The sequence below is a fragment of the Molossus molossus genome, unplaced genomic scaffold, assembly GCF_014108415.1.
Source record: "Molossus molossus isolate mMolMol1 unplaced genomic scaffold, mMolMol1.p scaffold_m16_p_15, whole genome shotgun sequence".
Taxonomy (NCBI): Eukaryota; Metazoa; Chordata; class Mammalia; order Chiroptera; family Molossidae; genus Molossus; species Molossus molossus.
Genome location: NW_023425350.1, coordinates 23,772,725 through 23,907,375, shown reverse-complemented (window position 1 = coordinate 23,907,375; position 134,651 = coordinate 23,772,725). Strand labels below are relative to the sequence as shown.

General features: G+C 45.5%; 1 protein-coding gene across 1 annotated transcript; it reads right to left on the bottom strand.

Annotated features, from left to right (window-relative positions):
* Positions 1-24,888: 24,888 nt before the first annotated feature.
* On the bottom strand, positions 24,889-125,780 carry VIT (vitrin). The gene is made up of 15 exons (XM_036262976.1): positions 125,640-125,780; positions 105,373-105,442; positions 96,035-96,100; positions 82,633-82,789; positions 76,505-76,638; positions 72,454-72,531; positions 63,988-64,179; positions 58,549-58,605; positions 53,745-53,792; positions 52,161-52,223; positions 48,240-48,387; positions 33,943-34,046; positions 31,095-31,321; positions 28,763-29,276; positions 24,889-25,289 (listed from the first exon to the last, which is right to left on the bottom strand). Exons 2-15 carry the CDS (start codon positions 105,422-105,424, stop codon positions 25,111-25,113), a joined length of 2,019 nt encoding a protein of 672 aa, XP_036118869.1. The 5' UTR covers positions 105,425-105,442; positions 125,640-125,780; the 3' UTR covers positions 24,889-25,110.
* Between the last annotated feature and the right edge of the window lie 8,871 nt (positions 125,781-134,651).

Genomic DNA, 134,651 nt, shown 5'->3' with positions numbered 1-134,651 from the left:
TACAACTGCAGCCTTACAGTGAGGATGAGGATTGAATTTGGGGGGGAGGGGGAGAATGAGAGAGAGAGAATGAGTGTGGTGTGTGTGTGTGTGTATGTGTTTGTGTGCTCATGCACGCGAGTCAATCTGTGAAGGTCCTGATTTGTGACCATCAATGTCTTTTCAATGTATCTGCTCAGCTTCTAGGACTTCAGGGGACATTTCATGCGCTTTGTGCTCTTCTGAGCACCATTTATACTTTCCAAGATTTTTTAATGTGAATTCCTAAAAATTTCAGTAGAGAAGAAAATAACTCTTATTTAATTATAGTCAAGTTCAGGTAAAAGGAGAAATTACTGATTCACAAACATTATGGGATCTCATTAATGTCGGCTAAGTAAATGTAGTTTTTAAAATCTCACTTTTTTTTAGTACTTCATATATATGTCCTTACACAAGAGCATGTCGTGAAATTCTTATGTAATGAAGATTCAGCTAGTAAAAATTATTTTTAGATTAAACACCTTGAACTAGTTAAAATTCCGCCTAAGAAGAGTATTTAAATGGCATCTTTCATATCTACCTCTTTGTCATTGCTGCCATTGTAACGAAAGCAAATCTTTATGACATCTGAAATGATGGCTGGATGCAATTTAAAAATCTGTGTTGGTGCTTTTCTCAGGCTTTGTCATTTAAGTTATATTGAACTAAGATGTCACAAATCAGATTGAAAGACATAATTAAATTTTGGTTTTCTTTTGAACTGCTTAAATTTTATCATCAATGTTGATAGTTGAGATACTTAAACTCTGGTTAGTATGTATGTCTGTGTGGTGTTTTCAGCCAAGAGCCAAACTGTTATTGAATTTATATGAAAAAAAGAGCTCTAAGTATAATTTTCTTCAGCTTTATTCTTTGAAAGAGATTTCAAGGCTATTAAGTACATAATCATTAATTTTATTTACTCAGCAGTTGCCTCCATTACTATGTTACTCATTTAGTTATTTATATAATTGCAGACCTTTAAGTGTTTGACACTGGGATTCAAGTTGTACAAAAGTAGTTGCTGACAGAAATTATATGTATATTTTTGTGAAATGTATAAATTCCCAAGGTTTGCTTTAGGGGAAGGTCCCAAAGACTTAATAGCTGTGATTAAAAACGGAGGACAGGTCATTGGTAAGTGATTGGAATAATTTTTACTTCTGCCCCTGAGGGCTTAGTAATTGGCTATATTCATTATCCAACTGGGTCTCCATGTCAGTGTAAGGGACAGAAGGTTGACAAAGTATTTAACAAGTTGCATCATTTAAAAAAAGAAATTCTTTAAAAAGCATTAGGCCAAACAGAGATCCCTAGATTCCATTTATTTATTCTAGCAGTGTTCCTGAGGTAGTGCTTAGGGGTCAGACTTCTCTGGATCTTTGCTACCCAAGTTGTAGATTTGATTTAACTGGGACCACATGTTTGTCATCCCTCTGATGCAAATTAGAAAGTTCATTTTAATTTAGATTAACTTAACGTCTGCCTGGGTTTTTAACAGGCTGTGAACCCGTGAGTGCCTTGTTTATGTAGAATGATTTTTCCCTGGTTGTATGTTAGCTCCTTTCTGAAAATGTCTCAGAGAATGGTATTTCAGTTGATTTGTAGAGAGCTGCTAAATTTGGTGTTACCAGTGATCAGAAAGTCTTCTGTGTATCACATACCTCCCTCCCTGCTTTCTCCTCGTTGTTTGGCTGAGGTTTGCCTCTTGTGAGAAACTAATACAATCCCCTTCGCCATGCAATTTTTTCCAATCCAGATTAGGAGTTATCCCCTACACCCATCCCAACTAATAACTGTTTCTAGGGGGAACCACTTATTTGTAATCCTGAAATCTGTTGGTTACTTTATGTTTTCTCAACTTCAGTTTACTAGAGCTGGCCTTGGGCATCATCAGTTAAGATTCCTAAATAACTTCACTCCCCTACCCCCCAACTGGTGAGCCCTGGGCTAGAGTGTTTGATCTTCAGGTAATTTAAAAATAGTTATAATATCAATTAATGTACATTAATCCAAATGCTAATTTTTGTGGTGCAAGAAGTTTCTTTTGTAAATTCAGGGTATGGATAAGCTAATTGAGATATCCTCTTTTGGTGGCTCTAAGTGTATTATTGTTTTTAAATAAAGTGTACAAATACAGATAATGTGCTATAGGTGTCTCATGAATTGAAATATTTGTCAGATTTGGAATATAGTGGACTTGCAGTTAAAATACTTTAATATAACCTGATTTTGTTACTGGGGGGGGGGCTTGTAGAGGGGTACAGAAAAATAAATGGGTATTAGATGAAGTAAATGTAAATCAAAAATAATGAACCATTCTTAATTACTAATTGTGAGAATGGTGGAGAAGTTTATCATTATAGAGAGTTTGGACCTTTGGAAAGCCACTAAAATTAAAATACCCCAGTAAGATTGGATCAATGATACTTTCAGGGACACAGGTTTATTTTTTTCAAGTGTTCAGTTACATAATTTTTAAAAATTAGAAACATATGTATATAAATTTAATGTGTTTTTATTTTTGTTTGGCTACTTGTTATACAAGCATCAGCCTTGTGCTTTCCCTTGCTCCTTCAGATCAACATTATTTTTCAAGGGCTTCCCCTGCCCAGAGCTCACAATCTCTTTGTTCCAATCTGGAGTCATAATATTTTGTGGAACCTAAGAGATACCCCTCTGGCGTTCTTGAAACTATCCACTCTTCTTTGCTATTGTAGGAATGAATGTTAAATCCTTTGGTATGTACACATTTTTCAATAGTGTCAGAAATGTCCTTTTTGTCCCTTTTAATGAGAACTGAGACATTATTTGCTTGATTAATATAGCTCAGAAGGTCAATAGGACTCCAGGTTTTTCATGGACTGATGGACCCCTGGGGTCAGCCCAAGTTCAGAGTGGTATTCTGACTTGCATTGCATTTCCCAAGGCCACCACTGTGGTTTTGAGGGGGGTCCCAGAATTGTCATGGCACTTAAGGTACTCCCTAGGAATACCTGGGAGTCCAGCGGCACCCTTTAACCCAACAACATACCTTGAAGCGTGTTACTTCTCAATGATACCTGTTGTTTACATTGATTGGGACACCTCAGTTCTACAGAAGAGCACTTACATACATCTCTGAAATTGGAATCAATATTTTCTGGAACACTAATTTAGTGTATTTTGTATACTTTCAAAACCAAACAATCCAAAATCCACCAAACAAAAAAATGACTCACGTTGAATTTCACTTAAATCCTTCAAATCCTTAACCTCTATCTTATTCCTAGTTGTTATTAGACAAAAAGGTGATGGTGGTTTCTGTCTATTTGGGTGAACAAAATCTGCCATATCCTGCTAATAGGAAGGGACTGTTTCATAGAACATTCTCTTGTCCTTGGTGATTTAGCCACTCACCTTACATGAAGACGATCCAGATGCTAACTCACAGTTACTTTCCCTGTGTGCCTCTTTAAAGAGATCATTAATCCAGTGATGTGGAGGAGAGCCCCCAGCAAAACATCTGTTAAATAGCGCTTGGAGTACTAGAGTTCGTATTTACTAATTCATGTGCCAGAGCTGTTCGTGTCCTCATAAGATCCACTGCATGTACCATGTTTCCAGTCAAACCAAAGATATTTTTGAATTACCTCATATAATAGCAGCGTCAAATTAAGGGTAATGGCAAGGAAACCCATCACCCACAAATGAGAATTCCCAAACTGAAAAACTTTCTTTAATTAAAAACTGCACGGAAAGCAAAATTGAATGTTAAGCATGAGTTGTAAAAATGCTTGTGGTTTATATAAAATGTGCTGCAATGTTGAAGAATACTAATGTTCAATTACTTTTTTGTGGGAATGGCACCAAGGCAAAATTTTTTTCTTTAAAATGGTTAACTTACTGTAGAACAAAAATGTCATCAGAAATAGCCCTGGCCAGTTTGGCTCAGCCGTTGGAGCATTGGCCCTCGGTTCCCGCTAGGGGCACGTACCAAAAAAAAAAAAAAAAGAAAAAGAAATAATTTACTTGGGTGCTAGATAACTTGGGTAAGCTAATAACTCTATTGGCTTACCATACCTTGAAGGAAGAGCCCACCACCCATTGGCTCCCTTTCTCTTTACATGGCCTGGGAAGCTGACCTCTGACTTGTCATTGGTCCCTTTTATCTAAAGGTTTTTAGGAAATACATCAGAAGTATCCTAGAGCCCCCGGTAACGTGTCAGACAACATAGCTTTTATTCTGTTTAGGAAGCTATATTAATAGGCCTGCATGCTGTGTTGTTTGCACATGAGAAGGAAGACTAGACATGTAGAAAATGTCCTGATGTGGCCAAGTGATAATACCATGAAAAGACAGAATCATTTTTATAGGATCACTTCTGTTTTGAATGATTTTGACTGCTTTTGAAAACATTTTAAAAACGTGTTTACATCTTTTTCTTTGTAGACTCCTGAGCCTACAAATTTTAGAGTATCCTATTAATGGAATAATTTCACTCCATGTATATTTTAGAAAAAGTACTCAGTGGTCTCACATATTTTTTGACAGTCATTGATAAATAACACTCCTGACACCCTCACTCAACTGCTGTGTAGGGATGCTTTTACAATGGTAAATGTCTCAGCACTCCGCTGACAGGAAAAGCAATAGTTCTGTATATAGCTTGCAGATAAACATGAAGCCTTATGCATTTAAAATGAGTGGAATATTTAGATACAGCATATATACCATGTAAATAATGTTAATAGTAGAGTCCCCCTCAGAGCTAACAATATTACAGTTAAATTCTACCAATTTACCATTCACGGATTTTAAAAATATGCAAGCTTAACCGAAATATCTAACAATCCACTTAAGTGAGAGCTTTGTTTTTCTTTTTTTTTTTTTCTTTTTAAATCCTCACCTGAGGAGATATATATATATATATATATATATATGTATATATATATATATTTTTCTATTTATCTTCAGATAGAGTGGAGCGGGGAGGGATATATACGCACACACATACATACAGAGAGAGAGAGAGAGGCATCGATGTTAGACATATTGGCCGGTTGCCTCCCCACCAGAGCTGGGGACCAAACTGCAACCGAGGTACACGCCCTTGACTAGAATTGAACCCACGACTCATTGGTCCGTGGCCGGACACTCTTAACTGCTGAGCCAAACCAGCCAGGGCAAAAGCTTTGTTTTTCTGTCTCATGGTCAGAGAAATCAGGCTTTCTCCCAACTCTAAAACATTCAGACTTTTGCTTATTCCTTTTGGCCAGCCTTTTGAACAAGCAAGACAATAAGCTCCTGTTTCTCTTTGCTGTAGGGTACTTAGGGATACACATGTAGTTATTCTAATTGAAAAAGCAAGCAAACTTTTTTTCTCTCTTTAGAAACATTGCTTTCTGGAGGCAGAAACGATTTTACTTTTGAACTTGCAGATTGCGGATCCAGGCAGATTTGTGCCCTGGATGTAAGTTATATACAGCTTGCCTCTGCAAATAAACATGTAAAAATTGTATTATGTTTGATTTTTAGAAATTATTTTGGGAGTATGAAGATTGGCAAGGAAGATATGATAAGTTTATTTCACATATTCAAAATCTTGTGGATTTTTTGAGGCATGGGTAGCCCGTAGTGTCAAGAGTTTTATTCTGAATGCCTTGATTCTACTCCATCCTTCACTCAGATTTTACAAATTAAGTACTGCTGGTCACCTAATAAAATAAAACAGTTAATGGTCATTGTTTGCTTCTGTCTCTGTAAGCTCCTTGAGGCAGGGACCATGTTTGTTTTTCTTGTATTACCCTTAGCACCTCTCCTGGTGCCTTACTATATGGAAAGTACTCAAATATTTGTTGGTTGAGTAATCAGCACATTTCTAAATCTCTAAATCTATACAGATCATCAAAGAAAGAAAAAAAATCATACCTTCCAGTCCCTAGGTGACCTCAAATGTATTTAGATCTGTGGAGCTGATTCTAAGATTGAGGCCTGTCTGTACCTTAAGGTGAGGAGGGATTTGGACCTCACCTGGAAGGTGGCAACCATGCCCAAGAAAACACCCTCCTGTCTGCACTGGACAGAGCAAAGCATGTGGGGGACCAGGAGGTGTCTCCAAGCCCTGTTATGGTGTCCCTTTCTTCTCTAACCTTCCCCTCACCAACCTGCTGGCTTCGGATCCCTTAACAGGAGCTCTTCACCTGGAACCTTGACTGTGTTGGGCCCAGAGCAGGTCCACCACTCTCCTTGCAACCCTCAGGTAGGCCTGCCATTCCGACTGGCTCGTTTCCTCCGAGGAGGCAGAAAGCTCTGGAAGCTTGTCAAGAGAGGCACTGCTCTGGGGAGCTTGCTTTGGAGATGAAGAATTTGGGACCAGGTCCCTCAGGATGTTCTCAGGGCTGTGTGTCTTGAAGTTGGGATGGTAATTACCGTAGCGTCTGTGAACTCCCGGGATAGTGCTGTTTTGGTTTGCTGTTCCATCCAGCAGGGCCCAGGTGGCTTGCGGCCTTGGGCTGAACAGCTTAATTGCTTCAGGAGTAAAATAATCAAGTTTGAGTAGCTATTTGTTTAACAGTCACATTTAAATTCTTAATAGAATCATCAACAGTAATGAATTCTAAGAGTATGAAGTATACAACTAAATCAGCATGTAAAATTATCATCTCTTTTAATTATTAAAATATGGTTCCTTTAAGATCACAGCAAGATTAGGGTCTGGACAGAGACAGTTATTGTCTGTGAGATTGTAGACACACTAACTTCCGAGTTGGTTCTCATGTATGAAATGGAGATTGATTGCTTTGAGATAATAGATTAAAAAAAAAACTGATAAAATGTCAGGCAGTACTAAGCATCCAAAAAATAATTATTACAGAATTCACACTTCTCGTCATTTGATTCTGTCACACTCCTGATAGCCTCCAGAATATTGGGTTTTTAAGAGAAATAGGGTTTAAATGAGTATCAAGAGTAGCCCTAAAGAAAAAGTTACACACAAAATTACTGCTTCCGTCAGTATTTGAGCGCCTGTGACGTGCCGACAGTCCTCAGTGCTGGTGTCCAGCAGCGAGTGCACTCTACCTGGTGCAGTTGACAGTCGTCCCTCCCCAGTTCATCCTCGACTTTCGTGGCTTCACTGTCGTGGTTTTTTCAAATCCTCTACTATATTTGGAGTGAAGCCACGGAATGGAAGCGCGAAGTGGCAGGGACGACCGCATGGATCAAGAATCCTGCTTCGCGGAAATTCCCTTATCGCGGCGAGTCTGGACCTGATGGACCGCGAGAAACGAGGGCCGCCTGCACATCCCAGCGAGGGAAACAACAGTGTAAGTAAAATACACAGAATGTGAGGGATAAGTGTTCACGGGACCTGAGGCCTGGTGCGAATCTACGAGAACGGCTCTCGCCTTTGCCCCGCTTGCACAACTCCCACCCCACCCCGGGAACTGTTTGCTGAAGCCCTTTCACGGAGGCCCCGCCCCGCCCCGCCCGCTCCAGGGCCTGCTGGCCCTGATCTCCTTCCCATGCTGGCCCTGATCTCCTCCCCATGAACCCTTTGTCCCCAAGGCTGCTCCCAGGCGAAGGCCCCCAGGTGTTAACCGCAGGGCCAAACCCCAAGGGACAAATTCCAGCTGCAACAGGCAGATATAAAAGACACGAGCCCCTACATTGAGCGTGGCTTCTCGGACTCCTGTCCCCGAGTCGGTGAACCCCCCGGAGTGTACCCAATAAACCTGAACCTGTTTTTATCTCATTTGTTGGCCTCTCTGGTTCGTTTTCCCTGCGTGGCGGCTGCTAAATTTCTAACAATAAGTGCTGAGGAAAAACAAAGCAGGGAAAGGAGATGATTTTATATTTCTCAGGTTATAAGAATGACATAAATTAGGAGAACTATAATACAATTAAAAGAACACAAAGGAGCAATAAATGAAATGACCAAGTGCACAATGCAAAACTAATACCCCACCATGCCAGTTCACCCCCACCTACCTGGTAATAATCCGATACATGCATCTTTCTTGTTCATACAAGTATGTATACACAAATATTACATGGCTTTGGTCTTCTACCCATTACTGCGAGCACTTTACAAGTCTATACATATAAAGCTTTCTTTTAAATGTCTTAATACAAGTGTGAGATTTTTGTTTTTTGGTGGGTCAGTTTGCTTTAGATAAATGGGATTATATGCATCCTCTGCATCTTTTCTCACCCAACAATATATGGTGAAAAATTTTCAAAGTCTGTTTTATAGCTTTTATTTTGAATGCTGTGTATACTCTATCATGATGACTTATTAAACCTCATAATCAATGGGCATTTACTCTGTTACCAGATTTTTACGATTATGGTAATTTTGTCTGTGCACATACTCACGGCCATGATGGTTTCACTTCTATGGAAAAGAGTTCCTGGAGTACGGTTGCTGATCGAAGGATATGTAGATTCAAATTTTCTTAATACACATTGACAGATTGTTTCACAAAAAGGGTGGAACGACATATATATATCAATAAACATATAACAATAGACTTACTCTGTATACCCACTAGCATTTTTAAAAAAGGGGGGGGCTGGCAGTGGGTATACTGATTGGTCAGTGTTTTTTGCATTTTCCTGATTACTGTAAATTTGGACAATTTTTCATATGTTCTTTGCTCATTTGGATTTCACTCATAATTAAATTACCTAGTTAATTAGTGCCCTATTGCTGCATAACAAATTGCTATAAACTTCGAAGCTAAAAACAAGGCCCATGTATTATAGTTCTATGGACTAAAACTTCGAGCAGACTTGATCGAGCTCTGTGGTGTCCAGTAAGGCCAAAATGAAGGTGTGTGCCAGGTGGGGCTCTTAACTGACGGTTCTGGGGAAGAATCCACTTCCAAGCTTATTCATTTTGTTGGCAGAATTTGATTCCTTGCAAGTGTAGGATGCAGAGTGGTTGTAGGATGGAGGTCTCTGTTTCCTTGTTGGCTGTTCGCCAGACATTGTTCTCAGCTCCTAGAGGTTGTTCTCCAGCCGCGCACGTGGTTACTGTCTTCAAAGCTTTCAAGGATTCATTTGACCCTTCTTGTGCTCAACTCTATTCTCTTACGCTACCAGCCAGAGAAAACTGCTTTTAAAGAGCTCATGTGACAGGGCCAGGTCCACCCAGATAATTTCTGTATGTTAAGGTTAACTGGCTAGTAACCTTAAGTACATCTGCAAAATTTCTTTACTTTGTAAATGTAACATCATCAGGGGAGTAACACCAGGGGCAAAAGATCTTAGAGGTCATCTTAGAATTCTGCCTACCAGAAATATTTATATTTTTACTTCTATTTTTACATTTATTTTTATTTTCTTCATGTTTTTGTCCATGTTTCTATTGTGTTTGGCTTTTTTAACTAGTTTGTTTGAGCTTTTGTGTATCATAAAGACTTTTCTACTCTTGGTTCCAAACATTTTTTCCAGCTATTATAAGTTGCCTTTTGACCACACTAATAAGTACTTTTTCCATAGAAAACTTAGCCATTTGGATTTTATTCTTCAGGTGAATTGCATATTTATATTTTTATTCACATTTAAAGTTTTTATTTTTTTAATTCATTTCATTTTTTTTATTTTATTAACATTTTGTCCATATTTGCACTCTTTTAATAAAATTGTAAGTGCGCTTTGTATATTGTACATAAACTTTTTTTCTTATTTGCAAATTTTCTCCAAATCTATGATTTGTTAACCATATTTATAATTCCTTTTCCCTTTATTCCATTCAAAACTTTATATTAGTATATATTCAAGTACATTATGTTATTTTACAAAATATGGACATTTGTGAATATGTAAAAATTTCACAGTATTCTACATTGATTAAGGTCTTCGCCCCTGGGTAGCATGTATAGTCTAGAATGGCTTCTGCATTTTGTTGCTGGTTTTGTTGTTAGTGGTTCTTAATTTGTCTTTACTCCATCTAGAATTTGTTTTTGTATTGAATACAGCCAAGGATCCCACTTTTCTCTCTTCTAAGTGGTTTGCCAGTCATTTCAGCACCCTTTAGTAAATAAACTATATTCCCAACGAATTGAAATACCAACTTCGTTACATATTAAATTTTCACATATGATGAGATGTCTCAATATACTGTTCTATTGCACTTACAGTTCTCTTTACATATGGCAATATCCTATGGATTGTTACAGTGACTGATAACATGTTTGTATGCAGTGACTTCGTACAATGACCAGATGGAGCTTTCTACCACCCCACACTCCTGACTTTTTTTTTTTTTACTAAGGTTTTTTGCTATTTTCAGGCATTTGAAGTTTGTGATCATTTTATCCAATTAATGGTTAAAATGGCATGAAATTTACAGATTAATTTTGGGAAATTTGACATATATTATCTTCTAAGAATTATGAAAATCGTATCATTTTGTGTGCTCAGATCTTATCTATATCTTCATTAAGTTTTGAGAGTTTTCTTCATTTAAATCCTACGTTTTTAAATGTATTCTTGGTCATTGTGAATGGATTTTTAAAATCCATTTCCACTTCTAAAAGCTTATTATAAATAAAAAGCCTATTTTTTTCTGTGTACTTATCTTGAATACAAAAATTTATTATATATACTTACTAAATTTTCTCATTAATCCCAGCAACTTTCCCTAGAAATATAATGACTCTTACAAAAATAATTTTAACTTTTTTCCAATGTTTGATTCTTTTCTTTTCTAGAATCTTTGTTGTCTAAAACTCTATTAGAGTGTTGAGCAATAATGGTTAATAGCAGGCATTTTTGCTACTGATTTTAGTTTAAATAGTTTAAGTATTTAGTTATTTAGAATATTTGTGTTGCTATTTGGTGAAGAATCTTATTTAAATAAGTTATTTTCTGTTTTATCAAGAGATTTCATTACAAATAGCTGCTGAATTTTATCAAATGATTTTCAGCATCTCTTGGTATGGTCATGTGTTTCTCTCCTTTAATCTGTTGACTAGCTGGACAATGTGTGGAGTTGCTGACGTTAAACCACTCTTGTGTCCTTGGAATAAAGTCTACTTGGTCATAATGTGTTATTCTTTTCTTGTAAATCAGTATTTCAATTGCTAATCATTTATTTAGAACTTTAGCATGCATATTCATAAGAGATCATAGATTTCTTTAGTGGGCTATTCTATTAGGTGTAATAAAGTCAGTAAAATGTGGAAGTAGAAATCTCACTCACCCCTGCTGAGAATGTAAATTTGTTCAAACATGTTGGAAAACCATTTGGCAAGATCTATCTACCAAATTGAAATATTCATAACATGGAATCTAGTCCTTTTGCTTCTAAGCATACATCCAATAAAGTGCATACATATGTTCATCAAAAGATACATTCTCTGTCCTGGCCAGTTTGGCTCAGCAGTTAGAGCATCGGCTCGTGGACCAGAGAGTCCCAGGTTTGGTTCCTGCTAAGGGCATGTACCTCGGTTGCATTTTGTCCCTGGCCCCGGTTGGGGTTGTGTGGGTGGCAGTCAGTCGATGTGTCTCTCTCACATTGATGTTTCTCTCTCCCTCCTTCTCTCCCTCCTGCTCTATCTGAAGATAAATGCAAAAATGTCCTCTGGTGAGGATTAAAAAATTTTAAAAAGATACATTCTGGAATATTTATAGCAGTACTATTAGTAATAGCCTCAAACCAGAAACTACCTAAATATTCATCAACTATTGAATGGATAAATACATTTTTGTGTATTCATACAATGAACTGTTATACAGCAGTGAAAACAAACAGTTTGTAAGTACATGAAACATATGAGTGAATCTCAGAAACATTATGTTGAGCCTTAAAAAGCCATATGTATCCCTGGCCGGTTTGGCTCAGCGGTTGGAGCGTCGGCCTGCGGTCCGGAGAGACCCGGGTTCGGTTCCCGCTAAGGGCACGTACCTTGGTTGCAGTTTGTCCCCGGCCCTGGTTGGTTGTGCGGGTGGCAGCCACTCGATGTGTCCCTTTCACGTCGATGTTTCTCTCTCTCTCTCTCTCTGTTCCTCTCTCTCCCTCCCACTCTATCTGAACAAAAAATGGAAAAATGTCCTCGGGTGAGGATAAAAAAAAAAAAAAGAAAAGAAAAAAAAAAGCCATATGTAAAAGAATACTGTATGCTTTCCTTTAAATGACATAACAGGCAAAACTAATCTATACTAACTCTAATCTATGCTCTATGATTATAAGTGGTGAATAGTTCAAACAAAATCAATACTCATTTTTCACACATAATTTCCATGGCATGTTGAAGGATGAGGAGGGGAAAATGAAGGCGGATCAAGAATTTGCTGAGTCCCTGGCCATTGTGGCTCAGTTGGTTGTGCATCCTCCCGCGCACCAAATGGTTGCTATTTTGATTCCCAGTTAGGGCACATGCCTGGGTTTTAGGCTTGATCCCCTGTGGGGGTCGTGCAGGAGGCAGCTGACTGATGTTTCTGCCTCATATTGATGTTTATCTCCCTCTCCCTTACCCTCTCTCAAAAATCAATAAAAATATATTTTTTAAAAAAAGGATTTGCTTAGAATCCCATCTGAATGTTCCTGGATCAGTAACTGAGGAGGTGTATTACTCACCTTCTCCATTTCCCTTACCTTTGGAAAGTAAGGACACCAACTCTTCTGTCCTTTCCTCAAATCAAACTGCTTTACCCAAACTGCTCTTTTCATGTCATGTGGAAAGTTTGCAAAGTAACTTAGTTCCTGATATAGTCAGTAGACAGTTTCCCACCAATTAAAAAAAACACTCTTCTAATTGAAAAGCAAAACAAGAAAAACCAAAACAACAAGAAATTTTAATAAATTGAAAACGACCCACAACACATGATGGGATTTGTAAACAATGGCATTTAAGGGGTATTATAATTATATTGATATCCCAGAAGACAATGGAACAACATCTTTAAAGTACTGAAAAGAAAAAAAAAAATCCTGTCAACTTGAAATTTTATACCCAGTAGAAATATCTTTCAAAAATAAAGGCAAAGACATATAAGAGCCAAACGTATTTATGACTACCAGATATAGTAAAGCAAAACTTCCAGGCATAAGGAATTGATACCAGATGGAATTGATGCCAGCTAATAACAGAGAAAATTATTTTAAAATCACCTTAAATGATAATTGACCATTTAAAGCAAAAAATAATGAAGGTTATAAAGTAAATATATAAGTAAAATATATGACAACACAAAGACTGGAAGAGAGTAAATAGAATTATACTATTGTAAAGTTCTTATACTATATGTGAAGTAGTATAATATTACCTGAAGATAGACTGGGATAAATTATAGATATATACTATTGAACCTAAAGCAACCACTTTAAAGAAAAAGTATAGCTAATAAGACAACTAAGAATACAAAATAGAACAATAATGAAATAGTTAATTCAAAAGAAAACAAAAAAGGAAGGGGGACAAATAACAGATATGGCAAATAGAAAACAAATATCAAGATGGTATATTTAAACCCAAATACATAAGTCATAACATTAAGTGTAAATAGTCTAAATGCCATAACTAAAAGGCAACATTGACAGATTAGATACAAATAACGAGACCTTACCTACATGAAATGCTGCATACAAGAAATGCATGTTAATTATACAGACTCAAATATGTTACCAGTAAAAGGACAGAAAAAGATACACCATACCAAAGGTAAGCTTTAGTGACTATATTAATACTGGAAAAAACAAATTTCAGAGAAAAGATTACTACTAGGAATAAAGTCCATTTCATGGAATTTAATTCATCAAGAGAACATAATCCTAAAAGTTTATACACCTAATAACAGTGCTTCAAGTAAACTGATAGAATGAAGGAAGAAATAGGCAAATCTATAATGGTAGCTGGAATTTCAACACTCCTCTCTCAATAACTGATAGAACAAGTAGACAGGTAAACAGGATATAGAAGACCGAGGGAGCACTATCAACCAACTGGACCTAATTCACATTTACAGAACATCCCACCTAACAAGAACAGAATATACATTTTTTTTCAGGTGCCAAGAACACTTACCAAGTTAGACCATATTCTGGGCCATGAAACAAGTCTCAATAAATTTAAAAGGATTCAAATCATACAAAGTATGTTCACTGACTAGTGAAATTAAATTAGAGGCCAATAAAAGAAAGATGTCTGGAAAATTTCCAAGTATTTGGAAACTAAATAACACTTCTAAATAACCAGAGGGTCAAAAGAAAGTTAAAAAGTATTTTGAGTGGCATGGATATAGAGTAACAGTAACATTCATTCATTGCTGTTGGGAGTGTAAATGGTACAGCCACTTTTAAAGACAGTTTGGCAGTTTCTTAGAAAACTAAACCTACCCTTAGCATACAATCCAGCAATCATGCTCCTTGGTATTTACACAATTGACTTGAAAGCTTACAATCACAAAAAAACCTGCACAAAGGATGTTTATAGACACTTTATTCATAACTGCCAACACTTGGAAGCAACCTTCTTGTCAGTGAACAGATATACTGTGATACATCCAGTCAATGTAATATCATTCAGCACTAAAAGAAATAAGCCATGAAAAGACACGGTGGAAACTTAAATGCATTTTACTAAATGGAAGAAGCCAGTCAGAAAAAGGCTACAATATTGCGTGATTTTAACTATATGACATTCTGGAAACTATGGAGCCAGTAAAAAGATCAGTGGTTTCCAGGGACTAGCAGGGAGGGAGGGATGAATAGGCAGAGCAAAGAGGAATTTAGACAGTGAAACTATTTGTATGTTACTATAGGGGTGGATACATGTCCTTATATACTTGTCCAAACCCATAGAATGTATGGGTGAACACCTGGGTGAACCCTAATAAAAACTATGGGCTTTAGATAATAATGATGTGTCAGTGTATGTTTATCAATTGTAATAAATGTACCACTCTGATGTGGGATGTTGGTAGCTGGGGGGACAAGGGGGTGGTGGGGAGTAACATAGGAAATCTCTTATTCCTTCTGCTCAGTTTCGTGGTGAATGTAAAACTTCTCTAAAATTAAGGTCTATTGAAAAATATTGGTGGCAAAGTATTTTGAACTGAATGAAAGTGAAAACACAAAACATACCAAAATTTGTGGGGTGCAACTAAAGAGCGCGTAGAGGGACATTTATTGCACTAAATTCCTACAGGAGAAAAGAAGAAGGCTCTCGATTCCATGACCTCGGCTTTCACATTAAGAAACTAGACAAAGAAGAACAAAGGAGACCCCAAGTGTGCAGAACAAAGGGAATAAAGAAGATAAGAGCAGAAATCAACAAAATGTCAAACAAACAAACAAACAAAAATCAGTGAAAACAAGGTGGTTTATTGTTGTTGTTTGTTTGTTTTAAGAAGATGAATAAAATGAAGGCTATTCCGGCAGGTTTTCCAGACAAACTCCTGCACGAAGAGCTCAAGGAGGGGATTTGCAACATCTCACGCCCGGGAAAAATGACAGTAGGTCTCTGGGTAAGGAGAAACACTACTTTTCTACATGCTGGTCTAATTCCAAAACTCAAGTAACACCTAAGGTATTTTTTTGTGAGGAAAAAGCACAGGATTTCTTTGTTCTTCTAGGAAAGTTGTTCTTATCTAGTATTTAAGAAGTTTCTATACATATTTGAAAGTTCTAAAACAGTATTTTAAAGAATAGTAGCATATTTCTGACCACATTTTAGACATCTTTCATCTTTACTCCGTGTGTTTGAGAATTTGTCAAGTTGAACTTTTTTTTTTATAGCCTCACTTAATTTTATTCCATGGCTTTTACATTTATTTGCTTTCTGTTTTCTTCAATGAAGAGCAAACCTTCAATAACTATTGTTTCCCCCAAAAATATTGGTGCATGATTTTGTTGCATTTACTTAAATTACATTGTATTTATATAAGCAATATTTTTCTGAGACAGACTTGGGTTTTAGCCATATATCAGATGTTTGACACTGGAACAAGTTACTTCCCTTTTCTGAGTCTTCAGTTTCCCCTCTAAAAATGGTGTCACACATTTGTTACCCTAGTCAAGTCTGTCCGGGCTAGTGCCAGGCACAGAGAAGCCCCTCTGGAAGGCCAGCTTCTCCATCCCTTTTTCTTCATCCCCACCCCTGCAAACCCAGGGCAGCACCACCGGTGCCTGGCCCACAGCGAGACACGACTGTGGGGTTCTCTGTGGGGAATTCTGGGCCCAGCAACCAAAAGCAACACACTACAAAGACCTCTTGGTTTAGAAACATTCATAACCTGAATGTTTCCAGGTGATTGATTTAGAAACTTCCTTTAAAAAGGAGTCAAACGAAAGTAAAACAAATTTTCTCCCGTCCTAATTTTTTTTCTAGAAAATTGATTTATTTAAGTGAATTTATAAGGCCATGTTCATGAGGAAAAGCTAAGAAAGCGCCCTTTGAATTCCCCAAGTGTGCTTTTCGAGATGCAGCCTTGCTCCTTAAACCAGAGGGGGTGGGGGAAGGGCAGCTGTGGACGGGGCTCTGCCCCCTGCCTCTGCCTGGACAGACATCACTAATCGATGTGAGCATCTCTTTCTCTGAGGACCTTGGCCTCAGAGTCTTCATGTGCTTCTCCAGGCAGTCACTACTAGCTGAACTGCCCAGCCAACACCTACCCACCATCCAGGTCAAAGGCTTTCAGGGCAGCACGGGCGTGAAGGCAGTGTAATTAAATGTAAACATTCACAGATCTGAAAAGAGACTTTTTTTTTCTACACTTTGCTCCTTGGTAAGAAAAAGTTCTCCCCTTGCTGCGGGGGCAGGTTGCTGGGGTAGGACTTGGCATTACTGTGGATATGCAGGGTCAGGGGCTTTCAGAAACCTCTTTGGGGACACTGTTGTGATGCAGGGCTTCCGAGGGCTTCTGGCACAAACAGCGGCAGTCGGTGGCCGGTGTCTCTGCAACAGGGATTCCTGCCACGGCTGGGTGGGCTTGTCCCCGAGCAATAGGTTTGGCAGGCAAGGACACAACACAACCTAGTGGATTAAGACAGTTGACTACACAGTCAGTTCGTATGCCCAGCAGGACAGCACCAAAGCTCGAGTCAGCAGACCCAGGTTCACGGCCCTGCATTGTGACCTTGGCCAACTTCTTCACCTCTCTGAGTCTCACTATCCTGCTTTGGAAAACGGAAGAGTAATAATGAAGGACGTGACCAACTATGAAGATATGTTCATCCCGTAGCTGACTCCTACTTATGACTGTCATTCAAGACCAAGGTCTCTCAATGAAATATGGGAGAATGGGTTGAAGTGCACGTGTATTTGACAACGTAAATGTTGTGCACATTGAGTGACATGGTGAATGTCAAGCTGTTCTTGGCACATTGGGACTTCAGGGCTGACGTCTAGGATTGGTTTTACCCTTGTCACCAGAACTTCCCTCGCCTTCCCAGCCTGGGGGTGCAAACAAAGTCATATGGACAGGACTCCTCAGTGGTATTGGCTTGTTCTCACTGGCATAGTGCAGGACCAAGTATTTGGGGGGGGTGGGGTGTCTCTGAGGGATGTCCCAGATCTGCCCATGAACACACGTGAGCCCTTCCAGGACAGTCTTGGCTGCCCACGTGGACAGCTCCCCCCGAGGGTGCAATGGCTCCCCCAGTATTTTGTTTTCAGAGATCTTTGCTAACTGTCCAGGATTAGAATGACACCGGCATGAAAGGGTTGATTTTTCCCCTTCAGGAGAATGCCCCCTCTCTGTAGGGAGAAACAGGCCTGTGGGTGTTCTAGGCCCTTCATTTAGGTCACAGGAGCTGGAAAGATCCCTGAGTTTCCACCCTCAGTAGTGCCCCAGTTCAAAGGGAGTATTCTCTCGGGAGAAATCCAAGTTACACGGCTACTTTGCCCTTCAGAAAACTTCATCTGCTCATTTATTTTGCTTGGTGTGTACCTTAGACAGTCATTACCACAGTGGTTTACAACCCTCGACTTGTCCCTGTTCTCTCTTTGGCTTTAAAATGCCACACGACCCCCTAGTGAGATTGGAGAGAAACTCCCTTTCACTCTGATTACAGGGAGAACGTGTAGAATATTAAGATAATTGAAAAAAAAAATCATGATATCAAGATGCAGGTTTACCAATGCCTTGGGGATGTCAGAGCAACAAAGGAAACGATTTTGGGTCTTGTTTTGGTGTTGACACAGTTCCATGGCTTCCAGACCCTTCCTGTGTCTGTGCCCTGGGCAGTCATGTAAAGGCTCTTTGTTGAGAAACCCAGCTTCCAATTTGCCATTAACCTGAATACACCCTGCTCACCTCAACGAAGTGTGAAACGAGAGGAGTCACAGAAAGGAGCTATTCAGCTGGAATTGTGCTTTTTATAAGAAGGTCTCAGCTGCCAAGCCGAGTATAGCATTTGCTTACTTGGGCAGCTTATTTGCTACAGGCTCAGTCTGTGTAAGAGGGAATAAAGTTAAGCTCAGTGTTTTTCAATTATAGGATATTAAAATAAGAAAGAAAAAGAGCAGAGCCTGTATTGAAATCACGGTCTTTCAAACGTATTTGTTTTCTATATGGATGGTTATGAAAATAGTACATTTATCTTCAGTCAGGCCTTCATGCGAAGAACAGAAATGATCCCAGATTCAGCACCTACACCTCTCTGACAGTCTTCATCGTTTTCAACAGCTAACGGCCTATAAACAAGTAACATCTTGTAGCCTTTGAGGCCAAAAGAACTGAACGGGAGTCTTGAGCGAGGAAGAGTCATTGGTTTTCTTGGGTAAAGCTTCTAAGCAACACAGAGGAAGACTATTCGTCAGCCTGCATTTGGTTTTCCAAACTTGGGTACTTGTGGATTACATCTGTCAGCTTTCAAGACAACTTGATGCTTCAAGGAATTTCAAAAGGTTATTCCTTGCAAGGTGATCAAATAGAACTTTGTAGTTTGTTGGTGGCCCTGCAGAAGGAGGTTGCCCCGTGGTGGGGTCAGACCTTACTGAGTGGGAAGTCTTACTTGGTTCCCTCTGCAGAGTGGTTCGACAATCTCCAGATGAAGATCTTTCTAGAGGGGAGTGGGTTGAGAGGGCTAGCTGATTCTCCGTCTCCCTGACCTTGGCGTTCATGAGTTCCTCCTGTTTCCATCCAAAAAGTCCCCCTTTGCTTGAGCAACTGTGACTTGAGTTTCTGTTACTTGCGATGGAGAGAACTTGAAACAACACAGCCTTCCAGGGCCTGGCCCCTGCCTTTCTCTCCAGCTTCGTTTCCTGACACCCCCTGCCTCAAGTTGGAAGCTGTCATTCTGTCACCTGCTTTATTCCTCCCTGCCTTTGCTCCTATCATTCTGTCTGCTGGGACACCTTTCCCATCTTCATTTGGCTAAAACAGGCAAAAGCCAGCCCAGGAAGACTTCCCAAGGTTGCCTGTCACCTGTCACTTGATAGTCAGATGTTATCTGTTTATGCGTTTCTCTCCCCCTCTGGCCTCTAAGCTCCTTGGGCAGGGACCCTGTCTTACTCATCTTTGTACCCCAGTGCCTGGCACATGATAAGTGCTTAAAACATGTTTGTTGAGCGAAGCTCACCAAGGCAAACAGAAAGCGGAATTGTTATTTCTGTCGGAAAAACAAGAACAGAATGTAAGGAACAGAGTCACCCTGTGGATAGAGACTCGAAGAGGATTCTGGTTCTAGGAAAGAGTGATTGTAACATACAGTTTTGAACCTTAGAAGGGCACCTGAGAGAGTGGGCAGTCTGGATGGAATTAGATCCTCTCTTTCTCATGAACCCTGTTTCCCTCTTCCGGAAACATCTCTGCCTCCCACTGTACCCGTGCCAGCGTTAGTGGTTGGTACTGTCAGATGACTTAGACTTGGTCAGACTAGACTTAGTCCTCATGCCCTGCATTCTGTGTCCCTGATGACATGTCTGGATTGTGTCCCCTCATGAGAACGACTGAAAACATCACTGGCAATAGGTGGGCCAGGATTCTGCATCCAGAGAGCCTATGTCTGTCTACCTGAGCCGGTCAGGGAGGGCTCCAGAAAGGAGGCGGCGTTTGGATTGAGACTTGAAGGACCAATAGAGTTTAACAAGAGGATGAGGGAGCTACAGGGACTATAGACCATGGATTTAAATCACCTTTCATAAGTGAGGGCAGGAGGGCTGTCCAGAGGGTCAGGAGGACGGATGGGTGGAGTGCAGTTTGCATTGGGCATTTAGTAGACTTTGTGCATTCAATAGATCCTGAAAATACACTTTGCAAAATTACACATATAAGTTGTCACGCTTACTAGAGAGCCCCCTGTGCCCCCGCTTTGGTTATTTCATACGCCACCATTTTCAGAAGAAAAGTGGTTAAGTATATTGACTCTGGAGTCAGACTGCTTCTGTTTCATTCCCAGATCTGCCTCGTCCAGCTCTGACGTTGGACAAGTTACTTGACATCTCCAAGCCTCGGTGGCATGATCTGTAAAATGGAAATAATAATGGCAACCCTCTCGGCAAATCGCAGGGATAGTGAGTGAAGGCACGGGAGGCCCTTAGAACAACGCCCGGCATACAGCAAACGCTCGCTGTTTGGCACTACCATGATTTGATTTCTCACGAGGTTGTTGGAAATCACCCGTTGTGCACTTTGTGCATAATCCCATGATATTAATTATGCAATTTTAATTGTTCATTTGTGTGTGGTTTGCCACTGAACTGTGAATCCCCCAGAGGCACTAGTTGAATAAATGTCGCTTTCTAAAGTAATTGAATTCATGCTTTCAAGCATACTTCCTACTTACTACATTTATGGTTGCTAATCTAAGGGGAGAACTTTTCTCAAGGTTGTGACTGGAAAAATCACATTATGATTTGGAAACTCCTCTTTGAGGCTGAAAATCCTTGGATACAGAAGCGTCGTCTTTTTTTATAAACCACGCGGTCCCCTGAGACTGCTGCTGGCGGACCTGCTTCGGGGAGTTTTTGTCCTGGTCAAAGGGGTTTCAAGAGCCCAGAGAAACAAGAAATCTCTAAACCCTGTCAGTGTGGCTGCAAATTTTTAGCAGAGCCTTGTTGCAAAACTTTTAGCAAAGAAACCTCTTTCAAAGAGCCCTAACTCCTGAGAGGTGAGACAGTGAGTTTAGACATTATATGCACCCAGAGAGCTGGACCGATGCTCTTTGTCCGCTTGTTTGGGTTGACTTGGAGGGAAGAGCTTTTCTGCTGAGACCACAGAATGAAAGAGTTGTCTTAGGACACTGGCTCTGAGTCTGCAGGGCCCAGAGCGCGGGACCAGAGCCCGCAAGTATGCAGAACCAAGTGGTGTGTAGGATAGGGATCAGGGAGAGGGTAGGGGCGTTCAATCCCCCAAGAAGGCAGTCAAGTGAGTCAGTAGATTGGAAGACAGGAGATCTGAATTCTAGTTCTGTCCCTTCATATCTGCACAACCTTCTTCCAGCCTGGGTTCCCTATTTGCCATTGGAAGGTTTGACATAAATTGTCTCTAAGGCCCTGGCCGGTTTGGCTCAGCGGTTAGAGCATCGGCCTGCGGTCCTGAGAGACCCGGGTTCGGTTCCCGCTAAGGGCATGTACCTTGGTTGCAGTTTGTCCCCGGCCCTGGTCGGTTGTGTGGGTGGCAGCCACTCGATGTGTTCCTTTTACGTCGATGTTTCTCTTTCTCTCTCTGTTCCTCTCTCTCCCTCCCACTCTACCTGAACAAAAAATGGAGGAATGTCCTCGGGTGAGGATAAAAAAATAAAAAAATAAATTGTCTCTAAGGTTCTGCTTCTAGTGTAAGATTTCATGCCTCCCCAACAGTGTTGGCGTGGCTGAGGTTGAGCAAGGTGGGATTTACACCCAAGCCTCCCATGGCACCCATCACCACTAGGACCTTCATCTCCAAACGGACCTGACCCAGCCCCACTCCCACCCCAGCCCCACTGTGTCATGGGAGCTGCTTTCTGTGGTGGATGAGCTCCCAGGGGTCTCGACCCTTTCTTGCCCCCACTTTCCTTAAACCTGGTTGTCTTCTGCAGCTCCCTGAGTGAAGGCTATGCTCTCTCGCCCCATGGATGTCAGCCTGTGATGGGGATCAGTCTGCTCTTTGCCCCGCTGCCCCCAGCTCCCTTTCTTCCTTCCTGTGAACACCCGGCTCCCTTGAAGGTCTACCTGTCACTCCTGCCTTCTCCCAACCTCCCAGGCACCTTCTCTCATTCGCTGAACCTACCAGGGCTGGGCTCCCTTTTCCTTTCTCCATCCTGCCTTCTGGCACCATCTTTGGTGACTTGAGCATCCACCTAGACAATTCTGATGACAGCACGGCCTCTGAGCACCTCATCCACCTCATTTCTGACGATGCTCTCCTCCACACTCAAACATTTATTGACAACAAACATAGAGACAAGCGGCCCATTTGAGGAGGCTCCACGTATCTTCAAAATTATAATGTCTATAACTAGGGTGACTATATAATTTATTTCCCAAACTGGGAGAATTTTGTGAATAAAAGAGACTATCAAAATAACTAAAAGTATGTTATTTTTGGAACATGGCACGGGCAGGACTGGAGAGTGGTGTGTGAGAACGTGAGCAAGTGTGAGAGAGAGTGAGTGGATGTGAGTGTGGATGAGCAACCGCACAGCAATGCGGAAACCTAGGGCAGCCGGTTCCGGTGCTGGGGGGTGGGGGGCAGCTGGCTACCGCTGTGTGCTCCGTGGCAGGGCTCTTCCCCCACCATTTGGGAAGATCCGCAGGGTCCCATCAGTAGATGACTGGATAAGAAAGCTGTGCTACATGTACACAATGGAACACTATGCAGCTGTAAGAAAGAAAGATCTCTTATTCTTTGAGATGACATGGAGGGACCTGGAGAGTACTATGCTGAGTGAAATAAGCCAGTCAGAGAAAGACAAGTAACCCATGATCTCACTTATTTGTGGAATATAATGAACAAAATAAGCTGATGAACAAAATAGTCCCAGAGACATGGAAGTAGGGAAAAGACGGACAAACCTCACAGGGGGTGTGGGGCACGAAGAGATAAACCAAAGAACTTAAATGCAGAACCAATGGACACAGACAACAGTGAGTAAAGGTGGAGGTGGGGTGGGGGAGTGGGGATGAGGGGGTCAAAGGGGGGAAAAAGGAGGGGCATCTGTAATACAAAAAAAAAGTAATAAATTAAGTAAATATTTATTCATTGTAGATCTCTAATGGAATGCTTTAACTATTTTTAAAAGATTATCAAAATAAAATATAAAAAATATTTTAAAACTACAACTAAAATAAAATAAACATTATTTTTGGAAATATTTACTTATTGATGACATATGGTTTTTATACTATAAAATAATTATACTCCAAAACTATTTTCTAAAAGGAAAATTTTCTTAAAAAATTAAATTATTTGTGTGCACACATTGAAGTGACATGGAAAAAACCTCCTTTATATTTATTATCTACACATTTACAAATACAAACAGAGTAATTGTTCCTGGTACTTATTTTTTAAGTTCTTTAATTAGTTTCTTAGCTGAATCTGTCATTAATAGTGTGTCACTGGTAACTTTACAAAGAATTTCCATTTTGAAAATAGTTTTGATATTTTGAAATTTTTGAACATATTTGTTTGCAATTGTCTTTAAAGTTTACATTTGCCCTGGCTGGTTTGGCTCAGTGGTTGGAGTGTTGACCCACAGAAAAAGGAATTAAAACTTTGATTCTGGTCAAGGGCATGTGCCTTGGTTGCGGTCCGGTCCTTGGCCCTGGTCGTGGTAGTGCAGGAGGGAACCAATGGATGTGTCTCTCTCATGTCAGTGTTTCTCTCTCTCTCTTTCACCCTCCCCTTCTCCCCTTCCCACTCTGTCTGGAAATAAATGGAAGAATCTCCTCAGATGAGGATAAAAAATAAATAAAGTGTATGGTTAATAAATTAGAAATTGCTGACACTTTTAAATTGATTCTTCTCTACAGTCCACGTTTTAAATTGATGACGTCCTCTCTCTCCAGGTGCTGAGAGATTTGGTAAGTTTTATGTAAATTCTGCTAAAGGATAATAACTTTAATCCAAAATGTTTTATGTAAATCTTTTGTCCCAGGTATTTACACAGAAACTACCTTTTTGCCTCCATTCAGAGTAGCATTTGTCACACATTTTTACAAAACATAACTTGTCACGTGTCATCTCTATTTGCGATTCTTTTGAACGGTTCCGGTCACATGCGATTTTACATCCTAACCCATGAGTCCCTGGCAGAGCAAAATGTGGAGCTCAACCAAACCCATCCCAACTTACCTTAATGCTACTATTACTAATAAGATCTCGTTAACATGAAGACATCCAGGACAAATGCTCTGGGTGGGACCCAGAGAGACAGGTGGCAGGGGGCTGTCTCAGGGAACAGCTGCGGTGCTGCCCACTCGGAAGTCGCTCAGTAGTTCCCATTCTGGCAGCGTCTCCGCGTCGCCAGGGAGCTCGTCAAACACGCCGGCGTCCAGGCTCCTGTCCCAGAGACTTCAATGGTCTTGGGATGGGGACTGGGAACCAGCATTTTGGTCTCCAGGTGGTTCTAATGCAGCCTGGGCTCAGAGCCCCTGTACCAGCTTTAATGCACCGCTTTAAGCCAGATGGTCTTGGCCCTCCAGCTGGTCCTGAAGCCAGAGGTCACGGGAACAGTTTCTCTGCACCCCATGAGTGTGTCATCACCTCGGGCCAGGAGGGAGGGCACAGCCACTGCTCGGGGTCGGAGGAGAGCAGAGGGTGGCCCCGGAGCAAGGACGGTGACTGCCACTCGTGACACAGAATGATCACATGTATCCTTTTAAATATTTAATTAAGCAGCTCTTACATTATCATGACAAAAACCAAAGTTGTTGGGGGTTAGAGTTCTAATGATAAGTAAAACTTTTAGAAACCTCACAAAGCGTCGGTTAGGCCTGTTCTAAGTGCTGTGCTCTGAATAGTTGCTTTGAAAACAAATGTCAGAGTGTGAAACCCTCAGCACCCTCAAAAGGATGTATCATTTTGGCTCGTTCTACAAATTCACGATCATCTTCCTAACTCCAGGTTTGGAAGTTTGAACAAACCACCCCGCCCCACTGCCCCTCGCGAGCCTCCGAAGGCGCTGGGGGCTGTCCGGCCGGCGGGGAGGGCAGCGTTTGCCTGCTCGGACTTCAGTGCCGAGGCCGGGAGTTGAACTCTGTACAAATGTTCTGGATGACCTTGGGGGCCAGTGTGTAGAGGTTGTCAAACTCATCCACAAAGAAGGCGTGGTCCTTGGCTGGGTGAGTGGCGAGGACCTCCAGCTCGTCCTGGGCCGCCCAGGCGACGCCGATGGCGTAGGTGATCACTCCTGTGGGGACAAAGTTTCGATGAAGCACATGTGCCCAAGGAAAGGAGCTGCGGATGAATCCCTGCCTTCCTGTTGCCATGCTGGCTATTGGGTTTGAATGCAACCAGACCCCAAATCCCAAGTGTGCCCCAAAGCAGGAGCATCCGCCATGTGGCAACAGTGACATCACTGATATGGTTGCTATCTCACAGGGGTGTACAGTCTTTTGAGGGAAGAAAACCAGACCAAATGCAGTAACTGCATGATCAACATTTTATATCTATGAGCAGCAGAGGGGATGCTATTTTGGGAAAAGTGAAACTTTTGGTGCCACGCAGATCATACCACATGGCACAAGCCTGTTCTACCCATGTGTAGAGACTAACAAAATTTCAGAGTCTTAAATGCATCAATTCAAGATCGTTTTAACTAAGACGGTGGCACTGAATGGCTTTAGGCTTGCTTGAGGGTGCTTAACAAGCCACACGCTCCAAGCCCGTTCCCAGTGCAGGGACATTGCATCAAGACCTGGAGAGGCAACAGTCATCCGGCATCTGCACCGCCACAAAGAAAGCGGGTCAAGCCCTGGCCAGTTTGGCTTAGCATTGGATGGTGGACTGGAAGGTCGTGGATTTGATCCCTGGCCCTGGTCAAGGTCATGTAGGAGGCAGCTGATGGATGTGTCTCTCTCACATCGATGTTTCTTCTCTCCCTCTCCCTCTCCCTCTCCCTCTCCCTCTCCCTCTCCCTCTCCCTCTCCCTCTCCTTCTCCCTCTCCTTCCCTCCCTACTGCTCTCTCTAAAAATCAGTGGGAAAGTATTCTCTGGTGAGGATTAACAAAAGAAAAAAGAGGAAGGGTTTCAAGATAAGGGAATGGCCAACAGTGTTGAATGCAGCAGGGAGTTCATGTAAGACGGAAATGAAAAAGTGCTCATTGGATTTAGGAAAAACAAAAATAAGACGTTGGTAGCCCGGAGAGAACAGTTTCAGGGGAGTAGACGCGAAAGAGACCAAGTGAACTGCCGTGAGCTGGGAGTGGAAAGGGAATGAAGATACGGGGGAGCACATACGGCTTATTCTTTCCAGAAGTGTGGCTGTGGAGGGCAGGAGGCAGGTGGTGGCCGGAGCAGAACATGGGGTCAAAGACAAGGTTTCACTTTTCAGGAAGGGAGAGACGCGAGGATGTCTAGATGCAAATGGAAAAGAACATGGTGGGATCAAAGAGTTGGACTACAGCAGGGAGCAAAATGCGCAGGGAGCAGAGGACAGATTCAGAGATGAGGGGCGTGTTCTCGGTGGGAAACAGGGAGACTGCCTGGTGCATGTTCTCGATTTGGGGGAAGCTGGTCAGCAGGTGCATGACCTTACTCTACAAAAGCCTTTTCCCCTTCCACCTTCAGGCTGGCCAGAGTCAGGTGAGCAAGATGCCATGAAACCCAGGTATGGCTGTTCTCCCCAGGCATCTGTCCCCAGCCACCCACAGTGGTCCATGCCACCATCTCCAGGGTCTTCTGGGTACTCTGCCGTGCTGACGGACGAGCCATCCACACCTCACATGGTTCTGGGCTAAGCTGCTTTTCAACGGTGGCCCATTAAACGGCATTTACGCTGCCAGTTCCTTTTCTTACCTCTCCTGTGACTTTTCTGAGTGTATCTACATTGGGACATCCAGCTTTGGGCTTGAAAATGCTGGCCAGTAGCAGGGGAGCAGCTTTGCTGCGGGATGAGGCTGGCTTAGGCTAAGCCCTCATTTCTGCTCAAAGATGGAAAGGCGGCCACCTCCAATAAAGACAATGCAAATGGTCTCAGAAATTTAGTTTTGCAGATCCTTGAGCCCACCCTGGCTGCAGAGAACCTTGTACGGGCAGTTCTGACCGATATTTGCCCAGCCTTGGCTCGGACCCTCCGAGGGACACGGTGCCCATAGCTTCCATGTAGGTCCCAGTTCTTTTTTTTGTTGTTGTTTTTTTTTTTTTAATCCTCACCCGAGGACATTTTTCCATTTTTTGTTCAGATAGAGTGGGAGGGAGAGAGAGGATGAGAGAAAGAGAGAAACATCGATGTGAAAGGGACACATCGAGTGGCTGCCACCTGCACGACCAACCAGGGCCGGGGACAAACTGCAACTGAGGTACATGCCCTTAGCGGGAACCGAACCCGGGTCTCTCTGGACCGCAGGCCGACGCTCTAACCGCTGAGCCAAACCGGCCAGGGCTGTCCCAGTTCTTTAGAGATGCCCAGAGCAGGAGCCCTACTGGCTGCTAGGACATCTCCCTCAGTGTGCACTTCTGATGAGGAGTTAGCCAAGGAAGAACATCTAGAAAAATAAGAGAGTGGAGCTGAACATGAGCTGGGACAGATGTTCAGGGAAAACAGGAGTGTCCTGGACTTATAGTCAAGAGCTGGGCCCCTTGGCTCTGCCCACTCACTTTGGAGATTTGGGCAGGTTGCTTCTGAGACTTTAACCATCTTCACTCGGCTGACATGAGCCCAAGGGACACTGTGAGTGCTGGCACACGGGCCATGTACCACCCTGCCATGGGAGTATGCCCCAGGGCTCCGCAGGGCACATCACTGGGAAGACTGCCCCGGCCTGGCGTCTGCTTACTTTGGTTTCCAATCAGAACTGCTGGTTCGTTTTGAGGTTTGCTTGTTTATTTTTACCCCTCCTTGTTTTAGGAAGGATTACAAGCAGCTTTAAAGAATGCAGAAAATCCTGCAAACTAACCCAAATTAAGAAGAAGAAAGAAAACAGAAGATGGAAACAGCCCCACACTGAGTGAGTCTGTGCACTGATCCTCATCTGTGATTTTGGTGTTCACTGACCACTCGGTTTACCTTTTTCATCATCATTACTATTATTGCTATCATTTGGGTTTTTTAAAAAAATCTTTAGGTTGTTTGTATTTTCACGATATTTTATGACACCCTTCAAAACGGTGGTTATACGTAGATTCTGTGAAAGAGGAATTCCATGCGACTGATTTTCTAAACATTTGCAAAAATATTTTGTTCGGTGCTTTTATGGTTTTAAAGTTTCTATGGCCCTCTTACAAAGTTTTATATGGAAATATCTCTAAATATTTTGAATGGAAATTTCTTTGAGGTCTCCCCCAAACCTCCAACATCTGGTTAACAGTTGCTTACGGAAATAGCACTTTTCTTTTAAAACATGAGTGTTCTTCAGATTTCTAATACAGTTCGGTGTCTTCGGAAAAGGTTAAAGGGATGAGTCACATTCCTTTTCCGTGTGCCACAGCTTCCTGTGCATTGACTTAGGGTGCAGGATGTGAAGGAGCAGACCTGGGTTTGCCATGCCACCTTGGTGCCCCTGCCTTGTTCCTCCTCCATCGCTCAGAGGGGCTGCGCGTTTAACTCCACCCCCGTACTCTGCTCATGGTTCTGAACGTGCTACTAAGTGGTAGACAAAACCAGCGCATAAAAACACAGTCCCTTCCTAGTCCCCCGGGCCGCTGGGCAGTAAGACTGCTTACCCTTGTTGTGGGCAGCCATGGCTGGTATTCGGATGTCGTCATAGGACCTCCCGTCGGTGATGAGGATCATCAGCTTCCTCTTGTTGGGCTTGGACTTCTTGAAGAGCTGTTCCAGGGCGTAGCGGATGGCGGCCCCCGTGCTGGTCCCACCGCTCCAGTAGCCCACCCTCCTGATGGCATTGAGGATGTCGGGCTTGGTGCTGTACGTGTCAAACCCAAACTCCAGCCGCTGCTCGTAGGTGTACTGCACCGCCCCGATGCGCGTGTCCGTGTCCGAAATCTCAAACTCCTTGCTGAGGTTGGCCACGAACTGGAGAACCGTGCGGAAGTTGCCTGTGCCCACGCTGCTGGAGCCGTCGATGACGAAGCCGACGTCGGCGGAGTTGAGGCAGGTCTTGCTGCAGGCCAGCTGGTCGCTGTCACAGACCCGCTTCACCAGCGGCTGCACGGTCTTGTGGAGGCTGAACCAGCTCGGCACGCTGAGCGAGTAGAAGCTGTTGGTCCTGCACGCGGCCTAGGGGACCGGGACACCAGGTCAGGGGTCAGCTCTGCAGACTGTCACAGTTACCGGGACACCAGGTCAGGGGTCAGCTCTGCAGACTGTCACAGTTACCTGACCGCGGGGCAGGGGGCGAAGCAAGCAGACTCTCGTTCTCTACACTAGGTGGTCCCCTAGAGCTGCTCTCCATCTGGGTGCGCCCGGTTTGGCACTGCTGGGCAGACCCCTCGGTCTCCTCTGACCCAGCCCACTCCCTCCCCGGCGGGGTCTGCAGCGGAGGGCCGTCGTTAAGGACTGGCTTCGGCTCCATACTTATGCCTCTGCAGAGTCGTCATTCAGGCGCGCTGGTGGCCCGCCCTGAGACTGGCCCTGGTGGGCACCCGCATGTGGGAGGAATAAAGAGGGCTTTCGATCTGATTGGGGAAACCAGACACACGCGAGAAACAGCTACAGAAGTGTCTCTAGAGCAGCCTATACCCAGGGAGAAGGCGTCCCACACGGTCAGGTGTGGCAGCCCATGCTCTTGGAGAGAGCCTCTCATTAAGCCCCCACCCTTGTCCTGCAAATTGGAATTATAACCCCTCTGTCGTGAAGGAACACACTGAGGGCCAGCCGTGAGGAGACACCCCCAGTCCCTAGGACTGAGACATCAGTTCCTCTGCCTTTTAGACCCAGTCACTCTCCTCCAGACAACCCTGCCTGCAGTCAAATGAATATTTATTTACTTGTGCCCAAGCTTGTTCCAGAAAAAGTGGAACACAGCTGTGAATAAGCACTGTGCCACCTGGTTGGTGCTCCTGGAAGGGACCAGGCTGGTGTTCCTGAAGGGGGACATTTCTTCCTCCCGCTGCCTCTCCGGGGGTCACAGGGAATCCCAGACCTGATGTAGCCAGATAAACTTGTATAATTAAAAATTTATTTTAAAACAAGAGAGTACTTAAAAGTGTCCTAGGAAATATTTTAAACTGGTTTGTAAAAACCTAAATGGGGGTCACAGAACTTCCCATGGACCAGGTGAAATTTGAGCTGAGTGTTGAGGCTGAGCTGAAATCGAGCCGATGGATGGAGAAGAGGGACTCACACGGGGCAGCTGGACGTGGACTGGAGACCAGTGGCCGGAGACTAGGGAGTCATAGCAGATGGCCAGGAGCAGTGTCTGAAAACATGCTCTCCCTGACCTGGCTCAGTACCACATTTTCCTTGTCTATCAGAGTGGTTAAGTTGCAGTGTGCATGCGTGCGTGCTCGTGTGTGAGCTAGAGTACGGTGCCTGTGTGCGTGCTTGTGTGCGAGCTGGTGTACGGTGCCTGCGTGCGTGCTTGTGTGCGAGCTGGTGTATGGTGCATGTGTGCGTGCTCCTGTGTGAGCTGGTGTATGGTGCATGTGTGCGTGCTTGTGTGTGAGCTAGAGTACGGTGCGTGTGTGCGTGCTCGTGTGCGAGCTGGTGTATGGTGCCCGTGTGCGTGTGCTCGTGTGCGAGCTGGTGTACGGTGCCCGCGGGCATGCTCATGTGATGACTGGCTGGGCTGCCTGCCCGAGGTCCCTTGCACTGCGGGAGGAGCCTCGGAGAGCCACTTTGTGAGACCCTGTGACTGCTCCTCCTAAGGTGCTGGCCTCAGTTCCCCAGCTGCCTGTGGGGTTTGCTTTGAGAGGGTAACCCAGGTTCCAGATGTTCCAGGTTCCAGATGTACTCGGCCCTCACTGGAGGCCCTCCTGCCGAGAAGTGAGCTTAACGCCCATTTGAAGGAACAAGAAACAGGGCCTCAATGGCTGCCACAGCTTTGCGAAGTGCAGAGAATCCTTACCGTCGGTGGGTCTCTGGGCAACGACATACCTTGCTTGCAAAGTTGGGCTCCATCACGTACTGTTTCTCATTTTCAACGGCACCTTCAATGGTGATGAAGAAAATGTTGATTCCTGACTCTCTCGCGAGCCTGGAAGCCTCCTCCACCTTGTCTGTGGGCCAGCCGTCCACCATCACCACGGCCACGTTCGGAGCACTGGCCCTGTTCCCACCGGCTTTGGAAAAGAAGCTCTTGGTCACGAAGGAGATGGCCCGGCCTGGAAGGAAAAGGAAACTCATGCTTGGAGTGATCGTCCGATTGCAGTTGGAGGACCAGAGCTCCCCGCATGCTGCTTTGGCGGCGCGGTCACCGCCTCTGGTCCGGCGGTCACGCACGTTCCCGGGCTGTGCAGCCGGCCCTCTCCAGTTCCACTCGAGGTCTCTACCTCCAAATGTCTCATATTTAAAAAAGGTATTTAGGGACCAGCAACCAGGTACGAAAGACTTTTCATGGGAACAAAAAAGTCCCTTCTGTGCCTGGGTGCTGGAGCCCCACTCCGCCCTTTCCGGGAGCCTGGGCTAGGAGCTGGCCCGAGTGACAGCCTCTGCCTGGCCTCCTGCAGCGTGGGGCGAACCGGCGCTCCAGGAGCTGCTGGGTGTGTGAAGGACTGTGCTCCGGGCTCCCTGGGACCTGTTGCCCAGTTCCGTGCCAGGGGCACAGGTGAGGCGTGCCAGGGGCACAGGTGTGGTGTACCAGGGGCACAGGTGTGGCGTGCCAGGGGCACAGGTGTGGCGTGTCAGGGGCCCAGGTGAGGCGTGCCAGGGGCACAGGTGTGGTGTACCAGGGGCACAGGTGTGGCGTGCCAGGGGCACAGGTGTGGCGTGCCAGGAAAGCGTGCACCCGAAGAGCTGGAGGTGCTGTGTTTAAACCCAGCTGTGTTGCCTGGTGGCTGGGTGGCTCCAGGTAGGGTGCTCCCTGTCTCTCTGCCTAGGTTTCCATGACAACAAACTCCCAGCCTCCGCTGAGAGGAACTGTCATGAGCGATAAGGGAGCCTCCAGCATGTCTTTCCCAAGCACATGTTTGTGCTGTCAAGGGTCTCAGGACATTTTCAGACCCAATTGGGGTGACTGTTCCAGTTGGCCAGCACTTTCCTGGGTTCTGCACTGAAGGGCCCATATGCTCCTGGGTAAACTGGGGTGACTGGTCACCCTCCAGTGGGCGGGCATAGCTGCATATAAAAAGCAGAGCCCTTAACCTGGGTTCTGTGGCCCCCTCCGGCACTGGGGTGTGTATCCCCAAATCCCCTGAAACTATCCAGTGTTCTGTGTGTATAAGTACCTGTTTGGGTGGAAGGGTCATAGCTTTTAGGTGATTCTCAAAGAGGTCCTCAATCTAAACACAAGTTCAGAACTACCTCCTTAAGGCTGTAGGGTTACTGTCATGACAGCATCCCGGCTCCACTGATTAGTGCAATCTCACCTGTCAAATGAAAGGATCAACTGGCTCCCTGTGCAGGTGAGGGAGACATGTCTTAGAGACCCCATGAGAGCTGGTTGCGTGGAACACAGATGTTAAGGGCAGACCTTGGCTGCTTTCATCCCTAAAGCATAATTTCCCTCAGTGCCTGAGGGCCTCTGGCTTAATGTCGGGTGTCTGCAGGCAGAGCTCAGGGAGCCAGAGATCACCTTGCCTTACCCAGTCTTAAGTCTGGAGTCCATGGTCAGTTGGTGTTTGACAGACATTCCATCCACCTTCCAGAATGTCTTGAAAACAGAGGCTAGACCTGAAAACTATGTTTTTTAGACTCTCTTGCAGCCATGGTTCGGATTTGTTTTAGCTACGAGAACTGATGCACACACATGAGAGTTAGAATATGAAACTGAGGCAGAGACTATACCTTAGATTCTGCTACTTCCTCCGACAAGTGTCTGCAGAGTTCCCTGGGGCAGTGTCAGCGGAGGTGCCTGTGTCTGGCCCCAGTTCTGTGGCCGTTGAGGTGTAAGGGGCAGAACACTGGTTTTGGGCGGAGTGGGCAAGTGTGGGTTTGGAGCTGGAAGCTGTATCAGAAGCTCCCTGATCAAGTTGGCTCCCTGGCCAGGCAGACTCCTGAAGAGACTGGGTGGTAGAATTGAGTGATTTCCTGGTCTTGGAAGGGGCAGGTCCTTGGAGTCCTGGGTCTGCAGGAAGCCTTTGGAAACCACCTTTGGAAGCTGAAGTTTGTTTTCCTGTGTGTTCCATGCCAAGTCACTGTGGCTCACTTCTTCATTTCCTGAGACTTCGGTGGTAGGAACACGTTCTCTGGGAAGTGGACAGTCAGCCCCCCCGTGCCCCCAAAGCCAGATCACCATGTATAAATGAACACATTGGCATGGGCTCCTTGGCTGCCCTTAAGCTTGGTAGGGTGAAACGGTTTCCTGGTGCCCTGTCACCTCTGAGTGAACTCAATAAAATGGAGTTTCTGGACCTGCCTGGCTGAGGCCTAGATCTTAGACCCCTGGTTCTCCCCCTCCCTCAAGGCTCAGACATCACAGTGGAAACAAAGAGTCTCTCTTGGCACAGTCATCACTGAACAGAAACTGATTAGAAGATCCCCAAGTGAAGCTTCCTGAATGGACCTGGTTATGAAGTTTAATGTTGAGTAGTTGCTGCTGGTAGACCGATAAGGAAACATCACCACAGCAGCCCTGCTCGTCCCGAAGGAAGCGGCCACGCCGAGGACCGGGCATGCCGGAACTCTCCAGAACCCATGACGATACTTGAGAAAAGATACAGGTACTGTGTGCAGCATTTCTTGACAGACTGTTACTCTTTCTCCCTCCTTCTATGTATAATGCTAGAAGACAATCCTGTAGAGCGAGAAGCACGGTAGCGAGATGGAACAAACGCAGATCACATACCTACGTTAGACAGCCCTCCTCGCTGGGGAATTCTCTCTATGGCTGCCTTCAGGTCTCGGGAATTCATGTGGGTCTTGAGGTTAAATTGGGTAGCAGGGTTGTCTCTGAAGAGTCAGAACAAGAAATAAAAGTTAGGTGGACAGTTATTACCTGTGGAGGAAAGCAGAAACCACAGTCGATTCTTTTATGTCACGTAGAATGGAAGCTGCTTCAGTCAAGGGCCCCACTGTGGACAGAAGCAGTGGAGAGATGGGGGCGCTGGCCTCCTCCCCAGTGTGTGCAGGGGGAAGTGGGCTGGTTCGGACTCCAGAAGGTGCGAGCTGAGGTTCTGACTGTCATTTCCTAGGTGTGTGACCTTGAGGACTCATTTAACTTCTCCGGGCTTCAGTTTCTTCATCTAGGTCAAAATAAAGATCATAACAGTCATATTGCTAGAGAGCAGGGCTGTTGTCAGGTGGGATCTGCAGGTGTCAGGATGTTCCCAGGCTGCCCCAGAGCCTCCTCTCCAGAAAGGGAAGCTCAGGGGCTAGCCCCTCCCGGCCTCACCTCTGCACTGGGATTGTGTCTCAGCTGTGGTGTCAGGCAAAATACATCCCTTCAGCTTTCCGTGTTTGTAGCTCCTCTGACTGGGTAAGAAGAAGCACACTTCACGCAGAGGGTCACATCTGCTTTACCGAAGCCTGACCAAGACGAGCCTGGGAGGAGCTGCAGCGAATTAAACGAAGAGGCAGAACGGCCGTCCTTCTCTAGAGAGGGGTCTCCTGGGGGAACTGTGAACAGGCTTGGGAGCAGCTGAGCAGAGGGTGCGGAAGAACTGGGAGCCGGTGGAAGGGATGCAGGGTGGGGTGAGGGTGCCGTCGGTGTTGGTGTGCACCCACATCCAGGAGGAAGTGCAGGTATGCAGTAAACCCCGTCTTATGAAGCACTGACACCGTCACCGGCAGGGCCTCGTGGGAGTGTGACTTCTAAGTTCACCCAGGGCCTCTAGACTCCACCGAGCCTGCCCTTGGCTCAGTGCTCTGATGCTGCTGTCTCGTTCTTAAAATTGTTGGAATAAGAGTCCCTGCAAATTACGTAGCTGGTCCTGGCTGCAGGTTGCTAAGTCCCCAAGGAGAGGGTAAAGGAGACTTTTAAAAGCAGCCATTCCACAAACACCAAAAGTGGATCCAGGAAGAGGCAGCTTTAGGCAGTTCCAGGTTGGTATTCGAAAGAGTCTACAGTGGAGTCTCAGCAAGTCCTTCAGAAGACGGGGCATTGTGCTCACCAAGAGCCAGGCCCTAGGACCTGAGAGGAGCCCGTCTCTGCCTCCCTCCTCCTTCCCTTCTCTGTCCCTATCTGCTGACCTTCCTCGCTATCAAGGTGACGTATGTCAGAGGAGAACTTGTACAGAAGCTGGAAAGATGCCCCTGTATTCCACTGTGTTAATAAGTACAAGAGGCATGGGTTGGTTCTTAGACAACACAGAAGCAGCTACCTTCAGGGAAGACGAGAGAAAGTTGAAATCAAGCTCAACCAAGGTGGATGGAGGGCAAAATCCAACAAGGTGAAGTCCTACGGGGTGAAAACCAAGTTCTAGTTTAGGATTAAATAAGGAAAAAACAAACTGTAGACTGGAGAAATGTGGGTGTTTAACTGACCTTGCTGTCAACCTGCAGTGTGAAGCCTCATGAACGGAGGCTGCTGTAACACGGCCCCAGGAAGGAGGGGTCACAGGTCGCTGGCTTTCACGGTGACATTCTTCTTTCCCTTTACTTATTCACTCATAGAACCTGTCAGTCAAGTCCTGTAAGTTCCTTTACATTTGAGCACTAGCTTTTATTCCCTCCTCTGCATTTCTGTGGTGACCCTCTGAGTTCAGGCCCCGTACTTCTTGTTGGCTCTGTAAGAGTCTCCGGGTTGATCTCTGCAGTGCTAGTTGTACGCATGTCTGCTAGAGACCCATCGTCACATTCAGCTCTGACCAAAAATTCCTCTGCTTAAAAACCATCAGAGGTGCCCTGGCCGGTTGCTCAGTGGTTAGAGTGTCGGCCCGCAGACCAAAGAGTCCTCGGTTCGGTTCCCGCTACGGGCACGTACCTCGGTTGCATTTTGTCCCCGGCCCTGGTAAGGGTCGTGTGGGTGGCAGCCAGTCGATGTGTCTCTCTCACATTGACGTTTCTCTCTCTCTCTTCCTCTCTATCTCCCTCCCGTTCTATCTGAAGATAAATGCAAAAATGTCCTCGGGTGTGGATAAAAAATTTTTTTTTTTTAATCATACAGCTCCTGTTGTTAAACTTTGTATTTTGGCTTTCAAACCCACCCATAATTTAATTCCAACCTATTGTGTTTACACTGTTCTCTCTGTCTCTCGATAACTATATTCTACGCAGAACAAGCGGCTCATTATTTACTGGTTTTCTAGCTTTGTGCTTTTGCTCATCAATTCCTTAATCTGGAAACCCAAATTGTCCCCCAGCTGCAGCTCCCTGCCTCCCTGAGCCCCAGCCCCAGCGGACAACCCCTGTGCTGACTCAGCTCTCGCTAACCCACAGCACTGCACACAGGGTGTGGCACCCGCAGGTGCACCTAAATGCTTTGAAGAAATAAGTACTTCTTTCTTCTCCTGTCCATCTCGACCTCTAAGAGCGGCTGGTGTTTCCTACGGTGCTGTCTCCATCATGCATCCCTCCGTAATCAGTGCACTTCCCTGCGAGATCTCATCGACTCCAGTGACCATTCACATGCCAGCAGCTGCCTCGGGCACACTGGGCTGTCCTCTCTCTGAAACCCAGATGTACATGCAATGACTTCCATACATCGCCATCTGGAATGCCCCCGGTGGTACCTGAGCGTGGTCCACAGGCACCTCGGGTTTGATATTTCCAAAAGGAAGTCATGAACCTTCCAAACATGCTCCACCCAACCGCCCATATCCCCCTCTGTATTCCCTCTCTGACTCGTCGTCATCCTAGCAGTGTGAATTGACACCCTCTGACATCTTCATCAAGCGTCATGTCCTGTCAGACCAGCCTCTGAAATATCTCTTGTATCTCTCCCATCCGCTCGGTTCTCAGGTTTGGACTTTCATTTTCTGCGTCCTGAGCTGCTGCTATGACTCCCTGCCTGGCCTTCCGGTACCCATGGTGGCTTCTGCAGCAGAGGTTTCTATCCAGCAGGCCCTAGTGCCCAACCGCCGACGCACCAGGAGAATAATGATGCCTCTTCTGAAGGGCCTGACTTTGTGTTTGCAATTTTATGTTATTTTCCTTAAAGGACCCCCCAAGTTGTATAAGTTTTAGGGATGCTAAAGTCTGGCTCTTCCCTTGGAAACCGAAGAAGATGAACTTTTTCAGAGCCTAAAAGAAAATGTTGGACCAAAACCATAATAATATTGCCTACAAAATAAGAAAAGGCAAAATTGATATTGACTAGAAGATATGTGTAATTGTCTACCAAATAACACTATAGATACTTCTTTAGTTGTAAAAACTTCAGCTCATAAAACATTTGAAAATGATTTGTGGGCTAGATTTTCTCACTCTGTAAGATTTCCTGAGTGTGTCTGATGATTGTGAAGGAATCATAGCTAATCATAAATTGTGTTGCTCATAGACAAATAATTTAAAAAGCAAACATATAAAACTTTCTTTCAAAAGTTTTTGCAGAAAAAAGGTATTAAATGTGGAACCTAGTCACCTAGTCACATCCACGGTGTTCCCCCAGAGCCCTGTGTGGGAGGCTTAATGTTGATCACTTTGTAGAGCAAATGTCTCTTGCCTTTACTACATAAACAGCGGAGTCTCTGTTATTTGTGGTAGTTATGTTCTACAAAGTCACTGTGAACATCAAATTAGCAAACGCTGAGCCATTGCTCCTAGGGAAAATACAGGGTTAGGTTCCTGTGGGCCTCTGGTTTACAACATTTGCATCAATACATCAATACATAAACTTGATTGATGTATGTTTCTGTTAGAAGAAGCCTAATTTAATATGTTTCTTACAAATAATTAATTCTATGCACTGTTTCTGTGTAATAAAACACTAGCTGAGAAGGGTTTAACATTTCCCTGACCCTGGGCAATGTTAACATAAATGTCTTTGGCTTTCAGCCTCACAATGCTATCCACTGTGCTTTTAAAATTTTTTTCAGAATCAGCTGTCACTTCATGAATTGATAAGTTCAGCCACTTTTTCATAACTTCGACATGTACTATAGATGTTACTTTAGCGCTTTCCAGAGCGGACTCATATACAGATCAGCAAATTTCCTTTCCTTTTCTAAATCTATCGAATCATTGATTCTTTAACATTGAACTCACAACCACTAGCACTATAACTCATGCTTAAAGGAAACTTACCTAACACTTGTGTTTTCTCTATGAGCACATCATAACCTTCTTGCACTTAAACCCTAGATCGCTTTTCACCACTACACTTGGGGGCCATTTTATTTAGGTAGTTTTTTAAATTGAGATATAATTGATATATAACATTGTGTTAGTTTTAGGTATACAACATGATGATTGATCCATGCATATATTGTGAAATGATTACCAGAATAAGTCTAGTGAATATCCATCACCACACATAGTTATAGTTTCTTTTTCTTGTGATGAAAAATTTTAAGATCTCTTAGCAACTTGCAAGTATATAATATAGAATTGTTAACTATGAATGTACGTTCATGCTGTACATTATATTCCTGGAACTTAATTATTTTGTAACTGGAAGTTTCTACCTTTGACCTCCTTCTCCCATGTCATTGGGAACCACTTTTTTTTTTTTTTCTTTAATGATTTTAGAAAGAGAGGAAGGGAGAGGGAGAGATAAAAACATCAATGAGAGAGAACATCAATTGGCTGCCTCCTGCCTGCCCCCCACTGGGGATTGGGCCCACAACCTGGGCATGTGCCCTGACTGGGAATCCAACGGATGCCCTCTTGGTGCAGGGGTCGACGCTCAACCACTGAACCACACCGGCCAGGCATTGGGGACCATTTTAAGTAGTAAAATTACCAACATAAAAGCAAAACAATGTGGCACTAAAAAGACGGAAAAGAACACTTGTTTACAGTATGAGCTGCAACAGGGAAGCGGAGCATAACCTTGTTTGACCCCCGCTGTGAATGTGTGTGTGTTTCTCCCTCTGCATGTCTGGACATGACTGGAACATGTGCCACAAGCAATGCTTTTGGAGTTACAAATAGATCTTAAGGAGTAGGTGTTTTTGCAGATATGGAAGCTACTTGAGAACAGGCACGATATCTTAGTATTTCCCACCCTTAGTGCTTATCATCCAGGGCTAATAGATAATTGTGGAATAACTAAGTGAAGAAAGAAAGCTCAGTTGTCCTCTCCTCTCTTGGATCATCCTGGGTGGAGCTGAACACTGCACTGAGCTTCGCATGGATCACACTCTCCCTCTATGACATCATCGAGGAAGGTGAATCCGTCTTCAGAGGCAGACACATGAGCCATTCATATACCCAATGAATAGATGCTTTTAATTTTAATGTTATTTCTTTTAAAAATATTGCCTCCCATACTAGATGGTGAAGTTCCGAAGAACAGAATCTCTATCACATTTATTTATTTAATTTTAATGGATTGAAGGTTGGATCAGAGGACCTATGAAACTCTTTCCAATTGCTAAAATTATGGTTAGGGGCAAAAACCACAGCTCATCCCCCAAGGGACTTATAGGCAAATGTGATCAAGCCACTTAGATGAATTTTACCTCATTATCCCCTGCAAATGGCATAGTGCTTAGTACATGGGAAACACTCAATAAATCTTTATTAAGCTGTAATGTAATTAAATCATAGGAATGAATGATAGGTCTTTCACCTGCACACTCTGGCAGCTCATGGTACCAGAGCACATGCTGTGTGTGTCCTTTTTCAGGATATATGGGCTGGTGGCCCGACACGCTAGCCTGGCTACTTTTCAGAGGCGGAGACTTTGAAAAGTTCAAAGAGGTATGCCACTATGTTTTTATATAAATAACCTTTTAATTTGTAGTTTTATTAAAAGATCTTATTAAAGGAAAACACTTTTTTTCTTGCCAATATCAAAGCTTTCCTTTGAAAATAAGAGAAAAAATGAAGAAGTTTTTAGCTCAAGGAGAAAATATTGTTTTATGTTTGGAAGAAGAGTTAGGACTAATGAAGAGACATTGCAGAGATCCAGAATTTGGCTGTGCCTATAAAGGGATTATTTGTGCAATAGAAAATGATTACCCTGCACGTGTTTAAGAAGAAAGAACACCTGTAGGAAATGGGCACAGGTGATTCCTAGGAAGACTTGGGGGCCTGAGGGTAGGGAACTGGGGCTGTTCATCAGTGTTTCCAGACCTCCCTGATGATCAGACTCACCTGGGGCATTAATTAAACAGGTTACTAGGCTCCTTCTGGAAGAAACTCAGTTCAGTAGGTCTGGATTGGGGTCTGGGAATTTGTTCTTCAACGGGTCCAGGCGAAGCTGTCCTCGGGAACACTGGGTAGCCTCGGAAGCCTCTGCCAGTCCTAAGCTCCTGTTTGGTTCAAGTCCCAGAGTCTCCTGGTTTGCCCCATACCACCTTCAGCTACGTTAAATGAGCTGCTCAAATGAAGTTTCGTGCCAGTAGGGACATATTAACGAATCATATTCCCTATGGCAAGAACCTTTCAAAATTGTTTTCTTCAAGAAGACATCGACTTAAGTTTACAAGAAAATAACCTAATTATGTTTAATTTACCCTTTAATTTTTTTAATGGCTGAAATGTGATTTGTGGACTTGGTCACTGCGATGAACCGTGCCTATGAAATCAGGAAGATGTTCTAGGGTGACCCTGGTTGCCCAAGGACATGCTGGCAGCTAGAGGTTGGGTGGCAGACCTGTCCCTTGAGGGCGGTACCTGGCCGAGAATGAAATTATTCTGCCTCAGGCTCTCAGAGGGCGGAGCATAAGTATGGCCAGCCCAGTGGCCCCTTTTGATTTTTTATTTTTTTTATTTTTTTTATTTTTATCCTCACCTGAGGACATTTTTCTATTTTTTGTTCGGGTAGAGTGGGAGGGGGAGAGAGGAAGAGAGAGAGAAACATCGATGTGAAAGGAACACATCGAGTGGCTGCCACCCGCACGACCGACCAGGGCCGGGGACAAACTGCAACCGAGGTACATGCCCTCAGCGGGAACCGAACCCGGGTCTCTCGGGACCGCAGGCCGACGCTCTAACCGCTGAGCCAAACCGGCCAGGGCCCAGTGGCCCCTTTTGAAAAGACACTGGCCTTTCTCATATTTCCTAGGATCAGAAATGGAGAGGGGGGACTTATAATCAAATTTAGTTGAATTTATTAAAAATATTTTTTTTCTCTACTGATGTTAGAGAGAGAGGAAGGGAGAGGGAGAGAGAGATAGAAACATCGATGAGAGAGAACATCAATTAGCTGCCTCCTGCCTGCCCCCCACTGGGGACCAGGCCCGCAACTTGGGCCTGTGCCCTGACCGGGGATTGAACCGGCCACCTCTTGGTGTATGTGTTGACACTCAACCACCGAGCCACATAGGTCGGGTCATTTAGTTTTTACATGAGTGATTTTAAAATAAAATAATTAGTAACAACAATTCCACCCATCCACCAAAAAGCAGAAAATTACTCTGCACACCTCCTCCTGCTGGAGGAACAGTGGGTGTGCAACCTGCTGACCGGGGAGGAGCCACAGGCCCGCTGGGCTGGTCTGTAACAATGTCCTGGGGCGTGGTGAGTGCTGGTGTAGGGAATGTCCTAGCAATAGAACTCATCCAAATCACCTGGGGAATCTTGTTAAACTGTAGATTCTGATGTTGTTGATCCGAGTGAGGGCTGAAATCTGCCTTTCTAACAACCTCCCTGGTGCTGCTGTGGCTCACATTTTGAGTGGCAGTGTCCTAGAGGATGCTGTAAGAATCAAGAAAATCCGCGGAGGAGCTGCCGGTGACAAGAGGAAGGGAGGACAGTAGTAAGTGTGGAGCAGGGAAGAGGAAGCGGAGAAGAGGGAGGGGGATGGAGCCCCTGGAGCCCCCTAGGCTGGCAAGCTGGGGGAACAGGAGGGGGCAGGCCTGGGATTCACTGCCGACTACACAGGCCTGAGGAAATATTTGTGCCTTCACTCTCTGCTCGCGCAATAGAATCGCCTGGGGCAGGGTGGGGAGGGCACTGAAAATTAATGATGTCACACTCAGGAATTCTGATTTAATTGATCTGAGGTTTGGTCTGGGCATTGGGATTTTTCAAAAGCTCCCCAAGTGATTGCCATGTGCATTGGGGTGACCTCTCTGGATCTGGAGGTCTGGGAGAGTGAACTCGGGGGCTGGGGAGCCCTGTGTGTGTGCACGGGGAGTCCAAGGGGAGCCGGTGCGGGGAAGCGCAGGAAGTCAGGCGCAGGAAGTCAAGCGCAGGCCTTAGGGCATTGGTACCTCGGGGAGAACTGCGGGCGGGCAAGAGGAAAAGGAAAAGATATTTGTGCAAATTGTATTCACAGCTCAGGCAGCCGAGACTGTGTCCCTGTGGAGTGTGGCTCAAGGGTCCACCTGCCTGTGTCAGAGGAGAGAAGTGGCTTGGGGAGGTCTCTGCAAGTGCCCTTAGGCCCTGGAGAGCCCTTCCGAGAAGAGAAGACGCAGTTGCTCTGGGTTCTGTTCCTATAACGGCGACGTGGACGGAGGGGCAACAATAGCACTGGGCAGGGAGAGACCTGTGTCCAGGTGGGCACTGCCCTCTGTGCCTGGGAACCTGAGCAGTTCCTTCCCCTCTTGGGAGCTGGTGATTCTCAACTGTGGCTGGAGATTGAAATTACATGAAAATACGGACTTCTGGGTACTTGCCAGATTCTGGTTTAAGAGATCGGTGGTGAGGCCCTGGCTCCCCAGGAATTACCAATGTGAAGCCAGGGCCCAGGCGGTCCCTCCCTGCCCCCTGCTGTGGTCTCGGCCCCTCCCACCCTGCCTCGGCTGCAGACTCCAGAATGAGGCAGACCGCTGCAGACTCCAGAATGAGGCAGACCAGTCCTCCTGGTGGTGTATTTGCTCTGTCTCTGCTGTACACAAAGCCCAGGAACTCAGTGGCTTACACAGCACACTTACTAGTTACGGGGGCAGAACTCCCACAGGGATGTCCCTGGGCTAAAACTAAGGCGTCAGGGCTGGGTTTCTTTGTGAAGGCTCTCAGGGAGAATCCATTCCCTTGACTTTTCCAGCTTCTATGGGCCACCTGCCTCTCTCCATCTTCAGAGCCTGCAGCCACCTCCCTGTGATCATTCTTCATAGTCACGTCCCCTCTGACTGACAATAGCTGGGGAAGGGTCTCTGATTTTTTTTAATCCTCACCTGAGGATATTTTTCTATTTATCATCAGAGTGGAAGGGGGGGGGGAGAGAGAGAGAGAGAGAGAGAGAAACATCAATGTGAGAGGGACACATTGACTGGTTGCTTCCTGCATGACCCAACCTGTGCCGGGGAGGAATCACAACCGAGGTACATGCCTTTGACTGGAATCGAACCCATGACTCATTGATCTGCAGGTTGACACTCTAACCATTGAGCCAGACCGGCCAGGGCAGGGTCTGTTTTTAAGGAGTCAGACAATTAGTTAGAGTGGGACGCCTGGACAATCCAGAATAAGCTCCCCATCTCAGAGTCTTGAACCTTAATCACCTACAAAGTTCCTTTCACACGTTTCAGGGATTTGGAGTGGACGGCTGGGGCAGGGAGGCTATCATTCTGTCTCCCACACCAGACCCGCCGCTCTGATTGCCCCACACTCAGGGGCTCAGCCTCTGGCATCCTTCTGCTTTTGGGGGGCAGGAAAGGAGCTCAGCTGAGTGTGTGACTGAGAGTCTTCAGTCCGGGGCTGAGAAGAAGAGGAAGGAGATGCAGCCCAACCCAGGGCCACTCACTCCCCAAAACACAGGGCAACTCTCATAGACTTATCAGAAAAAAAAAAAAAAAAAAAAATCGATTTACTTTTTAAATGAAGAAACACCAACAATTTGCTTTATTCTTTAGCTTTTCCAATGTTGATATCCTAGGGTTGATGACAAAGTTCAAAAGAACTTGTGCAGCCCTGGCCGGTTTGGCTCAGCGGTTAGAGCGTCGGCCTGCGGTCCTGAGAGACCCGGGTTTGGTTCCCGCTAAGGGCATGTACCTCGGTTGCAGTTTGTCTCCGGCCCTGGTTGGTCGTGCGGGTGGCAGCCACTCGATGTGTCCCTTCACATCGATGTTTCTCTCTCTCTCTCTGTTCCTCTCTCTCCCTCCCACTCTACCTGAACAAAAAGTGGAAAAATGTCCTCGGGTGAGGATAAAAAAAAAAAAAAAAAAAAAGAACTTGTGCAATTTTGTTCTTGAAATTGAAATGGAACTCAAATGAAACCCAGTTACTGAAGTTCCAGGGGTGTGGACCCTGTGATCCAGGATGCAGCTACACCAAGCCGCTTGGCCTTGTTCGTTCTGTCTGCGAGAGTTCACCCAAGAGCTACTTGCTCTAGCTGTTCCTCCATTTAGCCTCTTAGTGCTCCTGTTGCTATTAAGAGCAATCGTGGCCTGTGGGCTGTGTTATTCTAAAGCAGAATGTATGGGCAAGACAAGGGCTTGACCCATGGCCTTTTGTTCAAGCCTCTCAGTCCTCAGTTTGGTAGGAAGCTTCAGTGATCAAGAGGTGTCTGGGCAGGTGAGAAAATCTCTGCTTTGAAGTCGATTTTGTATGACATTTTAGGGATTAACTAAGATTTAGAACCTGCCCCTCCCAGCGGTCAAGCACTTCGCTGTGTGTTCTTGGGAAAGTCACTCACCGTCTCTGAGTTTGTTTCAAGTGCAGCCTCTCTTAGGGGAGGTGTGTGCTGATTGTGGAAAGGATGCTGTGGTTGTTGAAAGGTTTGTGCAGTTGAGGTTACAGCCTCTGCGTGTGCAGACAGGGGGCGCGTGGTGGAGGGAGCTCGCCAGTGTCTCAGGTGGAGGCTCACCCCTGGCCTGGACCAGAAGCAGAACGCAGCCAGTGCACAGTGCAGAGGACGGCGCTGGTCCACTGCGAGGAGAACGGAGAGGACCAGCAGAGACAGAGAGATGCAAGGACCGCAGGAGGGAGGGAATGACCAAGGCCTTGCAAGTCCTGGGACATGAGTTCCCCTTCGCCTGGCCTGCCAGGACCTGCTTTCTGTTTCGTGCACCCACAAGATCCTTGTGTAGAACACGCAGGGACCAGCATGTGGAGTGAACACTGCATTTTGTAAATCAGACCGTGTTTATACATCTTGTCTTTTTCTTATTTGCCTTTTGTTCTCTGTTAATAGTTAGTATGCGTTTTTTCAAATCTAAATTTAAAAGTCTCTGAATTTAGACGAACAGTTTAAATCCTGACTCAGCTCTCCTGAGAAACGCCTGGAGGGAAGCTTGCTGGGGCCTCGCGGACCAGCAGCAGTGCTGATTTAGTGGAGGTGAGAAGCTGGGGAGGAGAAATTCCAAGGTACAGATGCCCCCTCTCTGCCCAGCTCTTGCCCAGCCTAAGCCTCTCCTTTGAGTACTTGTTCCTTTTAGGGCCTCATTCCCTCCTTATAACACGAGGGACTCAGGAGCTTTCCGGGGCGCCAGTGCGCTGTGATTCCCAGGGTTCGTAGAGCGGGCGTTCGAATCCGGTGAGAACCCCAAGTGCCAGGAGAGGAATGTTTGCCAGCATGCCAGGCACTGGCCCGCCTACTGTTCCTTTTCCAGAAACACAGGCCCCCTCTTGGCATCTGCGTCTGTCTCCTTACCCTCTCCTGCCCTACTGCCTCCCTCTCTATGCACCAAGACCAGCTGGTAAAGAAGCCAGGGAACCATCCAGGCGGGAAGCCAGGCAGCTGATCAAAAGCAAGTTCAGCTTTGGCCGGTTTCTCAGTGGTTAGAGCTCAGGTTCCATTCCCGGTCAAGGGCACGTACTTGGGTTGCAGATTTGATCTCTGGCCCTGGGTGGGGGTCTTGGGAAAGCCAACTGATGTGGGTATCTCTCTCTCTCCCCTCCCCCCCTTCCACTCTCTCTTTAAAAAAAATCAATGGAAAAATATCCCCTGGCGAGGATTAAAAAACAAGCATTTACAGCTGGTGCAGGGATTTCCCCTCAGCCTCATACACACTGCTCATGCTTGCTCCAAACTGTTTTGTCCCCATGCCCCGCTGGCGGATGTATAACCTGAGTGCCTGCCATCATTTCACTATCGATCGTCCCACCTAACGGAACCAGGCTGGCAGGGACAGGCGGCTCCTCCTGTCTGTTCGCCCAACATATTTACCTATTGGATGTCTTTCGAGGACAGCGCCAGTCCCTGAAGGACAGGACCCCAGGCCGACGGGGCCCCGAGACACCATCTGCTCCAGCCCGACTTTTACAGGGGGCAGCGCCCACATGGGGAGGTTAAGCGACTTCCTTAAGATCACCCAGCAGGACTCAGACCAGGTCTCAAGACAGCCTGCCAGCAGCTCACTGAGCTGCCCTCTCGCTCTGTGGCTGCAGGAGGGCGCCCGGCCAGTTCAGATGAGCACCGAGTGAAGGAACTGGGCGCATTTTCCTCTGTGCTCCAAATTGATAAGGAACTCAAGGGGGAGAAGAGACACACAGCCCAAGCATTTTTCGAGGGAGGAATTGGAAAGCATGGAGAGAACTCTTAACTGTAAATGGCGATCACATTAGGAACACACGGGAAAGGTGGTTTTTTAGGGGAAGGAGTCTTTCTTGAATTGTTTCTCCTTCCTTTCATCACGTTCTTTCTCATCAGCACACAACACTATTCTGCCATTTTTCTTTTCCTTGACATATTTATCACCTTATTTTCATATTACTCTATAAGCTTTGGTGTACACAGCTTTTAAAGCAGCTACTTTTAATGCAAGATGACACAGCTCGGTTTGAACACCCCACCCCCACCAGTGACCCGGACATCTGCACTGAACCGCTCCTGGTCCCTCTCAGGAGAAGCTGGCTTTCCATTTCCTGTCTTTGAACAGTGACCCAGGGATGACATAGGTTGACATTTTGGAAACAAGAAAACAATGACCCAAAATCCTTACTTTCCTATTTCAAGTTAAAACCCTCAAGACAGATCACTGGACACTGAGAGTTAGCATTTGTGACAGTCAGTTACTTTCATATATGTGACTCTAAGTATATATAAGAGTCAGTTAACATCTTCACAGGAATAGAAGGTATTACTAAATGTGTTATTGGAACTGAATTCTAAAAACACTCATCGTTCTTATGAAAACAAGGCGTGTTTGTTTATTTCTTTTGACAATGCAAAAATAAATATTTTTATATTTATTTTTAATGTAACAACCTCAGTGACAGGGCTGCTCTGGGACATCCTCAGGAAATGTTCAAAGGGCCCAGAGAGCCCCCCAGATGTTGTCAGTATGAAAGTTGTTACTTTTCTGGAGGAGCAAATAAACTGCTATAGCTTCTGAGCAGGAGGCACCAAGGCATAGGCTAGTTTCCACTTCAAGGTCAAGCTGCAGATCTGTGGGGAGGGAGGGTCGTGTGTCCGATGCTCCTTTGTGGAAAGGGGAGATAATTACCCTGCCCTGAATGTCTGTTCTTTGAGATTTGTGCTTGCTTGGTCTTTGCATAGTTTGCTTGTTATCTGTGAAGCTCTGTATATTTGTTTTAGGGAGAAACCTATCTGAAATAAGATTAATTTATTATCCCAAATAAGAGAAAAGGTTGAGGTTGGATGTTGATAGGAAGTCTCAATTTCTACCCTAACTAAAATAACAAAATGGAATGGTCATCTGGGTGCTCAGCTGAGTGATGGGGCTACTCGCCTTCCTGCTCAGTCTCCGCGTGGCCTGGTTCGTTTTTCAGTACCAGTGCAAGGCCTAAGGTTGTCTGGGGAAAGAGAGTGTTCAACCCAAAGCACCACATTGTCTGGGCGCCTTATGTGTAGGAGCATAGGGAACAGCCCCTCAAACAAACGTTCCAATAGTCAAGGTTGAAAGGAGTCCACCTTAATCTACAGATGAGAAAAGTGATGATGAGGGTGAAGGCCTAGCTCAAGGCCACACAGCTGAGCTAAGACTTGAACCCAGACGTCCTAACTCCCAAGTAAATATTCTCTCCACCAACCATGAGTATAAATGCCATACTTCCGAGTGTTTGCTAATCTGTCCCTTCCGGAAGTCTCAGATTTCTTAGATGATATCTGGATTACTTCCGTTTCTTTCATTTACATTAGTATCAGGGCAGAGAATGAGTTTGTGCTCTAGGATGTGTCGGTATTATTTGTGGCACCCAATTAAGCATGCGACTTCGCTTGGTTTCTGAATTCGGACTAGCACTTACCCATACTGAACAACACCCATCAGTGGACCCGCTGGGCCAATGTCAAGAGCCTGGGCAATGTCAGCCAGGAACTGCTTCTGGATTCGGAATCGACGTTTGCCAATGCTCGCGCTCCCATCAATTAAAAATGACAAGTCAACTTTGCAGTCTGAAGAATGGAAAAGGGTTCTGTTATTCTGATGATCTCATTGCATGAACTTGTGCATTCTCTCACTCTCCTCCCCCTCCATTGAAGCCCCCCGAGATTCAATGAAAAGAAGGTAAAAGAAGTAGCAAGATGCAGGGTATATTAATTTCTTTACATCCATAACAGATTTTCACTGGGCACCAAGGTCCTGGATATGTGGGCTAGTACTTATTACCATAACTGTGTTAGAATTCTCTGTATCAGCCATAATTATAGACTTCAGAAGCTGTGAGCCCCCAGTCAAACGTGGGAAGGCCCTCCAAACATTTCCTAGGGGCAGACCATGTAAGTGCCGACCCCAGACGTGGGTCCTAAGACCATGTCTCGGGAGCCTATAGTCTTTTTCTCTCATTCTAACTCTTTAGAATTATGTGTTGGGTCTTTATAAACATATGAAAGGATCTGCAAAGCCAGTGCTGAGGATGAGAAATGGATACCAGTCTTCATTTCTCTGGGCGAGGCAACCACAGAAATTATCCAAATGTATCTGCAGATGTCAGTGCTTGTTGGCGGTCATCTTAGATTTTCGCCTGTCTTTTAGCTGCGATGGTAGGACAGTTATAGCTAGTATCTCTGGACCTCTGCAAATATATGGTTATGGTGGAGGAGGGGAGGGTAGTGGGGCTGGCAGCTGTTTCAACCTTTCAAACGCTAATTGGAGATTGCAGACAGCCACCTACTCTGATAGATGTTCGCGTCTTTTTGCTCTTGGCTGAGTGATACCATCTCAGTATGATAAAGCTGATTATCTAATGCTGATCAGAAGTTTTTATTGGGAGGTATAGAGCCCTTTGATTAATAAAAAATGAGGAATGAATTATTTAACGACTGCAATTTGAGAGACAAAATATTTCAAAACAGAGTTTGATGGGGAAAAAGAGAGAGAGACAGTAAGGTTAGGAGTTTCTGGGCTGGAGTATTGTGGGCGGGCGGTGCTGCTGCCCAGACAGGCCTGGGTCTCTCTGAGCTGCTACTTGGTCACCACGAGGCCGCAGGGGCCTCTGTTCCTTACGTGGCATGTTGTAGTGCTTCTATGTGACTGGAGAAGGAGGGTTTTTTTGTTCTTGTTTTTGTTTTAAATGAAAGCAAGAAATAGACATGAGTTGACAACAGTTTTAAGAATTGATGGGATTTATTTATTTTTTATTCTCACCTAAGGATATTTTTGCACTGATCTTCAGATAGAGCGGGAGGAAGGTGGGGGGAGAGAAACATCGATGTGAGAGAGACTCATCAACTGGTTGCCCCCCGCACGACCAACCAGGGCCGGGGACAAGCTGCAACCGAGACACATGCCTTTAGCGGGAACCGAACCCGGGACTCCCTGGACGCTCTAACCACTGAGCAGAACCGGCCAGGGTGATGGGATATATTTAATAAAGAGAGATGTTACAGAATTGGCAGATTAAGGGGAAAAGTTATATGTGAGAATGTGTTCTCATCTTGCAGTGGTTCCTGGCAATCTAAGCCAGAGATGTAGGCTTTGACAGGGACCTGTGTGGCCGGGCTTGTCCCACTCCATCAGGAGTTGGTGCCTCGGCTCATTAGCTTCTTTTTAGCCTAGACAGTGCCTGCTGACTCTTCCTGTTCAGCTGGCTTCCCGGTCTCTGCTGCCCCCAAACTGCCTATGCCCAAGCATGATCCTTGACATGAGGGTTGTAAGAAGCAAATAAATCAGGAAGTGGAGTTGAAAGATGCCACTAAAGCCTGAGATAAAGCAAAAGAGAAATAGAACTGCTTTCTCGTTTGTCAGGTGTCTGTACCCCAAACGGCCAGCTCCTTTTCTAGGTCTGGGCTTGCAGTGTGAATTGGTGCCAGCAGGTGGCAGTGGTGTTCTTTAGGGCTTGCTGCCCACTGGCACCTAGGGTTTGCGGCCAATGCCACTCCCAGGCTCCACGCAGTCCTGTAGAGTGAGACCCGCCGTTTAACAACATCGCCAGGTGATCCGTGTGCACATCACGGTTTGAGAAGCACTCCTGAAGGGGGTTTGCCTTCCAGATGTCAGCTGAGTAGTTCAATATGCCTTTTAAGACGAACACTGTTTTGTTTCTAATAACTATTAATTCGAGTAAGAGCTGAAGTGGATTTTCTTTTTAAATAAATAAAGTAGAATACATGGATTTCGTAGCCTCTGTTTTGGTTCTTCATAGACCATTTCCCCCTTTATTTCTTACATCTTGGGCTGTGTTCAGGACGGGCACGTTCACTTTACATCTAGGTTTTAAGAAAGTGAGGTGTTTGCTTAGTTCTCTCCACTCACTAGCCTGATGGGTGATATTGGGGTTACCTTTGTTCCCCCTTTTCCTGAATGATCTAAGGACAGTGGTTCTTCTCGGGGCCTGTGCTTACGGGGACAGTGGTCGTCTCAGATTGAGACGACATCAATACTAACAGGCAGAATTGGGTTATGAGATGTTTGGCCTGGGCGGTTTATTATGGTAGAGGTTGGAGGGCTGGGAAGAACAGGTAAGATATATTGTCTACGGGAATCAATCTACCAATTTTCTTAATTGCTTTGGTTTTCTCCCCCAAGGTACAATTTTATAGATTAATGCTTTGTGTTGGTCGTATAAATACATCAGGCCAGTATTTCTTAACCCTGGGTAAGTATCAGTCACTTATGCAGCTTCAACAAATAAAGATATCTGGGAATCAGCCTGGGCTGTGCTTCTCAAGGGTTAATGGGCAAAGGCACCACTTGATTAGTAGGTCTGGGGTGGAGCCCGGTATTCTGCATTTCTAACAAGCTCTCAGGTGATGTCCACAGACCACACGTTGAATAGCAAGATCTAGAGGGAGATTCAGTAGGTATGAGGCAGGAATTAGGTACCTTTTATTTTTAAAAATGTTTTCAGATGGTTCTCAAATGCATTGGGGTTGAGACTAACAGCTCATTGGTCGCTGATTCATAGTGAATTTCTGGAGGAATTTGCATACCCGACTCCCTCCTGATTTTCCCTTTTTCTCTGGTCCCTCCTATCTGGTATCCTCAGGTGGCTTCTTCTCCACCTATTTAGTGTGAAAGTCCTTCAGGTTTAATCCTCTGCTTCTTCTTACTCTATTCTGTCTCTCTAGGTCACCTTTCCTGTTCTCATAACCTTGGTTTTGAACCATAGCTCATCATCTTCCAGCTCTACATTTCTGGCTGGCTGTTCCTTCTGAATGTCATGTCTGGGTAGTCAGCTCTCTGCTAAACTCAGTGTCTTGCAGAGGATGACAGACGTAAACGCTCTCCCTGCCCCAACCTGCCCCATTCGTAGGGGTTCTCTTGGCAGGACCATCTACCCCGGTTGCTCTACTCATCCTTAACTGCGCCCTCTCTTGCTCCTCCTCCTCCTCCAACCCTGTGCTTCTTCCTTCTTTATATCTCTTGACTCTGCTATTTCTCGCCAACTCTGACTTCTGTCTACCACCATCTTCACTGGACCACTGCCCCTGCTGGCCAGCCAGTCTCCTCTCTTCCTCGCTCTTGTCTCCTCCTTCCATCCCATCCATCCATCCCGTCTCATCCTGTTGCCATGGTGATGTTTTAAACGTCTGATCATCTTCCCTGCATGCACACAGAGAATTTAAATCCCTCAAAACTTCTCATTCCCCTTAGAACAAAGTGACAGAAGAGGGTAGGTAAGGAGATGCGCGTAGGAGAGGTGGGTTTGGGAGGGAGGGAATGGGAAGGGAGGGGAGGGCAGATCAAATGGCAGAGCGTCTGGGCTTCTAGCTGTTAATTAACTTACTTGGATCTCCCTGGGATTCGGGGTCCAGTGGGTGTGTGCTTAATTCTTCTTCTGGAACAAATCCTGGAAAGAGCAGTAAACTTTTGGTGACTTGGAAGAACAGGAAGCATCTGACCTTCCCCGGGGGGATGGGGACATAAGGGGCATTCACACCCAGCTCAGGGGGCTTGGCTTATCGCTAACTGTGCTCTCCTCCACACCACTCCCCTTGAAGAGATAAGAATACCTTAATATTTACGGACAGCCTACGAAAGACACAGCACTCTGCTGGTGCTCACAGGGATTTGAAGTCAGACTCAAGGTCTGCCCTGGCTGCCTGTTCACTTATTCTATTTGAGCCTTAGTTTCCTTATCTGAAAACATCAAGTGCTTTGCCGGTATAATTTATCCCTCTGTAAAGTTCTGAAAATTTCCAGGTCAGGGCACGTGCCTCGCTCGTGGTATAAACCCTCACTATGCCCACCACCTGTAGGTCCTCAGTCCACCTTTGGCGATCGAGTCAATAAACAAAGATGAGTGAGAGGTAAGAGGACGATCTAACGGGGTTGGATGTAGACTGGAGGGGCTGAGAGGACAAAAGTAACCCACACGAGAAGGAGGGTCTAAAACACAGCCCCTCAGAGGTTAGAAGTAAAGGTGAAAACAATGGTGAGAGGCTGTGCGAGCTGAATTTCAGCCTCAGGTTCTTCACAGGCCATTTACATGACAGCCAAGATCACACATGTGTCATTAAGGAATTAACGACAATACATAGCACCCTTGTAGGCCCGGTCAGGCCGATGAGCTTCACAGGCAGAGGGAAGACTTGCAGCACCCCAAGCGAGCCTCCCTGTTTCCAGGGTGCTCAGAAGCCCCAAGCCCACTGCCCGGCGGAGGGAGGGGCTGGAGCCTCTGCTCCCTCCTGGCGGCCTGAGCGTTCTCCTGGCTTGTTAGTTTTTCCATTTTGCAAAGCACATGATTTCATCTTCCCATTAAAGGTCAGCTTACTCATCCCACATCCTCACATCATTTAAAAAGTTCACTTTGGGTGTCTACCAGTACTTCTCAGCCAGGAGCTTCTCAGGGAAACTGCCGGAGGCTCCCTGCTGGAGAGGGGGCGGGACGGGGAGCGCAGAGGCCGGGTCCTCTCCTCCACCAGGCAATCTGCTCTCGCACCCGCAGCCGGAAGGCATGTTTATTGCTGGAGTTTTGAGCACAGTGAACGGGGAACAGCGTTCATTGAGCTGAAGGGAAAACCTCGATGCCGTTTGCAGAGAAGGAAGAAGAACTAGGAGGTCAAGCATCTCCGGATGGAGTGAGGGTCTAAATCTATTTTGGAAGCAGGGAACTCACTCCCTTCGGGCTCTTTGTCTTCACAGTTTGGTTTTCTTTTTGGTTACCCAGTGTTCTTCCTTCGTCCAGGCCTCCTTGTGGGAGTTCCCATGTGCCCTGTGCATGGTCACGAGATGCTGAGGTGGGAGGTGAGAAGGTCTGAGGCTGCTGTCTGTGAGCCGGCCTCTGGGCCCGCGGGCCATTAGCTTCCCCAGTTCTGAGTTCTCTGTGCCTTGATCTGGTCATTGTAAGGAGGGTGGGCTGTATGATTACCTGCATCTAAAAGGACGGATCCAGGTTTCCACAAGTCCGTTTCCCCTGCTTTTCAAAATAAAAAGAAATAAATGTTATTTAGACGAAACCAGCAGGATCCCTCAAGTGAACTCCCAGGATGATCACGTTTTCCAGTTGTGGCAGAATGTTCAGGGAAGGGGCAGGGGTCAGACTTGTGGATGAGGCAACCTGAAATGTGAGGGTTTTTCTTATGGAAAGGTCTTGAAGCCAAAGACGGAAACATATTCGCCCTTTTCTTTCACTGAGCCTCAGGGGTCATGGAATGACAGGAATCCTGGGACGCAAGGGGACCTAAAAGGTCATCCAGCCCAAACCAATCCCCAGCATGTTTCTACAACGTCCTAGCCAAAGTGAGTGGATGGCCAGTGCTTGAATACCTCCAGAGACAGGGGACTCATTACATATACAACCAAAGTGTGAATTCTTTCTTGGACTATTGAGACTTTGAGAAAAATTTTCATTGTATCGATCTGAACTCTTTATCCATCATTCATCCCTCCACACCATCTAAGGGCACAACGTGTACTCAGCGTCATTTACCCACCCATCTGCTTGTGTTCTCTTCCTTGGAACCTCACAGAAGAAACGTGGCCCTTCAGGGAGCAGGCACCCATTCCCCGAGTCTGCTTCTCACTGTGTGCCTGAAGCACAATAAAGCCAAGAGGCACCTGGCATTCTGTCTGCAGTGAAATGTTTAGTGCCCCCCTCCCCCCCATGGGTCGGGAAGGGGAGATTCTTACCCAGAAGGCCCTGTCCAGTTTGAGGGAATCCTGACTGGAGGGTCTCCAGGCAGCACAGACGTGTTAGGAAGTCTCACAAGGACACCAAATCAGCTGTTTCTTTCCCTCCCCCACTTCTTCCTCCCCTCCTCCCCCACCCACCTCCAGCTCGGAAAGCCTAAAGCGAGGGCATAATCGACCGTCTCATTTCTTAAAGACCATCAGCGTTACTACACGCTGGAATTATTAACACACTCAAAAGAAGTGACTTTTCCCCCCACACGATGAAGAGGCCAAGCTGTTCTGAGTCCCTGTGCTCTTGCACTTTGTGATTTCGTGGTGAGAGCTGAGTTTAAGTCAGCTCAGCCACTGACCAGGTGTATGACCTTGAACAAGTCACACGCCCTCTGGGAACGTTAATTCCCTTGTGAATAACATTAGCAGATTGAGTGAGATGATTGCCAAGTGCAAGATATTCATGATTTATATATTCACACGTTCTGCTTCTTTAGCCTTATTACTCTGTTGCCACCTACTGGTAAAAACATGCACTTTGCCCTTTACCTGAAATAAAAGTGCTGGCGACATCTCAGTTCCTGCCCTGGGCTCTGGGCACCCTGGCACGTCATGAAGAACTAGAATGCTGGGGACTGTGTTATCTTAACAGGGGCCAGTCCTTCCACGCCTCTTACTCCTGTCCTATTGGTGCCACTTTCATTTATTTGGGACACTTTGAACCAAATCACATTTATCCAAAAGCCGAGAGCTGCAAAATATTTGGACAGCTGAGACTTGGTGTTTTTGGTAAATTTGTGAGAACATCTGTATTCTTGTGCTGAGGCATATGGGGTGGTGTGGAAAAAAGACTCTGGAAGATCTGTCCTGTGTCCACCAAACACTAGCCGTGGACTCGTGGGACTCGCCTGCCTTCTGTGATCGGATGTCTCCTCTGTGAGCCTGGAGCCATGAAGACCTTTCCTGCCTCACATGGAGGTACCTGTATGCAAGACCACGCTGAAAAGTGTAAGGCATTCCTAAAAATCAGGGAATTAATTTTGTGACAGTCCTTGCTTGGTCACCTCATAGACTCGGTCGTTGTGTAAGATAAATATCGGTTCTGAGTTATTTCCATAGTAAAACTGCAGACACCATTAACATTTCCTGAGAGCATACTGAGGGTCAGGCTCTGACCACACGCCTGGCAGAGTGAAGTCACATGACCTGTGAGCCGGGTACAGCAGTGACCCCATGTCACCGGCGCGAAAACTGCGGCCCCGGGAGTGGCAGAGAACGTCCAGCACAGCGGGTGGCCCCTGAGCCCGCTCTGACCATTGTCTGTCCATCACCCCCGAGTCACTGTTGCTTCAGTGTCTCAGGGTGCGGAGGCGCTGAAGAACTTACGCCCCAGCACATCACCCGCAATGGGAGGTCCCAGGACCATCCCCACTCTGAGACCCCGGTGACGGTCTCTGCACTGGTCACAGCTCCTTCCGGTCCCCGCACATCTGGAAGTCGCCAGCGTGGGACCCAAGCGGGAGCTGCGACACGTGGCCCTTAGGTCTCTAAAGGTTTATGGACAGAAGCACAGGCGGCCCTCCAGCTCTCTGGCTCCTCCCCAGTGACTCCCTGGGGGGCAGTTTCAGGAGGGGGTGGCGGTCTGAGAGGCAGCTGGGGGCATCTCCACACCTCCCCTCCCGCCCCGGCTTCCTGCCCGAGGGCTGCACCTTGCCCAGGACCGTCCTCTGCTGGGGAGGCAGCCGTGCGGGACCACGGCCATGAGAAGGCTGAGGACAGTCCGCGGCCCTGGGCAGGGCCACCACACCAGCCAAGTCCACAGGCCCAGGTTTACCCTCCAAAGCTCGGGGTGGGACATTTGTTCGGGACCTGGCTGCCTCTTTTCCATGAAAACACGTGAGCTCCAGGTTTAGGTTTCCAGGCCAGTGAAGTTCATTTGATCAAACAGAGCTCGTGGTACTGTGAAGCCGGACAGTACAGGGACGGTTCTGAGGAAAGGTCCCAGTTCTAACCTGTCATCAGGAGCACACCACTCCTACCTCTCCTGGGGTGCCCGTCCCACGCAGAGGGCCCCACAGGAGGGCAGGGTCCGGCGGTGGGGGCTGCCTGTATTCACCGGGTGCAGCAGGGGCCCCCCTCCACCTGCAGGAGCCCCAGGGTGGGGCCTCCCGTCGGGTGAGGTCTGAACATTTGGGGCTACGAGGCTCCAAGTCAAGGGCTCTCTGGGGTTTGCGGGAGGATCTGAGATGCCCAGAGAAAAGTTGCAGCCGTGATGGTGGAGGGAGAGGAGGAGCAGGAATGGGTAGGATTTGTGGGTAAACAGGGAGCCAGGAGCATGTGCGTGGGTCAGCGAGACAGGGTGTAATTCCTGGGAGCAGGAAGAGAGTGGACACTCAGTCGGGGCTAGAGAAGCAGAGGTTAGAAAAAGGGAATGTGGTTGAATGCTGACAACCTTGGCCTGCTGGGAGTGAGAAGCAGGAGCTGGAGGTAGGTCCTGTGTCGTGTTGCCAACCTCGCCGCGTCTGATCCTAGTGGTGGTCTGGGGGTTTGTGCTTCATCCTAGGATGGGCAAGGTGAGGGCACAGGCTGCCCAGGTGGGGAGCCTCTCAAGCAGACTCAAACCCATGAGAGCCCTCAGGTGTCTGGATTGGCATAGATTTCCTCTCTGTCACACAGAACAGACAAAGCCAAGAGACATTTTCTAGAGGTTAAAACAAGTTGGCCTGCCCCCAGACTCGGGTGACCTGGAGCTGAGCCGCGGAGTGGTGTGTGGGGGTGTCAGCAAGTGGAGCAGAGGGGCGGGCGGCAGCGGGCAGCCTGGCCAGGCAGGCACCCCTGCGGCAGGTTTCGGACAGCAGCTCCTGAGAGCCTGCCTTTGGGTACCTGAGGGGATTCACGGGTTCGGCTGATCTACATGCGGCCGGCAGTCTGCTTTCTGCCCCCTGGTGAAAATGCCCCAGTTCCGATTTTCTTTGGAAGTCAGCTGAGCTCTCTGTGGTTGGCCTTGCTTTCGGGGGTCACAGAGGAGGCAGAGATCCTGGCCAAGGGGACAGGAGGAAGGAGTGCCCCACGCTTTCCTGCCTGAACAGTCCCCGGGGCTGGTTATGGCCTAAAATGGCCTTGGAGTCCTTGCCCTGCCCAGCAGTCTGATTCTTAAGCCCAGGACAACAGCATGTGCATTAGCAGAGGTGCCATTGTGAAGCTCTAGAGGCTGCGAGCCCTGACCAGGGGACCCCATGGAGCCCCTGCAAGTCTGGCATCAAAGCAAAAGAGAACCTACAGTCTCTAGGAATCTTTTAACTTGTGGAGGACAGGCAGGCAGGTATCCCCAGCAAAACAAAAAAAACCCACCTGATCTCTTTTCCATGGAGGTCTGGCCCCCATCCTAACCCCAAGGCTGCAAGGGGGAATTTGCTTATTTCTATCAAGTCTGTGAACTCAGGGCCCAGAGTTAGTAGAAAGCATCGAAGCTCACTCGATTCTTCCTCCTAATTGCTGCAGGCTTCAACAGCATTAGAGAATTTGCTTCATCCCTTTGCATTCCCGGTGCTGGGGTCAGACCTTAAGGGGAGCACAAAGAAGTGAACCCAGGGGAGCCAAGGAGCATCGCAACGCGCAGGAGAAATCCTGGAGCAGAGGGGATGTGTTTCTACGCCCCAGTCATAGAAGTCCCCGGGCAAACTAGCTCTGTCCTTTCCCGGGAAATGATAAAATTGTCCTTCTTTTACCCTAGTTCCTCAAGCATAAACCCCAGAGTGTGTCCCTTTTTAGGTTTATAAGAGCCAGTTACTGAATCCTTAGGAATTTCTATCACAACCCCCACAAAATTGCCTCCAGGGAGTGGCGAGGAGCAGAAGCGTAGCTTCTGTAAGGCTCCCTCACCTTTGTCACTGGTTTCTCACAAGCCGGCCCGAGCTGTACCTGTGGTTGGCACAACTGGTTGGATGCTCTGTCCAAATCTAAGTCAAATGGCAAGGCTTTGGAAAGACAAAACCCATGTAAACGAGCAACTTTCATCAGTAGCTAGAAAGGTGAGTTCAGGTTCTTACCTGGGTTGGCACCGGGACTGTGTGGGCTGCTTGTGTAGGTGGTGGTGGACCAGAGATCTGTAATAACATTTGACCGGTCAGAACATGAATGTTAACCTGTTTTCATTCTTTCCATGATCTAACCTCATAAGAAATTACCAAGGCCAGAACCAAAGGGAAGCTTTGTCCTTGGGCGGTCTGAGCCTGCCCCAGAGGAAGCATCTGAATGGGGGGGAGGGGGGGATGGACTTAAAACACTGAGTGAAAAGTCCAAGTAATAATAACCCTTGTATTGCACATCTTCTATGAAAGTGCAATATTTTTTATGCTTCATTATTCTTACAATAATTCTTCTCAACTGTGCCACTCCTGAGGAGGTTCAGGTAACCCTTCAATAGAAATGTCACTTAACATTTTGCAATTTGCTTGAACGGTGTTAACAGGGCATTGATGCAAACAGCATTAGCGTTTAGTCATTTTTATTTATTTTTATTATTATTATAATTTAAAAAAATTCTCACCCATGGATATTTTTCCATTTATCTTCAGATAGAGTGGAAGAGAGGGAGAGAGAGAAACATCAACATGAGAGGGACACATCAACTGGTTGCTTCCCACATGACCCTGACCAGGGCTGGGGACGGACTGCAACAGAGGTACATGCCCTTGACCAGAATCAAACCCGTGACCCATTGGTCCTCGGGCCGACTCCTCTAACCACTGAGCCAAACCAGCCAGGGCTGCATTCAGTCATTTTTAAGGTACACAAAGGGTTATCCTTAATTACTCTGTGAGAACATCAAATACGCTTCAGCATTCATGAGTTATTGGGCGGTCTCTCCGAGGCAAGGTCGTAAAGGGAGTGGGGAGATGGGGGATTCTGTAGAGAGAGGCGCCATGTAAAACCCAGCCGAGGGAAAGAACCCCATTTCATGGAGGGAAGAGATGAGAGGTCATGGAAAAGCATCAGCTTCTCTCGCAACCAAATCTATCTGCCATCAATTTTCCATTCCCTTTGTCTTTGTTCCACTTATTTGGACACAACTCAAACTAACTTTTGTTTCTAATCATAAAGACAACATGTGCTCACTGTAAAAATATATACTAAAGACAGTAAGAAATCACGTGCAATGCAACCCATCTATTCAAGTGTACAATCTATACTGGTATACAGTTCAGGTATATAGCGTTGCATTCCCTTTTCCGTACAGTGTTCTCAGGTACGACACACAGTTACAAGCATGAGGTTGGTACCCATCTGTTTGGTAGCCCGCTTCTTCGATCCCTCAGTCTGTCACAGGTGAATCTACTTCCGTCAGTCAGTGCACGTCGTCATCAGAATTGTAATACTGTATAGTAACTTCCTTAACTGTTCCGACCATGGACAATTAAACTGTTTCCATTTGGTTTTCTGTTCTGAACAACATCTGTGTCCAGGCTTCTTGACACCTTTGACTGGTAATTACTTTAGCATATATTCTCGTAAGTGCACATTCTGGGCCATTTCTTCACACTCTTGCCATAACTGTGCGTTATCAATTTCCAATGTGAACTGGTGAAAAATGACATCTTTCTGCTTAATTTGCATTTATTTTATTCTCGGTGGGGCTGAGCATCTTTTGTTATTTTTATTGGCCATTTATAGTTTTTCTACTGTGGCTAGCTTGGTCATGACCTTCACCCATTTTTCTTTTGGAAAGTTTGTCTTCCTATTTGGAAGACTGGATTTTAGGAAAAACCTTCTCCAAACATCCTAAGGAGACAAAACGTTCAGAGACAAGATAAATGTTGGTGGAAAGGGAAATTGCTCGATGAAGGATGGGCAGCTGTAGATGCTGGTCCCTTTCCGGTCCGGGTTTCACCCCCCCCCCCCTTTTCCTAGCAGCTCCCAGTCAGAGGGGAGTGACTCCTCGCCACTAAGCCTGTTTCCCTCCCTGGTGTAGCCCTGCTTGTAGAGGCACTGATCTGCTAGATCAGCCGACGCAACCATGGAGCTTCTTTTTCTTTTTGTTCTTTATTGATTTTTAGAGAGAGGAAGGGAGAGGGAGAGACCGATGGAAACATTGATGAGACAGAACATCGACTGGCCGCCTCCTGCAGCCCCCCACTGGGGATTTGGCCCACAACTTGGGCATGTGCCCTGACCGGGAATCGAACTCGAACCGGAGACCTTTTGGTGCATGGGTCGATGTTCAACTACTGAGCCACACCGGCTGGGCCCATGGAGCTTCTTAAAATGAATCTGACCAGAGAATCGATGCTGGGCAGAGCCAGTCCATCCTGCAGACCTGTGGCAGATTCAGCTGATGCTGCAGCTGGGTCTGGAAGGATTTTTCCATCTTTTCCAGAGCTTTTTCCTCAGCATATCTATGGATATGGTTTGGTTCTCTAGCCTTCCCCATCTGGGATGCAGCTGTGTGGCCTCCTGGCTTCTGTGGGTGCCAATACAGTCCTTGGTCTCTCCCTGGAGAACAACTTCACTCCTGCCTGGAGAGGCGGTCTCTGTCCCTCTGGCTCTTGGGATCTCTTACTCCAGCCTTGAGTTGTTCCTCGATGCCTTGTTAGCTTTGCGCGTTTGTGGACCAGTCATGGGACTATGATAGGGCCTTAGGGTCTTCCATCCATGCCAGACCCTCTTCCCGTCTCCTGCCACAAACTTTCTACTTCCTACTGAAATCCCCTGAGCTCCTATGTCCTGTCTGAGAGGCAGCCAAGGGGAGTCATGCACCCCAAAAGCAGGTTGCTCCTGTTCTAGTTACACACTTCTCAGGTGTCCCAAGCTGAAGTGACCTGCAGGCGACAGGGACCTCGGTGGGATGTGTTCACCAGTGAAGCCCAAGATCCTAGAACAGTGCCTGACACAGAGTAGACACTCAGTAAATATTTGTCAAATAAATAAATGAATTAGATTTTACTCGAACACCCTCATCCACAACCACTTCTTAAATCTTTTGACTACAGTCGAAATAAGAGAAGAAAAACCCCTTGCTACATACAACAACAGCAACTCACTTGTCTAGCAGCACTAGAGTTACTCTCTTATAACTGGCAGAACATTTTCAGCTCATTTGAAGAAACAAAGGCGTTATCTATAAACTCAGTATTATTTAATATCGCAGGGATCAATATCACAGCAAATATCCATCGCTTTGTATTAAGATAGGCACCTATGAAAGTAGATTGGTCGTTACCTGGGGCTGGAGGAGGGAGAGATTAGGGCGACACAGTGAGTGACTTCATGGGGTACAGGGTTTCTTGTTGGGGTGAGAAAATGTTCTAAAATTGATCATGGTGATGATTGCACAGCTTTGAACATACTAACCATTGTATGCTTTCAGTGGGTGAATTGTATGGCATGCAAAAAGTATCCCAATAAAACTGTTATTAAAAAAAGACATAGGCCTTCACACATCAATTTTCACTTCTCTTCAGTCCCACAGACGGTCCTTTGAGTAGGCGATTCACGTTTTTACAAGCCCCCCCCCCCACGGCCTGGCTCCTTTCTTGGCAATCATGGGCGCTGCGTGGACGCTCGCTCCGGAGTGTTTGTCCAGCGGCCTGGGGGGCGCAGGGGCCGGGCGCTGGACGGGGACGGAGAAGGAACGCTGGCGGTGGGAGGCTGTCGTCCAAGGCCCTGTCCCCAGCCAGGAATAACGGAGCCCTGCCAGGTTGGGAGCCTCTACTTCAAGTCACTCAAGGTTTTCCATGTGCCCAGGCCCAACTTGTAACAGGACTTCCAAGCTCCCAGGGTAGCCAAGAAAATATGCCACATGTTTAATTACACGTGTTATGTAAAAACCGATGTCCTCCAAGGAGCAAACAACTCAGCTACTCAGAAATCTTTGACAGAATCAAGGGCTCTGAAAGTCAAGAGCCTGGAATGAATAAAAAGGAAAAGGTCTCTCTGTGGGACCCTTGTCCCCAGCATCCTTGCGACGTATTTCCCTCAGGCTGTCGGCACAGGGGGCTTGTGTGCCTCGTAGCCTGAGTTGAACAGGAATAGGGTAGTGGAGGAGTATCTACTGTATTTCAGATATTATTTTTATGGTACTTTTATTTGGGGACTTTATTTTATATCAAAGCTTCTTTCCTCAGTTGTTCATGGAATGGAATAATAATAATCTCTATTTTATAGGGCTGTTGGGGAGATTAAATAGAATCATGCATGCAGGGTGTCCGGCACACAGACAGTGTGGACAGTAGTGGGGGTTGGCGGTGACTACCACCCTCTAATCTTGCCACCCCATCCACGTCAGCGTGGGTCAGGCCCTGCTTCTTGATGCTTCATTAGCGTCTGCCGTGGGGTTTACGGCAGGGGAGTCAGGAGGGCCAGGCGGCTGGGGTTCAAACGGGCTCTGCCACTGCCCAGCTGTGTGATTTGGGGCTAGTTTCCTCACCACCCCACTGCTTGGTTTCCTCATCATCAACACAGTGGGCCAGTCCAGTGGAAAGGAGCTTGTCTGTGTGATAGGGCTGTCGGGAGGGCTTAGCAGGCTGACCTTCGTACGGTCAGAAGAGCGCGGAGCACGTCGCGTGCTGACTCGGGTTTGTTGACCGTGACGCTGGAAGGAGAGCCAGAGGGGCTCTGCTGGGGGGCGGGGGCATGCTGTGTGGCTGGACGTTTGGAAGGTGAAGTGAGGCTGGGAAAGGAGCAAGTGTGGAGCACGTCCTCCTCGAAGGACAAAGTGACACCAGGTGGCAGGTGTTTAGAGCAAATAGCTGAGACAGTAGTGACACCCCCGTGGTGGATTTCCCACCCCCTTCCCAGAAGACCTGTGGAAATGAGGTAGGTGCTCCGTGGCCCAGGCTGGCTCACATGCACACTGTCTAGGAGCTGGAGGTTGGATGATCATGACCTCTGAGGGTTGTGTTTGAGGTAATACCGAGACCGAGTCCCTAAACTGGACTTGGGTAAAACCTAAAACATGACTGAAGAAATGGATACAAAGATTAAGACAAAAAGCAATCAGAAAAGGAATAAGAAATCTAGCTATCTGGCTTTTCCTAGAGGGAGTCTTTTGGTTTTATTTGTTTCTAATATTTGAAAAGTTCCAGGAGTATATAATTTGTCACTTAAAGCAAAACAGAACTCAACAGTGTTTACAGAGAAACTCCTGTCCCTCCAGCTGGGCTTTTGGAGAAAAACAAATTTTGTAATGGGGAAGTTTCACATGATATCCTACCTTCAGAAGTGTGGCAACAAAGGTCCTATTATTGATTCTGTTTTAAGCCCCTTCTACATAGTTTGCTTAAGCTCTTAGCTTGATCCTAAACTATTGTCATTGGGATCACATTTGCCCCTTAATTATGGGAGAATATAACCACATACCCCTGGCCCAGGTCTCAGGCATCCCCCCTCACCCAGCTCAAAAGGTGGGAGATGGACACTCCACGCAGGCATTCAGAGCTGTTAATGTAAAAACCAGTCTCCTACTTTCTTGCATGTGGAAACTTACTGACCCAGCTCCCGGCTCCTGTGGCCCAGCGGCTGTGGTCTGGAACTGCTGGTGGCCGAGCCTGCAGATGGGGATGGCTTTGGCAAGGTGGTGTGGTTGCCTTCCATGGGCGTGGTCCCAGGCACCTGCATCAGGGTGACTGGCTGTGTGGTTGGCCCTGGAACTGATGGCTTCTGATAGGCTTTGGTGGTCTCACCTGTAAGAAAATGAAATTACTCGGGGGCCTCTCAGATGGCCAGGAGGCGCTTCAGGACAGAAACAAAATCAATGTTTATTGAGCACTGTTTATGAGCAGAGACCTATGGTGGGCTCTGGAGGTGGGGTGAACACCACCTGCCCTACAGGGATGCACAGTCTGGATGGAGCAATAAACCAATACACAAAACAAAGATTAAATAGCAATAAAGTACTTATACGACAGTTCCAACCTCAGAGATGTAGACAAGGCAGAAATGATTGATCGCCAAATTAATTTTCCAGATGCTAGAAGCAATGGGTCATGAGTAAATTTTTTTGCTATTTCAATTAGCGTTGGCATAGGGATAGAAGATGCTCTTGGTGTTCACCACCACTTACTTCTAGAGAATGAGTTCTAGATTTCTAGTTTAGGCTGGCTCGTGACTAGTCAACTAACTCCTATGGGCCTCAGTTTCCTCATATGTCAGTTTCCTCGACTGATTAGATTGTAAGGATCATGTTGATTCTGCTTCTAAACTGCGCTCTTCGTCCATGTGTGACACTTTAGATCACCTTCATACTTTTAAATGAGTCTCAATTTGTTACACTCTGGGTGTCCTGAGAGTATCTCTGAAGGTTTAGGGCAAGGGGACAAGTGGCTACCCACTGGGCATTGGGGGGTTGCCTTCAGAACCATGGGTTTGTGCCAGAGGAGATACAAAATGGTCCCACAAGTGAAGAGCATCTCGGTCCTGGGAGGGCAATAGCTCCCTTGCAAATGCCTGCTGGACCCCCTGGGGGTTATGCCAGCTTCTAGATCTGACCATTGCATTAGTTTCCTAGGCTGCTATAGCAAACCACCCCAAGCATGGAGGCTTGAGAAACAGAAACAGATTCTCTGACAGTGCTGGAGGCCAGAAGCTGGAATCACCAGCTGAACTCAGCGTCAGTAGGACTGAGCTTCCTTGGGAGGTTGTTGGGTAGAATCTGTTTCCTGCCTCTTCTGCTTTCTGGTGGCTGCTGGCCTCCCTTGGCTTGTGGCCACACTCCTCCAGTGTAAAGGCCAGCATCCTCATCCTCAGTTCTCTCTGCTCCGTCTTCAGTTGACTTTCTGTGTGTGTGTGTGTGTGTGTGTGTGAAATCTCCTTCTAGCTCACTACTATAAGGATACATGTGATTACATTTAGGGCCGACCCAGATAATTCAGAATAATCTTCCCATCTCACGATCCTTAACTTAATCACATTTGCAATGCCCATTTTTGCCATGTAAGATAATAGTCGCAGGTTCCAGGGATTAGGACATGAATATCTTTGGGGTGGGGTGAGGGGTACATTTCAACCTAGCACAGCATCCCAGCTCTAGCCTTAAGTTGGCTCAGGGTTGGTGCATCTTTGGCACACAGGTCAGCAGGCCTAGGGAGAGCATCTGAGATGAAAAGGTGCTGCACTCTTCATGGGAACCATCGGAGCTCCTCTTCGACATTGTGCAGCATGCTGGGTAAACAGTGTCTGCATGGCCCAGACCACTTGTGCAGAGAAACGGGTGGCAGTATGCTCAGGTCTACTGCCCAGCACCGGCACCTGTTCATTTCCCCACCCCGACACTGGTACCCTCTGTGGCGATCAGGGCACTGACTGGGGAGAGCAGGTCAGCAAACAGCACCCTAGTGTGGGTGGGAGTTCCATCGTCTGGTCTGCTCTGCAGGCATTAGCCTGTTAAGGCAGGAAGCAGATCCCTCATCGACGCTGTTTGGCCTTTACATCTGCCTGTAGACTGTGCCAGACAGATTTCTAAAGAACTGGTAGCAGCCTCGGGAGTTCGGCGGTCTTCGCGCCATCCTTGGGCAAAGCTGAACCTATGATTGACGCGTTTCCATTTCTGTAAAGGAATTGCGCTTTCATAACAAGTCTTCGGGACATTTCTGATTTTTCTGAAGTACTCCTCTGTCTTACCCTCTGGTAAATGCTGTTGGCATCACTATCTCTTTAGGGAGGTGCAGCCCCAGCACCAACCTACTTCATTCATACAGGAAAAAGCCATTTCACAGAATCACTTGTATGTTTTATGAAATGGGATCGAATGATTAATTTGGAGAGAAAGATATAAATTAACTGACATTACACTTTACTTGCAAATTATTAATCAAACACCTGTTTTTTATTGAGCTCAGAGTAGCTTGAGGCTCTAGCCAAATAGCAGCTGCCTGCCTACGGTTGCTTCCTGCCCGGGGGGAAGAGCATTTACATCTCAGGAATGCCTGTCCTCAGCAGAAACTGCGCAGGGCGAATCAAGATGTTTCCTGAGTGAGAGAATTCCCCATGGAAGAAGGCGGTCACGCTGGTCACGCTTCGAGGGGCCATCCTGACCGCTTTTACCTGTTAACTCACATTCCTGGAGAGATCAGGAAATACTTTAGGGCCGTGAGCGCTGAGACCTGAACTGCTGCCTCCCTCACCTCTCCCTCTCTTCTGCTCCCCCCAATTCCATAGGAATGTTGTCACTTAAGGAAGAGAAGCTACAAAGGGGCCACCCTATGACAGTTCTCACTGGAATTTTTTATTTGAGTTGGTGAAATTTCCTCCACGGTGGGCCTTCCCTCTGTCTTGAAGTCCACCAAGATCCCGAGTATAGTATCCCTTGCATGTTGGAATCCTTGTAGTTTCGTTCAGCACCTGGCACGTGAAGGCGCTCGGTGTGTGGTTATGGAATACATGAATAAGTGAATGGATGAACTTGATTTTTCCCACTATGCCAACGATATAGGATCTTGTAATAGGAAGTACTACTCGGTGGTAGTGTCACTGATGGTTTAGTGGAGGGGACAAATGACATTAGCAATATTTGACTTGATGTTCTAACTATGGCTTTTGCTCATTTTAAATTTATGTGCAAGAAAGCCTTCCCCACACTGCTCTTGGATGTCAGTAATGCAGGCACGTGGAACAGGTGCTGGCGGGGGTGGGTGGGGGTGAGCTGGGCCATGGTGCTTGGGGTAGACAGGGACGTTTTAAAGTGCTCTCTGTTGTAGAGAATGTAGAAAGCAAATGGATTTTAGAATCTAAGCTGTCATTTGGCTGTCAAGTCTCTCCCCTCCACCTCTCTCCCCCCACTTTATCTTCTTTGAGGGGATACAGATCAGCATTCGAGTGTTGCATGGGTCAGTTAGAGTGGTGCCCTTGGACAAGGTATCAAACATCTGCTTCCTTATCTATAAGCGGGGGTACCACGGTCGCTCTGCCTCAGGGTCACTGTGAAGTACAGGTGTCTGGCACCGAGAAAACACTTGATCCTTGATAGCTACAGTCACAGGCGGGTGTCCGGATTCTACCTGTTGTCTGGATTCTGGCTAAGGTGTAAAGCTGAAGCCAGAAGGCCCCAGCACCCCATTCTAAATGAGGAGAGGTGCCACTGGACTGCCCCGGGAGGGCCAATGGATTAGAGCCTGCACGATCACCAACTACCATGGCGGGGCCAGTCAGCAGAAGGACCAGAAGGGGAGGGATAATTCGCCACCGTCTGGGGACAGCGGTGTTCACAGCGAGAGGACCTTTCCTCCCCTTCCTCATGCCTGGTCTTCCCCAAGCCAAGTGAAGGGTCTTCAAGGGACTTGCTCACCAAGACCGCGGAGCCTGCAGAGAGGGGAGATGGGCCTCTCTTCCCCCCGATCTTTCTGAGCCGCAGCACCCGGGGGCCACCTGGTGCACTGTAGGAGCAGAGCTTGCAGAAAACATTTGGGGGAGTATTCCCAGGTCCAGAAGTCCTCTCCCTCCAGAGAAAACACGGGGGTTGATTGACATGTAGTCCCTGAAGTCGGGGCTTACTTGAAAATAGGGATTGTTTCTGAAGGGTGCAGGGCTCAGAAGGCCAAAGGTGAAGTGAGATGGGAAGAGAAAGGTGACTTCACTCCACCTTTGCTCTCCTCAAACCCCTGAGGGGAAGAAGAGAACCCCAGCCATTCCCGTGACTGTGTGAAGAAGCTGCTCGGGTCTGCCGAGCTAAGGAATAGACACCTAACTCCGACCTCTGGCCTAGCAAGAGGGGCCAGGATACAGCTGAACACTGTCCCCTGGTAGATCCACATATGTCACCTGCTCAGAAATCACTGAGAACAACTAGCCTACATGAGACAACAGAGAGGCCAGGGACACTCTTCCTCCATCGACTGGCCAGTCACTCCGACCTCTGTCGCCTTTCCTCCTCTCGATGCCCACACCAAAGGAAGACAGGAGAAAGTTCAGAAATGGTCCTAGTCACCACGATCTGCTGCCAGGTTAGGGGTTGGGGTGGGGAACACCTGTATTCTTGCACTTCAGCCAAAACAAGTCTAGATTACCAGGAAAATTAAGATGTCATTAAACATATAGTTGGAGAAGTAACTAGGGGAAAAAAAACATTTGGTATTTGTATGGTAAGGCTTCTTAAATTAGGACTCTTTATATACACTGTTATTAGCACACAAAAATACAGAGTAATGGCCCTGGCCGGTTTGGCTCAGAGGTTGGAACGTCGGCCTGCGGTCTGGAGAGACCCGGGTTCGGTTCCCGCTAAGGGCACGTACCTCGGTTGCAGTTTGTCCCCGGCCCTGGTTGGTCATGCGGGTGGCAGCCACTCGATGTGTCCCTTCACGTTGATGTTTCTCTCTCTCTCTCCCTTCCTCTCTCTCCCTCCCACTCTATCTGTACAAAAAATGGAAAAATATCCTCGGGTGAGGATAAAAAAAAAAAAAAATACAGAGTAATGTTATAGAGGCTTCCGGAGCCAGACTGTCTGGGTTTGATTCGCAGCTCTGCTACTTACCAGCTGTGTGACAAAGGGTAAGTCACTAAACTTCTCTGTGCTAAATTTTCCTCAAACTGTAATTTGGGGCTAAGAATAGTACATATCCATGGTGTTAATTGGGATGATTCAATGCAATGTATTTCTGTGGTGACCCTCTGAGTTCAGGCCCCGGTACTTCTTGTTGGCTCTCTAAGAGTCTCCGGGTTGATCTCTGCAGTGGTAGTTGTACGCATGTCTGCTAGAGACCCATCATCATATTCAGCTCTGACCAAAAAATTCCCCTGCTTAAAAATCATCAGAGGCACCCTGGCCGGTTTGACTCAGCGGTTATAGCGTCGGTCTGCAGTCCAGAGAGACCCGGGTTCGGTTCCCGCTAAGCGCACGTACCTCAGTTGCAGTTTGTCCCTGGCCCTGGTTGGTCGTGTGGGTGGCAGCCACTCGATGTGTCCCTTTCACGTCGATGTTTCTCTCTCCCTCCTTCCTGCTCTATCTGAACAGAAAATGGAAAAATGTCCTTGGGTGAGGATAAAAAAAATCCCATTATAAAGCAGCTCACAGCCTTGGCTGGTTTGGCTCAGTGGTTAGAGCGTGGGCCTGCAGACCAATGAATCGCGGGTTTGATTCTGGTCAAGGGCATGTACCTCAGTTGCGGTTCGTCCCTGGCCCTGGTCAGGGTCATGTGGGAGGCAACCAGTTGATTTGTCCCTCTCACATCGGTGTTTCTCTCTCCCTCCCACTCTATCTGAACCAAAAAAATGGAAAAATATCCTAGGATTAAAAAAAAAAAAAGGAAGCTGGCGGGTAGGTAAACATGGTATCGCGTCCTCCTACAACCACATCAAAGTTACAACTAAACTACAGAACAACCATCATTCAGAACCGCCTGACATCAAGCTGAACGGAAGTCCTACAACTATGGGATTAAAGCAGCAGCCACATCGAGACTGGTAGGAGGGCGGAGGGGACGGGCTGGTCCCACACCCATGTGTGGCGGATAAAATCAGGAGGACACCTCGGCTGGGAAGGTCCTTCCTGAGGACTGAGGGGTCCCTGTCCCACACCAGGTGCCCCGCTCAGGGTTCCAGTGCCAAGAAGAGAGTCCCTATAACCTCTAGCTGTAAAACCAGCAGGAACTGAATCTCAGGGAGGCTGAGGCGGCTGGAGACCCAGGCAGCTCTTTAAAGGGCCCGCGCACGGACTTATCGGACTCTCTCCCTCTAAGCTTGGAGGGGAGGCAGCTCAAGGGACACCAGAGACATACAGGGAAGAATTGAGCTGTTTGGCACTGGAGTAAGGGCTGGAGAGGGGGCTTTCTCCGGGACAAACATGCTGTCAGAGGCCTTTGTTCCTTTGGTGAGCCCTTCCCTGGGGCGGCAGACAGTCGCCATATCTGGGACTCTAGCAACCTGGCTCACACTGGTAGCCCCGCCCAGGTTTCCCCCTGAGGCCCCGCCCCACCCAACTTTCAGGCCCACCCAAGCTGTTGCCAGTTGCTTAACCATAGGATTGGCCTGTCTTGGATCCTGCTTCAAGTTTTCCTAAATTCTTTCAAACAAGCAGCATCTGGTCTCAGCTAGCTCCATACCGCTCATTAAGTAATACACAGAAACAAACACAGGGAGGCAGCCAAAATAAGGAGACAAAGAAACAGGTCCCAAATGAAAACAAAAAAATCTCCAGGAAAAGAACTAAGCAAAATGGAGATAAGCAACCTAACAGATGAGTTCAAAATACTGCTTACAAGGACGCTCAATGAACTTAGTGAGAACCTTAGCGAACTTACTGAGGGCCTCAAGAGCATAAAAAAGGACCAATCAGAAATGAAGGAGGCATTAACTGAAATAAAGAATAATTTACACAGATTCAATGGTAGAGTAGGTAAAGCCAAGAAGCAAACCATCGATTTGGAATATAAGGAAGCAAAAAACGCCCAATCAGAACAGCAAAAAGAAAAAAGAATCCAAAAAAATGAGAAGAGTGTAAGGAGCCTCTGGGACAACTTCAAGCGTGCCAACATTCGCATCTTGAGGGTGCCAGGAGGAGAAGAGAGAGAACAAGAAATCAAAAACCTATTTGAAACAATAATGGCAGAAAAATTCCCTAACTTGGTGAAGGAAACAGATATACAAGTCCAGCAAGCACCGAGGGTCCCAAACAAGATGAACCCCAAGAGGCCCACACCAAGACACATCATCATCAAAGTGCAAAATGTTCAAGACAAAGAGTGAATCTTAAAAGCAGCAAGAGAAAAGCAGTTAGTTACCTACAAGGGAGTTCCCATAAGACTGTCAGCTGATTTCTCAAAAGAAACTTTGCAGGCCAAAAGGGAGTGGCAAGAAATATTCAGAGTGATGAAAAGCAAGAACCTACCACCAAGATTACTCTATCCTGCAAAGCTGTCATTTAGAATCGATGGCCATATAAAGACTTTCCCAGACAAGAAAAAGTTAAAGGAGTTCATCACCACCAAACCGTTATTATATGAAATGTTGAAGGGTCTTTTTAAAGAAAAAGATAAAATATATGAACAAACAAAATGGCAATGAATACATATCTACTGACAATGGAATCTACAAACAAAATAAACAGGCAGAACAGAAACATTCTCATAGATACAGAGAACATTTTGTTGGTTGCCAGATGGGAGGGGGGTTAGAGGAATGGGTGAAAAAAGTGAAGGGACCCAGAAGAACAAATTGGTTGCTAGACTGACAAGCCTTAAAGAGAAAGGGGTGGTGGGGTGGGAAGAAATAAACCAAAGAACTTACATGCATAACCAATGGACACAGACAACAGTGTGGGAAAAGGCAGTAGGGGCGCGGGAGTGGGGAGGAGAGGGTCAGTGGGGGTAAAATGAGGAACATCTGTAATACATTCAACAATAAAGATAATAATAATAAAAAAAGCAACTCTCAGCTTTTCTGTGTGGGAAATCAGAGTACCCCCAAAGACACAGTACTGCACAGCACATTGCCTGCGCTAACACACAAACCTAGAAAAAGGCATTTTCTTGGCCCTGTACCTTCTTTGTGGTTCACACGCTGCTAAGTCGGCGCAGCCTCAGAGACAGTGTACCCGTGGCCTGGCTGATAGCGATTAGCTGCTTGCTGCTATCTCATACGCCCCCCATCCTTCTCTTCGCTTCCCTTCAATTCACCCCTAAGTGAAGACAGCCTCTTCCCTTTCAGACGCCAGAAAGTCGTGTCATCTTCCACAGTAACAATACAATAAAATTCAAGGCAACCGTCTTGAATTCTGAATGAAATGACAAACACATAATTCCAGAGACAATCTTGGAATTACGAAAACAAAAAATAAAGCCTCCCTCTTCAGCCCCAGCCTTCCGAGCTCGTTGATTTCTGGGCCCATCTTCCTGGCATCTGTTAAAATATTGCTGGAGTCAGTGGGCCTTGACCGGCTAAGATGTTAATTTCTACACTATCTCCTAAAACACAGTATCGCGTGTTTACGAACTCGGAAGATCTAGATGAAATCACTCATGAACACTTGCCTGCTTTGGCAGCTGGGCTTTTAGCTGATGAATATGTAAGAGCCGATGGATAGGTTACGCCCTTTTGAGGTTTACCTTCTGCAAAAGAGAGAGAGAAAAAAGATTTATTTCTAGAGCTAGAGGTTTTAGATCGCTCTGTTCTGATAAGCTGATTCCCTCCTTCCAATTTATCTTTCTTGAGTTCAGTAAAATCAGTCGGCCCCGTGCTGAATTGTTGATTACAACACAAAAGTCAAGTGGCATTTTGCTTTCCTGTATTGCCTGTGCTTTATTAATATTCGAAAGGAAGCCATCAAATCTCCGTGACTCAGAGTTAACATTAACAACCCTTATTTTGCCCATGAAGATGTGACATGGAAGCTGAGGTTTTCATGCATGTGGCTTTGAATGTTTAATTAGGCGAGAAGATGGATGTAAAAGCGTTCCCCATGCTCTTCTTGAGAGGCTGGGGAGCTCAGTCGCAGGCTGCGGTGCCTGAATGGTGACCTCTCACTTTCATGCACCCTGTGGGATCCATCTGAATTCCATGGCACTGAAAGGAGGGAAATGCAGATCGGCCTTGACAAGCAGCATTTGTGGCTCACCCAGGGAGAGAAAGTTTAGATGCCAGGCAAGGAGAAGGAACGCGAATGTATATAAAGGAAATAACGGAAGCATAAAAAAACAACCAATCGGAATAGGGGCTTGGTAAGCAAGTGCCAAGCTTAACAGGACTGAAAACTGCCCACAGTCTGCCCCCCACCCCATGAGGGTGTGCCTGAAATTCCACCATGAAACAGAAAGTGTCCCTGGAATGTAAAAGGCCCTGGAAGGCAGGTAATTTGTCTTACATGGTGACTATTGAATTCACAGTGCCTGATGCATACTAGATGCTCAGTAAGTATTTATTCAGCAAAGGGCTATCTTAATGCTTAGATCTCTGTTAAAATGCAAATACCTGTTATCCAATATTTCCATCTAATAACGAAAGTATTTTAACTCTCAACATGAGGGAATATTTTTATAGGGTGGAGTTAGGGAGAAGATGGTGAGGAGTGTTGAATGGAGAGCCCAAGGGGGTGGAACAGAACCTAGTACCTGATTTTGTCACAAAGGATTGTAGGGTCATGAAGCAGACAAAATAATGGGGTGTCAGGAAGGGTGCGGGGTTGGAAGTAAGAAAATAAAAGTTTCACCTGAAAGTAATACCAAATAATATTAAATATAAACTATATTTGAAAAACATATTTAAAAAATTGAAAATAATATACATTTCTGTTTCTACTTTGTCATTGATTCACTGCCTCAATCTCTGAGATTCTTGTTTATTTTTTTTTCATTCAGAAAATAAGCATAATGATATGGACCAACTTACTACACAGAGTTGTGAGATATAGTGGCAGGAAAAAAGTTAAATGTTTTAAAACTGTATATCACCATAGAAATGCAAAAAGGTTATTCTGGTGTTACCAATAAATGTCACTTAATGTGAAGATGGGGCAAAATGCTTGGGCTTACTTAAGTTGCTTCATGTCATTAAAGTCACCTGGGCGCAGAGCTTGGCATTGCCAGGTTCTGTGCCCTGGTCCAGGCCTGATCCAAACAGACTACCGTGGAGGTTATTCCGGACTCAGGGAAGGCCCTTCGCTGTGGTCTCCCTTTGTCACAGAGCAAGCACTGCAGAGACATAGCCTCTGTTTCCTGTTCTTCTAAAATCCTGCGGTTCTTTCTGTTTCTATGCAGAGAGAAAAGGAGCAGGAATTCCGTTTTCTGAAATGTGGATCGAAAAACAAACGTGTGGTTTTCGGGGGTCCCTCTCTGACCTTTCCCATCCCTGGATGTTCAGAAGATGGTGCCAACCAAAACTGCGCAGCTCCTCTCCCAGACGGAAGCAAATGAAGGGGCCTAGCGACACGTGAACATTGGAAATAAAAAACTAGAGAAATGTCACAGAGGCATCTGTCTGAGCCCTCAGAGGAGGATTCTGACACGATCCTGCAAAAGCGGGTGGCCGTGAGCCTCCAACAGCGGGGAGCCTGGCTTTCGCTGCAGCTCGCTTTGCCTCCTGCGCCATCCGCCATCCGAAAGACAGTCCTCGCCACTGCACAAGCTCGGGTGTTTATTATCATCGGCCAAAACAGTTTTCGGTTCCATGTTAGTAGATGGAATGAGGGGGCATGAAGGTTGAGATTTATAGGGAACAATCTCAGCAGATTGATATTCTCATTGAATTAATTTTTCTTGGAAACCTCTTGGGATTTTTGGATTGCAGGCTAAGTGCTTTAGATCAAAATACTCTTATTTGGTCAGGAGCTACCTGGTTAATACCTACGTGGAGCTTATATGTCTCTCCATACTCAACAGATTTGTATTCTAGACAGCGTCTCATAAGGCCCCTATCCTGAATTCCCTGTTGCAAGGCAAACCTCATAGTACTATGGTCGACGGCTTCCCAGTAAGAAGTCTACATTGAACCCTAACTGTGCCTGGGGGTTGGGGAGGAGTTTCTTTTTTATATAAAAATACTAGCTAATGAATGTGAAAGAAATGACAGAATTAGAACAACTAGACTTTTGTAATTACTAATGTAATTCTTGCTACAGCTAGTATCATCAACAGATGTTAAAACCACTGAGTGATTTGTTGGGAAATAAGCTATTCACGCTGTTTTGAAGTATCACCCTGCCGATTGCTTGTTAATTACACGGTGTTTTTACCATGAAGAGACAAAGTAAAGTATCCAAGTAATCAAATTTAGCCTCATGAACAATTGGACATATTGACATTATGCGCCTCCTGATATGGTCACTGTGATAGGACATGGTGGATATGCTACAATGCTGCCTGTGTAGTATCTTGCCAAAATATTTAACCTGACTCCTGTCACGAGGAAACAACTGGACATGTTTGTGGTCCAGATTGTGGGACAAACTACGAGACAACTGGCTGGGACTTCAAAAATGTCATTGCTGTTCATGACCAAAAAGGTTATGTAGTGAGATAGTTCTACATTAAAGGACAGTAAGTAGTCATGACAACTAAATACAATGGATGATCTCTGATTGGATTGTAGATCCAAACAAGAAGAAATCATTCTGAGGACTATTTTAGGATAATTGGATATAATTGAATAGCAACTATTTATTAGATAATATTGTATCAATGTTGATTTTTTTAGGTGTGGTGTTGGTATTGTGGTTATTTAGGAAAACGTGCTTTTTCTTACAAGACGTGTACTAAAATTCAAGTGTCATGATGCCTGCAGCTTATTGTCACATGGTGCAGACAAAATATAGATGATAGATAAATAGATAAAGCAAATGTAGCAACATATTAACAATTGGTGAATCTAAGTGAAGGGAATATAGATATTCTTTGTATTATTCTTTGAATTTTTATGTAAATTAAAAAATTTCAAAATGAAAGGTTAGGTTGGGGAAATTCACAAATATAAAAGAGGGGAGGTCATGATAATACAAAGATACTTGGTTACCTTTTCTCTATGTAATCACACTAGTCATGAGCTCACCGATATCACTTCTTTGGAAAAAGTGAAAATGATTATCTACAGAAATCCAGAGGAGTTAGATAGTGAGAACTGATTGACTGGTGAAACAATTATTAAATAAATAGAAATCTCAAATAAAATTGTTGCTGAGTTCTCTAGGAGTGCATGTCCCTATCTGTTCATTTGCCAGAAATCTCATGGAATAAGGTTCTAGATATGAGACTCATTTGGCCTAACAAAAGGATTAGTTAAAAAACCCAAGTTATTAAATGTAATTCACTTAATTAAAAAGTTTGATTGGGCTCACAGATAGCTGCAGTGTGTTTAAAATGAGTAATTGGAGCCTTTTAATATTTCTAGATTTTGCAGTGATTTATCACTGTAATTATAATTCATTGTTTCATGATCCTAATTATGAGAAGAACTAATGCTTCAGATTTTATGAAATGAGGTGCGCCATGAATTAAAACTAACAGCACGTTGAAAAAAGCACATTTTTTCCCCAGGAGGTCACTTAACCCAAGCATCGGTGTGTAGCAGCGTTTCCCCAAAGGGCGGGTGTACCTGAGACAATGAAGGATTCTCTCCACCGTGGTAGGGATAAGGACTGGACACCATTGGAATAACTCCCTTTATAGCCAGACTGTCCAGCTACCTTCCGAACAAGTACTTTCCCTCCTGAATTATCGAGCACACCACTACAAAGAGAAAAAAAAAATTGTAAAGGAAGAATAGAAAACATATTGTTTGATGTGATCAACAGAATATCAAACCAATCGCTGTCTTTATTCCGAGGTGGAAGTGCAGTGAGATTTAGAGCAGGTTTACGGTGACCTGCAGCCCACCCCTCAGGGACCACGCCTCCTTCACATGACCCAGATGCCACCCCCACCCTCCCCACGTCCTTCTCTCCCTCGTTAGAGGACCTGACCGTTCAGGCCGCCAGGAATTTCCCTTTGCCACCACTGCCCACAGTTCTTTTCTTTGGTTTCCTCATTTCCACTAGTTCTTTAAAGTAAAATCTCTTTCCTGCCAATTTCCAATTTGGTTTCTTGACATCACAGAATGACCCCAGTTATTTCAAAGGGGGTGCGGTATGGCGTTTTTAAAAGCAAATGATTCCTCTTATTTTGGGCCAGGGAGGGAAGGTGCGCAGCTAGATTACACTCATTACAGAGAGTCCGCAAAGATGGGAATTGTTTACTTAATTTCCAGGATTTTGAAGGTTTTAGATCCTGACATGACGTAAGTGACGTATAACCTCTTTCCTCCTGTGTGTGGCAGAGGCTCCATTCGGGTCCTGCATGTCACTGTCTGTCATTTCCTTGCCCCAGAGGCTCAGATGGCTTTTGGGTATCTGTCATTTGTGGCACAGGGGAGCTAAAAAGTACTTAGATTTGTTTTCATCAACACCCTGCCTTCCCTCCAGGATTCAGAGTTGCCATTTTCTGTTCTCCCCCTTACGGCGAGTCAACAAGTTCCAACACTCAACGTCCCCGTGACCCGGAAGAAAAGAAAGCGATCATAATACTTGACATTCAAAGCACTGCGTTGTTTAAAAATCATTCCCATATGTCAGCAATTTTCAACTGGTGTGCTACAAGAATTTTAAAACCATGACTGGCCTCTTTCGCCTTAGATTGTCAAAGAAGGAAAAAAAAAAAGACAGCAGACAACACAACAATAGCCATCCAGTGTGAATGAATCGAAATTATAATATATATTTTGGTGCCCTGCAGAATTTTAGTGATTAGCTTCTGTGTGCCACGAGAGGCAAAAGGGTGAAAATTGCTGTCTCCCTGGGTCCCCTCAGCAAACCTGTGGGGGGGGGGGGGAGGCTGTTTGTTTCCAGTTCACAGAAACAGGTGAAGACAGGTTGAGTGACTCCAAATTTTGTAACTAGTAAACTGCAAGGCAGGGATTTGAACCCAGATCTCACTGACCAGGAATCCTGGCTCTGTCCCACTGGTCACAGTTGCCTCTCAGGGTTCACAAGCACCAGGGCCACCCCCTGCCAACCCTTCATGTCTTCTCCACCCTGCCTTGTCTTCTCTCCGGAGCTCTCGGGCCAGTCACCTCACTTCTCCCAGCTCCCCCCAGGCTGGTCTCAGCCTCCCGACAGACCACATGATTCTCTCTCACATGTCTCTGTTCAAGTCGCTCCTTGTGCTCTGAGAACCTGGTTCCCACTTCTGCCTCACTCTGTTCTGTCCCTGACACCTCCTTCCCCAGAGATTCAGACCTGATTTTGCTAGGCCCCTTCCTACTGACGCTTTAAAATCCTGTCTCACGCTTGAGACCCTGATTTTATTTGGTCTTGTGCTATTTCCTAAAGATTTCTTGAGTTAATTTTGTCTCCCAACTAGACTGGAAATTTCCTTATGGAAGGGACCGTGTCGTATGCTTCCCTATTGGAAGGCCTGGCAGGGTGTGTGGGCTTTGCTTTCCAAAGCCAACTGCTCACCTTTCAGGATCCTGGGAGCTGGTTCATGTCACATCGATAGCTTGAAATCAGGCATGATGGCAATATTTACACCACAAAAACTGGTAAATCAGCAACCCCAACCTTTTCGGAGAGCCGGTTGTTAAACATTTACCAGAACACCACTGGTACAGGCGGAAATTTATAATTATTGTTTTAAAAAAATTATACCATAGTTCCTTAACTTATAATTAATGGGGCAAATAAAAATAACTTTTGCCTTTTTATTTTCCTCCAAAGAAATTATTCTGCTCTTGGATTTATATTCCAGCTTATTGAGGAAGTGTGTGTGTGTGTAAGTCTGTGTGTGTGCGCACGTGCACATGTGTGTGCATGCGTGTGTGTGTGCGTGTGTGTGTGTGTGTGTGTGTGTGTGTGTGCACGAGGACTTTCTCTTGTTTAAGTCGGAGCCCTCACTGTAGCTGCCACTCAGGGAGGGAGGGGGCCTGTGCTGAGCTGTCCTCAGGCTGTTTGAAAGTCAGGGGGAGGCCCCAGAAGTTCTTAAGCTGGACTTGGCTGATGCTGTCCTTTGCGAAAGTTCCGCAGGGCTGACAACCCAGACTTTGGAAAAGGTGTGATGTAGACCTACTGTGTTCCGCCGAGATGTCCCGGTTGCAGAAGACAGTGAAGCCTCATCGTGTGGAAGCAGCTGGAGGCAATGTTCCCTGCAGATCCTCAGCAGGTCAGTGGTCTGTCAACTCCAGGAGGCGCCAGCTGTCCAAGGAGGGGAACGTACCCGACACTGACCACCATCGGGAGTCCTGGCGGGGTAGGGAGCCTGAAGGAAGCTGTGGTTTTACTTATGAAGCAGATGGGGTCAGAGCCCTGGTCATTTGGAGAAATTGCATAAATATGACCTCATTTGTGTCCTCACTCAGAGAGCAGCACTTCGTGTATCCTCTGAGAGGAGCAAACGCATTTCTACTTCTTTGCGTTCCTCTGCCGTCCGGTGTGATTCTGAACATGGCCTTGAGGTTTGCCTCCTCCAGGACCCTGGTGCCAGGGACCAGGATGAGCGAGGGTCAGCTTCTTGGCTCAGGGCAAGAGACTGCTCGCCACTAGGCCAGGGTTTGACGGCTCCCATTCTCGTGGCGGACATCTGGTCAAGAATCGGGGAAGAGAGCTCTGCGTGGAGACGGCCCCTGTGTTGCCCCGTCTCAGAGAGCCCCCTCCCCAGCTCTTGGTCCCACCAGACACGCAGAGGTTGGTTCAGGACGAGGTAGCCAAACTCCGATGCCTCAGACATGTTCATTATCCCTTTGGTTTGAAAGTATCAGGGAATCACTCATAAGCTATCTGACTTTGATATACTATATGAATATTAAAGCTTTTAAGCTGAATATTAAGTCTGAATTTCTAAACCAAAGCATGCTCTCTCCAGTTTCCCTGCTCTGTCTTAAATCCTGCCTTCTGGAAACTGACTCCTTCTGTTGTGAAAAACAAAACTGATCATATTAAAAAAAACTGTCTGGCCCTGGCCGGTTTGGCTCAGAGGTTAGAGTGTCAGCCTGAGGTCCAGAGAGACCTGGGTTCGGTTCCCGCTAGGGGCACGTACCTCGGTTGCAGTTTGTCCCCAGCCCTGGTTGGTCGTGTGGGAGGCAGCCACTCGATGTGTCCCTTTCACGTCGATGTCTCTCTCTCTCTCTTGTCTCTCCCTCCCACTCTATCTGAACAAAAAAATAGAAAAATGTCCTCAGGTGAGGATAAAAAGAAACAAAAAAACCCCCCAAACTGTCTGTTCTTCCTGAAGACCCCTATTCATCTGTCCTATGGATAGTGATACTTCTTCCCGAATAATTTCCCACTACGTCAGACGCCGGTTCAGAAGCTACGGTGGCACTCGGGTGCCCACGTAGCACATCTTGTTTTTTGAAACAGTGAGGCTCTTCTCTGCTCCTCTGCCCTATAGTCTTCCCAGCAAGTTCCTAGACTTCAACCTAGAGGCTGGGATTCCTGCGTTCTGGTCCGTGTCAGTGCCCTTCTTACTTTCTCCCCAGAGGTGTGCTCATCCACCATAAAGCCTTTCTTTGCCAGCTCTTCAGGCTCAAAGTCCACCTCCCCACCTCATCCTCTTTGTCCACTGAGCAGTGCGGGGACCCCTGTTCTTCTGGAAATGTATCACCTGGGCTCCGGGCTCTGGGCTCTGGGCTCTGGGCTGGAAGTCGGGGACATGACTTCTAATCCTGCATGTGCAACTAACTAGCAACTGAATTAACGTCCCTATGCCTCAGTTCCTCTTCTACCAAATGGGGATGCTAACAGCAGCCTCACAGGGTTGAGATGATGCTAAAAGGAGAGAATGATACCATCTTTGGTGAGGTCCAATGAACTCGTGTGGCTCTGCCCTGCACAGGAAACATGGAAAGGCAAGAGAGTGCCAGCCAGTGCCAGAGGAAGCCAGTGCCAACCGTCTCGGATCACAGTTGGAAAACACAGGCCACCTTAACACAAGCTCAGCATCTGCAACATAGGTCAGTGTGTGCACAGACACAGACTGGGGAGTGCTGATGGATGGATGGAGTGCTGTTTGGGCATGCCCATGTGCATGAGGGATGAGTGTGAGCATGCATGTGTGTGCAGGTATGTGTGGGAGGCATGCACATGTGTATTGGTGCACCGGCACATGTGTCGATTTATATGCCTCTTTCCTTTTTGCATGACATTGACTTCAGAGTGAAAGCAAAATCTTTTTATTCCATAGTCTGGAGTTAAGAAACAGCATTTAGTGTTGTTTTTCTTTAACATTCCTCTACTTATCCTTAATAGAGTCTTTGTAGTCCTGCTCACATTGGAAAATCAGTTAGCTCATCACCCCTCTGCAATGGTGGGGACAGAGGAATATGGCCCACACAATGTACTAGACATTCTTAAATCTTATTTTACACATAGATTTTTTTGTCTTTTCATACTGCTTCTCCAAATTTCAGAGAAGGTACTGGCTAGATAACTTGAAGGGGAATGCATTTTACATCTTCTCCCGTCTCTCAGGCAATGATAAAACTGAACAATCAACTGATTGGTGTGCAAGTAAAGAAAAGGAAAAAGATACTAGGAGCCTGAATAATTCAGACACGTCATCCAGTATCCAGTGTCCAGGAGCCGGTCTCGGAGCAGAGCCGGTGGTGGTTAGGACACAGCACGGGGCGTGGCCTCTGCTCTGACAGTCGATGGTGACAGTGTGGCTTTGAGAGAGCTGTTCAACTTCTCTCCATCCTTAAGCAGTGGATAACGGTAGGAGACACCACACAGGGCAGCTGCGAGGTCTAAATAAGTAACACAGGTGAGGTGCTGGGCACACGCATTCACTGAAGATCAAAGATACTAAGTAAATGTGCATTCCCTGCGTTCGGACTCCGCGCCGAGGAGAAGGAGGTATGAGGACGTGCGAAGGCCACTTTTGTGTCTCCTCGTGTAGCAGTGACAGTCCACAGTGTGCCCGGCCTGTCCTCCCGCAGCCTTCGGACCCACAGCGGACAAGCAGCGCTACCGCCCCCCCCCACTCTCCCCGTTCCACTCGTCTCGGCCGTCACCACGGCTGGGACAGTCCTTCTCCAGCGTTTGGTTTTCTTGTCACGAACATGGACAAGGTGTGGAGCAGCGGTTCTCAACCTTCCTGATGCCGCGACCCTTGAATACAGTTCCTCGTGTCGTGGTGACCCCCCAACCATAAAATTATTTTTGTTGCTACTTCTTAACTGTACTTTTGCTACTGTTGTGTCTTAGGCGACCCCTGTGAAAGGGTTGCTCGACCCCCAGGTTGAGAAGCGCTGGGGTAGAGGGAAGTCCGTCCTCGCCCCGAGCACCGGGAAAGGAGATCTGGGCCCTGGCCAGTTTGGCTCAGCAGCTAGACTGTCAGCCTGCGGTCCAGAGAGACCCGGGTTCGGTTCCTGCTAAGGGCATGTACCTCGGTTGCAGTCTGTCCCCGGCCCTGGTTGGTCGTGCGGGTGGCAGCCACTCGATGTGTCCCTTTCACGTCGATGTTTCTCTCTCTCTCTCTCTCCCTCCCACTCTATATGAACAAAAAATGGAAAAATGTCCTCGGGTGAGGATAACAAAAAAAGAAAGGAGATCTGGGACATGTATGGCTCCCCCGGAACCCGTGGGGTCGGGGGCCAGAGGAAAGAGGGCTCTCGGGTAAAAGAGTGCGTTTGGTCTGCTCAGCCTGGCCCCCTGCACGGCTCCCGCCCAGGCCCAGCTCGGAGCCACCCACCTGTGGACCGCAGCGGCGCACACGCTGGAGTAGGAGGCGTACACGTCCGTGCCATAAACGTGGTATCTGGGGTCCTGGCATCCTGCCGGACACTTCACAACGAACTCAGGGTTGATTATCTTTCTAGCTTTGATATCACAATTGATCTGAGGCACAGCTGCGAAAATAAAATGAGGTCAAAATTACACCTTGTGGTATCCGCTTAGATGGGGTGACTCAGTTCGGTCATAACTGTTCATCTCGTTAATTGCTGGAAGCCAGAGCCTGAGCTGACCCTAGATCCTGTCCATATATTGGAAGCAGAAATGTAATTAATGAGGACATTCCTCAGACCAAACGAACAACGAAGACCATCCGTTGCATTGAACTGCCGAGAGCAAAAACAAAAGGCTCGTTCCTGTGTTTATCTGGACAACCAATTAATTGAAGAGAACTCTTGGAAAAGACCCCCTTCCAGTGGCCGTAGATATCCCTGGAGGCAGTGGCTGGAGAACCCTGCAGCTGCCGGGAGGGAGAACATCCTCAGACCACCTTACATGTGAGGGGAGCTGTTCCGGGAAAGGCGAACAGGGGCGCGGGGTCCCTGGGTCAGGACTGGCCGGGACAAGGCGGGCTGCTGTGGCGGGGGCTGGGTGCTGGAGCCTGGCGGCAGGACTGGGCCTGGGAGGCCGGGCCAGGTGGAGGAGGCTGGAGTGCGCGTGTTCTATGTGGGAGGGGGCACGAGATGGAAGGTTTTTGGACAGGGGAGACGGGAAATGAGAGTGCTCTTTTGTTGGTTCTAGAGGATGGATCCTAGATCCGTGGTCAAGATGGGAATGATCTTTTCCCGTCTGCCTCGACACTTGGAAAAAGCTGGGAACTCCCTGCTGAGCACCCAAGGGAAGCTCATTCGCCTTCTCTTCCCTCCTTTGCGGCTCTGTGATGCAGCTGCCAGGCTGGGACTGTCCCGTGCTGGAGGCGAGTCTCCTGGGGCTGAAAGCTTGGTAGATGCTCCAATGGCAGGACCTACAAGGAAGTGCGGCTGCATCTTCCCTGAAAAGCATTTCCCTCGGGAACTCCTGAAGGAAAAGTTCTCCTAGATGACACTCCACGAAGCCCTTCGACCTGGGAATGTATTTCATTCTGGGCCCCACTCTTCAGAAGGGACTCTGAAACATGAGCCCAGTTCAAAGAGTGAGTAGGCTCAGGAGGGCTCGGAGACGAACAGCGGTGAGGGGTGGCTGGCGGGAATGGGTAGCTTGTCCTAAGAAGGAGAGAATTTGGAGGCAAGTGATTGCTGTCTCCACAAATAGGCCTGTTGTGTGCGTTGACACCACAGGGCAGTGTTAGAACTAAAGGGTAGACTTTCTAGGACTGTATTAGAATGTTCCCGTGCAGGAATGGGCTGGAAGTCTGCAAAGAGGGACTGAAAAGTTGAAGAGGGGACTTCCACACCGAGTGGGAGATAGAAAGAAAGCCCCGCCCAGTGCCAGGAGCCTGTGATTACGCACACGCACATGGATTCGGGATCTCTGCCAGGCCACCCACCCTCTAACTGGGTTACTGAGATGCTCTCAGAGTTGTTAATGGCTTCCAGCTGTATCCAAAATGCACGCTTCTTTTTTTAACCCTTACATACCTGAATGGAGCAGAGTTGCCTTTCATTCAGACCGGAGAGAGCTGAAGTTAGAACTCCTGCTCGTTCCTTAAACACCCCTCCCAGACGGTCTTGGCCACTCGGGGCTGGGCCAGCAGGGAAGTCCTCCTCCCAGGAGCCCGGGGGCTGAGTTTGATCACAGGCTAAAACAATTTGCGGTCTACATTAAGAAGTGGAGCACTGTGCTTAAAACGGTTCTGCGGTTTCGTTCTTCCCACCACAGGCTGCCTCCTCTCCAAAGTTATTTTCTTTTTATCTTTCATTCTTTTAAACCCTGATACTCAAGGCTGCATTTACTATTTTAAGTCTTAGAGTATTTTTTTTCTTTAAAAGACAATTTGAGGACTGAAGATGCCAGTGGAGTCTCTCCTTAGACTCATTAGTTGTTTGAACCCTGGGTGTAGCTCAATGAGTTCAGCGTCCTCCTTTCTGCCAATCATGTCCCCACTCCCAAACGCATCTCCTCCTGAGATGGAAAGGAAAGGAAAGCATTCCTCCTTAATTCTTATTAATTTGAAATAGGAGGTGACAAGCTCTATAAACTGGGGTTCAATTTGGATGTAACTTCAGCTCCCTAAGATTTTAGATCTCCTGGCTGGCCAACCCAACTCTTCTGAAGTTATGGCTATATTTAGAAGCTTCCTATATGAGTTTAAATAATGCGTAAACCCATTGAGAGACTTCAGGGTACACACAGCATGTGCAGTGGGATTTTCCATGAAATGGTTTAAAAAGATAAGGGGAAAAATGTCACATGTTAATATTTTGCTTCCTGCCAATCAATTCCCCCACCCCTTCCTTTAAGGGGCACTTGTTTTTTTATTTGTTTTGTCTTGTTTGCACACAGGCCTGAGAAGTACCTTAAATAAGACCTGCTTTATTTGCATCCAACTGGGTTAGCAAAACTGGTGGATCGACTGGTCCCACAGGGAGGAAAATTGAAACCAAGCACCAAGGCTCATGCACTTTGGAAAAACAAGGCAGAGCATACCTAAAGGTCAGATATCTGTTAACTTTGTACAGAAAATCATGCTGGAGAGAGTGAGCTAATTAAAAAAGCAACCATCTGCATCTTTTGGGCAGCTCGTCTCGGAGTTTGTGGAAGCCCTGGCTTACTTCTTCCAGTCTCCTCATAGTTATTTGTGAAACTGTCCGTTGTCCCAGACTGTCTTAAGAATCTTCCGTTTATGCGCGTTAGGCCCACATGAAATGATTTATCTTTGCATTTCCTCTGAATGCTTTTGAGCTATTTCATCTTAGAGCTTAGGTTTTCCTCTTTTCTCTCTTTCTCTTTTGTTGCTTGGGTTCACTCTCATATCTCTCTCCCCCTTCTCTGGGTTTTATCTCAGAAGTACAGAAATTAGCTTTCCTGAAGAGGGCAAGTAAAAACTAAGGCAGCTCAAGAAGTATCGTTCCAGGCCTGAAGGGAGCAGGAAGACGTGACAAATGCCAAAGCAGAGTCGGGTGCTGGGGAGGATACTGTGTCCCCACCACTCAGCTCAGGTGAGAACTTACTCAGAAGCCATAGAAAGGTTTCCTCCCAGGAACATTTGGAAAATACAGGAAGAGAGACTCTCCCACTCCTTCCTTGGGTGTACAGTTGCTGGCGACAGTGAGGGAGCCCTGGGCTAAAGTAGAAGTCCTGTGGGGGCCCAGAACTTCTTCCCTGGAGCCTTTGCACAGACCTGTTTCCTGGCCATCGGCTCTACGTCTCCCTCATAGGGTTTCTCAAGGTTACCCTGACTTTTCGTGGTCGCGGTCACCTTCATGATGGAGCTCACATTGGAGCATCTCAGAAACCACCAAGGATCCCTTCCCGGTGGCTCTTGGCACCAGCCATAGGGAAAGGGAAGGAACACTTGCAACCCAGGTGGTTAGAACTGTAGGATAACCTTTAGATGTCACTCACTGAGATAATGTGCCTGTCATATTGATCTCAGAGGGGTCCTGGGAAAAACTGGTACTGAGCCACTATTTTTGTGCATCATTCAGATCTCAGAGGCAGAACTGCAACTGTTTCTGGTATACATTGGATCTTCTGCCTGGTTTGGTAACAGGAGTTATTGGATGATGTCACATTCAACTAGCTAGTGATGTAACAAGCCAAGATGAAGCGTATACACTACTTCTTATTTTGCCATTCATCTTTTCAGTGACCCCAGGCAAGCCCATTGCTTCTGGAAAACAAATTTCCTAATCAATTCGAGAAGGCCATCATAAGTTTGCCTCCTGGATATTAATGAGGAAGAATTATTATAACATAAAAGCACTTGTACATAAACCATTTTGATAGTAACTGGTTTTGTTGGAGTGTGGTATTCAACTAGAGTAAAATCCTATTTTAAGAGAATTATGCAAAAAAAAACTTAGCTTAATGAAATAAAAATGACCATTAAATAAAATTGGAAGATAAATACTTTCTTCTCTTTTATCCTGACCCACAGTGGCCGGATCATGTTAATTCATCCTTTCTAGTCTAATGACTTCTTTTGCAAAGCATTCCGCCCCCCCCAACCCCCCTCATTTTTCTTAAGCAGTCTCTGATCCTTTGAGTCAAACAAATTTGAATCTTTGGTCAATAGCTTTTTGCTGCCTTGAGAAAAAAAAAAAAATCAAAATCCTTAGTCCCCTCCATGGAACTTGTCACTACCGTCCCTGGTAGTTTCCAAATGAATGTTATCTTGCAGACTTGGCTCGTGTCATTTCTCACCTGGAATCCTTTTTCCCTTTATGTGTTTAAATGATACTGCTTTTTCAACGTCCCAGCTCCAGTTCTATCTTCACTCATACACCAGAGGACAGGGATTTTTGTTGCTGCCCAACAGCATGTCTGCTGAATGATGCAATGAATGAAACCAATCCATTAGAAAGTCCTGCTGGTTTTATTCCCAGATCTGCTGTTTCCCTCTACCTCCACCTTGGTCCAGTTCACCAACATTTCCTGTCTTAACTGTTAACACAGTAGCCTCCTGTCTTGTCTCCTCCCTTCCATGTTACACATCCTTCGCCCCAGTCCTTTCTCCATGGAAGAGCCAGCGTGATGCTTTGAACAATGTAATCAGATCTCACCATGCTCCTGCTTCAAGCCCCTCACTGGCTTTCTACTGCTCTCAGGACAAGGTCCAAGCTCCTTAAGGTGGTCTGTAAGGCCTTAAAGGATTTGGTCCCTGAATTCCTCTCTACTGAATCTCCTGATACTGCTACTTGGATGATGAAAAGGTGTCAGCTAGCAAAGGCCTAGAAGAAAAACCTTCCAAGCAGAAGGAAGAGCTGGGGCAAAAACTCTGCTGTGGAAATGGGCTTGGTGGTTAGAGAACACAGAGAAAGAAGGCCAGTGTACCTGGAGCATAGCCAGGGAGAGAGAGGAAGGGGGAGGGAGAGGGAGGGAGAGGGAGAGGGAGAGGAAGAGAGAGGGAGGGAGAGGGAGGGAGAGGAGGGAGAGAGGGAGTGAGAGGGAGGGAGAGGGAGGGAGAGGGAGGGAGAGGGGGAGGGAGAGCGAGGGAGAGAGGGAGTGAGGGGCAGGGAGAGAGAGGGAGGAAGAGGGATGGAGAGGGGGAGGGAGAGGGGAGGGAGTGGAGGGAGAGAAGGAGGGAGTGGAGGGGGAGAGAGAGGGAGGGGGAGGGAGAGGGAGAGAGGGAGGGAGAGGAAGGGAGGGAGGGAGAGGAAGGGAGAGGGAGAAGGAGAAGAAGAGGGAGGGGGAGGAGGAGGGAGGGAGAGAGAGAGGGGGAAAGGGAGAGAGAGAAAGGTCCAGAATAAGGTCTGGGAGGTCAGCATGGATCAAATCACGTGGGGACACAACAAATCAATAATCCCTCTGTCACCGAAATGTCTACTGTTGTTTTGTTAGAACTCTTCAGGACTGCACAATATTCTTTTCAGAAGTAATTTCTTGACAGGCCTACTTGGGATGGAGGCTGAGCTTCCAAGGGCCTGCATGGAGAAGCGTCTACCTGTTAAACAGGAGGGAAGAGGGGTGGGCATGAAATGAAAGAGAAGAGAGGGTGAGGGTGGAATGAGGTGCTGGAGGAAGACTTTGTGTTCCACGAGGTAACTCCTTTTGATCCTTAAAAATCTGTAGTAAAGACTCGAAAACATGATAAAATGTTCAGTGAAGGGCAGTTTTTTTTGGGAGTTGGTAAAGTAGCTGAGTCACTGGGCAGAGCAGGACAGGAAGGCTGTGGGAACACAGGAGAGGCTTGGCAGATAACATCAAGGAGTGCGACTCAGATTCCCCAGAAATCACAGGGAGAGCTCCAGACTTTAAAAAGGTTATAGAATTGGTATTCTCATCAATATATCTGGTATCTGAGGGGCCATGTGACCAAGCTCAGATTGGAATGACATCCTTCTAGATGATGAAACTATAGCTTTGGTCAATGGTGGGGCTGGATTTGAACCCAGGTATGTCTGATTCTAACACTGTATCACATTCTTGCCTGAGCCAACCCTTTGCCAAGATGCGCAGCACTGAGTGCTTTAAGAACCATTTTCCCTTGCTCCTTAAAGATTGCTTGAGAAGAACATATATAAGCAACAGTTGGGAAAAATATAGGACACGTGATGGAAATAGATGATAAAAACAAACCTGATAAAGGACACTTGCCTCAGCAGATAATTCTAAGCCCAAGCTTTAAGCACTTCAAAGTCTATAAAGATGGGTCCTTCTAACCAATGTTTTTGCCAGGTTTCAGAAAATATCATACTCTATGGAAGGATGGTGATGGAGTGATTGGATAACAGAGGTTAACTTTTCTGTAGCAACATACCTTTCGGACAGCTGCAGAAATTTGAGACTCTGAAAGTAACCTATTTTTAGTTTATACATTTTTTCACTTGACCCTTAGAGAACCTGAGAGAAATACTGTCCTCATTTTCCAGAGAGGTAAGTAGACTTGCTCAGGCTCAGGCACCAATGAAGTGGCAGATCCAGGATCTGAATTCAGATCCTCTAACTCTAAACTCGAAGCTTTACCAGCTCTACCTGGGTGCCTCTTCCACAGCTGCAGAGGAGAAGTTAAATTGCTGCTCCCTACTCTGATTTCTGAGGGCTTTTCCAAACTGCAGATCACTGACCACCACCAGTGGGTGATTGCAGGACGTGTCTTATAATAGTGTGTGTGTGTGTGTGTGTGTGTGTGTCCATCTGTGCATTTCTCTCAAATACCTGCAAGGCAACTCTTGTAGCATAATTTTCCTTGCATGGTTTTCCTATTATTTCTGGGAATTGCTATGGTAGAATTGACTTAACTACAAATCTTCAACATTGAGAGAGTTCACCTCTCTTCTCACCCACACCCCAGAAGAGGGCTACAAAGTTAATCCTCTTCTGTTCTCATGGTCAGAGGGCACACACTCTCCGATCTAGATGGAGAGCACACCGGTGTGGGCACTGGTGGTCTCAAACGGGCAGACACTGGGGATTTCCTACAAGTTGCTGCAGCTGACAACATGCAAATCTACTCAAGAAGCCATGTGCATGTTACACCAAAATCCTGTAACCACAGAGCTGTATATCCCCTCCTCAGTGTCCAACACATGAAATAGCCAAGTCCCAGAACGATGACCTCTACACGCCTGAGGCAGTACCTCTGGGAGTCATCCATCCTTTCGAGGTGGATTGCAATAATCTTTCCCTGCCTTACAAGGTGTCGAGGTTAACTTATTGGCAAGAACTATGTGAATTAAACATTGTCCATTTCACCCCAGGTTAAGAGTTTCAGCAGACTTCAACATCGTGAAAATATTTCAGAATGCAACTTCACTGTCTGCGGAGAATAGCTTGCTTTGGTTTATCTTGCTGACTGTTGTCTTCGTCCTCTAGATTTTCTGCTCAGACAATTCTCAGTCCCCACCCTCTAAAGAATGGAGAAGAACAAAGCTCAGACTGGCATTGCCTGATCCAAACCCATCTTCCAGCTGCATCTCCCACAGCTCCCTGATCCTTTTTTTTTTTTTTTTTTTTTTTATCCTCACCTGAGGACATTTTTCCACCTTTTGTACAGATAGAGTGGGAGGGAGAGAGAGAGAGAGAGAGAGAAACATCGACGTGAAAGGGACACATCGAGTGGCTGCCACCCGCACGACCAACCAGGGCCGGGGACAAACTGCAACCGAAGTACGTGCCCTTAGCGGGAACCGAACCCGGGTCTCTCCGTACCGCAGGCCGACGTTCTAACCGCTGAGCCAAACCAGCCAGGGCTCCCTGATCCTTAAACAAAACCATTCCACTCACTGTTTCCCGAGGTCATCTTTCACTCGCTTCCCGTGATATTTGGGTCTAGTCCACCTAGACAGCCCTCCTGCCTCTGCCTATAAAATCCTACCTATTTTTGTTCTTCCTTGGATGCTCTTTCATGAAACCAGTATGAATCCTACTGTAGTTTGTAGTGGTTTATTTTTATTCATTTGTTCATCCATCCAATAAACACCCAATGAGCACTAAGCATATCTTCATGGTGCTTTTGGTTGGGTTGGGAAGACAGACTGTATAAAAAAAGATCTTATAATAAGGTGTGAGAAGTATGTAGTAGAGGAAATGTAGCAGACACAGGAGCACCTAAATTAGTTGTGTGTGTGTGTGTGTGTGTGTGTGTGTGTGTGTTGAATGTAGGAGTTGGGTCCAGGAAGGTTTTCCTCTGCATACGTTTATTTCATCTTGTATGAGATTGGATGCTCACTGAAGTCAGAGACTTTTCAGGATGGACAGCCAGGAATGCACTGAAGGGAGTTGATCATCATGGCTCTCACCTCTGTGATGCTTGCTCATCCGAGCCCACTTTAGACTGAGCCCATTTGGACTCTTCCAGGGCTCTTTGTAGAAAAGCTATCAAGGAGATTTTACAGTTTAATGGATTTCCCCCTCTTTAGCACAGACACTCTGCCAGATAGGGACTGTTCTAGAGTCATTGGTTGACATGATTTATGTGGAAATGTTTGATGGGTTTATTATAGGAGGTACTGAGAGGCTCCTGACTTGGAGTAGACAGTTTCTGAATGCGTAATCTACACATAACCGAAGTTAATTTTAAAAAATCTGTAAGGTGTCATGACTGCCTGAGGAACAGAGTGTTATGAACACACCTAAACCCTTCGATCGTTATTTGTAGCCTTCGGCAGTCGAGAGAAACGTAGCCACGTTTTTGTCATCTGTTAGACACTGAGTCGGCTTGTCTCGCTCAGTCTGCCACGAGGTGGCTCTGGGGAAGGTCAGGTCTATGGCTCTGAGACCCTGGGAAAAGGAGAGTCTGGAAAAAGTCACCGCTGAAAATAAACGCGATAGAACTCTCATCTCACACGGTGAGGCAAACTTTTTACTGACGATACAACTGGTTAATTTATTAAAACATTAATTTATGTTTATTCTTATTTTCTCTCCTTTATTATTCTAAGAAGGTAGCCAGGCTTTCATGTTCTCAGGGACCTCCCTGAATGTTCCAGATTGTACAAGGGGCCGGGGCAGGGGAGGAGGAAGTTCCTGTAATGATGGAATTTGACCTTTTTTTTTTTTGCCCCTGGTAGCTGCCAGTTTGGAGTCAGACTTGATTTGATTTGGAAGGTAAGGTGATGTGATAAACCAAGTGCGATGGAGTAACACCGTACCTAGAACACCTGTGCCCGGGGAAATGGAACATTAGCTTGGAATGGATGGCCAGGTACTGGTGGGAGCAGAGCTGTGGGAACGCATCCCTTTTTCCGTCTTTGCTTTTCCCTTTGTAAAACCCCCGTGCCGGATTATTTTCAACATATACTACCTTCTGGGTCCAAAGGGCCACCGCTGAGGGCTCGGAGAAGATCAAAGGCATGGAAAGAAGAAACAGGTGCTGACAAGAAAGAGAAGAGGAAGCGGGGAGGAGAGAGACAGTTACCTAAAACGACAGTAATCCTATGTGCAAACAGAATGGACACACTGGTATGCATGTGGTCTCAGGCCAAGCCAAGGACAAAACTCCTCCTGGTTCCTCCCTTTTCCATTTACCACATCTCTTCTGCTTTATTTCCTATTCACTTAGCCCTTGATCATCCAAAACCTTCATCTGCCTCCAGGCCACAGATCCTTCATTCCTTAGTTCTGGCTCACTGTGAGGAGACTTTGGGAGTGTCTGGGGTTGGGCCTCATACAGACTGAGTTTCAAATCTGACTCTGCCAACTGGTTGGACCATGTCTTGGGCAGTAGATCCTCAAGAGTTGAGAGCAGTGCCACATGTGTAATAGGTGTCAGTGAGTTGTCCACTTACCAAGCTCTCAAATGGCCTCCTCCTCATTATTTTACCTTCAGTCCTCTGGGTCCTGGGGACTTTTAGTTTTGAATAAACGCTGGTGAAAATTGAGAGCTGGCTAGAAGAGAGGTCAGAGGCCACTGAAGAGAACCTGTCCGCACTAATATTCCCATTCCTGTTTTTAAGCTGCCCTGGTCTTAGTTCTTTCTCTTGTCCACCAGTTCTCAAATTTTACTGGGCATTGGAATTGCCTGGAGCACTCTGCTGTTAAAACAGATTGCTGGCCTTCCTCCTTCCCCCTACAGTTTTGGATTCAGGGGTCTGAGGGGGATGGGGCAGAATATTCCAGGCAATGCTGATGCTGTCGATTTAGGAACACCCTCTGAGAACCTACTCCATTTCACACTGAAGCCAAACTGGTTTGTTTCAAGTCTTGCTTTTATGATGTTGCTTTTCTGCTCAAAATCCTTGAAAGATATATTTTGAGGTTTCAACTGGAAGAGTAAAATGATCTGTAAATACCTCTAAAAGGAGTCAGAGGTGTCTAGGTTTACTAGAGGCAATTGCGATGTGTGTGTATTTATCTCCCAAGGAGATAAGTGAGGTTGTAATTGTTCTGTTTTCCACTTTACTGTATAAATGTGTGTGAAATTCATGGTAGACCATTTCGTCTCACCTGTAAATGGGTGCATATCTAAAATGCTTACTCACTAATAAATTATGTTCTCTTTCTTCCCTCTTTATATTTGATGCAAAGGGGTTTTTGTGTTGTTGTTAGCAGGATTGTTTTGTCTTCCTATCACAACTCTACCCACTTTCCTTTTCTCTGAACCCTTGTGCCAACCTAGGCTGAAGCAATTCGATCCCCCACCTCCCCGGAATCTGGGATCAACTGAGAGACATGGTCTGCACACAGAGAGAAAGAGGGAGACAGTGAGGCAAACACACACAGCGAGGCAGACACAGAGAAGCAGAGGTGCTGATTCCTGAGGTCTTTACATCCCAGTGAGTTTTAGCTGTCGTCCCTGCCTTGGGTTCTGCAAGCTACCCCACATCCTGCCCAAATCCCTTTTATTGCTTGAGAAAATTGGCCTTGGATTTCTGCTAATTGCATCCAAAATAACTTACACTGAAATACTCCCTGTTGCCTTCATGATGAAGTGCAGATTCCTGGACACAGTGACAAAGCTCTTCGGGATCTGGTACCTGCTTGCCCCTCTGTCTCTCATCTCAGCACATTGTCCTCCTACTTGATACTTCAGCCACATTTAGCTACTTTTCAGCTCTTTCTCCTCTTCAGGACTTGAACATGTGGTTTTCTCTGCTTGTAAGACTTTTTTCTCCATATTGCCTGGCCAATTCCTTTTTTGGCCTTCAGATATCAGGGTAGGTGTGTCACTTCCTCCAGGAAGCCCTCCCAGATATATTGCTTCTTCATATTTTCAGAGTACCTTTAGCCCCTGAGTCCTAACACTTACATAGGACATCATAATTGCCTGGCGACTTGTCTTTCTTCCTCCCTAGACTTTGAGCTCTCTTAGGGCAGACTGAATCTCCATTATTGTTGAATCTGTGTGTCTAGATACAGTACCTGGGACTTGGCTGGCACCTAATAAATGCTTGTCAAATGAGTGAAGGATGTGCCTCCCTTGTCCATCAGTCACTTACCCCAGTGGCAGATTGACAACACTGAGTAGAAAAAAATAAAAATTCCTTTGGCCTCAAGCTATAGACTATAATTTGGAAATACTCCTGAGGTAAAGAATCAGATATTACCATGGTTTGGGAATATCCTATTACCTTCATTGTACCCCCCCACCCCTTTATTTAATGATTGTGCCAGAGTTTCTAATTAGAGAAAAAGGCCTCATGCACGTATTGATTCAAATGTACTGCATTTGAATCACTAGGGAGATTTTGAGAATAAGGATAGAATTTAGCATATCAGAAATTCAATCCATTTGAGATCTCTCAAAGAGGTTTGCCCTTGGGTCATTTAGCACAGACTTTCTTAGTCACTGAAAACTGTTGTCATGGTAATCATGGAACCTTTCAAAATTTCTGTATATGAGTTAATGAAGATACTGGAAACAACCCAAAGGAATTTATACTTGGGTGTGCATTTGTCTCCATATTAACCCAATCATTGTTTTGAACATACATCTGCCCCTGGGCCGATTCTCTTGGCTCTCGGTCCTGACAGGAATAAATAAACAACTGATTCCTTTTTAGTCTTTCGGGCTAGGAGGCTGTGGATGGCTGCCCTTTTGGTCTCATTTCAACAGGAAATCCCACATGGAGGGTATAAAGGAGCAGCAGAAAAAGGGAATGGTGTGTGAAGCAAATCTCTTTCTTTTATTTCAAATTATTAATCTGGCTTGTTTCAAGGCAGCGAAATGAAATGCCTGGGAAGAAGTTTCAGTTGTGGAGAGCACAGAACGTAGGTTATATCCAAACGAAAATTCCCGTGGCCTCAAGCTGTAGACCATACTTTGGAAATACTCCAGACGTAAAGAAGTATACTACATACACCTTAACTTAAGCCTCCATCAAGTCCCCACATCTAGATCCAGGTAGTTAATTCCCCACATCTAGATCCAGGTGTTTACAACGCTGAGTGTGAGGTTTCCCGTCTGTGTCCTGTCTGCTAGTTATTTCCCGTATCCACTCTTCCTCTTTCCTAGTAGTGTGTACGCTTGGCGTCGAGACAGTTCCCATTCTCCGGAATGATGGCCGATGGATCTAAGTAGAAGTGGTACATTTGATTCTCCGGAGTTATCCGTGTGTGTGCCCTTCTTCGTCCCTCCCTCCCGACTGCACTGTGACCGTGATGGATGGACCTGCGGTAGCCATTGTAGTGTAGCCACTGTGGACATGAGTTGGGAGCCACATCGAGGAAAGCAGAATCACAAGACAGGGGAGTCTGGGTCCCTGAAAACTGAAGCTTCCCTGAAAGCCCAGGCTGACTATGTTTACAGGGGAGAGAAAGAAACTTCGGTTTTATTGAAGCATCTGTTGTTTGGGATTTTCTGTTATCTAATCTTAACTGATATACCACCCCAAAGTGAAATTTATTTTTCTTCTTTCCATAAATTGGGTGTGAAACCTCCTGGGATTCTCTGGGAAATTCACCATCTGGATTCCAGGCCGTGAAGGAGGGTGGGCAGGTTCGCTGGACCTTTGCAGTAACCAGACTGAACTTTCCGATGTGGGGAATGGAGACATCATTTCAGTGGCAGGAAAATGCCTGCTCCAGCTTAGCCAGAGAGGCATCGTGTCTGCCTGGTCTTTGTATGTGTATTTTAAATTTTTCTAGTATAGTGGGCCCACACATCTTTCCCCCTAAACTCAGGATTCCTGCCTCGAGTGCTTTCTGGACTGGGGAAGGTGATAAATAAGGATCATTACTAATTAGTCTGAGTGCAGAATAATTGAGACAAGAAAAAAACCAAAACAAAACAACCTGCCAAATGATCCAAAACAAGTGTAACAACCGTCCTCATGGGAGACACAAGCCTTATATCCGTGAGGAATTACAGTTTTACTTACTGAGTTTAGGCCTTTTCATCTTCGTTGTCATTTCCTTATTTGAATGTATTCCAGTCACCAGCAAAACTACATGAAGAAAATACAAAATAACCGATTATTATTATTTTACCTAAACACTTTCTCTGTTTTGACCCTGATATTTGCTTTGATCATATATTAAAGTAGTCTCATTAGTGAAACTAGTTTCCCCTTATATTAAGGTAAGGAAATAAGATACAGCTTTTGTATACTTAGCCTCTGTTGAGAAAAACCTTTCAGAAGTACCTTTTGGATGGCTATCCTTTGTTTTACTATGTTTAAATTTTAACACACCAACCCCACTGTCTCTGTTTTGCAAAGGAGGGAACATAATTTGCTTGGTCCCAGGAGTCAATGATAGAGGTTGATGGGTAACAGACCCTTCTTGTGTTCTTTCCTGTGTCACACTGAGTTTCCAAATGGCCAAGAATGGCATGTTCATGTGTGTGTGTGTGCGCGCGCACATGTGTACATGTGCGTGTGAGTATGACAGAGGGGGAGGTGAATGGAGGGGATATGTAAAAAGCCCCAGGGAAGGGCTGTTTGGGAGGAAGACAAGGAGGAAGGTGACTGGGGAGTGAAGAGAGACTGGTCACAAGATCTGAGGTATGATGAGGGTCCCCAGATGGTCCATCCAGCAGCACAGGGTTCTGCACCCCCACAAAGGCCAAATGCAGATAGTTGAGCTTCCCTCTCAGAAACAGGAGTAGAATGTCTAGCAGCATTCGGATGCTGTCCTCCTTCAGGAAGTGTGACCACAGCGGAAGGAGGGGACCTCTTTATCCTTTTCAATTTAAAGTCATGTGACCAGTTTGAACCTTGTGTTTTCAAAAGTAACATTGACTGATTTTTTCTTATTACCAAAATAATATATGTTCCTGGTAGAAATATGTAAAGAATACAAAAAGCAGTACCAAAAATATAAATGAACACAAAGGTATATTTCCAGTCTTTTTCTATATGTATATATATGTATGGGTACTTTTTTTTTTTTTCCAACTACTGTGTGATCTTTATTCCATGAAAATCTTGAACTCAACACAAATGTCATCTTTACATAGGATGGTAATTGTACAAAGAATTAAAATGTTTTTGTAAAATCTGATTAAAACACTGATTCCTCCTCCCACACCCCCCAAATCAAGGGAAGGAGACGGGATGGAGGGCAAGGGCAGGGAAGAGGTATGAATCCCCGAAACGGAACTAACTCAGGGGTCTTGGCGTCAGCGGACACCTGGGCCTCGCACCCTCAGCAAGTCCCCAGGCCCCGAAGCCCGACAGTTTTAAATAAATATTCTATCATGCTCATACTGTCTACAATGTTTTAGAAATTATTCCTACTTATGGATACATACAGACGTTTTTTGTCATTAAATGTTACTCTTACAATAATTTTCACTGCCTGTAAATATATGTACTGTAAGCATATATCATAATTTAGGCAATTTCCAATTTAACATAAATAGCTCCCTCTTTGCACTGATCCATTATAATTTTCTTAAAATAAATCTCCAAATAAGATTTGTTGTCTGAAAGCTATGCCCACTTAAAATTTTTATTTCTATTGTGAGTATTTTATTGGCAAAATTCTCACTTTCTCTGTACCTATACTAATTCTACCAGAATAGAGAAAAGCAATGTTTTTCCTTTCAAAGGGCCGGTCAATTCTCTATTCTTCTTTCCTCTCCAACATTCTTCCGTCTTACCTACCTGAAGGTGGTACTGCCGTAATTTACCTCCATTTTAGCCACTTATCTAAGAAGCCCCTTTCTGGATAGGGTTTGGACTCTGGGGGTGAACACGAGGCAACAGAGTAATCAAAATATAGGCATTTTACTTCCTAGTTCTTGCATTTTTTTTTTTATCCCCACCCGAGGACATTTTTGCATTTATCTTCAGATAGAGCGGGAGAGAGAGAGGGAGGAAGGGAAAGAGAGAAACATCGATGTGAGAGACACACATCGAGTGGTTGCCACCTACATGACCCCAACCAGGGCCGGGGACAAACTGCAACCGAGGTACGCGCCCTTAGCGGGAACCCAACCCGGGTCTCTCTGGTCCGCGGGCCTAAGCTCTAACTGCTGAGCCAAACCGGCCAGGGCACCTTTGTTTTTCAACAGAACACAGAGGCTCAATTTAGGCATAAATGGACTTAGAAATTCTTGAATTAGAAACTATCTTTAATGTCAAAGTGTCTCCAAGCGTTTGTTATGGAAACTTTCTATTTATCTTATGATTCTCTAGCTGATCTGCCAGTGGGGATGCAGCCACTGAACGAGCCTCAGTTTTGACAACCAGCCTTACTTGAAGCCGGGACAGTTGACACATCGTGTCCTGTGAGAACAGAAACATGGAAGAGAACCAGCGAGAACCCAAAGTCTAGCCAAGCAGAATGAAGGCAGACGTTTTTGAGGTGTTATTGACTTCTGGGGTTTGGGTGTGTGTGAGCGACCCGGAGGTCTAGTTTTTATAGTAGCCTCTGTGCCATTTAATGCTGCAAAGACCACAGTTTCATTTTTTTCCCCTCCACATTTTCATTTTATAGACAAAAAATAAATAACTAGAATCCTTGAATTTTTTAAAAAAACAAGTACTAAATAAATACATAGAAAATGACACAAGGTAAGTAAGTAGATGGAGTAAGTGAAATAGTAATAAATTTGGATATCCATTTTTATGGAAAACCAAATCCTGTCCTGGGCCTGTGTGTCTGTGGCAAGTGGTTTACAAGTGGTATCCTCAGGACTATAATATTTCAGGATATAGACCACCCCATCACCCACCGTGGCTCACCCAAGACCCCCGGGGCTGAAAGGAGCAGAGCGGTGTTCAGTGGTCGGCCCTGGCTAACACAGTCGTCATTTCAGTGGGACCCAGAGGCCATCCCCTGGTCCCCCAAGGATCATTCCCCAAGGGGAGGGCTGGCCGGGGAGGCTGCCCGTGCATGCGCCCTGGAGCAAGCCTTCCTCCCTCATCAGCGAGCGCCTCTCGCTGCAATGAAAGCAGGGGATTGGGTTTTGAACTTGGGTGAGAGAAAATCAGCCTTGTGCCCCTTTTCTTCGGAAGCCGGTCAAAGGTCAGCGCTGAGATGGCAGATGCTCACTTCGCAGCACAAAGCGAAAGGCAGTTGGGAAAGCCAGTCCCTCCTGGGGTAGTAGTCAGTCGCCTGGCCACAGGGGCCGTTCGTGTCTGGAAGCCGCGAGGAAATTCAGTCTAGACGCCAAGTTCCAAGGCAACCAGGATTCACCAACTCGGCAGCGAGTCCTCTCCGTGTGTAAGAATCAAGTGTTCCAGTTTTGAATGAAATGAACAGTTCTTACCTTCCCTTAGTAGTGCTTGAAATTTCAAAACAAATTACAGATTGAAATGACTTCTTTCAATAAAAAATGTCACCCCACTTTTCCTGTCTAGGGTGGCCATCAGTACAGTTATAGCTGAGGTGTGATTGTTTTCAAATTCGATTTAAATAATTTATAGATAGAGAAAACACAAATGAATGAGCTTGAAACAATGTCCAGTCTCATTAATGATAAAAAATGCCCAGCCGGTGTGGCTCAGTGGCTTGAGCGTTGCCCCATGGACTGAGAGGTCCTGGTTCTATTCCTGATCAGGGCACATGCCCGGGTTGCAGGCTCGACCTTCAGTGGGGGGCGTGCGGGAGGAGGCAGCTGATCAATGTTTCTCACATCGATGTTTCTATCTCTCTTTCTCTTCCTTTCTCTCTCCAAAAAAAAATCAATAAAACATTTTCTTTTAAGATGCAAGCTGTAACAAAATGATGGGATAGTTCCCCATATCATGTCAGTAAATACTGATTAAACACAAGATTAGACTTAATCCTGGCATAGATCTGGGGTTGGGCATTCCAATCACTGCTGGTAGAGTGTAAGAAGGTAGAGTCATTCTGGAAAGTCTTTGGTAATACATTTCAATGGCCTTAAAAATATTTATATTCTTTGTCCTAGAATATATACCCTTAGGAATACAGCCCAAGTTATAATCAGAGATGTGGGCAAAGATTTATGTGCAAAATGGTCATTCCAGCATTATTTCTAGTGGCAATCTGGAAATAATGAGATGTTGGAAATGCTCCAACGATAGGGGAACCCTAAGCATTTATTACAAATGATATGTTGAAGATGAAATGACCTGGGACATGCTCAGCTCTGACCTTAAGAATGTTTCTGACAAAATGAGAATATATGTAGAGAAAAAGAACTGGAACAAATATAACAAATGCTAATAAGGATGCAATTATAATTTCTATTTTATATTTTTGTGTTTTTCCCATTTTATAATGTATTTCTCATATACAGTCTGTATCTTATATCTTATATGGAACATGTTTCTGTGACAATTAGAAAAAACCAACATAACTTTTTATTCGGTCATATTGAAATCATATAGACCTACAATAATGAAAGTGCTTTCTGAAATCATTGACATAGTTAACGGGAACTTGTGTTCCAGCTTTTCTGTCAGTAATGATCAGAGTCCACTGACTTTCCAGGAAAGACATGAAATGCCAGACATCTGATCAATGAGCAAATCAGCACGCATTTGCTGAATGCTTATTATATGTCTGGGCTTTTAAAGAAATGCCTCGTTCTAGCCCATAAACTTCTTGTTAGATCCTTCTAGAGCCCCTAAGGATACTCACTTCGGTGGTGTCGACAAGGACTCTCTCCTCAACCAGACTGTAGGCAGGCTTCTCTGAGCCCTCTCCTCAACTCTGCTTTGACCTTGGGCTTCAGTGGCCCATACTTGTTGGACCTACATTGCCCAATTTTAGCAAGAATCCTCTTTAGAGAGAATCCTCCCACCCCGCCCCTTGATATCTGATCACCCTGGTCTGCCTTTAGCAAGCATCCCCCTACCCTTGATGTCTCCTCTTAGTGATTTCCATTCATTGACCCCTGCAACCTCCTCCTTGGCGTGTAAATCCCCACGTTCATTGCTGTACTTGGAATTGAGCCCAGCTCTGTGCTGGGGTCTCTTTTCCCTGATTGCAATAGTTCCTGATTAAAATCTGTTTTTACCACTTGAACCACTGTCCAGCTCTGCTTCTCTTTAACAGTGTCCCCAAAGCCTTCCTGAAAACTGATTTTAAAAGCAGATCGCTTTAAAGACGTCAAAATTTCCTCCATGCTTTAATTCGGAATTACACACTCAATGAAAAAATTTAGCATCAAATAAATCAGAGCCTTCTAGCAAAGACAGGACACCATACTCTACAATCATTTAAATCATGAAATTGTGCTTCAAATCATAGAATATTAAAGCTCGGAAGAGCTTTGGAGGTCATCCCTTTATTTTATGGAAATGAAACCAAGGTCAAGGTGTATACCGTGGTTACAGCTACAGTTCTCTGGGGACAGAACTTGGAACTAGAATGCAAGTTTGCTGGCCACCACCTTTGCCTCTTCCTTCTACTTGCTCATAAGTGCAGTTGTTGGTTACAGGTGGTGCTCCAATAGCAATGGGCAGCATGAAACTCTGCTATATCGTGAATCTAAACATATCTAAACAGACATGCTAGCTCTGATGCATATTAAACACTTCATTGACATTAACTTAGAGGGCTTCGGGGGATCACTGGATGGCTCTGTATGATATTGTGATTTATAATGACTATATATTTTGGTCTTCTGGCCACAGTCTTGGTCACAATTTAGGTCACAGCTCCCAAATACCTCAGACTTTCCTAAGCAATAAGAAGGATGGGAGCATCTTTTGTTATAATATTTGGTTTCTTGTCTTCAGTTCCTGAAATTGCTTCAGGGTCATAAACAAGGGTGTTGTGTTATTCATAACAAGTTCCTTTCAACCACATTTGAGTTGATGTTAATGAGATGACTTTTGGGAATCTCCTAAAGATGAGGGAGCTGGTTGCCAGGGGAACCAACCACGAATAGGGGGTTGGAACTTTCCCTTGATTTCCCGAGAGGGGAGAGGGTCTGGAGGTTGAATTAATCACCAGTGATCAATGAGTTAATCAATCATGCCTATCTAATGAACCCTCCATAAAAAAAAAAAAAAAAAAAAGATGGGGATTGGAAAGCTTGTAGGTGGCACACCAGAATGTTTCTGTGTTTCACTGAGCCAGGCCCTGACCTTCATGAGGACAGAAGCTCTCTTGGGACCTTGTCCTGTATGTCTCTCCATCTGGCTGTTGACTCATATCTTTCAGTAAATCGGTAATCTGGTGAGTTAGTGGGTTTCTTGAGTTCTGTGAACCACTCTAGCAAATTAATTGAATCCAGAGAGGGGTTGTGGGAAGCACGTGATTGACATCTGAAGGCTGGGGCAGTCCTGTGGGACTGAGCCCTTGCTTTGGAACCTGGTCCTGTTTCCAGGGAGATAGTGTCAGAATTGAGCTGAATTGTTGGACACCCAGCTGGTGTTGGGGAATTGGCTTGATATGATTTCTAGTCCACATGTTCATGGCTTAAATTGTTTTAATCCATTTGTTTATGGCAAAGACAAAAATGGCTGTTTTCAGTAATACAGTTATTTTGATATAAGGATGAAGTAAGTCGTGTCAGGATGTCACCCTCTCAGATAAGCAGCAGCCCAGCTGCTGGGGTTTATCCGTAAGAACATGTGGAGAAACAACCATGGCAGGGGGACGTGGGAACGACACATACTGCGAGTCTGGGAGGACTCTTCGAGAGTTTGGGTCTGGGCAAGGGGGCACTTCGCTGACCTCAACAGCTCTTGGAAGACCCTTGGGGCCGTAGCTCCTGTCTCAGCAGGGGACTACTCATAGATGGGGGGTGGGGGGGCGAATGCTACACCTTGACAGTGAGGATCACCCTGCCCGCCAACACCAGTGCTGTCCCCAGAAAGGTGCTCTAGCAACAAGTGATTCTGGTTTTGGTGCTGGCAGCCAGTCGGTTAAGCCGTCTCTCCTGAGTGCCTGCTCATATAAAAGGATATATATACCTCACCTAAATTTGGACTTCATTCCTTTCATCTCTCCTTGCCCGGAAAAATCATGTCATTAATCCATCACTGCTTTGGAGTACGTCATTTCTGTACTGGCTCATTGAGAGACTGTCCTTTTTGGGGCTGGCTTTCAAAGTTCCTGCAGCGAACCTGTGTTGAATACATGGCTGGCAAAGACGAACTCAGTCTCTGGTCATACTTCGCCACCCAAAACAGAACAGGGGCGGAATTGGACGCTGGTACCGTAAAGATCCAGCATCCCTAAGGAGAATACTTTCTTTAGCAGTATTCCTTGAGTGCCTGTCTGATGTGCAACAGTGAGCAACACACAGCTTTTTGGGAGAGCTAGACCCAAGGCGAGATGACGCCACATAGCCATGATGACATTAAATGTGAGGCACCCAGGGAGCATGTAGGAAGGTGGCATGATGGGGGTGGGTGGGGAGGAAAACTTCCTGAGGACCAGTAGGTTTGGTGGGGTTTGGGGGTGAGAGGAAAACTATTCCAGGAAAGGGAACAGTGTGGTCAAGGCTTGGAGGTGAGAAATGATATAATCCTCGGGAATGAGGTCAGCACTCCCAGATCCCTGGAAGTCAGGGTGCCACGTGGTAGGAGGGGACAGTAAGCGCTGTGTCAGGAAGATCTATGTGGGTTTCGTTGTAAAGGCAAAGGGAAAACACCGAGAGAGGGGGTCAGAAGTGGGCTTTAGGGACATTAATCAAGGTGTGGTAGAGAATGAATTAGGGGGTAAGGATTTGGGGCAGGGAGGCTGTCATAGTACTAAGGAGGGGTGAGGGGATCTTAAGAGAATGGCCCTAGGATGGGGACAAGCAGACAAATGAGAGAGATGCCAGGGAGGAGGACTTGTGAGGATGCTGAGAAGGAATTTGTGACAAGAGTCGCCTTTCCTACTTTGATTTCTTGCTCGCTGAATGAGCAGCCCTGAAGGGAAAACAGTTTCGCAGAAGAACAGACTGAGAGAGGCTGGCTGGCACAAGAAGGGACAGTCACGCCTCCCTTCCTGGTTCCATGCAGCCCGGACTTGGCAGTGTGCGAGATGGCTCAGGGTTTACAGTCGTTAAAGCCTTCCCAGTCCTACCTCACCTGTCCTGCCCGATATCAGAAACCAGTGACCTGTGGGTCAGTACGGAGGGGAGACAGCCTCTCAAGACAAGGTGGAGATGAAGGCTCTTGTGCTCTCAAGATGGAGATTTCTTTGCAAGTTGGTGGTGGATTCAGGACGAGACCCAAATTCTCCCTCCATCTCCCAGTCTAGTGCTCCTTACACGTGCCAGGGCCTGGCTCACCTCTTTCTCTTCTGGTACCCAGCTCTGCCCTGTAGACTCGCTCTGCACAGACTTTGAACATTCTGACTATATTATGGATCGAATTGTGTCCCTGGGGAAGTCCTAACCCCCAATACCTGAGAATGTGACCTCATTTGGAAATAGGGCCATTACAGATGGAATTAGTGAAGGTAGGACATAGCCATACTGGAGGAGGTTGGGCCCCTAACCCAATGTGACTGACTAGTGTCATTATAAAAGGGGGGATTATGGATACGTGCGCAAATACACATTCACGGAGAATACCATGTGAAAACGATGGCAGAGTTTTCTCCAAAGACCAGGAGAGAGGCAGGGACTAGACTTCACCCTCTGAAAAAAACCAGCCTTATGGACGCTTTGATTTTGTGCTTTTGGCCTTTAGAGTTGTAAGAATAAAATTCTGTTGTTCCAAGCCATCGAGTTTGTGGTATTTTGTTACGGCAGCTTAGTACGGAGTGTCTGAAAGCCTTCCTGGCAGTGGCGTCACAGTGACCCGCCTGACAAGTCCACGGCACAGTGGGGCCAAGATTAGCAGACGAGGACCCTGGGCTTGGTTGACCTGCAGATTCTTGAGGGCCTGCCTGAAACTGCATTCTCCGGTGACAATGTATAAATGTAAAGGGTTTCGTCTCTGAAGCTGTGGGTTGCCAATGGTACAAGTAGGGCCATTGTCAGTGATACAATTTTTCGAGAGATTAAGGGATAAAAGATCTCTAAATACAGAATCTGTAAATATGCTCTGTGTAAAATATTTGTTAGTTGCTGGAGAATACACGCACAGATATGTGCGTATATAATATGTAAAGACACTCTAATGTAATGGATATACTTGCTGTATAGAAAAAAATATATACACTCTACATGCACACACACACACACACACCCTGAATTTGATCTACATTTAACATTCTCGCTTCAGCATCTCTCCAAAAGGGTTATAATAAAAAGATACTCTGTGCTGCTTATATGCTTTTCTTGGCAGGATTCTTTGGACCTTAGGAGAATGTTAACAGTGTATCCAGATACACATATAAAAGTACTTACCAAGGAACATTTCAATAACAGATGCCTTCATAGTGAGGACAGCAAGCCCCATAAATATCAAAACGGCCCCCTGGAGAGGAAGAAACAATAACATCATCGTGTTTCAGCCAGGAGTTCCGAACTGGATGCGCGAGCGCGGGGCAGGGCTGCTTCACGCTGCATTGCCCTCTAGAGTCTCGGGATTTAAGCTGCAGCTTCCCGTAAGAGCTCAGGCAGATGACAGTGGCCAGTGCGCTGGTGCCCAGAGGGTCCATTCCCATTTAGAAAACCCATCCTAGCCACCAGTCTTCTGTTCTTCAGAAATTTGATCTTTACTTAGAACTAAAGAGGACATAACTTGACAATTTCAAGAATATGTTCATTCGGTCTTCAAATTAGGACAAAAGCCACACTTATGGTATCGAGAGAATATTATTATTATTATTATTATTATTATTATTATTATATTAATCCTCACCAGAGGATATTTTTCCATTGATTTTTAGATAAAGTGGAAGGGAAGGAAGAAGGGAGAGAGGGAGACCCATTGATCGGTTGACTCCCACCTGACCCCAACTGGGGCCGGGGATGGAACCTACAATCCAGGTACATGCCCTTGACCAGGAATCAAACCCTTGACCCTTCAGTCCACAGGCCAATGCTCTAACTGCTGAGCCAAACCAGCCATGACGAGAGAATATTTTTAGATTACAAATAATTTGTCCATCATTCATTCAATAAATATTTATTAAATTCTTATTATATGGCTAGGTATTATTAGGTAAGAGGTGATAAAAATGGAATTAAACAACAATTTTTGCTCTTAAATAACATAGTTTAATAGATGTGGAAAAACACACGTGGTCACAAATCACCGTAACATTAGAGAGTGTGCAGCCCCATAAGGGTGATAAGGGGAGTTTATAGAGCAGTGATTCGCAAACTTTGCTGCATGTTCGCATCATCTGGGAGTTTTAAAAGACTCTGATGCCCAGGCTGTACCTCAGACCAACTGAATCAGAATCTCTTGGGAGTATAGGTATTATGCTTTTAAAACACTCCTTGGGTTATTCCAATGTGCAGCCAAGTTTGAGAACCAGTGGTGTAGAGCAAGGCTTCCAAAATCTTAATGTGCCTACAGATCACCCAGGGATCTTGTTAAAAGGCAGATTCTAATCTGGTAGGTCTGGGGTAGTGCCAGAGGTTCTCCACAAGAAGCCAGGGAATTTTAGAGGAAGGAGAGGTATATTAGCCTTGGGAATAAGAGAAAGCTTCATAGAGGTGGTAGCAATTGGGTCAACTCTGAAAGATGAACCAAGTTTGAATATATAGAAAGAGAGGTGGGGGGAGAGGCCCAAGCGGGGGAACAGCATTGACAGAGGCTCGGAGGTTGGAAAGTACAGTGATCACGAAGATGCTGAATTTCTATACAGGTTCACCTCTTCACTTAAGGCTATAAGGAAACGTGCCAGGGTTTATTCATACCACCTCTGATTGAACATATACCGTGCACTCTGTATTGTCGCAAATCCTCACAGTAAGCCCAGGTTCAATGATCCCCATTGAACAGATGCGGAAGCTAAGGTTTAGCAAGGTGAAATGTCATACCCAGGATGACCAGGCCATGAGGGCGATTAGAATGGAGGTGGGAGGAGGTGGGAAGGATGTGCCCTGGGCACAGGCAATAAGGAAGAACGTTGTCTGTAGAGAATTTAAAGGTGTAAAGTCTGATTTTTATGATCCTTATAAGCTAGCAATTCTAAACAACATCAACAACAGTGCGTTCCTCCCTTCTGGGACACATGGCTTCCATCCCCTCCCCTCCCCCCAGTGCCACTGTTGTGCGGGCCACAGCTGACAATCACAACCCTACACTCTGCTCCGCTAAGTGGCATGCTGGTAAACCTGGCCTCGGGGGGGGGGGGGGGGGGGAGCCTTGGCTTGCAGTGTTTGTCCATTTCTGTGGGGTAGTAAGTTCTCCTGCCAGGCTGACTGTGAAGCCGCCAAGGTGACATCACTAAATAGAGATTTGGAAAGAGGCAAACACAACCTGGTAGTAGCTAGGTTCATGGCAATGTTTAGATACAGCACCATGCAGTTTCCTAACAAAAATAAACTATTAGATGATAGTTGAGTTAGTAATACAAGTACCCGATGTGATTAACTTAAATATAGCTATTTAATATACGAAAAGTTTTAGTTCAAACAGTTAAATTACGCAGCAAGAGTAATCCCAAACAGAACTAATCACTTTGCTGACTTCCAGCAATAGTTGCAATATGTGAAATTTCCCAGTTAAGGAAGTTGGCCACTGGTTAAGTCACAGGCAAATAATGGTCTTTAGCCTCAAAGTAGAAACAAAAGTCTACATACAATCTTTTTGGTAATTTGATGCCTAAATTTCTGGGTCATAGTTTGAAAATAGTATGATAACAAGTATAATTTTTTTTTTTTTTTGTCCTTCACTAATTTGAAGTGCTCCAGAACCACTTACATGTTTTCAGACTAGAAACTTAACTCTCCTATGGGACAAATGCAGTGTGTCAGGCTGCCCTTCTGGACCCTCCCAACCAGCTTTGGTTGTTACTGCCCAGTATTGCACCTTTCATCTGTGGGGCATCCTTGGCATGTCCTTCTCTCAAACCCCACATCTTTCCATCAGCCAAGCTTGTTGGCTCCACATTATTATTATTATCATTATATGTTTTCATTGATTTTTTTTAGAGAGAGAGGAAGGGAAAGAGAGATAGAAACATCAATGTGAGAGAGAACCATTGATCAGCTGCCTCCTGCACGCCCCCTACTGGAGATTGAGTCTGCAACCCGGCATGTGCCCTGACCAGGAATTGAACCAGGACCTCTCAGTCCATGGCACAATGCTCAGTCCACTGAGCCACACTGGTCAGGCTCTACATTCTTAATATATCCAGGACCTGACCCTTTCTCACTACCTTTACCACTGCCTCTTGGTTCCGGCCATGCCTTCTCTCTCCTGGATTGTTGCCCTTAGCCTCCTGACTGGGCTGTCCACAGAGCAGCCAGCGCGATCCTGTTCAGAGGAATTCAGTTCATGGCATTTCTCTGGTCAAAACTCTGCGGAGGTTCCCCACTTTACTCAGACTAAAAACCAAGGTCTTTACAAGTGACTCAACACCCTACATGGTTTGACCACCATGGGCCCCTCTGACCTTATTTTCTGCTCTTCTCTCACATCACGTATGAATCTCCGGCACACCAGCCTCCTGGTCATCTCTGCACACACCTGTCACCTCAGGGCCTCTGCACTGACTGTTACACTCTACCTGGATGCCTTTCCCCAGATAAGAACAGGACTTACTCCCTTCTTTCAAGTCTTTGCCTACATGTTGTCTTCTCTTGAGACTTTCCCTAACCATCCAGCCTAATGTTGTAACTCTTTTCTCACCACTAGCCTTTTTCTACTATCTCTTTTCCATGTCGCTTATCATCTATGATATACTCTATAGGTTATTTATTTTGTTTATTTATTGTTTTTGTTTTCCACTGGAGTGCAAGCTTTTTTTCTTACTATCTTTCTTCTCATGTCATTTATCATCTAGGACATACTCTATAGTTTGTTTATTCTATTTGTTTATTGTTTCTGTTTCCGCTGGAATACAAGCTTCATGAGGGCAGGGATTTTATTTTATTTTTTATGTGCTCATTAAATGTATGTTGAATTAATGAGTGAGGACTCTCTCCTCTCCCCCGGGGGCAGGGGATAAGGAAGAAACTAAACAAAAGGAAGACAGTCTTGTGAATACACTAAAAACTACTGAATTGTACACTGTCAAAAGGGTATTTATGGCATGTGAATGACATTTCCATAAGTATTATTTATTAATAGTCAATACACAAACCAAAAGGAAAGGTGGCTGGCAGAGAGCAGCGCTCTCAGATATGTCCTACAATCTTAGAAGACAAGATGTATCTGACCTTTACATGCTGTGAAGGGTGACTAACAAGAACAGGATTGCAGGGAGCCCCATATCCCCGCACCCCACCCCCACCCCACCCAGTTCATCAGTAACTGAACCGACCAGAATCACTCTGCTCTTGGAATCAGAGTGTTTTGAGTCTTCCTTCTCACAACTTCAATTTCTCTCCTTGCTCAGTCCATACACTTAAAATGTAAATGTGCCTTTTGAAATGTGTGAAATAAATTCAAACCCTCTCTTGGCCTCATCTTGGCTGGTGATGAGGACAGCCACAGGCACTGTTAAGCAGTTCCTGTAGGTGGTCTGATGTCACGGAGCTGCGGGGTACACAATGGTCATATTGGAGCCTTAATTCCTCGTGTGCTCACCACAGCTCTAACAAAAATGGGACGATGAGGATTTCCAAAAGAACTTGTCACTGATTCATAAATTTATGGATTGGGCCATGAGATGTAATAGAATCCTGAAGATGAAGAACTGCTAAGGCAAATGAAGCCTGATTATGAAAAAAAAAAAAAAGGGATTTTTAAAAATTGATTTTTAAGAGAAAGAGGAAGGGATAGAGAGATAGAAACCAATGTGAGAAACATCAATTGGCTGCCTCCTGCACGCCCCCTACTGGGGATCGAGCCCACAACCCTGGCATGTGCCCTGACCAGGAATTGAACTGGGACCTCTCAGTCCATGGGTTGGCATGCAATCCATTGAGACACAGCAGGCTGTGCCTGATTGTGAAATAAAAACACCCATTAATGTGAGTCAAGTAGTCAGCCGATTTATGTAGCTCTCTTGTTGCCCAGAGCTACAAAGGAGTAAGTTGGTAATAAACAATAAGATGGCCTTATGCTTATCTCATTTTCACAGTATTTTTTTCTTAATTTTTTTTAAATGTACAGTTCAGTAGTATTAAATACATTCATAATGTGCTATCATCACCAGTATTCATCTCCAGAACTCTTTTTGTCTTGTAAAACTGAAGCCTTATACCATTAAACACTAATTCCCACTCTCCTGTTCACCATTCTGCTGTCTGTCTGTACGATTTTAACTACTCCAAGTACCTCATATAAGTGGACTCATATAGCATTTATCTTTTCGTGACTGGCTTATTTCTAATAGCATAATATTCTCAAGATTCATCCATATTGTAATATATGTGAGAATTTCTTTCCTTTTTAAGGCTGTCTGTATATATCCCATTTTGTTTTTTTATTCATCAGTCCATCATTCATCAGTTGATGGACACTCAAGTTGCTTCCAGGTTTTAATTGTGAACAATACTGCTATGAACATGTGTATGCACATATTTCTTTGAGACCCTGCTTTCAATTCTTTTGTGTTCATACCCAGAGTGGAGTTGCTAGATCATATGGTAATTCTATTTTTACTTTGTGAGGAACCTCCATAGTGTTTTTCTAGAATGGCCATACAATTTTACAATCCCACTGACATTGCACAAGGGTCCCAATGTCTCCACATCCTCACCAACACTTGTTATTTTCTGTTTCTTTTGATAGTAGTCATTGTAATGGGTGTGAAGTGGCATCTCATTGTAGTTTTGATTTGCATTTCCCTAATGATTAGTGATGTTGAGCATCCTTTCATGTGCTTGTTGGCCATTTGTATATCTCCTTTGAAGAAATGTCAAGTCCTTTGCCCAGTTTTTAATCATGTTTTGGTTGTTGTTGAAAACTTTTCAATCTTTCTCCATTAAGTATCATGTTTGTGCCCTGGCCGGTTTGGCTCAGCGGTAGAGCATCAGCCCGTGGACCAAAGGTTCGCCGATTCAGTTCCAGCCAAGGACAGGTGTCTTGGTTGCGGTTTGTCCACAGCCCTGGTCGGGGTCATGCGGGAGGCAACCAGTCAATGTGTCGCTCTCACATCGATGTTTCTCTCTCTCTCCCCCCTCGCACTCTACCTGAAGATATTTGAGAAACCATCTGTGGGTGAGAATTAAAAATAATAATAATAATAATAAGTATTATGTTTGCTGTGGGTTTTTCATATATGGCTTTTATTATATTTTATATGTAATATATATTTTATTATATTTCTATTCCTAGTTTGTTGGGTGGTGGTGTTGTTTTTATCATGAAGGGGTATTGATTTTTTTCAAAAACAATTTTTTTTCATCAGTTAAGATGCTCATGTATAATTATTTTAATATGCTGCTGAATTTAGTTTACTAACTTTTTGCTAAGGGTTTTTGCATCAGTGTTCATAAGGGGTATTATATCAATAGGGAGAAATCTAGTTTTCTTCTTGTGTAGTCGCTGTCTGGTTTGGTATCTGGGAAATGCTGGCCCCCTTAGTTTTTGGGAAGAGTCTGAGAAGGATTGGTGTCAGCTTCATTGACATGTCTGATAGGTCTACTTAGATTTTTTTATTTCTTCATGAATTAGTTTTAGTAGGTATTGTGTTTCTAGGAATTGGTTAATGTCATCTAGATTATTCAGTCGGGGAAGATTGACTGTACATAGACAATGTTGATATCAAATGAGAAGCCACAGTAACCTCCGAAGCCACTCCTTGCTCCTGGCTTTCCTGCTGAAGGTCACCCTTCTTCCAGGTGGAAAGAATCAGCTTCCTAAAGCACAGGTATGATTATGCATTCACCCTCTCAGAATTCTTTTTCACAGTCCCCTCATTTTGTGTAGAATAAAACCCGAATTCTTTAGTGAGGCATTAAAAAATCGTGAAATGGTCCAACTTACCTTTCAAACCATCTCACTGCAATTCTGTTCTGTAATTCTCTCTTCTGACCCCAGCACACCCCAGGCTTTTTGGTCTTTTCTCTACACCCTGCAAATCAGTGCCTTGGCTCATGCTCCTACTGTTGTTCGAGCTGGAATACCTTACCTGCCTCTCACAGCCTATCCATCTTTCAAGGTTCAGCTCATGGGTCATCTTTTCAATGTAAATCTTCTTGATCTCCTAACGTCAGAATTCATCTTCATTCATGCATTCATTTACTCATTCAGAAAAAAAATTGCATGTGTACTCTGTGCTAGGCAGACAGGAACAAGATGCAGGTCCTATCAAGTTGCTTTGAGTCTTTTAAAGGGAGACTGATGCCCTCATCATAACTAACATGAATTGAGCACATACTATGTGTCAGTAATAAATATATTAACTCACATAATCTTCACAACACCCTGATCCGGTAGAGGTTTTTCTTGCCTTAATTTAGAGATAAGACATTGGAGAGATGCAGAGGTTAGGTACTTTGCCGAAGGTTACCCACAAGGCTGGAAAGAGAACAAGCTGGAATTCAAACAGGAATTCTGAATCCAGAGGCCCTGCATTTGCATTCCACTACTTGCCTTAACTATTTCATAATAAGCAAGACACTTCCCTCATCTGCATTCTGATTTAATTGGTTGAGTTGATATCAATATTGCTTTAAAGCTCCCAAGTGACTCCATTGTGCAGCCAAATTAGAATCTCTGCTATAGAGGATAAAGTGATGGTGGATGGTCAAAGAAGCCTGGGGCATGGGGATTGGAAGAGGCTTGGATTAGTTTAACTGGCAGGTTGAAAAGCAGTGATTTGTGAAGAAGGGACAAGACACAGGGGACAGAGCAACTTCAGGAACTGGGAGAGGAATTAGATTGTTAGCAAAGAGGGGGCCATGTTGGTCTTGAATGTCATTCCTAAAGAATGTGGAATTGATCCTTTAGACTATAGGGAGACAGAGGAGACGTAAACATTATTTTTGCATCCATCATTTTTAATAAGCCCCCTAGAGGCTTACTTGAGCCACTCAGTTGCAGAAAATACGTCCTAGTGGACGTGTAGGATTTATATAATGCTGGTGTTTGTCTGATCTATGATGCTTCATGGGAAGCACCTAACAATACTCTTTGTCCATGACTTTGAGAGAGCCAAAATCCATCTGGAAACATTTACTAGTTATGAGAGGCTTGTGCTGTATTTCCAAAATGCCAAAAGTCCCTTGAGGACAGACATCTCTGAATAGGGAGTGGCCACATCTGCAGTCTTGCTTTCCTCATCCTTGCCTGATGTAAACCTCAGCTGCTGGTCTGTGGGTGTGAGTTTATCTGGTGAAGATGGAACAAGGAAGGCCGGTACAAGGTGGAGGTGGCCTCAATCTGTATAGAAACCTTTACATACCTCCCATTGCTCTGGGCTGGGCCTGAAACACTGCATTTCCTGTTGCCATGACACCAGTGGTCACTATTATATCTGTGTGTGTGTATATATTTTATTTTAATTTTTTCTCTTTATTGATCTTAGAGAGAGAGAGGAGGGGAGAAGTAGGGAGAGACAGAAACATTGATGAGAGAGAACATCAACTGGCCACCTCCTGCATGCCCCCACTGGTATTTGACCCACAATCTGGTCATGTGCCCTGATCTGGAATTGAACTGGTGACCTCTTGGTGCATGGGTCGACACAACCACTGAGCCACACTGGCTGGGTGGTCGCTATTATAATCCCCCAGGGTTCTATGAAGAAGAGAGTGGGCCAGAGGACAGCAGTTGTTCTTTTTTTCCTTATTTTTCTTCTCTTTCCAGTTCCTTCCTTCTTTTATGGCAAAGAAATGCCAACAGCAAAGTGCAAGCCAACTAGACAGGGAAGGCAGGAGAAATTTCACCTTTTCTCAAAATGCTGGCTCCTAAGGGTGCACCAGGCTATGTGAAGATGTGCTCTGAGCCAGCCTATATGGACTGGTTGCCACAGCAGAGCACCTGCTCCCCCTCCCCCTCCCCGCCCCATCCAATCACAACCCCAGTTTCACAAAGGGAATAAATGCAGCCAGAGAACTCAGAGGAAGTGAGTCCATCCAAGGCTAACCCAACACAACACTGGTTAGTATATCTATATCTATATATATATATATATATCTCCGCCTTGTTTATGATTGCTTCAAGACCTTAGGCCGAGTCCATCCTACAGGCCCTGGTGACTAGTTCAAGGGTGGGCATGTCCTGAGTTGTGTCAGACAGAACAGAAAGACTTCGCTCCCATGATTTGCAGGGAGGAGTTACCTCTCTTGTCGGAAATGAACAGGGGCCAGGTTGTTCTAGGTCTGCTGGCAGCCGTCTTGTGACCCTGAGACAAGTCAGTCTGAGGAAACAGCCAGCACAAGGCGGCAGCTGAGTGAGTCATGGAGAAATAGCGCTGGAGCTCCGACCGTCTTGGGCTGGAGGCTGGGCCCACCTCTTGCATGCGAGAGAATAGACGTCCCTTTCAGCTGGGCTTGCAGCTGAGGGATATTCCCAGCTGCTCCCCGACTCCCGGTGCTGTCCTGACACAGCAGAGGGGTTCACTGCAGAGGGCTGTCTCAACACGTCTCTTCTCCCGACCACCTGAAGCCCCGGGAAGCACATCGGACGTGATCATTCCTGGAAGCTGAGCAGTGAGGCCACCTGCCGAAGGCCACGCAGCCCGGTCTCTGCATTAACGTTGTGCCCTTTGTACTATATCGAGCTCCTCATGTGACAGTCATGATCAATTCCAAATGATTTCATGATTTATTGTATAATATTATTATAAAACAGAAACTCTAGTCCTCATTTGTATAGTACTTTGCACTTTTAGAAGCCTGGTCACATCTATAACTTTAACCTCTCCAGACCCCTGAAGGGTCTCAAATATTATACTCAGATGAAGCGATAACACTTCAATTAAGTGACTAAGTTGGTCACTTAATGGTTTGACAAAAAAGATAACTTAGGCCAATCAAGACTTCCCTTGGGATTTTGGACTCGGAACACTGCAAGCCTTGAAAAGTGTGGGAACGAAGCTGGAGGCCATATGGAGCCCTGAATACGATGCAGAAGACGAGGGCAGGCCTAGACGGAGCAGAGCAAGCGTGTGGCCCCGGGAAAAGCAGAGAGCGCAGACGCCTTCGTTTCTGGCCACTTCCCAGGTCCCATTTCCAGTCTGAAGGAGGTCCAGCTGGCCCTGGTCTCCTGTGCATGATAGAGATGTTTCTGGGCCCTTCTACTCCAGCCAGTTTGAATTAGTTTTCGTTCCTTGAAGCTTTGATTACAACCCTTTTCATCTTTGCTGTTTTACTTATCTCCTGTTGCCCAGAAATGATTAGTAGTAAAATGAAAACACTCAAAATGGAAAGGGCACGTGTACTTGTCTTTTGGTAGCATCAAGGCAGGGGTGGGAGGAGCTGTATCTAACTCCGAAGCCGGGTCCGGGAAGAAGAATCTCACGAGCTGTGGCAGCCACCGAGAAGGAGACACAGCCTACAGACCTGGGACGCTCCGGGAGACAAAAAGGGAGCGTGTGACCGTGACACTGTGCTGTAAGAATGTCACTGTGGAGTTCCTCATATTTATGGTCAGGGTTCATTAGGGGTGATTTTGCCACCTTCCCCCCAGGAAAGATTTGGCAATGTTTGAAGACATTTTTGGGGTTGCCACAAGTTGCAGTCGGGGATGCTACTGGCCTCTAGTGGTCGAGGCCAGGGATGCTGCTAAACGTCCTGCAATGCACAGCACAGCCCACAGCCAAGTGTCCAGCACGACCTGCCATCAGTGTCGGAATCGACAAACTCTGCTTTAGGCAATGTGTCGTCCCCATATATAAAAACTGTTGTTTCAGTGTAGGAATGCCCCACAAATATTACAGGTAATTTTGTGTGTGTGACTAAAATGCGCACCACTAGGGATCCCTTCCTCCAGGGTGACTTTGATTGCATAAGCAGCCGAGGCAAACCCTAGAGCAAAGATATTCGCTGCTGGGCCATCGGGTGGATTAAAGAGCTTGTGCACATGTTCAGAGACAGACATATGCCTGTGCCATGAGGTTCACTGACCCATGTGGCGTGTTCGACATGTCAGAAAATCAAAAAGGGAAAGCCTTTTTTGGTGCTTGTGTTTCAGACCATCATTTTTGCTTCGTTAAGAACTTGACATATGGTAATGCTTACCACATCCACCAAGGCTTCAACCAATAGTGATTTCTAGTGATGCTGCAAACAGTAATTACGTTTCTGAAGTGGTAGTTTAGATCTTATATTGCCAGTGGGAAAAAATACTAGTTTGCAGGCAGGCCCCCAAATGAGCTCTAAAGAACTCCTTCCAAGAGTTATTTATCCTCTGTAATGGAAGGGGGCACACCGAGCAGTAAATCCAGGGAAGGGGTGAGGGCCCCCGTAAAAGATGAGGTGGGCCATGACGGCCCCTCTAGTTGCTCTGGAAACGGTGCGTGGTCTCGAAGTTTCCTGGGGAGCTCTGGAAGATGAGTTTCTGAAGCTTCTTCCGCTAATGTGCTTGACACTGGCTTAGCCCTGCCTCTTCCCAGTGAGTTTTCTCCCTTGGGCACTGAGGTTTGTGGTTGCCAAGGGGACATCCACTGTGAGTTTGGAGCTGGGTATTTGGTTCAGTCCAACTGTGGTCCCCAGAGCCTTGCCTGGCCTGAACGTTCTGTTCTATTCGCTCTGCCTTCCATTCTGAGGCACAGAAAAACATTTTTGCATCTGGCAGAGCCTTCCAGTGAGGTGGGAAGGAAGATTCGGGTGTGTCTGTAAAATCCATGGCATCTTCCCATCTGCCGCTTGGTAAAGACTGGCTTTGTCTGGACCGCAGGGCTCCAGCTCTCCAGGCCTGGGGCTATGGGTCAGAGTGCATTCTTGAGTCCCAGCAACCACTGGGGAAATGGGACAGACGAGGGCAGTGATTGTGGCTGGGCAGCTGAGGCCTGTGGAGGGTTAAGTCCCAGAGGTTGGTGGGGACCAGCAGAGTCATTTTGAAGCAGGGGACCCAGGAAACCTCCACAGGCCCTCTCTGGACAGTTGCCAGCTCTGATGGAGCCTTCGAACCCTCTTCCGTGGCCCTCCTGCCAATTTTGGCCCAGCCGTCTAGTGGCCTGTTACACAGGATAAAATTGGTACCTTTGTTCTTCTTCATGGGAAGTTTTAGAAGTTTAGAGTCCACTCCAATAATAATAACTATCGTTTACTGAATAGTTACCATCTGCTACACACCACACATCGCATAGGTGACCTTACTTCATTATCGTGGTGATCCTGTCAGGTAAGGACTCTTATGCCCATTTTTCAGAGTAGGAAACTGAGGCTTAGAGAATCTGAGCAGGCTGTCCGAGGCTATAGAACGAGTGTGTAGAAGAACCAGAATTCCATCCCAGGCCTCAGACATTGAATCCCACTCAGTACCCCCGTTTGACCCCCGCTTCTGGTTTCGCCCTCCTCTTTGCCGTGACATATATATCCTAGGCTTTTAAATACTCTGGTGACAATTGTTGAGACTCACACTGTAAAATACATACATGGTGTAATGAAGTTGTCGTAGTTTTAAGATCGAGAGATTGTCTTGAGCCTGAACTCATTCCCAGCTTCCTCTCTCTCACACGAATGTTATTTAGGGTAAAGTGATGCACCAGGCGTAATTTTAAGTACAACCAGGCATAACACACCCATCTAAATAGACATTTGAGTGTATTGTAATTGACTGTGTCATGGGATGTTAAAATGGGATCACCCTTTGTCATAGCTTCAGCTGAGATGAAGTGCCAGCTACTTCCATGTTCCAAAGTGGTCCTGAGCTCCTCTGGCTGTCGCCTGAAGCGGATGGGCGTGTGGGGAGGGCCGAGGAGGGGGCACGCCAACAGCGTCACCTAGAGCTGTTTCTGCTCTCCAGCCTCCAGCTGTCCTCTCGGCCCCTGGAACCTCTGGTCTGAGTCTGGCAGTTAGCTGAAGATTGCGGTTCTTGGTTACCTCCTTCAAGTCCAGCTCGGATGCCCAGTAACCCCACTTGAAATTGCTGAGCGGTGGTGTCCCGTGGGGTCGGGGCGTAGTGCGCCGGTGTCTGACTCAGGATTAAGACATCAACAGGAGAGGCGGCCGCTGCGGCAGTTGGACTACCCGCGTGACAGTCGGCCTGCAATAGCGGCGGGGCTGAGGAAGGACCTGCAAACACCCAGCTGCAGCCGATTCTTAGGCATCAGTATCCGGAGAATGTGGGTGAGGGTCCCCAACAAATTGGGATGTGCCCCAGGGGAACAGAATAGCTGTAAATTCTTGCCTAGCACCACCCGAACGCCAATTCACAACAGCAGCGCCACAGAAGGCCTGTCTCCTTCCCCTTTCCTCTCTGCACCCACTTCGACTCTGGACACAAAGAGACTGTCATCAGCAGGCGGGGGAAGACCAGTGAAGACGCAAGGAGAGAAGGAGAGAGTTCGGGCATGCCCCTTCCCTTTGCAGAAAGCAAGCCTGGAGGTGGAGGATGAAACTTGAGACTCTGAAGGCCATTTTAATCTTCTTGAGTATTACCTAAATATTTTATCTGTATCAATGACAACTGAGATCAATACGAACACGGTCATTTTAAGAACTCTGAGTGTGATCTGCAATATGAAGGGACCTCCTCAGATTTCACCCTGGGCACAGAGAGTGTGTGAGTGGGCAGTTGGGGGCGGCGGGGGGGAATTGAGGAGCATTAGGATGGTGCCCCGTGTCTGCTTGTCTGAAGTGCCCCTGGATCTGCCCGCCTTTCCTCCGCGTGCAGCCTGCCCCAGAAACGCTGGCCTCCCCAGCACAGTCCTACCTCGGTGCCTTTGCATTGCTCTCCCTCCTGCTGGGAATGCTCTCCCCCAGGGGGCCGCATAGGCCGCTCCCTGGCTCCCTTCACCTCGCTCTCTTTTTCAGTGTCTCTCAGACATTTATCTGACAATGTGGGTAAGTCATCACACACCTCACAGCTCCACCCAGCTTCCCTATACTACTGTCTGATGTGTTTCATGGCCCAGATCCCCACCAGACCTCGTGAATGTGTTTGGTAACTGTGTGCCCACAGGTTGGCAGCTCCAGGAGAACGGAGACTATTTTGTTTGTTCTTCTTCCCAAGCACAGAGTTACGGATGGCACGTGGCGGTGGCCCCGTGAATACTTGCTGCTGCTGGCATTGAATGTTGCCTCTGCTTCCCTGAATGCATCTTAGCTTCAGGAGCACAGCTCTACTCTCTATATTGTATAAGAAAGCCAGTCTGGGCAGGTTGGCTTGCACCTCTCCACCCAGAGCATGTTTTCTCTGTCGGGGACACAAAGGAACCGAGGGGATTCACTCAGCACCGAGAGGCCAGTGACCTCTTCCCCTGGAAACTGTACATTGGTTCCCCGAAGGAATCTATTTTTTTTTTCTTTTTGAGAAGAAGGGATGCAGAAATAAAGTTCTATCTCCCTATAGCCCGAAGGGTGGTTTTTATGAACTTTTACCACATGTCTACACACTTTTGCTTTTCTCTCACTGAGGGAAAGAATTTGAGAAATTTCTACTGGAGTCTTGTCACTGTAGAGACTCTTATCAGGGAAAGGGGTTTTTAAAAAACTAATCTGAGTCATAGGAAAGTAAGATTCTTTCTGACTCGCTGAGAACTTGACCCTACAGTGAAGGTTAAGGACGCCTTTTGGGGGCTGGCTACTCGGAGGGCTTGGCTTTCCTCCTGAGAGTCGCGTCTTCCAACGCACCTGAGAACTGATTCTTAAATCAGGAGATGACCCAAGAAGGCCAGAGATACCTCCTCGTCCTTCCCAGCAGCCTTTCACGCCACTCCATCATTAGAGCCCTGCTTATACTTGTGAGGCAGAATTATTTTCTTCTAAATTGACTTGCCTTGGAAACAATGTTTTCAGGGAAGGCAAAGATTAATTTACAGTAGTGATAGAAAAACCAGGACCGTAATGATTGCCTAAGAGTGTGAGCTCTAGGAACTAGGCTGCTGGGGTTTGAAGTTGAGCTCCATCACCTCCTAGCTGTGTGGCCTCAGACAATTTCCTTAACTTCTCAGTGCCTCAGTTTTCTCATCTGTAAAATGGAAATAGTGACAACCCACCTCATATGGTTGCTGTTAGGGTGAAATGAATCAATATGTGTGAAGGGCTTAGAACAGTGCTTGGCACATAAGAATAGCTCGGTAGGTGTTAGCAGTTACTGTTGTTGGAGTGGGAATTAATCATGAATACCATCATCATTCTCATCACCATTCTTGTGAAAAACATAGCCATTTAGATTCTAGTTGAGGACTTAACAGAGGTAAGGCAACACATTTAATCTCTCTCTTTCAGATGCCGCCCAGGGTTGGCCATGTTTGATTTTTGGACTTCTTGGCGAAGAGACCACGTTGGTTTGTGACTGCCATTGAGTTAAATTCTTTTAGGACCCAGAAAGGGAACAATTCTGTAGTTGTTTCCCCTGTCTCTGCTCCAAGATGTGTAAAGATCTTGAGCCCATTGCCATGAAAATCTTCTAGACGGTTGTAGGACAATTGGACCAATCAAATGGCTGAAGAATGACATCCAGCATTCTTTAAAAGAATTGGCACCCTGGCCGGTTTGGCTCAGCGGTTAGAGCATTGGCCTGCGGTCCAGAGAGACCCGGGTTCGGTTCCCGCTAGGGGCATGTACTTCGGTTGCAGTTTGTCCCTGGCCCCAGTTGGGGTCATGTGGGTGGCAATCAGTCGATGTGTCTCTCTCACATCGGTGTTTCTCTCTCCTCCTTCCTCTCTCCCTCCCGCCCTATCTAAAGATGAATGCAAAAATGTCCTCGGGTAAGGATAAAAAATAAATAAAAGAATTGGGGAAAAAAAATCTAGTAAAGTAATATGAAGCAGAAATGAGCTAAACATTTTTTTTTTTTAATTGTAAGGCCAGAATAAAAAACAAACACCAAAATATTTTCTAAACAAAATCAAAACCAAAATAACATGTATTTGTTTTATTCCAAGACCCTGGCTTGTGGACTCGACTCAGGAAAGGGTTTCGGCATCATTCTCTCAGTTCCCCTTTCTCCCTCAGGACACAAGCGCCGGAATGTGGTGGCGGGTGGCCTCTGCTGGGAGGTGAGCCTTTGCAGGCCGCCCCAGGACGGAGGTGAGCCTTTGCAGGCCGCCCCAGGACGGAGGTGAGCCTTTGCAGGCTGCCCCAGGACGGAGGTGAGCCTTTGCAGGCGGCCCAGGACGGGCAGCTTTCATGGCTCAGCGCAGAGCAGTGCCGGGCGCCGGCTTTGTTACTCCCCGGCAACCCTGATGGGCATTCTCTAAGGATTTGCAGTCTGTCGAAACAGAAAACTTTTCTAGTTGATTAGAAACAAATTCTAAATCTAGTATCCACGACTGTTTGTTTTACAAATGAGGTAACCGTAGGAAAATGCAATCAACAAAACCGAAATATTCTTCGCTCCATGTGAACAAGGGGCTCTGGGAACCTCATTGGATTTTGGTCCTTCACCTCCTGGTCTGTAAACAGGAACTCACTTAGAAGATCTCAGACTGACTTACACGGATTTTTTTTATTTTATTTTAATTAAAATTTTGTTCTTCAGGTCCAAAATTTCCATTTGCTTCTTTTTTATGTTGTCTCTTTGTTGAACTCATTCTGCTCTTCTTTTAAAAAAATGGTTTTATTGATTTTTTAGAGAGAGAGGAAGGAAGAGAGAGAAACATTAATGTGAGAGAGAAACACTGATTGGCTGCCTCTTGCACGCCCTCTACTGGGGATCGAGCCCGCAACCCGGGCATGTGCCCTGACCGGGAATCAAACCAGGACCTCTCAGTCCATGGGACGACACTCAATCCACTGAGCCACTCTGTTTTCGTGATTTCATTAAACTGTAAATGTGATCTCCTGTAGCTCTCTGTGCATCTTTAGAGCAATTATTTTGAGTTCTTTGTCAGGCAGTTCACAGTATCTGTTTCTTGGGGGTCAGTTACTAGAGGTTTACTGGCTCGTTTGGTGTGTCATGTGTCATGTTTCCCTGATTCTTCATGATTTCTGCAGCCTTGCACAGGTCTCTGCAAATCTAAAGAAGCAGTCACCTCTTCTAGACTTGATGGACTGACTTCGGTCAAGAAAGACCTTCACCGGTGGGGGGAGGCATGCTGGGCGTGCTGTGGTCCTGGGTCTAGTGGTGCAGGGCACCAAGTGTGGGGGCCTGTGGGGGCCTTGCTGACTAGACATCAAGCTGCTGGGGTCCACACTGCTAACTGCATGGTACTCGGTGAGCACGCTGGGGGATCTGCAGAGGCTGGAAGAGCTACTGGGGTCCTCAGTGATGCTTCCGGGCCCAGCAGCTGGGGATTCGGGCAGGCAGTGGTGATGGCAGAGCTGGCGCTGTTCTTGCACGCGGCTGCAGGGCCAGCAGTCGATGTCTGTGTAGTGTAATGGCAGGGGCCAGTTGCAGACACACATATAGTGGCGAGAGCCAGGACCAGTAGCAAGGGCTGAGGCTAACTGCAGGTGTACTAGTAGCTTTGGGGCCCCTGACTCTCAGGGCACACTCCTGTGGCTTCAAGGTCTCACCACGTATTGGGAGCTGGGCCAGCAGGATGCAGGTGCACAGCTGGAGAGGCTGGTTGAAGGTGATCCCAGTGGTACAGGCTAGTGACAGGAGTCAGGGCTGGATCCGAGCCAACAGTGGCTGTGGAGGCCCTAGCTGTCGGGATGTACCGCTGTGGCTTAATTAAAATTTGACAATCAGCATTATCAAAAAGCCATTCTATGCCTAGCCTAAATCTACTCCGGTCTTTTGCTCCTTTTGCCCCATTCTCTGCACCAACAGAAGCTGCTCAGTGCTTCTTGCACGAGGACTTTTCATACCTGTAAAAAGTAGCAGGTTTCTTTTGCACTTTTCTCTCCCTCACGCTATATTTGCTCAGGGGGCTAGGAATTCCACCACCTTCTGCAAACCACAGTGAAACATATTTCTAGACAGAGAGAGGGGGACCCCTGGGACTTCTCATGTTACAGACATTACAGAAGTTGCCTCTCTTGCTTGTCTTGATTGATTGATTAGCTCAGACCCTCCGAATGAAGAGATAGCTACGCATTTCTAATAATTGCATTAATATCGCATAATTCCACAATTCTATTTGCTGACCATATCCAAAGAGTTAATGTTTAAAAGTTTGGAGAGGATTACAATTGCCTTGCTTCACAGCTGGTCCGATTTCTTCATTCTAGTCACATGTAATAAAGAAAATATTTGCTAACATTTGGATGCTGATGGTGTGCCAAGCACTGATCAAAGCTTTCTGCCACAGTCCTAAGAGGGAGGCACTAATAATAGACCCTTTTTAGAGATGAGAGAACTGAGGCTCAGCAAGTTGAAGTAACTGGCAAAAGTTGCTACGTTTAAGAAGTGGCAGAGCCTCCTGCCCGACAAACTCCCACAGGGTCCATAGCACAGGAGGTCACTTGGCCTTGCCTGGAAGGCCTTGCATTTAGCTCTTAGACGTTATCTCCACGTGATATCTTATAAGCAGTCATAGAAGTACAACAGAGAACGGAAAGAGGTCTGTCATACAGCTTGGACCTCAGTGTACTATGAACACACACACACACACACACACACACACACTTCATTGTTGTATATGTTAAAGTCTTTAGTTAGGTAAGCATAAACATTTTAAATATACCATAGTTCTGAAACCCGATTTTGATATTTCTTCATTTTGTAACATATAGAAAGTCTCATCAATGATAACGGCCTGGCCATGTCTTGACATGGGAGAATCATAAGATTAGGAAGAGAAGTTACGGATGTGACGCAAGGAACAAAAACATTGTGGGGCTCCAGGAAGCACTGATTTGAAGGTCAGTGGCTTCTTCAGTGTAATCTTTTTGGGAATATGTGTAGACAAAGATTACATTTCTAGAAATTTTTCACATTTCAAAACCTTTTTGGAGCCAGAATCAGTATGGAGCCCCGTGACCACCCTGGGAGGGGGTGTGCAGGCATCGCTATTTCTGCTTTTCAGATGGGAAAACAAATGCCGGGAAATGTCGCACACCTTTCCAAGGTGACACAGCCAGGTAGTGGCGGAGCTGTCCCTGTACTTTAGGCCTCCTGGCTGCGACGCTGCACTGAACCCCACCGCTCTCCTGCACACGGCGTGTCTCACGGGCATTACAGAGCAGAACGGCACACGCAGTTCTGTTCTCCTGGTGCTGCTCATGAAACATTTTCAAACCCAGTGTATTTTCTCTGAAAGCAACTATTCTTCCTGTGATTAGTAACGTAGGAAAAAATGTAATTAGATCTTCTAAACTATGTTCATAAAGTAAACACTATTTCAGGATAGCTACCAAGCATTTCCAGTGTTCCTAAGGTGTTTTCTTTCCGTGGTGAGGTGTAAGATATATTTAAATGAAGCTCAGTCTGGGAAACCATCACGTTGCGATTAAAAATGCAGCCCTTGCAGTCTTGCAGTTCTTTGTCTAAAGCCCTTTTACAAAAGAGGGTATTTTAATTCAATAAATACAAGACCGGCACTTCCAGCTCTCCTACTAGCGCGGCTACCACTTGCAGCTGACACACAACAGAGAAAATCCCAAGCAAATAGCATTTGATCTTGCCTTGCTGCAGGGTGTTTTCATCTTCCAAGAGACTGAGGGAAAAACAACCTCACAACTTTACCACCAAGACTTCCAGATTTGTTGCAACACAACGTAATGGCAAAATGCTATTTTCTTAGCGCTTGCATTTTTTAATAAACACCATGGCCAAGAATGCCTGGTTTTATTTTTACAATAAACCCAAAGAAAATCTTGAATTCCACTCTCGGTTTGGAGATGGCAAAGATGCCATGGGTTGTTCAGAACAAACCATCGAGTCTAATAATTCAATTTTATCCTCTCTGTTTAATCTGTACTTGAGGCATTTATTTCATGTTTATACTGGTTTGACACTAATCATGCTTAAAAGAGATTTTGTACCCTGTTTTCCTGTGCAAAGCTGAGCTACAATAGTAGACTTAACAATGCCAGCCCTTTCCCAGGCTTATCAGTGAAAAAGCATTCAGCCCAAGAAAACTCTTCCAGTGTAAACAAGATACAGAATTGCACATCTAGCCACTTTCCACTGAGATCTGTTTGAACAGAGAGAAGTATAGACACATTAAATTTAGCACCAATGTGCACACTTACACTGTTTTTGATACATTGTTATAAGCAATTTGTTACATTGCTATTGTATTTCATATACAAAGCAAAGTATAGAAAAGTCTTAAATGTACTTCAAAATTCTGCACAGATGTCATATTTTTCAACTTACTTTAATTATAATTAAGTTGGCTTAAAGATACAGTGAAAATCTTGTTCTAATCTTAACTTAGTACAATTTATTTGTAGTTGACATACCTAATATTAATTGTTTATAAGGATGTCAACTACTATCCACTCCCATCTCAATTCTCTTGAGACTGAAATTTACAGACTGATTAGTTGGTCAAGGTATGTATTATAGTATCTTAGTGCTAAATACATTTTAATGTTTTCATAATAAGGAATGGAAAGCAAACTAGCTGAATAGCTTAATAATTTATCAGACATACCTTGTTTGAAGAATGCAATTTTTTTTCAAGAATTTTCCACCACACAGAATGGATATCCTTTTTTCCTTAAGCTTTTCTGAATCACAAATCCCATCCAAATTATTCTAAAGAAGAAACAACAAGAGGTCCAAGCACCTTTTCTTCTCAGAGGAGCTAATCAAACATTCCCATCAACCCTAAGCACTTTGAAAAGCACATTTTACACCACACACACACACACACACACACACACACACACACACACACACACGCTGCTTCTCACACTGATTTTAGTGCTGAATTAGGCGGTCCTCTTTCAAATTTCCACTCCCACTTGCTTTTTTTGGTGGGGGTGGATAAGGATTTCTAAATATTCTCTTCTAGCTCAAAGCACACATTTTCAGTAAGAAAATTCTACAATTAGAAATTCCAAAAAGTAGAAGAGAAAAACGAAAATATAGATAAAATGAAAAAATATAATTTAAAGACAACTTAAGCAGAGCATTTTCATTTTCTCTTTCTTTTTGAAGTGCTGGATGAAACTGCATAAAGAAAGACAACAGCACACACCACCACGCTGAGTGTACTAGCCTCTCACTCTGGGAGTGAAAATGCTTGCTTTTCCTACATGTCAGAGCTATTTTTTGGTTTAGTTCGCTTCGGTCCCTTCTGCGTTTTGGCAAGCTTACTGAAATGACTGTAGTCTTTGCTGCTAGTAACAGAACACAAGATAATAGTAGGAAACAAAACTTGACTCATGCATGTTTCAAAAACCTGATGATGGATAGTTCACATCATAAGTGAAATCTGCTGATTTTAGTTATTTGCATATTAGTGTCATCAATTAAATTGAAGGGATTCAGACCCAACACACGCATTAGCATGTCACAGCATTATAAAAACAGACTTAAAAAAGTACATCTGGTCCTCCTTGAAATTCAAATGTATATCAGTCATGGCAGAGCATCCTCCTTCCAGCAGGGCGGGAATAGCACAGAGCCATTCCTCCTCCTGCTGGGGAATGAGCACTCACGCAGCCTGGGAGAGTCTTCCCAGCCAGCAGCCCTCCCAGCCTCATCTGCTCGCCTTGCCATTGTTCCTTATTTAAGATTATGGTTTGAATTCATTTACTCTTTTTTTTTTTTATTAATTAGGTTCTGCATTTAAATTATTTCTGAATCCTGTTTCTTTTTCCGTAAAATCTCGAGCGTAGGTCCATTTCAATATTAATAATAATGCTAAATGTCATCTATCAACTACTTTTGCTAGGCATGGGGATAAGGCCTCTACATATATCATCTCATTTAATACTCAGAAGAATTTCATTTTACAGCAAGGTGCTATGTTAGGACTTAGAGCTTCTTTTATTCGTTTAATTTATTTTCTCATGATGAATAAGGTAGAATCAAATGTACATGTGTTGAAAAGCACATAAAGAAATGCTCAAAGAGAAATGTAAATGAAAAAGCAATGATGATATTTGCAGTGATGAAAAATTTTAGAAGTAGACAGCGATGGTTGCACAAAACGATGAATGTAATGCTGATGAATTGATTAACTTAAAAAAGATCAGCATGGTAAATGTTTTTGTTATATATATTTACCACAATAAACAGTAGTTTAAAAAAATACAAATTCCCCTGTATGGGAGAACATCATTGCCAATGATGTATCAGATAAGGGGTTAATTTCCAATATATACAGAGTGCTCATACAACTCCACAAAAGGAAGACAAAGAACCCAATTAAAAAATGGGCAGAGGAGCTGAATAGACACCTCTCCAAACAGGACATACAAATGGCCAAGAGACATATGAAGAAATGCTCAACATCACTAATCATCAGAGAGATGCAAATTAAAACAACTATGAGGTATCACCTCACACCTGTCAGAATGGCCGCCATCAACAAATCATCAAACAACAAGTGTTGGCGAGGGTGTGGAGAAAAGGGGACTCTAATACACTGCTGGTGGGAATGCAGACTGGTGCAGCCGCTATGGAAAACAATATGGTGCTACCTCAAAAAATTAAAAATTGAACTTCCATTTGACCCAGTGATCCCACTGCTGGGAATATACCCTAAGAAGCCTGAAACACCAATCAGGAAGAATATATGTACCCCCATGTTCATAGCAGCACTATTTACAATAGCTAAGATCTGGAAACAGCCCAAGTGTTCACCAGTAGACGAATGGATCAAAAAGCTGTGGTACATATACACAATGGAATACTATGCAGCGGTAAGAAAGAAAGATCTCTTATCCTTTGAGATGACATGGAGGGACCTGGAAAGTATTATCCTAAGTGAAAGAAGCCAAGCAGAAAAAGACAAATACCACATGATCTCACTTATATACGGAATATAATGAACATAACAGTCTGAGGAATACAGTAGACCCAGACACATGGAAGTAGGGCACAGACTGATATCCCTCAGAAGAGGGGATGGGGGGTGGGGGGGGGTGGGAAGAGATAAACCACAGAACTTATATGCATGTATGCATGACCAATGGACATGGACAACTAAGCCGGGGACAGGGTGGAGGGGGGGTGGGGTGGGGGGTGCCAATGGGGTAAAAAGGTAAAATATCTGTAACAAAAAAATAAATAAATAAATAAAATTCAAAAAAAAAAAAAATACAAATTCCCTTTTTTAGAAAAGCAATGAACTATATTTTTATTGGATTGGCAAAACTATTTTTTTTTTTTTTACCCTCACCTGAAGACAATTTTGTATTTATCTTCAGGTGGAGTGGGAGGGAGGGAGGGAGGAAGAGAGAGAGAAATATCGATGTGTGAGAGACACATTGAGTGGCTGCCACTCACACAACCCCAACAGGGGCCAGGGACAAACTGCCACCGAGGTACGTGCCATTAGTGGGAACCGAACCCGGGACTCTCCAGTCCCTGGGCCGACGCTCTGAGCCAAACCGGCCAGGGCGGATTGGCAGAAATAAAAAAGCTGGAAAATACCCATGTAGTGGACTTGATGGGCTGTTGTCGTGAGGACAAATGTGGCCATTCTAGAGCTGTCCGGAAGTACCTCTTCACATTCCGTGTGTACTCTAGGACCACACATCCCTGGGAGCTATATTCTCCGGTGAGCTGCTGGCCCAGGGCCGTGACAAATCCATCCCTGGAAAATTAATGCGTTAAGTAGGGGAGACACACAGCGTGATATATTTTGCAGCAGCTTAAAGCAAAAGATCAGATGTGTGGGGCCTGAGCATAAATCAATCCCATAGCCGGATCACCTAAGTTTGACTGTTGGTTTTAGCATCTGACATTTGGCAAATAACCTAATCTCTATGTTTCTTAACTTATTCATCTGTAAAATGGGAAAAATAATAAAACCTATATTACAGAGTGATGGCAATGAAAGAAATGAATACTTGTAAAGTTCTTGGAATCTTGCCTCATATGAAGCAAGTACTACATAAGTGGTTTTTTTAAATATATAAAATGTACATAACACTATTGTATTCGTTTTCTATTGCTGTGTAACAAAGTACCACAAACTTTCTGTCTTAAAACACCACCCATGGCCTTGGCCAGTTTGGCTCAGTAGTTAGAGTATCAGCTCATGGACCAAAGGGTCACGGGTTTGATTCCCGATCAAAGTAACGTACCTGGGTTGCAGGTTCGATCCTGGCCCTGGTTGGGGTCATGCAGGAGGCAACCAATCAATGTGTCTCTCTCACATCTGCTGTTTCTTTCTCCCTCCCTCCCTCTCCCCCTCCCTTCCACTCTATCTAAAAATCAATGGAAAAATATCCTCAGGTGAGGATTAATAAAAAAAAACCAAACACCACCATTTTATTACCTCACAGTTCTGTAGGTCAGGTCTCTGATCAGGGTCTCACAGGGCTGAAATCAAAGTGTCGGCTGGACGGCGTTCTTTTCTGGAAGCTCTGGGAAAGAATCCCCCTGAAGCTCATTCGGTTTTTTTTGGCAGAATTCAGTTCCTTGCCTTTGTAAGACCGAGGTCCCTGTTTTCTTATTGGCTGTCAGCCAAGGGCTGCTGTCAGCTCCTGGAGGTAACCCCACTCCTTGAAACAGGGTCCCCCCATCTTCAGGCTTGGATTCGTAGCCTTTTTTCCTTAAGCTTTTCTGAATCACAAATCTCATCCAAATTATTCTAAAGAAGAAACAACAAGAGGTCCAAGCTCCCTTTCTTCTCAGAGGAGCTAATCAAACATTCCCATCAACCTCTAAGCACTTTGAAAAGCACATTTTATAACACACACACACACACACACACACACACTCACGCTGCTTCTCACACTGATTTTAGTGCTGAATTAGGTAGTCCTCTTTCAAATTTCCACTCCCACTTGCTTTTTTTTGGTGGGGGTGGAAAGGGCTCATGTGATTATGTTAGGCCACAGGATAATCTTATCTTAACGTCAGCTGATTAGTAACTATAACTACATCTTCAATGTTGCTTTGACCTATGAGATGACATCATACTGCCCAGGGGTGAAGATCATGGGTGCCATCTGAGAATTCTGCTTACCACAACAATTGATCTTAAAAGCATTATTCTGAAGGAAAGTAAGAAACAGGCTGAGAAAAAGCATAATACAATATTGGGGTAGTTAGTTTTATGTGTCAGTGTGGCTGAACCACCAGGCGCCAGATATTTGGATAAACGTTATTTCTGATTGCGTCTGTGAGGGTGCTTCTGGACGAGACGAGCATTTGAGTCTGTGGACAGAGTAAAGCCGATTGCCCTCCTCAGTGCGGGTGGGGCTCATTCAAGCCCCCGAGGCCTGCATAGCATGGAAGCCTGAGCAAAGAATTCTCTCTGCCTCTCTCCCAGTCGGGACCTTGGTCTCCTGCTTTTGGACGGAACTACACCACTAGCTCTGCGGAGTCTTCACTGGCTGACTGCAGATCTTGGACTTCTCAGCCCCTACCGTCACATTCGCCATTCCGTATAGTAAATCGTCTGTCTGTCTCTCCATCCATCCACCCATCTAATCTATTGCTTTGGTTTCTCTGGAGAACCCAGGCAATTCTAAATACAGTTATAAAAATTAAAACATATGTACATAAAAGTGCATATGTTTTGCAAGGACACTTATAAGTGAAGGTATCTCACGCACCCCTTGATACTTCAGAGCCTGTACTCGCTGTTCTGCGGCTTCTCTGAGATACCTCCATGGCTTCATGCTCAGCTCCTGTAAGTCTTGGCTCAAATGTCCCCTTTTGAGAAGGGCCTTTCTTGGCCACCCTGCTTAAATGGCACCTGTACCTGAGACATTTCTTCTCCCTCTTCTGCTTTATTTTTCCTCGTCTTTCTTACTACCCTTTAATAACACTTACTAGTTAACTTTCATTATGCATTCCCTACTAGAATGTAGGCTCCTGGAATGCAGGCTCTTTTATCTGTCTTGGTTATTGATGTGTCACTAGCCCTTGAAATGGACACATAATAGGCATATATGCAGTAAAGTATTAACCAAATGAATGATTACAAACGCATTAGAATGCCTGCCTATGGGGAAACAGAATTGGGATAAAGTGGAATAAAAAACATTAAAGCAAAAGTCTTGTGTGGACCAGTGACGATCATGCTGAGAATTGATTCCACCCTCCACACCCAAGGCTCAGCAGCCGCATTTGACCTGTAACACAGTCAAGTGGGCAGCCTCAGGGAAGCCTTCTAACTTCTTCAACTAAAACAAGACCATGGCTTCCCAGTAAGTGGTCTTGATCTTGCTACATGGTATAAACTGAACTTCTAGATCATTTCTAGGTGAGAACAGAAATTGTGATGTTCAGTTTTCCTGCATTAGTACTTGAGATTCTGTTTTGCTCATAAATCACCCATGGTTGCTTGAAGGCATCCGATTTTTCCGCAGTAGCTGTTTGTCACCATGTGAACTTAGTGTCCCAGTCTTGTACTGTATTTAGCACAAAAACTCAAATCTCTTCTAGAGCATTCTCCATTAAAAGTTTTTATTATTGTCATAAACATTGAACTTGATGGCTCTTAAACATACTGCCTCATTCTTTCGTGTTGACTCCAGAGACAGAACTCAGGGAAATCAACGCAGTCTTCAAAGCCCACAAATCCATGCTTTTATGTGACTTTTAAAAATGCAGGATGGCAATTTAAGAGTCTAAGTAATGAGGCAGCCTTTTCAGACACCCCTGATACTTTTACTGTGTGCTGATATAAGACACAAGAGTTACGCCTTTTATAACACACGCTCACCGAAATGTTGAAGGCTATCTTGTGTTTGATGCTGCATCAATTTTTCATGGACATAATGGTTTGCCTTGAAATCCTCTGCAGCGGGTTTGAGGCTTTTTCTCCGTGCACTTTGGAGGAAGCTTAGCGCGCTGCGTGGGTGTGCCCGCGGCTTCCAGGACACGGCTGAACGTGACTGCAAAAAGCACGTGCTTTGTGTAGTGTCAAGGAAGATGTGCTGACATAATTGACTTTTGTTAAATTTACGTTATCACTGTCTGTCAGAAGCAAAGAGATGATTAGAAGAAAAACATACCTTTCAAAAAACGGATGGAGCCAAGTTGGGAGCCCTGATGACTTACAAACAGGTAGACTGTTGGTGGCCAAAGGGATATAGAAGGGCCTCCAAAATGAGAAGGAAAAGTTCTTAAGTATATATCAGAGGGGAAAAATTGATTAGAGATTAGATAAGAGTTATTGATTATAATGCAAAAGGTTAATTTAGTGGTACAAAGGAGATAGTGGACTAATAGAATTCATCTTCTTCCTCAGGCTATTAAAAAAATGTTAGGGTCCTAGCCAGGCTATTAAAAAATATTAGGGCCCTAGCCAGGTAGCTCAGTTGGTTGCATCATCATCCTAATATGCAAAAGTTGCAGGTCCCTGGTCAGGGCACTTACAAAGAACAACCAATGAATGCATAGATTGGTGGAATAATGGGTCAGTCTCTCTCTCTTCCCCTAATGCCCCTTCCTCTCTCTCTCTCAAATCAATAAATCAAAAATATTTTTAAATGTTAGGAAGATTACTATTCCCAAATGCTTCCTTGAAAGAAATGAGCTGGAACCACTGTATATTGGACAACATCCACAATATTCTAGGCCAAATTGACAGAAAAAATAAATACAGATAAATCACCGTGATTGCAATTGCATAAAAAATATTCAGAGACCGAGAGAGTGATATTGGGAACTGGAGGTTATAATGTAGATCCTAGCATGAAAAAAGGCTGCTGGTCTGGCAGATTAGAAAAATACAAAAGTACCTTATTCAAAACAAGGGCTCAAAATAGTTGGCAGGAGATTATAGGCCTTATATCTCCCTTTTGTGCCAAGTAAGCAAATGGAGTCTAAAATAAGGGATTGGTTCACTGGACACTGGTCAGCTGGGGCTCTGCTGGTCTGAGCTTTGTTGTGCTGTGCTGTGTTGCTCTGCTCCGCACCGTCGCTCTATGGTTTGGCTGACGAACCTCTGTTCTGCATGTGTTTATTTGGGGGCCCATGCTGCAGAGTGACAGCTGTACAGGGGAAGATCTTCTCTGGGCCATGGCAAAGTCACAAGAGGACAACAGGAAATATGTAAAATCTCTTAAGTCTTAGTCTTAGAACGGACACACTGGCATTTCTGGCTCATCCTGTTGGTCAAAACTAGTTTTTTGGGTTTTTTAAACATTTTTTATCCTCACCCGAGGACTTTTTTTTTTTTTTTTTCATTTATCTTCAGATAGAGCGGGAGGGTGTGAGGGAGGAAGAGAGAGAGAAACATCAGCATGAGAGAGACACATCGACTGGCTGCCACCCGCACGATCCCAACCGGGGCCGAGGACAAACCATAACCGAGGTACGTGCCCTTGGCAGGAACCGAACCCAGGACTCTCTGGTCCTTGGGTTGGTGCTCTAACTGCTGAGCCAAACCGGCCAGGGCGAAAACAAGTTTTATGACTAAGCCCAAAGTCCAGGGGCAGAGAATGAGTATCTACCCATAAAGAGGCTATGGCAAGTGTATGAATCAAGAGAGCAGTGAAGATTTTTGTAGCTCACACACTGGCATATTTTGTTAGTGTCCATGTTTGCTGTAGCGTCTTTCTTCTTGTGTCTTCCGTCTGTATTCAGGTTTCTTCTTGCTGATAAAAATAGTCAAGAAAATTAGAATTGATAGATATTTTAACATAATAAAATAAATATGGCTTCCTCCTAAAATATATCATCTTACTCAATGGGAAACTTTAGAGGTATTTCTATGATGATAAGAAACTCAGCAAAGATACCTGCTATGTCTACCACTCTTTGCATTTTAGTAGATGTTAGCCAACAAGATTTCAATAAAAGAAATCTGTTAAAGGAAAAAGAATTAATAAAAAGCAAGTAACACTAACCCTATTTACCAGTATAGAAATTGATATAGAGGGGTGTGTGTGTGTGTGTGTGTGTGCATACATACATATATGTCTCAGCTCTGTTTGCTGGAAATGCCTAGAAGCAATGAGACCCCACTACCAATGAACATATGTACAACAAAAACTTGATTTCTAAATATCATTCTTCAATAAACAGAATTGCATATCCATAGAAAATGCCCGATTCTATTATTTATTTATATTAATGCCTGATTCTATTATTATTATTATTTTTAAAGCTGGTTATAGGAAAGTACAATATGTGCCTGGGCCATTTAGGAGCCAATAAGTGTGAAAACATGATGGTGACATGTGAAAAGGGGCCAACTAAAAGGATGGCCAAATTTGGGACAGTTTGAACAACATACCAAATAATGATATTAATGAAGTAAAACATTATAAATAATAATTTTTGTGTTTGTACTGCTATAAATAAATAATTGAATGAATAAATAGGGGAGAGAAACAGCTTTTTTTGCAAAAGAATTCCAACTAATGAAAAAAGAAAGATAAAATAGAAAATGACTATTCAGCAAATAACACAATAGTGGTTGAAAAGAAGATGAGCCCAGCCAGTGTGGCTCAGTGGGTGAGTGTCGACCCATGCAACAGGAGGTCGCCGGTTTGACTCCTGGTCAGAGCACATGCCCAGACTG

Coding starts and splice junctions, on each gene's coding strand:
- VIT (XM_036262976.1), bottom strand. CDS start 105,424: ATGGGGCTTGCTGTCCTCACTATGAAGGCATCTGTTATTGAAATGTTC. Junction 48,388..52,160: donor CGAATCCCAGGGAGATCCAA/GTAAGTTAATTA, acceptor TCCATTCTTCAG/ACTGCAAAGTTGACTTGTCA. Junction 34,047..48,239: donor ATGGGTGTTGTTCAGTATGG/GTAAGTGCTAGT, acceptor CTGACTCTTCAG/AGACAACCCTGCTACCCAAT.